At 46.8% G+C, this 144,179-nt stretch overlaps 4 protein-coding genes and 1 long non-coding RNA gene across 10 annotated transcripts; 3 read left to right on the forward strand and 2 right to left on the reverse strand.

The window, feature by feature from the left end:
- Positions 1-3,376: 3,376 nt before the first annotated feature.
- On the forward strand, positions 3,377-13,068 carry c1qtnf6b (C1q and TNF related 6b). The gene is made up of 3 exons (XM_035406977.1): positions 3,377-3,502; positions 8,185-8,385; positions 9,590-13,068. The coding sequence occupies exons 2-3, from the start codon at positions 8,193-8,195 to the stop codon at positions 10,135-10,137; spliced, it is 741 nt and encodes a 246-aa protein (XP_035262868.1). The 5' UTR covers positions 3,377-3,502; positions 8,185-8,192; the 3' UTR covers positions 10,138-13,068.
- An 11,115-nt stretch (positions 13,069-24,183) lies between these two features.
- mgat3b (beta-1,4-mannosyl-glycoprotein 4-beta-N-acetylglucosaminyltransferase b) lies at positions 24,184-59,416 on the reverse strand. Of its 2 annotated transcripts, none has more exons than XM_035400780.1 (3): positions 58,757-59,416; positions 26,482-26,851; positions 24,184-26,381 (listed from the first exon to the last, which is right to left on the reverse strand). In XM_035400780.1, exons 2-3 carry the CDS (start codon positions 26,848-26,850, stop codon positions 24,990-24,992), a joined length of 1,761 nt encoding a protein of 586 aa, XP_035256671.1. In that variant the 5' UTR covers position 26,851; positions 58,757-59,416; the 3' UTR covers positions 24,184-24,989. The 2 variants fall into 2 exon arrangements, with proteins under 2 accessions (XP_035256671.1, XP_035256682.1); XM_035400791.1 differs by lacking the exon at positions 58,757-59,416 and adding an exon at positions 28,521-28,771.
- Positions 59,417-73,933: 14,517 nt separating this feature from the next.
- LOC118218372 (disks large-associated protein 5-like) lies at positions 73,934-84,914 on the reverse strand. Of its 5 annotated transcripts, XM_035401009.1 has the most exons (21): positions 84,166-84,235; positions 83,554-83,797; positions 82,547-82,731; positions 81,760-81,819; positions 81,535-81,574; positions 81,185-81,274; positions 80,757-80,843; positions 80,509-80,592; positions 80,252-80,289; positions 79,772-80,025; positions 79,334-79,468; positions 78,870-78,958; positions 78,336-78,496; positions 77,954-78,052; positions 77,403-77,637; positions 76,556-77,164; positions 76,294-76,435; positions 75,898-75,955; positions 75,154-75,343; positions 74,915-74,973; positions 73,934-74,452 (listed from the first exon to the last, which is right to left on the reverse strand). In XM_035401009.1, exons 1-21 carry the CDS (start codon positions 84,184-84,186, stop codon positions 74,345-74,347), a joined length of 2,988 nt encoding a protein of 995 aa, XP_035256900.1. In that variant the 5' UTR covers positions 84,187-84,235; the 3' UTR covers positions 73,934-74,344. The 5 variants fall into 5 exon arrangements, with proteins under 5 accessions (XP_035256900.1, XP_035256893.1, XP_035256878.1 ...); XM_035401002.1 differs by lacking the exon at positions 84,166-84,235 and adding an exon at positions 84,771-84,914 and having other exon boundaries at positions 76,294-77,164; XM_035400987.1 differs by having other exon boundaries at positions 76,294-77,164; positions 80,509-80,589; positions 84,166-84,233.
- Positions 84,915-99,690: 14,776 nt separating this feature from the next.
- On the forward strand, positions 99,691-102,788 carry LOC118221376. Its single transcript, XR_004764097.1, has 2 exons — positions 99,691-99,865; positions 102,667-102,788. It is a non-coding gene; the product is annotated as an uncharacterized LOC118221376 (long non-coding RNA).
- A 38,637-nt stretch (positions 102,789-141,425) lies between these two features.
- On the forward strand, positions 141,426-143,407 carry LOC118221875 (P2Y purinoceptor 1-like). Its single transcript, XM_035407308.1, has 2 exons — positions 141,426-141,496; positions 142,228-143,407. Exon 2 carries the CDS (start codon positions 142,290-142,292, stop codon positions 143,202-143,204), a length of 915 nt encoding a protein of 304 aa, XP_035263199.1. The 5' UTR covers positions 141,426-141,496; positions 142,228-142,289; the 3' UTR covers positions 143,205-143,407.
- The last annotated feature ends 772 nt before the right edge of the window (positions 143,408-144,179 follow it).

A 144,179-nucleotide genomic window follows, 5' to 3' on the forward strand; every position in this document is an offset into this window, starting at 1 on the left:
CAACTTTGCATTCAGCAGCATACAGTCTGCCGTTGTTGTGGGCACAGTTCATTGGTTGGGGTCGAATGTGCTTTGAGGCAACATCATTCATCGACCTACACTCTCAGCAACAAAGCAACTGGATACAAGCTCTGCTACCTATGTCATGCTGTGTAATATCTGAATAGCTGGCAGTTAGGATAAGTAACAGTGCTCACTAAGACATTGCATGCATTACATGCCATTATAACTAAAAGCTGAAATACTTCAGAAGAAAGTTACTAATAATTGTGGCATAGCGGTACCTGCATTGATTATGAGCACTGCCATTATGAAAAGGGACAGGAAACAGCTAAGATGGGTTGAATGGTCACATCTGGTCATATACACTCTTATAAGTTCATAAAGTAAAAAAAAAATTTTTTTTTTTAAACCAAGAGCTTGATTGTTTTCACATGGCCATGGCCATGTTTTTGTCCAGTTTGTTTCTTGAAAATCCGCAAATACTTCAGAAAATGGTTTTCCGTTTAATGTGGACTCTTTGGTTATTCATTTTTTGCACCAGGGTTTTATTCTGAACAGATCTGTACACTGAAGAAGACATATCCTCAGGAAGTGATGACCATCTGTCAGGATTTAATGAAGCCAGGTTCTGTTCTGCATCGATTGAACAGCTCACTTGGTGGGTTAAATCTCAGATGGGGGGGGGGGGGGGGGGGGGGGGCATGAGGAACGGGGATGGCAAAGGTTTTTTTACATTCAATTGACCTTATAGGAAAGAATAAGACCACGGAGAAGTTTTGGTCACACCAGTTAAGTAGGCTACATCCCTTGGAGGAATAGCAAAATAAACCACTTCACTTCCAAATGCTAAACAAAGATCGAAGTACAGTACATACAGCATTGTTATTTAGCCAATCGCGTGACAGTACACCCTTGACTGTGCCGTTCTCAGCCGTCTCACCGGGGTCGCCACAAACCACAGCCAAACAATCCGAGTGAGATAATAACAGGGCGAATGTACCGAGCCCTCGCATAGCATTGGCTGAACTCAGAGACAGCTTCACACGGTCCAGCTGGCACCGGAACACTCCCCCTCGTTCGGCTCTGAGACACGGCCAAGCACATCCACAGCTCCACTGAAACAGGAGGGGGGGGGGGGGGTGGGGGGGGGGGACTGAGGAGGAGTGAGTGAGGTCACTCAGAGAGACAGAGAGAGAGAGAGAGAGAGAGAGGGAGAAAAAGAGAGAGAGAAACAGAGGGGGGGAGAGAGCATCTTGGATGCTAGAGAGTATTTCCTAGGTAATATTTCCATTCCCCATAAAAGAAACATTCACACATTCATACCATGCTTTAAAAAACTGCCACTGTGTTTTATTACGTTGTCTGAAATATTCATGTGTGTGTGCCTGTGTGTCAGCACAACATTGAGTTATCCAGTCTTTATGTCTGCAGTTAGTGAGAAAAGCTCCCAAGACTCTTACTGCGTGCGAGCATGCATGCGAGTGTGTGTCTGCGTGCGGTTGTTTAGCTGCCTGGATGTCAGCATTCATTTGATAGCCCGTGTATTTCAGCAAAATATTATTTCTGCAATTTATCTGCCGCGCTGTTCTAGAATGCACTTTGTGGTAGCCATCTTGAGTCACACAAATGTCTAACAGCTATCTAACAACAACATCAGTCACTGATTTTTTGAAACATGAAAAGGGAAGGAAATGATGGGTGAAAGGAGGACTGGAAGAAATTATGAAAATGAAAACAGCTTAACATCATCCCATTGCAATCATCAATGCATCTTAGCTGGGCTTCAATACATACTGTATCCTCCTTGTCTCTAGCTCTGCAGGTGAGATGCACAGTGATGTGGTCTAATCAATTAAATCAGTCTTAAGAGTTCCTTCTTTGCCTTGTTTTCTATTGTCTTATACTGTTTAACTCATTTGGTACTTTTCTATCACTTCCATTTTCTCATCCCCCTCTATACCCCCCTCCCCGCACTGCTGGACCCAGTCCAGGACTCCCCCCCCCCCCCCCACTTCCCCCAGCCCCCACTCCCAAACATCTGTCTTCTTTCCGCAGAGATGAAGTTTCACAGATGTGGAGCAGCCAAGCACAGTGTAGTCAGAGAGGACAGTAATTCAAAAGAACACAACTGTACATTGGCGGAGAAGGCATGTCCTTAAAGTATCTGCAGACAATACACACGGTGTAGAATTTACTTTGGTGTTAAAATACGAAGACCCCTAATATATAACGTTGGGAGGTAGGGGGGAAGGGAGTGGCAAGACTTGATGATGTCACTAAATAGTTTGTAATGGAGGACACACTTCCTTAAAGCACAGTGCACTCTGACACAGTACCACAGCTGAGTTTTTTCTTTCTTTCTTTTCTGTTTAACCCATAGCCTGAATAGAAGACTCTGGGTCTTTTGTGGGTCTGTGTCCTGTTAATAAAGAATGTGTTTGAGTCTCCTGATGATCCACCCTCCTTCCCTACTGCTCACCCCCAACCCCCAAAACCCACCAAAAATGAAATAAGGATTAGGACCTCTACGATGATGTGCAGTGCACCCGTAACGGGCCCCGATGAGCTCAGGTGGAATGGAACCCGTTCCCCTTCCGAACCCCCCGGGATTAGCGGGGTCGTTCTCCCCCAGCGTGCGGTAGATGAAACCCCGTTGTACCACTGCTCTGTGTTGCCGTATATCACTGCCTGTCAGTGAGAGCGTAAGCGCGCTGTGTCAGCCAGAGGCATCATTCTAAATCCAGCTCTCGTACCTCTAACCTAGACCCCACCTATCCCACTGTTAAGGCCCCCTTTATTTGGATCAACGTTTTTTTCATATTTTTTCATGAAACGATGTAATATTACCAGTGTTAATAATGAGAAATCAATCTTATTCTGTTTGCATATAATGAAATGAAGCGCCACGTGTCTTTTAAAATCGTGGTATTTACAATCATGTGTGCCCATTTAACATAATTAGCTGATTTAACTCTTAACCCACGTGCTTTGTTTTATGGGGAAATGCAGCTATCCATTTAAATCTGTGACAATTACGTTACGGCGCCAATAATTTTCAACTCAAATCACAGTGTCCCAGAAGAAACGGGCACACATATCGCCGAAAAGTATTATTCTAGGCATTTAAATATTAAAACTGTGACATGGATGCCAGTGAAATAACAAAACCTGTTTTGATATAAGTAAATAGGTGATAACTGTCACTTGATCACCAAAAATGCATAGGTAGGCTATTCGGCTGTAGAAAATGTTGCTAAAGCACACACCAGCAAAACGCACACCAGATAAAACCTGTTAATTTATTAAGCATTGCATTATGCGTGTGTGCGTGCGTGCGCGCGCGCGCGCGTGTAAGGCGGTTGCTGCTAAGAAAGCAACAGAGAGAGCGAGAGAGAGAAAAACTTGAGAGAGAGAGAGGCGGAGGGAAGTATTTTCTCTTTCTTCCCTCCCTCTTCACAGCTGATCGACACGACTGCAGTTGCAGGACCGCTGCAAAGAGGTGAGTGGATTCCAGATTTGCAGTCTACCGAGCAAACATTCTTTACACTCAGCTCATAGCGTTATCGTTTACATCAAGACAGTGCCACGCCATCACTTATGCAGGACGTGGGAAACACTGAACCATTTAAATTGATATAATCCGTCAGACTGAATGTTTTACGATGCCATGAAAACAATTGTTTTATGAATGCTTCTAATGCAAAACGAAAGCCACATTTTTGTGGAAAATAGTGGGTTAATTTCTTATATTTATAGCTGCAAACTTCACAACCCGTTAGTTTTTCGGCTATATCTTCGCGGCGCGACTACATTTGGGCTCGTGCATGCCACGCTGTAGGTCAGTGCTCTCGTGTTACCGTAAATTAACTGAGTGTCAAGTTTTGAAGGGACAATTTCACCAGTGCGCGCCACATGGGATACGGGGTTTGAAGGGTTAAGTCTTAAAATGATGCAACACTGTCTTAGCAGTTGCTCTATGATTGTGCCCTCAAACGAGATGTGCATGCACATTTTCTTTTTCTTTCTTTTTGCTTGCAGTCGTTATGCTAAATAATGCAATTTTGGCCAGGTGCAATAATGTAAAACGTTTGGGGGTAAAAAATAGAATACACCACAGGTTAGTCCACAACGATCAATTAATAAGATAAAGTTTCAGCAAGTTGCAGCCACATTTTGCTGCTGTTTCTGAAAGGCCTAATGCAATCCCTGGTCTACATTTTAGAAAATATATTTCAAATTTGATTATGTTCCAACATTGTGATTAATAACTTCCACTGGATTAAGAGCTGTCAGTTGGACATTATGACTTTCAAGTATGATGTAGTCTTCTTAAAGCCCACAACTTTAAATGCGATTTGCTTTCCTCTTTACGGTGGAAATCACATTAAAAGTTTGAAATTGAGCCTCCATGGGCAAAAAGAAAACATTAATCATATGCTTTCAAATTCACCAGTGGTGCATCTCAGCTAGTAATCCGCAATGTGGTGTGGGAGGAAAAGCGTCCAAGTGGAGAAATGTATTTGAAGGTCCATACAAATAAGAACATGAACATTAATACATTTTTATGATGACTAACAGGATGGCAAGCTGTCACAAGCTATGTTGCCTCTAGCCTGGAATTTGACATCGTACGCCTCATGGTAGTCCGTTTCAGTTAGCTTAAGAGTTATTTTGTTCTCTTGTGTCTATTAAGGCATTACTCCATCCTTAGGTAGGACTCAAAGGTATGCCTAAAAACTATTAGAAAACTAAACAAGAGTACAGCATACAAACAACCAATGCCTGCCAACTTCTATTCACATGACTACAAAGCGTTCATTTGAAACGTGGGTGTAGTTCATCACAATTTGAGGTTAACATTTCTTTTGATCCAATAAACAATAAGGATTTCCTCCTTGGGATAGTTTTGAAAGATTCATTATTGTCCAGTGTCCAAGTTTCAACATTTAGCATGTGTATCATAAAAAGAGGAGCCATAATTTAGCCCTGAAATGGGAAACATGGCCAGTAAATGTCAGTTAGTGGTAGTAAAATGCTTAAAATATATATATATATATTTTTTAAAAACAATCTCCCATCTCCAGTATAGACATGGCCTGAGAATATTATTGTACAGTTTGTTTGCGCATAGATCTGTGGAACTCCCAGTTTCAGGTGACCAAGAGTAAATGATCATTTATCAGTCTGCTGGTCTGCTAGCTGTTAAAGCCAGTGAATTGCAAGAATACTATGTATCTATGCCACATGGTATCAAGAACCAGCAGAACCATTTTTTTAACTCAAACTTTTAGTCACAAGCTAAAATAAATATCCAGGGTAAGATACACTTATAACTTAAGCACAGTAGAACTTATTGTTGGGTTGCCCACTGTTCCTCTTTATGTACAGTAATGTGCTGAAGAGAAAAACAAAAACAGCTTCCAGTGTGTGTATATTCAGTGCTCTAACAACTGCACCCATTTGTTTTAAAAATATAATTTTTATTGACATTTGTGTCTTGGAGTTTTGAACCCACCAATTGCAAACATTGTGCCCACTTTCATTTTATTGTTATTTTTACCTTTAGAATGTCCATCAATGGTTCTCATTATGCCTAACTTTCATATTCATGACATTTCTGCATTCATATTTTTTGTTGCCACATACTGTTCTACAAGGTACTATCTTGTTCAGGTGGTCAGGATGCATTTAACACCAATAAAAGATATACACCTTGTATATGCACCAGCACTGCAGTTTCATGTTTACCAGCTGAACTGGTACACGGTGAGAATAGATGAGCTGAATGGCCTGTTCTTGTGATCATGTGTGTTTTGAATGGCTTAATCTAAAATAGCCTCGCTGTTTGTAAGCTAAGGATGTGTCTTCAGCCCTGTGAAACACGTGCCAAAACATTTTTTTTTTAAATTTATTCCTTTATTTTTGAGCACCCACCATATGTCAGGCACAGAACGTTGAGCAAATCAGCATTTTAGTCAGGCACAAGAGGTTCTTTGTGCGGTGAAGAAATCAGACATCTAAATCTTTTTTGTTATGCTGTTGTCCTTCCGGGAAAGGAAAAACGCACGGACACACAAGTGAATGTCCTGGGGTCTGTCTGTGATTCGCTTCGTAACGGCACCTCACGCTACGCTCGGTGGGCCTGGCCTGGTTTGCCCCGAATGGGCCAGCGGAGTGCTTCTCCGTGGGGGGGGGGGGGGGGGACCAGAACAGTGTGTGCTGCGCTCAGGCACAAACTGATTAATAGGCGGTCTGTGGGAGGGGTGGGGGGGGTCGGGTGTGCCGATCGGGGCCGCTGCACAGCTGAAAACCGCAGCCACCACGCCAGCCGGCGCGCCAAAGCGACGCGGCAGCGCAATTAAGAGTCGGCGGAACTCGTAAAAGTCCAAAAACGCGCCGTGTGACGTACGTGTTGGAATAATAAGACCCGCATTTTCAAATTTGACGAAGTCCATGTGCGAGCAGGTTCCGGAGAGGGCGGTGTGTGACCCTGGCGCGCTGAAGCATTGCACCTGCCTCTGTTCTGTGCTGTGTATTTACACAGGGATTGGCGGAGGTTGGAAGGCTGGGTTGAGCACATATACACATACACATTTGCGTACTACAGGAGAGAGACGGATTTTCCAGGGCAAACGAAGCTGCGTTTCACAGATTTCGATGAAAATGGGCCCCATTCAGGGAGCCCCAGGACTGAGCAAGAAAAGTGCTTTCCTGTTGCTGCTCCATGTAATTCCTCCAGATGTGAGCAGTTATGCACATTTAAGTCCGATTTCACTCTTCTCCATCACTGGCTGCATTCTGAGGATGTAGCAGTACTGCACCTTATTCAGACAATGTTAACACAGAGATTAGACCTGTGCTTGGAGTGAAGTATATCAGGAGAGGACAGGCGTCGTATGGTTCTCCAGCCAGCCTTATAATTATTTTAGAATAGTCAATCCACAAAAAGTGCTTACATGTTAAGTGTGTAGATAGTGAAGTCTTGATTAATTCCAAACCCCCCCTCAAAGAAAAGGTGATGACATACTGTTGTGCTTCTGTATGCTAACTAGCTTGTTACTAGCTAATTGAGTTTGTCAACTCAGAAAAAAAAAAATGGGAAAACATTTTTGAGGTTTTTGGCATAATAAGTCTGTGTTCATGTTGCCAAGGCATTTAACAGCTATAAAGTTAGCATGACAGAAGTTTCTATCATTGCCATGCTGTACTTCCAGTGAGAGAGACATTGAACAGTGATTCTTTCTGGGTACGGCTGTGGGTGGGCTGGTGGGATTCCATTTTGACACCCTCTCTCTGCATTTGGCTTGTTGGCTGCACCACAAGCTGATGTAGCTGCATGTATGATGAGCGGAGGGGACAGCAGGAGCGCGGTTCAAACCGCAGCCAAAGACAACACGGACAGTTGGGGCGACATAGCTCAGGACGTTAGAACGGTTGTCTGGCAGTCGGAGGGTTGCCGGTTCGATCCCCGCCCTGGGCGTGTCGAAGTGTCCCTGAGCAAGACACCTAACCCCTAACTGCTCTGGTGAGTGAGAGGCATCAACTGTAAAGCGCTTTGGATAAAAGCGCTATATAAATGCAGTCCATTTACCATTTACAGTTGTCTCGCTCGGTGGAGGCCGTGTCGGTTCACACGACCCCCCCCACGAGCTGCCGTGCACGGGCCCTGCTTTTCCTGGAGCGCCTGGCACTTTCTTGTGCTCAGCACGTTTAGGAAAATCAAGCGAACGTCAGCTTTCTCCGCTCGAGTTAAGTCTGCTTCCACCTAGACCAGCCAGTCGTCAAGCCCGCCAGTTCTGCCGGTGAAAGCTCTATTCAGGGAACAATCAGCGTGTTTCTATAAAAGCCTTGAGCGTGAAATTTAAACCAGAGATATTGGCTGGGAATTCAGTATAAGAAATGCGGACATTTGTTGGGCTGGACAATGGAAGTAATGTATGTCCCAGTTGATTTTCCAGGGATCCACACCTCAGCTTCACTGCGGTTCCCCCTTGGCTGCTTATTTAAGGTTCCCTTGTTTGCTGATCCATCAGTATCTGTTTGTGGAAAGTCAAATAAACTTGGACTTGAATTGAGTGCAAGCTCAGGCTCTGTGACCTCAGAGCGGAAGTTTGTTAGGACCGTCCAGTCGGCTGCTGTCCTCGAACTGGTGACTAAATCCTCTCCCTTCTGGGCCCCCAGCTGTAGTCATGTTTGGAGGGATCCTGCCCCTGGTGCTGCTCCTCCCCTTGGTCGCCTCCGTCTCCCCTTCCAAGGCCCCTCCCAGGTTCTGCAGGCGCTGCTGTGACCATCTCGAGCCACCGGAGGGCGCCTCTACCCACACTGCCCCTCCCCAGTGGGTGCCCGAAGTCCGAACCTTCATCAACATGACCATCCTCAAAGGTACGTCCGCCCCCGTGGACGTCCGCTGCGCCCAGCTCTCACTCGCAGTCCGCGAGCCGCCCACCAGCCGCCCGCCAGCCCTCAGTTTCCCTGCATGAGCTCCACTTGTGGACGCGCGTCGCGGGTTCCTTCTCTCCAATATCTGAGGCGGCTGGATATTGAGATGTTGTGTTGGAATGAAACAGGGGCGTAGACAAACAAAAAAAGAGACTCCCACAGCAGATCCCCCTGTAGCACGGAGGTCAGCTGCGATGTGTACACGTGTACAGCGCCTGAGCCCCAGTCCCACGAAATTCCCTCCCGCTGTTTCGTCTTGAGGCCTCGGACACTGGGAGACTTGGGAAATTCCATTTCAGTCGTCCAACTGCAAGCCTCCCTGAGATTCTATTGGGGGGGAAAAAAGGGTCAGGAGTGTGATTCACTGGTTAAAACTGTTCCCCCTCAAGCTAAATGAGACCACTGTGTTTTGCAGCTATAATGTGTTTTGTGGGGTGGGGGGGGGGGGGGCGGGGGTGGGAGTAGGGGGGTGGGGGTAGGGGGATGAAAAAAAAGAAATCTAATCCCGCATTTTAAGTTGTTGTGAATCCTTACCGGCCTGCGCTGCACTCTCAGTGCAGCAACCTGGCAGAGAACTTGCTTATGTGGCAGTAACATGACCGAGGCGGGGCGTTGGATAAGTATAGCGACTCGCTGGGCTGTGGTATAACAAACAGCAAAGTATGCACCCCAGCAAGCAGAGGCACATGTGCCGTGAGCTCAGAGCAGCTGTACCAACCGGTTTTAGGGAACACCCTGTATGTGGGCTCCCAGTGTAATGTATACTGCAGTAATGAGCACTCAGCATTTGCCTGCCCTTGAATACTGCACCCGGGATCACTCGTTATAAAGGTTGATTGGATAAATGTTGTTTCCAGATGCAGCGTGCTTTAAATTTTAAGCAGTATTCAGGAACTAACTGGGCTGAGAAATTCTGCACTCTTGTTTGGTAACTGTATTCACTTTGTTTATACCAGTATCTGTGCGAAAATCATTTGTGCGGAAAAGTCAGGTCACCCGTCTTCATTTCATATGAAGCACTGAGCCTAATTGTACAAATACCCATGATCCAGCTGGGTCAGAGGTTACGAGGACTACAGATTCTTATTCATAGTCTACAGGGACTGAAAGCTCTCCATGTTCTCATGATTGTTTCTTTTTCTTGTAGGGGACAAAGGTGACAGGGGGGACAAGGGGACACCCGGGAAAGCTGGAATCGAGGGGTCCCCAGGGGCCCCTGGCCCCATGGGTCCCAAAGGAGGCAAGGGCCAGGCTGGTCCCCCTGGAGACCCCTGCAAAACCCAGCACTCGGCCTTCTCCGTGGGCCGACGGAAGGCCCTGCACAGCGTGGAGTACTACCAGGCGCTGGTCTTCGACACGGTCTTCGTCAACCTCCACGAGCACTTCAACATGTTCAAGGGCAAGTTCTACTGCTACGTCCCGGGCGTCTACTTCTTCAACGTCAACATCCACACCTGGAACTTCAAGGAGACCTACATGCACATCATGCAGAACGACCAGGAGAAGGTGATCCTGTACGCCCAGCCCAGCGAGCGCAGCATCATGCAGAGCCAGAGCATCATGCTGTCCCTGGAGCAGAACGACGAGGTGTGGGTCCGCCTGTACAAGCGCGAGCGGGAGAACGCCGTCTACAGCGACGACGTGGACGTCTACATCACCTTCAACGGCTACCTCATCAAGCCCAACGTGGAGTAGACCCCAGACTCCACTGCCCAGCTGCCAGCCCCTACTTCTAACCCCTAATAAGAGGTCCTCTTACGTAGGGCTCTTGAATACCCAATTTAAAAAAAAATTAAAAAAAGATTTAACAGAAGCCACTGAATTAATGGCAAAGTAAAATAAACCAGTAAATCAGCTGAATAAACAAGCAAGTAAATGCGAGCCTGAGACCTTGAAGGGTTTTCAAGTCCTAAAACTGTACAAGTCTGAAAATGACTTGTTTTACTAAACTGATTCTTATTTTTTTATTTACATGGAAATTAATTAATACAGTACAAATTTGAACATTTTGGTTAGGGAGGGGGGGCTGTGCAGGTGTTTACAATGGTACAGTTGACCTGGTTTTAAAGATATATTGGTGCTGCAGGTCTGCACTGAAGGGGCCACAGGCTCATGTTGATATCCTCACAAAACCTATGATATTTTGGTGCTCCCTTAACGACAACAGCAATAATTTTTTCTATATATTTTTTTTTAGAACATTACAAAAAAAGCAAGGTGCTGTACTGGATCTGCAGTATTCTACAGGGATCGGTTTGCCAAGTTTGAAACCATTTCTGCAGCTGCCTACAGTTAAAAGGTTCCATGACTAATCCCCAAAGAACAGTATTCATCTCCACGGCTTCTCCTTAAAAACCCTTCTTTGAACCTGAAGTGAAACAATCCTTAAATGGAAGGAGCACCGCTGGGGGAACACAAAGATTGACCGAAAGTAGAAAGGGTGCGTTGTGTTTCTCAAATCGTCCCCGGCAAGGTGAAGGTGTTAGAAGAGAACTCTGTGACAGGATGTGGTAAAAGTGCCGGTTATATTTACAGCTGTAAAAAGGTTCTTTTAAAAAAGATTTTTGAACAGACTCTATGCCACTGTTTATGACATTTGTCTGAACTGACAGAAAGCATTCATAAAATCCTTCAGTACATTGCACTGCCTAAAGCTTTCCAAACCATAATGACGTAAGAAGCGATTAACAGTAGTTCTAAAAGGCAATGCACATATGCAATATCTCAAAGTTTGTCATTGCAGTATGAGGTAGCCTTTTTAAAAAAATCATTTTTAGGGGAAATCTTTTAAAAATTGGTTTGTCTGTTCAACAAAATGGTTTCTGAGCAACTGAATGGGCCCTAAAATCAAGATACTCTGATGTTAGTTATGGACAGATGCATAGTGGGGCTGCATTTCAAAAGCAGGGGATCGCCTGATAGGGTGGAGAACTTCTCAGTCAACCTCAGGCCCAAACAACCCATCTGCACTCAGAAAGCCACAGATGGCTGTGGGGCTGCTTTCTAAACAGATTTGAAACAGGAAGTCAAGGATGTGTGCTGGTTCTCTCTAAATGAAACCAGACCTCACCACTGTTGGTCTATGACGAGTTGGGGGAGAAGTGAAGAGAGAGAAAGAGACAGAGAGGAACGTTAAAATTTATCCCAACCGGTAAATTTCAGTAATTACTTGATGGCCCGGTTGTGTTCCTTTAGTTATTGCCTAGTTTGTCGTTCACGCCAGCCCTTGGAAACAAATGCAGAAGGTGGAGCCAAAGAACAGCAAATGAGGACCGACATCCTCGCAAGGATCCTCTGATGTTAGCGCCCGGTTAAACTGCAAGCGGCGCGCGGGGTTGTCGGGTTGACACTTTCTTGGCCGTCTCAGTGGAAGTGGGGATTTTATGGCTCTGTTTTAGCGTCGCCAACACAAACATCAGTGAGACCGAAGGCATGTTAGGACTTGGGCAAACGGAGTCAGCTGCTAAAACTCGGCAGCAAAGTGAACTGCGAGTGTAGCATAAGCAAAAAGAGGCCGAGTCGGAGTCTATTACGCCAGAGTTTATGGCTGCCGGTGGAAGTGCAGAGTTGTGGTTTTGGCTAAGCGCTGCAGCCTCAGGTGGAAACAACAGCTGGCAGGCTTGATCTCGGATCCGATACGCTTCGATAAAGTAGAAGACAATGAGTTATGGTGCAGTTACGCTCACCTCAATGAGCAAACAAAGAGCAGAAAAGACAAGACAAGTTGGCCTCGTTCGCTTTTCCGGTTGCTCGGTGAGCCCAGACAGTATTTTTTTGGCAACTAAAAAGCTAAATGAAATCATAGTCATAAACAAGACTGAAGAACAAGAGTGAACAGAAACAGGATATCAACACGGGGTTGCAACAAGGGATTATGGGACGTTGAAATGCCTTAAGCATTAGTATATCATTATTTGTGGAATGTCCACAGTTTAAGGGCCAAAAGGTTACTTTAAATGATTCTCTGAAGGATTATTTTTTTGTTGTCGTTTATATTTTAGTTTCCAATACTGGTGCTTAAGTCTTGTTTGTCTATAGGTGCTACAATTGTATTTGATTCAATAAATGTGCAATTTTTTATATCTGAAATAAATATATATATATATACTGTATGTGAATAATGCATACATTTTCATAATGTATGTGGAATATGTTGTAATTAAATATACTGACTCACTGATGAAACCTTGGGAAGCAATAATTGGGTTGAGTCAAGCTCCACTGCTGAGATCAGACACTGACCTGATCTTATTTCAGCCGTGCATTTCTGTTTTTACAAGCGCTTTGTACCTATCTACAATGAATATACCGCTGTTCATATCCTCTGTTGGATAATTTGACCCAGAGGCATAATTTTCATATTTAATTTAATGCTTTCGGGTCAGTGCTGGCGGTCTCATTTGACACATCAGGGCTTTTTAAATTTTTAAATGCCAGCGAGCGTTCAGCTGTGAGAACAGAGGCCTGGAGGCTCAGCTGATAAGCTATCTATTTCAGAGCTCCTCTGGACCATCAGCGCCAGTCATCAGGTCACGCATCCAGCGATTCTGCTCCACCTCCCGGATCGGGCGCCCACGCACCTGCCCCTTTTGCCGCTCCAAATGCCCAGTGTGCCCCCTTTGATTTGGAGAAGAAATTTAAAAAAAAACATACACATACATAATTTGTATTATTATTGTTGCTGCCATTAAATTTAATTAATTCATTTCACAATACCTGGGTGTTTTTTCAGGTTGGTGTGCCCTTTTCTTTTCACTTTGAGCACCTGCCCCTCAAAAGCCATATCCCTAACCGCCATTGGTCAACTGCCCGTCAAGTATGAGAAACCCGTAATTCATTCGTTGTTAACGGAATGTCTGTTGCAGTCCATTTATAGCCTTATAGCAGCTGTAGCCCACATATGTTTGGGTGATATCTGCAGTAGCCCACCTGGACAGGCTCTCGTCTCTGCCGGCCTGTGAAACTTGATGTGGCCCAGTGAATGGATGCTGTGGAATAACGGGTTCTGGAAGTTTCTGTAGCACAGCCGCAGGTAACAGCCGGAGGAGGGTGGAGAACCCTAATGTGCCTGTCAACAAGGAGGACTGCGGGGTGGAAATGGGGCCCACCAAACCCACCCTGGTTCTGGCCATATTCATCTTGAGCTAGATAGGAGTGAAACTATTTTGGCGTAACCCCCGCCCCCCCCCCCCAGTCCGCGGGTAAGCAGCGCCGCCATTTAACGGCGCTGTCGGTGCTGCGCCCCGGCTCCGGTGGAGGGGGCGTCCGGATTCCTGCGTCGGTATGCGGGGCCCGGCCACATCCTGCCGGAGCCTGCGCCGCGTCACTGCGGCCGCACGCTGGCCCCGCCGCTGCCGCTAATTACAGGGTCCGAGCCGCCGCGCGCCCATCCCGCGTCCCGCCCAGGCCTGTGCAGACAGGCGGGGTAAACACACGGCTCTGTGCGGCTCTGCAAGGCCCTGCGCAGCTCTGCGCAGTTCTGCACAACTCTGCGCAGCTCTCTGCAGTTCTGCGCAATTCTGTGGCTCACTTACTGTACTTACAAACGCCATCCTACTTAGAATTTGCATCACACTAACACTGAATAAGTAAACACACGTTCACACCACCTGCCTGTCTGCCAATCACTGTTTAATAGTGTAATTTTACGTAGCGTCTGTGGGGACCTGGATCAGCACGACTTGAATTGCTTTTATTGACACTCGAGCTTTGTTGTCTGTACTGTATGGGTGATAAAAACAGTTACAGGTACAGTTACTAACATTATAAGTTAACAGAACAATCTACTTACTATGTGACTGTACTAAGGAAATGAACACAACTCCAAAAGACATGTCCTTGCCTACAAGTAACTCTGCTTCCACACAGTTCTACCCCAAATACAAGACTGTAAACGGATCTTAAAATAATGTAAGCATATTAGAGTGTACCAATTCAAATGTGTACGAGTCACACACACATTAATTTTAAGTACAGTCAGTGAATCAAAAACGTCATTATTTTAATAAAATTAGAGTTGTTAAAATATAAACTGTAGGCCAGGGAATCTTAAACTACCTGCACACATCATGAAAAATACATAATATCCCACTGTTCACTTATCATTCATAACGCAACAGAAAATCAACATAATCTCTTAATCACAAAATGCAACCTTTCCTTTCAATCTGGGGCTTTTATATAGCTATGATTCTTTTCAGTATTAAACCAAGTATTACAGATTAGGATTACATTTGATAATAAAGGAGATTTAAAAAATGTAATCCCCACCAATAGAATAAAAACACATCGTCGTGGCAGGCTTTCCTAGTCCCCCATTTGCCCCCACTTATTCCGAAACAATTCTGTTCTGTTTACCAAAAAAAAAAAAGCTTAATTTTCTGTTTGTTCTCTAGCTCTCCATGTCTCCACCCCAAGCGGCCTACCTCTGTGCCAACACACACACAATAAGCATTCCGTAGGTTTTTGTGGCTTAATTCTACCGCGGTTACACCCTCTCCTCTAAGACTGGGCTGGTCCTCACTACTGCCGTAATAAAGATTTATATATAGTCACAGTTGGAAAGGCTGTATGGCCTGGCCTGATCCAGCTGTCACATAATTCTCACTGAGGCATAATTCCAGGTTCTGAGAACTTTTTTTGGTGGGTCAGTTTTGCAGTAACCTTGGCTTTTTAACACGGAATGTTAAACAGGAAGAAAAACAAAACAAAAAAAAACACTGGCAAAACCGACCTCTGAACATAGCATATCCAACTCACGCATTACATTCCGGTAGCTTTCTTGCCAATAAACCAGGTCTGTTTTTGCCAGACTAATTAAGGAGCACAGTACTTACTTTGGATGTCTAGTGGCTCTGCTTTGGGTCTGGAGTAACACTGCTGGTGGTGCTAAATCAGCCCAGATTCTTAAGTCATTTTATGTTTGCAGTGCCGTCGCTGGTCTTTTCTGGAATCGCACAGAAGATCACACGTGGCTCAGTGCGTCTCTAGCCTCGCAGAAAAGCCAAGGCCGAGGCCTGTGTCCTCCGTGCAAGGACGGGCCTGCTTCTTGTCTAATCATGGACGTATGCCACAATTCAACGCATAATTGGGTGGTGTCATCCAGGGAGGAGTGACTTTCTGCAGGCACTGCATCCCCCACCTCATTCCTCTAAAGCAGTGGTGTATAAACCCGTCTGAGAAGGGCCAGTGCAGGTGCTATCTTTTTATTATGCCCACACTAAAGCACCCGATTCAGTTTCTTTCCACTAATCGAGGTCAATTCAGACTGGGCGCTGCCTTGTTGAATCAGGGGTTTTACTCTAGGGATGGGGGGAATAGAGCTTGCACCCACACCAGCCTTTTTTGGAATATACCAGATATCTGTGATCTGTGCGCTCCTGCTGCATCAGCTGCGCATCAGCTCCAGCACAGTAACTGCAGCTGCGCAGGTGGTGCTGGTTTAGATGCCATTATCAGCCTCATCTCACCCTAAACTGAAAAACTGAAAAAGAAAAAAAGAAACTGAAAATCTACTATTGAAACTTGAAATGCAAACAAAATCCTTTAATTACCTTTTTGAAAAAAAAAAGGCTCTATCCCCAGCCATAGTTTACTAAGCTGAAAGTCACAACGGAAGCTGGCTTGTCGAGTCTTGTTTCCATTCCAAACAACATTTCAAAAGCTTCTCAATGTGGCTACATGGATTAACACCTCAGCGTCTGATGCACAAGCAACAACTGACACCAATGTTTGGGCTGCTCCTTCAACTGATGCTTCATAAACTTACTCTTTAATAAATCACACGCTTGATTTTTGTATCCCTGCTGCCATCTAGTGAACAAACTTGGAACATCGCGGTCTGCAGCTCCCTCTCTTACAATGGTCACCAAACAGCCCTCTGTTTCATCACAAGTCAGTCTCTCTGAAACCAATGAACCATACAGCACTCTTCAGGACTTCTGTGCTGGTATCATGCACCTTCGCAGAAACACGCCCTGCCTGAGAGAAGACAGATTTACTGCCACTGCAAAGGCAAATCCATTAACTATGAGATACCGGGAAAGAGGGAAAGGCTGAAGTGGAAAAGAGGAGTAGTGCCGCCCACTCATGTAATTCCCAAATGCCGGCTTCGTAATAATGCAGTGGAGAAATTAAAATGGCCTTGTGCCATGTTTCTAACTAATTCCTTTGTGTTCAGGAAAAAAACGTTCAGGAAGAGGTTGCTAACAGATGCAATTTTAAACATTCACAGGCAACTCAAAACAGGAAGTTGGACACAAAACCTTAAAAAGTCAAGAATACTTTTTGGATTTTATTTTTAAATTAATTTATTATATTTCTTTGTCATAGAATCATTTTCTGTTGATGTTCAAGGTTAACATACAGCCATTCATATACAAAACAGATGTATTTTTTTTCTATATTCAGATTCATAAATGTACACTCTTCCATGTTAACAGAAGAAAAAAAAAAAATCCTTTTTACAGGTTTCTTCCAAATGAACATTTTCGTAAACCTCTCCTCGGGCGCAGGGGCTACAGCGGCTGTTTTTAAAAACACTGGCACAATCACAGGCACCGCGGGTTTGGCCACAAACGCCCAGGCACTGACGACGAAAACACAACGACAGTAACACAACGGCAGTCAAGTGACAGAACTAGACTGGGTCCACCTGTCCCTCTTTAACACCAACCCCTCCAAAAAAAATGTTTAAAAAAAAAAAAAAGGAAGTGGAGGAGACTAAATTAGGAATTCATCACCGTCGGTTTAACTGGGGGGTGGAGCGGCGCGCCGCGGGGGTGCCAGCAGGTGTCTGTGATCACGGAGCGCTTCCGCTCGTTTACTGCGTATCCAGGCACCCCACCGGGATAGGGAAAGTACGTGAGCGCAGTCTGAAGGGACCCCCACCACGTGCAGGACTCCCCCAGGTAGGGATTAAAAAAAATAAAAAATAAAAAAATAATACATTTTGTCGTCCTTACCAAACACACACAGCCTGATGAAGGACTGTGTAAATTATTTACCGTTCCGGTAACATTTCGAACCGCCACGCAGTTATGGAGCTGGGCAGGCGCCAGAGCTGGAGGTGCTAGTAGAGCATTTAAAGGGCAGCAGGGTTTGAGTGAAGCACGGGGGGGACATGGCGGGCTGGGGGGTAGGGGGGTAGGGAGGTGGGGGTGGGGGGGGGGGGGGGGGCAGTGGCTGTTCATCTGGAATGCTCTAAACGGACAGGGGAATGGAATCGGCAGAATGGCTGGCAGGAATCACTCCAGCCCTGGCCGTAACCACCTGCTGGCCTGACACCTCTGGGGGTCCCTTCCACATGAATCACTGTGGAGCGGGGCAGATTTGCAGCAGTGTGAAAGACAGGCACAGAGCCTGGGGCAGGGGGCGGCGGGGGGGCCGGTGGCTGGAGGGCAGGCTCAGACGCCGGGAGACTTTACGGCAGCTGTTACCGCAGCCGCAGCAGATAAAGCGATGGCTCATATCCTGTCACCACGCTCCAAGGGCCCGACTTCCCCCTCTGTCCTTAAAAAACCCCGCTTATCTTAACCGCCTCCTGCCCGTCTCCGCGCGTCCAGGGTTTCAGGACACTCTGCTCGCATGCAAACCCCTCCGGCCCGACGCGGAACGGCGAAACGTCCCTGTACTCGGCCTTCCCGAGTGTGCTCGGGTCACAGCCCTGCTCAGCTCCCTCCGGCGGCCCCATGTCGGCCTGCATCCAGTCTGGAAGCTCCGCCACGCCGCCAATCTTCAAATCCCAAACCCCGCCCGGAGATGACCGGCTTTCCCCTCCCCGTGCGGTCGCTTCTCCCAGCCACGGCGCCTGCCTGGACTGGCCCCACAGGGGTGGAATGAGCTTCCCCAAATTTACCAGGACAGCAAAATCACTGGACGTCATCCGATGTAGACTGACGATGCACCTCAGACTATTTTGGCCCCCCTCCCATCCCATAATACCTCCCTCCTTTCATACAAATTTAAGTTATTCGTTTTTTTTATGGTTTAGGTTATATTGTTTATAGTTTTAGGCTTCTCATCTTGTTGTGAATGCATTTTTAATTTGTACTTTGGGTCTTCGTTAGCATAGTTAACACGCTAGTACTGTTGTGCTGTTGCATTTCTCGCACGTTGGTCTGGGAATGTTGTTAGCTAAGTCTGGCACCGTAGCTCATTGTAATCCAGTGAATGCACTTCTGTTTCTCCTGTTATTGCAAGGTGCTCTGGGTAAGAGTGCCTGCTAGACGAATGTAATGTAACTGAATGAGAGGTAGCATTCCCCCTAGTGGCCAAGTTCTGGCATCACAGCACCATGGTGCTCCATGTCACTCGATGTTGGGGACCATGAGTCAGCACTGCAGTTGTGCTGAAGTATGAAAAGGATGCTGTAAATGAATGCCAGAAGCCCTTCCTGTTCCCCTCAAAAATGCTGTGAACTATACGCCTCGACCTGCCTTGAACCGCATGACCGGCGTACGCGAGTGCCTTTCCATTACAGTTAATAAGTGACGGATGGTTCAGCATGACTAATGCTAAGAAACCAGTCAAAACATCTGAACCGCACCAACGAAGCGCAGAAACGCCACTATAGGCCCAACACCACTGACACACAAAGAGCGGGAGAAACCGCACTCACCTCTCAGTCAGGGTTGGGGTCAACCTTCAATTCAGTCCATTCCAAAAATGAACTGAACTTTAATTCATGAACTTAAAAATTCCCCCCATTTGTTCCATGTGGATTTTTCAATTCACAAATTGAATTTAAATTCTTTTCCAAAATCGAGTTGAAACGGTTTTGACCGGCGACCGAACTCTCAGCGTTTCCGCCCGCCTCTGGCTTGGGCTCCTGCCCAGCTCAAATTGGGTGAACAGCCCTTCTGTCGAACATCCAAACACAAGGGCCTGTTTCAAAAGGCCCCAACAGAGAAAATCAATTACGGTATTCTCACCGACAACGTGACTGCGCTCCGAGCCTGGGACATTAATCACAGATTGTGCAGTTCCAGACTGTTGCACGAACTTTTCCATCATGGCAGAAGGATAACTCTGACCTATATATGGCATATATCTTGCCCACACGGTTTCATCAGCACGGGTCTTCATAATTGGCCGCGGAGGCAGCGGGCGAGAGCGAAACAACCACAAACACTTGAGATGAATCAGTGGGATTCTTGGAAAGGAGCTCAAAGACGATTTGGTAAAGGGTGGCTCTTCCCAGAATCCTCTACCCCTGGAGACGCAAGTGCGTGTTAGTGGTTTGTGACACAATGAGTGGGTGGAGGGGGGGGGGGAGGGGGTCATATGGAGCCTTTCCAAACTACAATTAGATGAAAGAAGCTGGCAGACAAAGGGGGGGGGGGGACATCATGAAAATAACAACAAACAGATCAAACCCCCCCCCTTGTGTAAGCAGCAGCAGCCCACCAAACAGCCTTACTGGGTACCAAACACACAGGTCCAAAAACAACCACGCTGACCCTGACTCACAATAATGTAATAACCAAAAAATAATTATTTACCTTAGCATGTAGGATATAAAGGCCAGACACAGTAAATGTTTGCTACTACTACTGCTTGACACTCTCTCCAATTTCAGGTAGGCTATATCATTTTTTTTTTTTTGGGGGGGGGGGGGGGGGGATGAGGAGGGGTTAAGCCAGGCCAGGCAATAGAGGCCCCCCCAGTCAATGGGCTTGTACTTAATTAGCACACTCTCGGTCAGACACACCAGAGAGCAGTGAGCAGCGTTAGCGAGCTGGAGAAGGAGCAGCTGTTCCGCTGGAAAGCCCACGCAGGAGAAGCCGGAGGCCGGGAGCCCAGCGAGGGTCCATCTGTCACCCGGAGCAACAGGAAACGCTGCCCCTGTGACGGGCCCTGCTGCAGCCCAGCGCACGGACACCTGACCCAGGGAAGGGTCGATGCCACTCCAGCTCCGAGACGGCCACGCTGCCGGGGGGCCGAAAGCACTCCGGCCCGGCAAGTGTGTGGGCGGGGACAGAGGCGGAGTTAATGGCTGCTGAACCTACTAGATCTCCTGACTGTTTGCCGTATGTCCAAAGCTGCACGAAAAAAAAAAGACTACCCATAATTCCCTCCTGTTTCTGACCGACTGTACTTTGTCATGCGCAAACCCTCGCGTGTGACAGTACATACGCAATTCGAAGGGAGGACACTCCCCGCGTGTCTGTTACACAACGACGATACTCTCAACTTCACTCGAGATTCGGTGAGAAGCAGAAATGATGACTGCCGTCACACACTGAGGGTAGAATTGGTGTTTAGGGCTAAAGATAATTTTTTATTTTTCATTTGTGGTGCATCAGGGACAGGAACTTCTCCCGACTTTCCTGCGGGAAACGCAGAGTGTGTGCCATGCTGTGCTGGCTCCATAAAAACCTCCAGTAAGAGTGCAGGCTTTGTTCCCATTCAAACCCTGTACGAATGCCACGGTTTGTGTCCAATGTGGAGAGAACGGGCCACTTCACACCATGTTTTTACACCGCAACACTGGACATTCCTTCATTTTATATTCAGAAATTATTATTATTATTATTATTATTATTATTATTATTATGAAATGCAAGGAAACATGTAATTTACAGACCACTGCTACACCAGCAAAAAACAAATATATGGATGGATAATGTTTGGTTAATGGATACACGTATCATAGACATAAGCTGCTCACAAAAGCTTGTTTGGTATACAGTTAATGGGCGTAACACGCACAGCTGAAAAAAATCCACAGAGGGGGCACAGGAAAGTTCGGCAAGACAATGGAACCCAGGGAAAGTGTTTGGTTGGACGTGCAATGCATTCGTAAATCTTTCTTGTGAGGGCCACGGTCTCGGTGAGCGCTTGGCGTGTCTGAACACATGCCTTGTTTACATGCTTTATGCCTTCTAAGAGTTTCATATACTGGGGCTGCTTCTTCCAGGAAAAAAAAAGTTTCATTTAATTTCAAGCTCCACATTTAAATGTACGTAAACTTTGGTAAACTGGAGATTTTTGGGCCAAAGTATACCAGGGGGCACGTTTAAGTGGGATACGGTAACCGTCATACCGTTATATGAGATACCGTTAGCATGAAACATAATTTAACTGCAGCCTATGTCTTGCCTGATGCAGACTGAATAAAGCTTTAAGTATATGAACACAGCCTTCCTCTTGCATCGGGTTTATTCACTTCTCATCCGCAAGGTTATATTTTAGATTTTCTTTCCCTTTTTTTTTTTTTTTTATAGGAAATTCAGGAACAGAACAATAAATTAGAATGATAACATAAACAGCATAACATTGCACACAAGCAAACACACACACACACACACGCACACACACACACACACAAACGAATAAACGCACAGGCAGAGTTGTAAACAACGAAGAGGACGAGTAAGAAAAGGAGAAAAACTGTACAGGGGTCCTTCAGAGCCCTGCCTTCGCCACTCCAGTGATTCTTTTCAGAGAGCATCGATCGGACAGGCCGCTGAACCGGGCTACCGCCTGCCGCCAAGCGCTTGAAGGCATTTCACACCGTGAGCTATAAGTAATCCATAGGTCAACAATAAATTAATAAAAAAATAATAATAATAAAAAATCTTCTCAGTGCTGCATTACAAAAAAATGAAAGAAAAAAAATAAAATCTCAAAATGCAGAAAGTGGCACGAATAGCGACCTCAGAAATGGTACTGTTCCCTGTGGCACACTAAAGAACTTGATACAGTGGCCCACATTTGTATCGGGACATAACGGCATCCCTGTTCATCTGAAGCTTTTTCTTGAGAATTACCGATTTTATTTTTTTATTTTTTTGGCAAGAGGGCGGTTTTAAAAAGTGTTTCAAGTTCAACAGTGCATTAATTAGTGCACGGGCGTCATTCGTGAACAACAAGGTATGGCAGTTTACCAAACTTAGCTTCGTGACAAAATTTTGGAACTCCACTCTTTAACACAGTTCCATTTGAGTTCATTGTGATATTAGCACTTGCTCCAGTGCTGCTATTGACATCTATGCACCGCTGCCATGGCTTTTTTAACAGCTTTCGTTTGAAAAGCTGTTACATACTTGTGTTGTTTTGGAGCGCAGCTGCATCAGTTGGGCTAGGGCAGTCGGTAAATCACTTAAAGGGCAGCTCTTTGACCACATTGTGAAGGGAGCGGGGTTCTACACTGGCCAGTAAAAGTCAGGGGCACTGCGGCCATGTAATCATTTACACGCTTTTAATATTACTCAATAATCTGAACTCCCAAGCTGCACAAGTTTTTTGTTGTGAAGAAAGCATTCATCTTAACTCCACCTAGGGCAGCATAACACAGGGTTAAGGCCAGTTCCTCTTTGGGAGTCCTTTCATTTGCACAGACGTCAGTAGACTTCCTCTTATGCTAGTACATGCCCATTCTACCTCTGCAGATTGATTTAATTTTACCTTAGCAGATTGATTTAATTTAATTTTTTACTTATTTTTCAGGCCCCACTCTAGGAATGTTCCTTAGATACAGGATTGGATCCGAACCCAGTGGCAGGAAAGCAGAGATGTGAAAGCTGTGTTCAGCTACAGCCGTGGTAACTCACAGCATTAGCCTTATGGCCCAACTGCCACCCCTCAGGAAGACAGCTACCGGCACAACGGCTTGCACAAGAGAAAAAGTTAGCTAGACTACATTTAACGGCTGCCCTCCTCTAACTTAAGCTGTTCTCAAAAATCAATCTGGACCTTTTTTGTTTTCATTATTTTATTTTTTTTTTTTAAGTGACTCACTGAGTCATGTTTCAAAGGAAACTGGCCACCCTGTCGCACCACGAAACACATAAACACCGAGAGGATTCAGATTTTTGAAGGCGTGGACTTGCTGTTGCCGAGCATCAGCGCCACACGGTTTCCAAGCATAATAAACGGGGCGTGCTCACGCTCAGGTACGCGACCCCGCCCTTCATGGCACCAGGCCGACGACGCCAAGCCCTAAAATCAAAGGGCAAAAACGTAGCCTTAAAATAGCCGCCTCACGCCCGTAGAGCCTAAGCCAGGAGAGGCCTCCGCACCCTTTCAAACCCGAACATGACCAGGCGCATCCAGGATCAAGCACCATTGTCTGCCAACAGGGAACAGCCTTTTTAACTTCTTTAACAAAAAGAGAAAGGAAAAAAAACCTCATCTTCCATTTTTTGGCAACTAAATACAGAATGATCTGAGGCATAGGTCACAAAAGAGGTGGGCGGGGGTGGTGATGGGGGGGGGGCATTGTGTTCCACCTTCAATGGTAATTAGGCAGAATCTCAAACTCATTTTTACCTCGGCCCCCACTTCCCAAATTTCCGTCGTCTTTGTTGCTCTTAAACCCTCCCCCCTTCCCTAAAGCTTGGTGGCCAGTTCTCAGCACTACGCAGAACCCGCTGGGTTTCTGAGGCCCTCCACGTTTCCTAGACTGCCTCCAAAGGCCCGTTTGACCTAACTTGAACTTACTCGCTTGAAATGGTTCCACCCACTTCCTTTCCTTCCCTCCCAAACAATCCCCCTCGCCCGCCCGCCCGCCCACACCCCCCGACTCGCAAGCTGTCATGGAAACGCAGTCTACTTCATGCCGCTGCAGATACAGCAGGTCATTTGAGTGCTGGGGCTGTCCTTCCTCTCGGCTTTCCCTCTGCAGGAATTTATGAAAACATTCTGAATGCTGTCGCAGTACACAGGTTAGATCTGCCTGAAACAGACTCCACGCCCCTTCCCCTCCTCGCCCCAAACACCACCCCCCACCCACCCCCCCCCCCCAGCACGACCTGCTGTATTCGGACATGAAGCAGCCCACTGCAGAATGGCTGGATTGCAGTATAAATGGCCATGGCACAGCACACCTCTGCGGGCTCGTATTACCCCCTCACAGGGGGTGCAACGTATCAGCAGATTCTCACGCAGAGAACGATGGATGAGCAGAAGGACCTCTACTACGCGGCACTGCCGGCCATTTTCCCTTTGTCTCCGCATTGCTATTAAAAAACAAAAAAAAAAAAACTGTTCACCATCGAGCTCTGAGAAAGAGTTCGCTGGGGGGCGAGCGTGTGGGTGGGGGGGGGGGGGGTGGGCGGTTGAGTCTGCTTGTCAGAAAAAAAAAAAAAAACCGCAAGTTAATAAAAGCACAAATTCGCAGTGGACCTCACTTTTAACTCGCATGTGGGAGGAATCGGGAAGTGAAAGACAAACAGGAAAGAGAAAGAAAAAAAACAAAAGAAGGGCCGCCCGAGCTGCACAAGCCCCATTCTGGTGGAACGAAGTGAGCAGGGAAATCAAAGAGAAACAAAACAACACTGAAACTTCACAGGGCTCCACGTCTGCGCTGTTTCGTCCCCCAACTCTGTGTCCTGCAGCTGTCCTTCCACCCAGTCTCTCTCCTGTCAATCTGAGGAACGGGGTGGCCAGTGGACAGGAAAGGAGTTTAAACTGACGACACGGGGGAATAATAAATAGCCAGTGGTCCGTTTACCCCCCCCCCTCCCCCCCCACACTAGAAGCTGGAACCTGTCCCCCTGTCAAAAAAAACACCTCCCTTCTCATCTCCAGCCTGCTCGGAGTTACTACTCTACATTTGGCTTCTCCGGCCGAGTGTATGGGTTCTCCAGCAAGTACTGGTAGTGCTTGTAGTTGTCGAACATGTACTTGGGGGCGTACATGTGCTCCTTGGGGTCCGACGGGGGGTACTCCTGCACCGACCCGTCAAACCAACCCCCAGTTCGGATCAGCTCCCGGATGTAGTTGAGGTCGCGCTTGTCCTCGTAGTCCCCCCAGCGGGGGAAGTCCCCGTTCTGGGCCGAGACCAGCTTGAGGAGGATGCCCTCCGGGCTGAAGCACCAGGAGCAGTGCCAGCCGGCAAAGTGGAAGGGGCTCCCGATAGACCACTGCACCAGGATGTGGCCCGTGTCGTTCTCGTACTTCCGGAAGCCCGGCATGGTGTAGTACTCCCTCCGTCGCAGCTTGATGCCGTCGCTGTCGTACACGCCGGCGAGCATGCCCACCGTGCACCCGGACACCACCTCCAGGGAGCCCAGCTGCTTCCAGAAGAATCCGTAGAGGGACTTGCGCATGTGAATGGCGAAGGGCTCCGTCCAGCCGTCGAAGAGCTTGAGGAAGAGGACCCCCTCCTGCGCGGGGATCTCGTCGGCGTCGTTTATGATGAAGACGTCGTCGGGGCGCAACCCCACCACCCGGGACATCCCGTTGCGGGTCAGGAAGGTGCGCAGGTAGTCGTCGGCGATCCAGCCGTCCTGCCGGCCGCCTTCGGGGAAGTGGTCCAGGAAGACGTAGAGAATCTTGTGCCTCACGTAGTCGTAGGTCCCGTTGAGGAGGCGGCGCAGGAACTGCAGGGAACGCCCCTCGCCGTAGGCCGTGAAGTTGGACTCGCACACCAGGAAGAGGTCCACAGCCTGGGCCAGCTCGCGGAACCGGACGTGGAGGAGGTCGAACTCGTGGTTGACGTTGATGGCGTTGATTATCCTGCGAGGCACCTCCCTGGGCATCAGCCTCTCTTTAGTGGGCAGGTTGGAGTGGTGCACCATGGTGGGCACGCCGCAGTAGGGCCCATGCCAGCCCGGGCGACACACGCACTTCACGAGACGTTTGCCCCTCTTGGGTTTGGACACCGCTGGATTCACCCCCTCCTGGACCTCCAAGATCTTCCTCTGGCTCGCCGCCGTCACACCGCCTTTCCCCGGATCGTCCCTGGGGGGCGCCGTTTCCGTCCCCTGCCGGAAGCACCGGGCCCCGGCTCTCGTGCGCGCGAAGTAGGGAGTGGGGTCGTCGCGGAGCAGGAAGCTCCGCTGGTGGAGGTCCCCGAGGAGCCTTTCGGGATCCGAGAGGGCGGCTGTCGGGGGGCTGTCCTTTCGATCAGGCCTCATGTGGTGCAGATCGCTGGGGTACCAGGGATTTACATTGAGTTTTGGGTCCAGCAACACCTCCTTAACCTCCAGTTCCTGCATTTAAAAAACACAAGACACAGAGAAAGTTCACTGTTATATCCATAAACAATACATTGGTAGTATATTCAAGGACAAGATGAGCACAGCCAATCACCTCAGTGGCTTCCACCTCTCTCTGCTGTGGTTCTTCTGGCCTCTTCCATGGGTGGGGGACCCCCAACCCTTCCCCGAGATTCAACTCTGGCGCCCGCTGACTCTCCACGACCTCGGGATCCCGGGCCCCGACGTTGGAGGGCCGCATGGCCAGGGGCGGGCCCTCCTCCGGGGGGGCACCGGCCAGGGGGGTGGCCCGCTCCTTCCAGAAGAACCCGGTGACCATGATGAAGGACTGGATGTTGGGGTAGGGAGCGGAGAGCTCCCTCAGCAGGGAGACGTAGTGCAGGGCCTTGTAGTAGTGCAGGAAGGAGATGACGCACAGGCCCACTGTGCAAAGCAAGAACACCCTGTGCCGTCGCATTTTCATCCTGCGGGGAAGAGAGGAGGGGAGCGGTCAGGCTCCTGCGCCGCACCACAGAGGCACGGTGCGAAATAAGCCTCGGGGTACCACGCAGCAGACCGTGAACCGTCACAGAAACCATTTCTATAACATAAATTCATCCCGTGTCCCTCGCGCAAAAACTGTCCATCCCGTCTTGTGGAAGAAAGAAGCTGTGCTATGCCGCCCGTGAAATATAAAACAGCCTGTCACGAACGGAAAGAAAGTGGGCGAGAGAATCTGATTTTTATTTTTTAGGTTTTATTATATGAATTACTTTGATGGTTTTACTGCTCAGTGAAGTGAAGAATGCAGACTGCCACATCTTTCTTTCCCATTTTCTATTTTCTTTCTTTTAGACTGTAGAATCCCTCTGTGTCCACAGTTATAATTACTTGAATAGCTTGGGTTTTGTATAGCTTTTTTTTAGTGTGCTTGGGCAACACAAATGTTTCTTGGTCATGCCAATAAAGCAAAAGTCGACTTGAATGGAAAAACAGACAAAGAGAGCAAGACAGACAAGGAGTCAGGGAAAGATGAGGGACTAATACCACCACATGGCGAAATGCAGAGGTGCCAGTCTGCTGTACTGATGATCACTGGGCTCCATCCGTAACCTGCCACCTTTTGAAATTTTCACTGCTGGGCACCACTGATAAGTATAAGAAGAGTGCCCTGAAGGTGCCAGTTCTGAGTTAGAGAAACTAAGGTGCACAAAGTCAGTCCCTGATTACGAACCTCAGACAGGGTGTACTACCATACATCTTTACAGATTTCATTCAGGTTCGAGGCATATTTCTCACAACATGACAAAACTAGCCTTTACATTCCCCGTGTTTCACAGGCCACCTTAAGAACACAAACAAAAAACACTCAAGGAAAGAATAAAGCAACCTGGCAGTCCTGCTATACAGCACACTCTTTGAATCTCAAGCACTTCCAACAGCGCTGAGCTCTGGTCTCCTTTTCAATATCGAAAATGGGGGGAGTGAGAGGAACCAGCAGGGAAGAGTGACAGATATAGATGGAAGATGAGAGAAAAGAGAGAGAATGGGGGGGGGGGGAGAGATAAAAAGACCTTTCAGTGGGGTGGGGGCGAATATACGAGCATAAGCAGTGCATTCACGTTGCTGCCAAGTACCAAGCATTCATCCACCTCCTCTGTTACCGTCAACAACCCCCAGTGCTGCTCTTGGCTTGGCTACAACTGTAAACATGCGCGGGGGGAAACCCACTCCGTACAGTCCCGTACTTCCCCAAGTTCTCGCTTTAATAAATGCCTCTTTTTTTATTTTTTTTTTAAACTAAAAAAAAACAAACACAGATCTCAGGGTAAATGAAGAGGTGTGGCACTTTCAGAATTGGTGAAGTGAAGGAAAAATGAAAGGATGTGTTATTTTTTGTAATTCTGGGAGGCAGAACATAAATATAGGGTTGAAGTATTTGCCATTGTGAAAGCCTAGTATGAAAGTTAGTCTCATATTTTAGTTATAAAAAAAAACTGCCAGGAGGAGACTTCCTTATGAAGGAAGCATATTATCATGAGAAACAAAATCATAACTATAACTGACAGCCCTCACAAAAAATGCAAGAGGAACAACTACTACAGGATACCCCAATACAAAGTGCACATCATTACGGGCTTTTTGGCAGATTACCTTGTAAGGCTGTGATCTTGAGAAGGGCGCGAGGAATCCAGACGCTAATGAGGCCAGTCGGATTCACTCAGGCGAGGTTCACGGCCAAATTCACGCCAAAGCTGGATAAGCCGTTTAACCTTATCTCGGAATGCAAAGCTTTCACAACCGCGTGTCATAACCTTCCTTTTCTCAAACTCAAGATACTGAATGAAGAGTTGTTTTTTCCTTTTAAACTGTTCACTTGTTTTAGTTCTAATGCTCTTTCCCACCCTCAAAAACACCAAGGGCAACACCGTGTTCATGTTGTAAAACACGTGAAATGCTTACATGTGAACAAACCTAGCACTCTTCTAGTGTTGACGCATTGCAGTGATGTGTGAAACTTGGAAATGCGGATTAAACAATCCTCAAAAGTAAACCGTCAGCTGGATAGCCGCGTGTTAGAAAAAAAACAGCGGGGAGGTCACGCTGAGTAACTGCAGACTCTTTTCATACTGACACTTAATGTCCTTTTTAGACCAAATTCCCTTTACATCTCTGCCGGTGACACCAAGCCAAGCAGCCTGGGCTGCTATTGTGGCTGTGGCATACACTCGGGAATCAACATACCCACAACGCTGGTTGCCATGGGGCACTGTAGGCAAAAACAAACAAAAAAAACAAAAAAAACATACAAATACTGAAACAAATTATGTTCAAATGAACCACTACACCAGACAATGGCGTCATCCTGTGGGGAATCCACACCCTCCTTCTGGGCCGATGCCTTTGTAAAACCTTCGCACAACTGTCCTCTCTTGGTATCTCCAATATCACTGAACGTGCAGAACACGCTGTGGGGAGTATTCGCAAATCAAATGCTACACTAGAACATCCAGAGCCTCAGCTTCTGCCTACTCAGCACACAAAGTCTGTCCTTGCTGTATACTGTCCCATTGTTTTCAGCTATGCCTTGTGTGACTGTACACCACACAACAGTCCACCACATTAGACCGGAGATTTCATGCTGGGGGGAGCTATGACAAGGATCTGAATTAATTAATATATTTATATTTGGATAATATATAACCACTTTAAGAGTAGGCTGTGTGTTTTTGAATGTTTTTTTCTTTTCTTTCCAGAATTCAAAAGTCAGAACTTCTTTGCTTTCAATTGCCAGTATGGATGGGTACATCAGCAGTAGAATCAGTTAAGTAACTTTTGAATCACAAAACATCACACGATAAAGGGTTAAATACATTTTTATTCATTTATTGTTTTTCTTTTAAGGGTGCCAGTCAAAGTGGGTTCGTGCTTCCAATGAGTGGTTCCCATACGTTAACCCAGGCAGGGCATGACGTTGCATTTTAATGCTCTTTGCGAGTCAGAGCTCAGGAGGTGCACTGGTGTTAAGTGGTTCTAAATAATGCAGCAAGCGCTACAGACTTAGGACCGGACCCACAAAAACGGACCAATAAGATTAATAAATAAAGCTGCCAGCCTCCCCGTGGACCAATGGGAGCAACAGTATTATTTACATTTCAGGTCTGCCACCACCACCACTAAACTTTTCTCGTTGTCATTGCTAACTAAATGGCTTTGTAATTGCTAATCAGCCCGTCTGCGCAACCGTTCAATATCTGTATTTCACTGTTCCACTAACGGTATTGGGTAATGTCCGGATTACGGTCACGGACGAAGCCCGCATCCGGACCTGGTCTCCTTCCTGGAATTGCTTCAATGCGCTCGGCTCCGTTTGCTACAATGCCAAACACTTCCACGCAACCGTAATTCTGCGAAGAACGAGCCTGCCGCTCCAGTGACAGCGATCAATTACGGCCCCGCGACCGGACCAGTCATTATTTCCCAGACTAAACAGCGTCTCTGGCGGGAGCCACGTCTCAGGAGCCCTCGGCCCGCAGTCTGTGGGGAGCCCGTCCAAATGGGGCCACGGGGCGAAGCCGGATTACCTGCGTTGAGGAATTCCGCTCGCCCGGGTCTGCGGCTTCCCCTTTCAGCACTATCACTAGGCTGCTCGTAACCACGGCCCCACATTTTCGAAAACCGCATTTTTTTTCGGCTTGTAATTTAGCTGGAAATCCGTTAAGTGTTTCCTGCAACCTCCTTAGCTGAACACATGTCAATTGGCTGTGGTAATTAAGTTCGTAGCCTGATTAGTTATGTAACGGAAAACCAGTTGTAATACCTTTGAAGAAAATGATGAAATTAATTAAATGGTCAGAAGCATCATCAGTTGCAAAAATAAGTAGCCTACACAACGCACTCAATAAAATTGCAAACAAAATGCCAATCACTGGGACAGCAGGATCACAATGCACGCTATTAATACAATAAATAACCAGCACGTCACGATATTCAGCTTTAAGCATAGTGCCCATGTCTTATGCATCCAAATCATTCTGAGCTTTAAAAAAAAAAAAATCAGTCACATTTTACTGATATCATGAATGCCACTGAATACAATTTAAAAAGGCAAACAGGAAAAACTGTTCCCTTCGATTCGCACTGTTCTGTGAAACAACATGCAATAACCTGTTATTAGCAACAATCACAATGACGAATTGAGATGTTCCAGTCACTAGAATGTTAATTGAGATGTTCCAGTCACCAGAATGTTGATTTCTCAACAAATGGCTGGATAAGCAGGCTGCATTGACATACTGACACCGGAAGACTGAGTCACAAGCAATAAAACAAGGTTACTGAGAATGGTGCACTGAATTATAACTACTGTACCACAGTTGTGTAATTATTTCCTTCTTAAAACTGAGGATAAATATTCAAGCTGCTTAAAATCACCAACCACCACCACTGCCTACAGTTCTGTTGACGCATCGTAACTATAACATTTAAATTTTAGTTGTACGGAATTCTGTATTTTAGCCATTTAACCACACTGCCAAAGGTAACCAGCAGAAATGTTTCAGATTTCCATTCTTGTTCCATAACCCCCGAGGAAGAACATATATTTCAGAAACACACATTAAAAACGCTACACAAGTAAAATTCAGATTTGAAATGCCTGGTGTTACAAATTCACAAAACTAACCGAATCAGCCTAAAAATTGACAGAGCAGGCAATGGTCAGAACAGGGTATATTTCACAAAATCAAGATTAAGGTGATACAGAACTGCACTCTCAACAATAAACTGATGAAGTTAAGCACATACTCCTGACAAAAAATACTAAACCATCCTGTAAAACTTGAACAACCCAGTAGGCGTGTGTCTCGCGGTTATAAATCTAGTTTAACATTTAAAAAAATCATAGCAACATAATTAACGTAAACCTATGTCTTCTCCTTTCCCTTAAAATCCCAATGAGCAATACCTGCAGCGTCTCCAACAGTCAATCGGACACCTAATCATTGTCGAAAAAACACAACACTGACAGCTATAGCTAAATGTTGCATTGACTTTTTAGACCTCCCCGGTTGGCGTCTGTGCCCAAATCTGCCATTCCGCGCAACTGTTGCTCTGCGTCCGGAGTTTCACACCCCCGTCGTGTTCCCTGTAAATTCACCATAGTCCATCTACAGCAGCGGTAACCAACCCTGTGCCTGGAGATCTGCAGTCTCGTAGGTTTTCATTCCAACCCTAACAGATTACACCCCGTTAACACCCAGAGATCTCGGTGAGCGAATAACAGAGACAGGTGTGGCAAATTACGTTGGTAATAAAAACCTACACTGAATTTCCTAAATTGAATTTCTCCAGGTGTTCGTTACTACCAGTCTACACGTACCCATTCAGCAGTGGCCGCAAGTCAGAGACACCAGGGCACTGGATATCGCTAAAAAAATCTACTTTTCAAAATGAATAAGTCTCCTGTCAATACTTTTAAAATCAATAACAGGGTTAAATCTCTTACCCACTGGGGAATATGCAGTAACCATAATAACATAAACTAAGAGAAACGCGAAAAGGAGCTGAAATTAAACGCGGGATTCTTTCAGTTCCTTTGCTGCGGCTTCTGCCCATTAAGTGGTGCCCCTCGCCTATCAGCTGCATATACCTGCAAGGCAATGCAGCTCGACTGATAATGGAGTTATCCCCTCATACAGCCATGACATCAACCTTTTTATTAATGGTTGATGTTATAATTAAATTATTACTTGTTATTAGTCTCTCTTTTAAAATGAAATGTTAAAATATCCCTATGCTTACAATTTCAGACAAATAGAGAGACAGAGACAGAGAAAATCCGGAAATAATGCGGCTAAAAAGCTTTGGGGTTTTTTTTTTTTCCTTCCCCGTCTATTATTACTTTTACCTAAAACCCATGATGGATAAAAAATGAGGATCGTCCAAAAACTCATTCTCACTAAACTCCCGGGAACCGGAATTACCGCATTGTGACATGTCTTAACCTCGCTCTGGCGAGGTGACACCCTGGGAGGGTCAGAACAGGACAACGAGAGATGCGGCGATTCCGGTTTTCACCGGAAATAATTACAGGTTATCAAGATGACTCTTCCCATTATATAAATTACTTACATTTTCTAACAAGCACGTGGAAATATATTAACCGCAATGCGCTACCAGTCTTTGTAAGCCACGATCCTAAAGTTCATGGAGATTCCTTTCGAGCATCTGCCTATCATCACCTGGAACACAATTGGTGATTCTGGAACTTTTCCAATAACAAGCGCGAATGCCAAATCTCAGCGTCCTGGGAAAAAACTATGGCCACTACAGGGTGGGACACTTTTGTGGACCGACTGACCGACTGACCGACCGCGGTCGCAGCTAAAAATACTCTGGATCTCCCATGTAAGAAGGATGTCTAAAATTAGTTTTTTTTTTTTTTTTTTTTAATTAAAGCACGAAAAATCCGGGATGAATGACTTTAAGTGGGCTAAATCGCATCTGAACCCGTGAAAGGCCAAAATCGTATAATTGAGTACAACCTTAGCCTACCATATTCAATACACAGCCCTGTGGACGTAGACTGTTGCTAACGCTAAAGAAAAGCTTGCAATTGTCTTTCCCGTCACGATAATAAAAAAAAAACAGCCAGCACGTTCACCTCCTTTATGCACTGATTGAAGGTTCACAATAAGCAACCGCCTCCATCACGATCACTTCGTTTACACTGGCTGCATACAGTCCTATCAATATTCCCGCTCTGCTGGGTATGCTTTGTTTCTCTTCGTACACTGTGAAAAGACTTCCCTCACTGAGGAAAACGAATAGTATCTTATCTGAGCATATTTCCTGAAAATATTCACCAATAGAATAAACTTGAAAGAATTCAAACGTGAAAAATGGAAGATGAAAGAAGGTCAAGGTAAAATAATCAATCCAATCTGCATGTGAAAGGCAACAGCACATTCTTCAATCAAACCCTTTTTAAATAATACGTGATCTTTGTGGAGTTATGCAAAGCTTTCATGAATCCCCCCCCATTAGGGGAAGACCGAAGAGATGAGCCCTATTCACCCTAGGTCCAGTTACCTGTCACGAACAGAACCTTGTCAAAATAAATCAGTACACTCAGCTGTCTTAAACTCTACTGGCTGAGCAATCATAGTAGCTACATATTGTATTGTCTATCTTTCTTGGACTGATAATCACAGGGGGTCTCTCCATCAAAATGTCAACCAGTATTTAGGCCTTTTACAGACGCGTTTCCAATTTTCTTCATACTTCCTTCAGACAGTCTTTGTGTAATAAAATAAATAAAACAATTTTAGACATGGAATCATGCAGTCTAAAGATGTTACAAAATGGCCACCAATTGGGGGGTTAACACTTCTCTGATTGTATGTAAGGATATGAATGAAATAAAAATCTGAGCGAATTTATAGAATGCAAAGAACACAAAATGAGTCAAATTCTGGCTCAGATATGAATGTAGTACATATGAAAATGAGATCAACAGAAATCTTTAAGAATGAAAAGTCATACCGTATGTGGGCATAATCATACACTCATGACAATCACAAAAAAGCATAATGATATAACGTTGATATGTGCACTGCTCATCATCCTTATGAAATTCCTTCACACTTAAAATCAATTTATTCTCAATCGAGATTATGGAAGACATCGATGCAATACACTTGCTGGACACATGTAAAAAGGTGACATTTCACAAGTATGCGCCATGAGAAGTATAAGCCTGTACAATGAGGTTCTGTTCGATCCCCAAAACATTATTTGTTTCCCAAAACATCCCCAAAACAACATTCTATTAAACTAGAAATACCGCCTCGCGGTTGTACGCCTCCGCCAAGGGAAAAATGTGTATTGTGAGGTCACAGTGACCTTGACCTTTGACCACCAAAATCTAATCAGTTCATCCTTGAGTCCAAGTGGACGTTTGTGCCAAATTTGAAGTGGTCTCGGAGTGGTGATGGACAAAAGGTTGTCCCTCTCCAAGAACATCGCAGCAGTAAGCCGGGCATGCAGATTTTTCCTGTATAACATCCGGAGAATCCACCCCTTTCTCACCACCTACTCAACCCAGCTCCTGGTCCAAGCAATGGTACTATCCCGCCTGGACTACTGCAACTCTCTTCTGGCTGGACTACCGGCATCTGCCATCAGACCCCTGCAACTCATTCAGAATGCTGCAGCTCGTCTGGTCTTCAACCTCCCCAGACACTCCCACGTCACTCCCCTGCTCACTACCCTCCACTGGCTGCCTGTTATAGCTTGCATCAAATTTAAAACATTGGTCCTAGCATACCAAGCAGTCAAGGGATCAGCCCCAGCATACCTCCACAAGATATTCAAACCCTACATGCCAGCCAGACCCCTCCGTTCTGCTACCTCAGGACGCCTGGCACCTCCCCCTCTTCGCACCTGCGCTTCCCGAACACGTCTCCTGTCTGTTCTGGCCCCACGATGGTGGAATGACCTCCCCGTGGAGGTCAGAACAGCTGAGACACTGACCCACTTCAAGCGACGACTGAAGACTCACCTTCAGGCTGCACCTCTCCCCATCCCTCCCTACCTCCCTGTAAATGACTGTAAGCTTAGGGTTGTAACTATGTAGCTGTTTTGTAGGTGACTTAGTTAATGCACCTGTCTTAACTACTGCTTGTATTTTTGCATAGACTGCATTGTTGCTGTTCTCGTTTGTGTTAGTGTTAAACAGTTTAACCTTCAGGGTCCAAGTTGAACTATGCGGTTGTTCCCTGCACTTGGACCGGTACTTCTCTCTAGGGGTTTCGTCATACTTGTTCCTGGTTATGGTTATACACTTTGTTGTACGTCGCTCTGGATAAGAGCGTCTGTCAAATGCCTGTAATGTAATGTAATGTAATGAAGAAATTCCCTCAAGGCGTTCCTGAGATATCGCGTTCACGAGAATGGGACGGACAGACGGACGGACAACCAGGAAACATAATGACTCCGGCCACGGCTGTGCCGTCGCGGAGGCATAAAAACTGTGGGGTTTTTTTGTTTGTTTTTTTAAGGGAAGTAGTTTGCAACAGTGTAATTTTTCTGTTGGAACACTGAGCCAGAACAGCAAACTCTGATGGCCAATACACATCAGGGTTTCCGCCAGTGTATTGCAAGCCTGGCGGCCCACCGGGCCTAAGATGACCACCCGCCGGGCCTAAGCATCGGGGAATTAAGAAAAAAAAAAATTTTTAAATGTATTTTTAATATGTTTTTTAAACTACAGTTACAGTGGGGCGGCTCGGTTGGAAAGCTCCCCAGCGACATCTGTTGGTTTAAACGTGAACGCACTATAGGAAAACAGCAGGTCTGAGATCAGTGTTCTTTACTCTCAATGTGCGTAGTGACTTTCAACACTTGATGCTTCCAACTATCACAAGCTAGCGTTACCTAGCAAGCCACCATTTCTTATTTAGAAGGCTAATTAACCTCGTTACAAGTTGCGTTATCACTTCATCTCGTCAGTAGTTTCTTTTTCTTCTTATATTAATTCTTTTTATATTAACTTAAACAGTGTAGGTAACGCTAAACTAATAGCATTAGTGTAATATTCGATACATTGTAACATTACATGACTTATTAATCGCCATCGGAATAACGACTTCACTTGTTTATTAATAACGTTAGCTTAATGACATTGATGTGCATGACAACGTGGTCATTTAGCTAACTTAGCTAGCTAGCCAAACAGTCAGTAACATAGATATTTTGTTGTTGTTGAAATGTGCCCAGCATTCCAAGGCTGTACGTTGTTGTAAGATTCAGTAGCCAATCAGTAGGCTGTGTTGTGCATATCCCGCTCTTACAGCTAGTTTCCAGCCCAAACCACTGCAAAGAGAGCAAACGTTTTGTTGTCAGTGACATTTCCTTCTGACATCTACGACGGCAAACGCAACCACAACATTTATTTTGCCTTTTTGTATAGCTATTTCCATGGATAAAATCGCATTTATTATTATTATTTATTGGTAAAAACATTTACTTAATATCCAGTGCGACAGCCAGCTACTTGCACGTTTCATGACATGTGTAGCCATTCAGTAATACGTTCGCATTTCAGGCTAGAAAATAACCCGTTAATCCAGAGAAATTGCTGAGTTGTCTTAGAATCTTTATCGCAACAGTATGTATCAAGGCTGGCAGCCCGGATCAAATTTGTTGTGACAGCTGCCGTCCAAAACACCTGAGAGAGGCTGCCTGCGTCCGTGAATCCCCCAAGGCGTTACGTCATTGTTTTGCAATGTGCAGTTGTTGTAAAAACATGTGGGGCATACGATTCCAATGAATAGGACAAGTTGGAACCGGCTCTCGTTTCCCGTAAATGTGCCCAGCATTCCAAGGCTTGTTGTAAGATGCAGTAGCCAATCAGGACTTGAATACAAGTTTTTTGTAGAGTGATATTATTTATTTTAATTTAATTTAATTTATTTTGTTGTTGTTGAAAACACAGCATTCCAAGACTGTGTATTGTTGTCAGATTCTTTGTAAGACTCTGTTATGCTGTAAATAGTTGTTGATTTTTTAAAATGTGGGTTGAATAAATGACTTATTTATAACAACATTCACATTACATAGTCATATTTTCAAATCTCCAGCTTTTAGCACTGACTTAATGTAGGGCCCTATGGAATCGGTGTTATAGCTTTACTAAATTCTCAATTCTGCGATTCCGTCCGTGATTCTGTTATCACATAAACTATAGGGCCCTACCTTAATCCTACCATCAGTCTGTCGCTGGCCCGCGCTCGGCCTAACAATTTTTCTGGGGGAAACCCTGCACATTCATAACCATTATTTTAGATAGCTTGTTTCTAACATATGAATAACTTATTTTGGTTGTCCTTGTAATCTTACAAAAAGAATGAAACTCTTATCCCTGAATTTCCCAGAGATATAGTCATCTGAAAATCATGCCTCAGTAAGGGCCATTTTGGATGATCAGTTAATTATTTCTCAATAACTGTTTGGTATATGGAGCTCTAGCTTCAGTTTTAGGCTTCACAGATAGGTAAGGAATATGTATATGAAAAAAATGAAAGGATTCTGAAGAACAGGCCCAACAGCCAAGTCCACTTCCCATTAAAAGACTCAGGGGCTCTTTAATAAAACAGACAATACAACAGCTGTAGGCTAATAATATCCAAGAGCTGACGTTCCAGCTAGTTTACACTCGGTAGATGAACTGCTAATGAGATCTCTGTGCCACCTTTGGAATGAAGCACAGACAGTAAAATTCTGAAATCTAGCACTCGCTCTAGAGCCAGACTAGATTTAGACTAGCCGAATCGCACCTTAGTCCACACATACAGGGAGGCCCTTCGATGAAAAGTTCTTACCGAATTACAAAGACAAGTCAAACATAAAATGAATCAGACATATATGCATTTGACAATAAATATATTAAGCAAATTGCTGAGAGGTCATGCAAAAAGGTGGAAAGCGAGCAAGTTGCCTCAAGCTGACACAATGCTGGTGGCACAGTCCTGACAGCCTATACAGGAGTGTGACAAATAGGCCAAATATGAAATTATTCGTTCGATAGGTATGTGAGGGGGTCCTAGAAAAAATGTTCTCCCATAAAAGGGGTCCTTGGTGAAAAAAAGTTTGAGAACCCCTGATATAGTGGGCCTCCCAGCTGTAGTTTAGTTATTTCACTCAACGTCAACCCAAAGCCAAACCATCCTAATTATGAAACATACTGAAGCAACAGAACACTCTGTTTACATATGTGATGTTCCACACAGTTGCCCTTTCAGACTCATTCCATACCTGTGAGTGGGCACCGCAGCAAGCGATTGGTTCTGGCCAACAGTTCTGGCTATCTCTCTCCTCTCATTGCCCGTTTAACCTAAGCAGGTTGTTAGCTATCCCTCTCAGAATAGATAAAAACAATGTACATTGCCTGCATGGTTGAGATGTATCCATAAAGGCAGGAAGTGTAACATTGGTGCCGATAATCATTCAGTCAATTTTTTTTTGGTTTCAGACCACCACTATCCCACCCCCCATTTATCAGTAAGCCTGTCGGCAATTTGGCATTAAAAACAACTAAATACATAGAAATACAACTAAAATTCTTTGGACTGGAGATTTTTTTAAAAGTTAAATAAAAATGAAAAATTTAACACCAACTAACTCGATTATTGGTTAATGGTTGCATCCATTAAAAGAACTTGATGGGTTACATGCTATATGTCTCAAGCCAGCACAGCCTGGCCAAATCTTCCCCCTCGCAGGACCTGTCCTTCACCCGGGACGGCATCACAGTGTCAGGCACCCTCTTCACCTGCTAGGGATCTCAGAGCAGTGCTGGACCACAAACCATCCCTCTCCGGGAAACATCACAGCAGTTTTTGGGGCACGAAGATTCTTCCTGTACAACATCCGGTGAATATGCCCCATCCTCAGCCCAGCTCTTAAGCTCTTAAGATACGCCAAGGCGACGATCGGCTGATAACATTGGGTGACCAAGCTTCTACAATGGTGAGACAATTATAGACTTTCATGTCAGCCCACGATAAAACGAGTTAGTCTGAAAGCTAGAAACTGTGTGTGTGTGTGTGTGTGTGAGAGAGAGAGACAGCGAGAGCAAGAAAGCTTCTGTTTCTGTGAGCACACACTTGTGCGTGTGCATGTATGTGAGAGAGAGAGTGTGCGCATCTGTGTGCCATACTAATATATCTAGCATATCTAATATAGATAGTATATCACTGAAGGATGATTCTCTGTCCTCGATTTCTTGCACACTTCTTGGAACAGTGTGAGCGCACACTCAGTCAGCTCTATCCCTGTGGTAAAAACCCATTCCTACAGAAATAACTAACTACTCTAATGAGCCATAAAACACATCAGCAATAACTATAAAATAAGGAAACAGGAGTACATAGCTGCTTACAATCTATATATTTTGTTTCTGTAATAAAGAAATGTTTGTACGCGCCACAATGCTAACCAGTCATAATCCATCTGGCCCACCACCCTGGCCCAGATCTCTGACACGTGACCACACTTAATCACTTGCGCAGGATGTACCAGGAACTGTGCTGATGGGATGATGCACAAAACTGTTCCAGAGGCTGATGAAATGTGTCTTGTGGTGTAAATCGGGCATCGAGGGCCTGCTGTAAGCCTCTCGTCAGCTTGCAGACCCTCCAGCACAAAGGAGAGCAAACGGAATAACTGTCTGCTAGCCTTCTTTACATCTTTGACTGAACCTAGGAGCTTTACCCGTGTGGCTAAATGACAATCCAGATTCTGCAGGTTTAAAAACAGCCACTTCGTTAAAGCAGGTTCCTTCTTTCGTCTTCCACTGCTCAAAAAAGCAGTATCTTTAAGAATGGGATGACATGAAAACATGTCAAACTTCATCCCCCAACCTAACACTACACCTATAACCAGAAGAATGTACAATGGTCCTGTGTTCCTCTACAGAAACATGTGACTCAATGCACATTCATTAAACTGAGCCAGTTAAATAATATTGAGTACTGGTTATTACATTACATTACAGACATTTAGCAGATGCTCTTATCCAGAGCAACTTACACAACTTCTTACATAGCATTTACATTGTATCCAATTATACAGCGAGGTATATGTACTGAAGCATTGCAAGTTAAGTACCTTGCTCAAGGGAATGACGACAGTGTCCTACCTGGGAATAGAACCTATGACCTTCAGGGCACAAGACCAACTCCTTACCAATTATACTACACTGCCGCCCGGTTATCTGTTCAGACGGTCAAAGACAAATTCCCTGTGACTGGGAACCGTGTTAAAAAAGTCCATTTAACTTCCTTGCTGATGGAGATTTTCCCATGGGGCATGGGGATTTAAGATGGCAGAGTAACACAGTGATCAAGTGGGCAGGTCTTGTAACCTGGGCTTAATTCCCAGGTGGGGCATTGCAGTTTCTCCACAGGCAGAGGACTTAACCTGAATTTCTGGGTAAGAGCCAAGGAGTACGGCTGGTATAAACATGTCAAGGACTGTAGAAAGGGCTTGGATAAGGCAAGCGCATAATGTGAAATAATCAAGCGCAAATAATCTCACGCACCCAATCACTGCTGGAACCTTTAGATTACCACGGTTACCACCCACACTTATCCCCCAAGGACACACCTGAGCACAGTCACCGGTTCGCTGTGGCGCGGGCTGTGTGCTGTTGTCTTTTCTGTCAGCCAAAGGGTTGTGCTAAACCGAGTCTTTGATGGAGCAACTGAAAGAACTTTAACAAGAGGGATAGGAAAAGACGACTGAAAATGTCAGGCTCCAGAATACATTGCAACATAAATCCATGACAACAAATACTGGACCGAACTGGAAAGACTCGCAAAAGGGAATAATTTATGTCTCAAATTCAAATTTTCCCAAAGGCCACAATGTTTGCCGGTATAGTACGGCCTCCGGTTGATTGGTTCTTAAGCATAGAGTCTTCCATGGTGAATATTGATGACACAATGCCATCTGGACTCACAGTGCAGCTTTAATGTTCTAAGCAATGAATGAAAATCCATGGAAACAAGGAATGGAGCTTGGAACGTCACATCAGCAATTCTATAAATGCCACTGAGACTTCCTCCAACTGAAATCCATGACATCAGTGAGTACACAAAGTTAGAGATAACAAAAAGATGCGAACGAATGAACCAAGTAATGGCATCATTGGGGGGGGATAATTAAACCAGAACAAAAACAAAGAGAGTCAGCATTAAAGGAAACAGTCTCTGATATGGAATCCATGGCAAATGAAAAGAGGGAAGTGAACAAATGTGGTCTATGTCCCTCACAAAAAAAAAAAAAAAAAAAAAAAATTATAAATGAAAAATTCCTTCCTATGCTTGGATCATAGTCTGGGAATAGGACGACTATACTCCACAATCAGCTTTTATCAGTGAGATGTAATAAAGTGGGTCTCGGTCATGATGGACATGATTATTTTTTTATAAGTTCCTTTTTAATTGAAAGTGCTTGCAACCCTCTTCACAAAGCAAAATGAGCACAATTTATATTTAGAAAAATTATACGCAAGCAAAATGCCCAACTGCAGAGCACACCTAACAAACTTCAAATGGAGAACTGTATTCTGCTCCAGCAAGAGACACATTATGAAACCTCTGAATGATGAAACTGGTATGCATTTTATATTCTAATGTTGCCTTTTTCCAGCGAATCAGTTTCTCATCTATTTAAATCTGTTTTTTTCTTTTTACCATTTGTTTAAGAACACTTTTCTGGCGAGTGCGAGTGCGACGTTGCTTCCCTCACCTCGACCGACATTTTCATACTGGCCTCAGATGCTGCACGGAAGTTGAAGATTAAATTTGAATAAACAAAGGAACTGGCGCTCACGCAGCACAGGGTCATCAGCGACATTCCCCCCCTGCTAAATAAAGCCCCGTCCCACAGTCTCTGCTTCCAGCCTCATAACGCAGGGCGTGTCCACATATGGACATTCTCCACAACAGCACTGGCCGCAATCAGACCCAATCCATCTTATCTTACCTGCTGCAGACCCATAGCGCACGCATCCTTTTCCCTTTCTCTGGTTCGCATAGAGAACAAACAGAAGGGCGCACTGCTACAGGTCTCATTTATTCACAATATTTAGAATAAAGGGGCCGATTATGCTTCTGCATGTCAGCCCTGCTTTCAACGTCCCTCAGCACAACATTATAAACAAATGCCCTGCTCAACTGAATGGGACAAGATTTTTTTCTAAGCTACTTTCCAAGAAAGAGATCAGTGCGTTAAATCTGACTAGACTGCATTCCTCCACTGCTATCACACAGGCTAGAACCCGGTATGACCGAGTTCTCGGTGCTTTCCTGTATACAGAACATGCCAGCAAATGAAACAGTTCTGACTTCCTCTTCTTTCTCTGATAACACAGCAGCTCTGAAGCTCCTAAAGCTCTTTTCAGCTTAGTAGAATTTTCCCTCATGTTTTCTGTAGTTGAGTAACGCAGCAACAATATTTTGGAGCCAAGCATTCCTCCAGATAAAAAAAAAAAAAAAAAAAAACGCAGTAGACTTCCCTGTTCCAAGTATTTGGACAGTGACACAATTTGCAGTTTTGGCCCAGTACTCCAGCATTGGATTTGAAATGAAATGATGACTACGAAGTTAAAGTGCAGACAGTCAGCTTTAATTTGATGGTATTTACATCCATACTGGGCGATCTGTGTAGGAATTTCAGGCCTTTTTTTTTATACAGTCCCCCCCCATTTTATGGGACCAAAAGGAATAGAACAATTGGCTGCTCAGATGTTTCTTGGCCAGCTGTGTGTCTCACTCGTTCATGCACAAGAAAGCTAAGAAAAGAGTTGACTCTTGGTGCTGCATCCACATTTACATCCATTGCTGTCATCTCTCAACATGAGGAACAAAGAAGTGTCAATGCCAAACACTGCTAAAGTAAGCAAGCAAGTTCTTCAGGACCACAGACTGGAATGCTCTTGACTGGCCAAGTCAATCACCTGACCTGAATCCAACTGAACAAGCGGTTCACTTGCTGAAGACTAAACTGCAGCCAGAAAGCACCCAAAACAAACAGGAACTGAAGATGGCTGCTTTACAAGCCCGGCAGAGCATCACCAAAGATATGCCGCGTCTGGTGATGCCTATGGCCGTCATCAAATGCAAAAGATTTAAGATCGTGTTAATCTGTCCAATTGCTTTTGCTCACCTGAAAGGTGAGGACTATTTACGAAAAAAGCTGAAATTCTTTCATTGACCGCACGATACGGATGTCAAATTAAAGCTGACTTTAACCTCGTATTGTTTAATTTAAAATATGTGCTGGATAACAGAGCCAAAACAACAAAAATTGCGTCACGGTCCAAATATTTAAGGACTTCAGAGTATATATAATGTTGCAGCTACTAATGACTGTGAATCAGTGCAGCAGGAGGAAATCAAATAACTACAGCTGACTATGGACATTAAACTCATCATCTCCAGAACACCACCGAAGATCAGCAGGCTCAGTAGCAGTTTCGTTTGCCTCCTCAACCTCCTTACAGCATAACGGAACCAGTATTAACCGACTGCAATATTTGTCCCCCACTTGTTTCATGCCGTCTATGACTAATCATAGAGCCTCCCAAGACTTCCACTGTAGCTTCAAAAATATCCGTCCTCCCACACTTAGCTTGGAGCTGAACAAATGCACCACAATGCACGCGGCGACGATCGGCGTCAGCGGCAACGACGACCATCGTCACCGGTGGCAACAAACAACCCCGCGCTGCCGTTACGACTGAAACCGCCGCTGTTTCTCACGTAGAAAAGTCCGCTACACATGAATAATGAGTTACATACATCTGCGCATTGCTGCATTGTCTACATAAGCTTCACATAAATATTTTCCCTGTTGCTATGCCGATATTTTTTTTTTTTTTTGTACACAGGCAACAGCAGCGCTTATTTAGCTGGGGGGGAAAGGAGAGCAGGATTCCAGGCTTCGGCTACACTGCAGTTATTAGGCCCGTACAAAGTGAAATTAACAGATGTTGCATGTGAGTGGGGGGGGGGGGGGCTGAGAGGAAGTGCAATCAAAACAACGATCACTGACGGCACAATGCCACAGTTAAGCTGAACACAACGTGTCTTCCTGTTCCGAGACAGATACTCGCAGTTGCGAAGAATGAATGCAATTCTGTTTTTCTCTTTATGTGTCTTGGCATTGCCTTTTGTTTACTTGCACTGCAGTCGCTGAAAAGATATCTTTCACAGACTTACACAACATGGGGTACCCATCAAGATTTTGCTTTTGTCTTTCAACGACTGCAGTAAATCTGTCGGCCTTTCGCTTGACACCTTATTGAAAACACAGAGCCTCCCACAGCGGGGATTCGAAAATGACTACACCTGGGTCCTCGGGGAGAGATTCGGCCCAGGAAGGAAGTACACTTTCCACCCCGGCCAGCAGTCATGCCTCCACGTACACATTTTCTGTCCAACGAGCAGATTCGGAGAAGGGATGGGCTTAATAAACACCTGGGGGGGAAAGCACCCTGGGGAAAGCACCCTGGGGAAACCCGCCCACTGCTGTGAGGGGCTCTGGCTGACTAACAGGGCATCTTTTCACCAACCGAACAATCCCGTTGAGTATCAGAGGCACTGTAGTGCAGGAGGTGGAGTCTTGCGGAATACTTGCATTTTTAGCAGAACTTTGGTTTGCAAGCCCAGTTCCATGCCCATTATACTACACTACTAGACCTTACACTACCCTGCAGGCAAGGTACAATATCTTCTCGTGTACATATTGATGTACCGATGAGATTTCTAACCTCTTGTGGTACCAGTTGTGTGTATTTTCTTATAGACTTCCAACTAAATTCAATAAATGAAATAAATTGTGTGCGGCAGATAAAACAGTGTTGCCAGGTTTTACAGCTCTTTGCAATACTCTCACAAGCTCTCATTCTGTTGCTCTCTAAAAGGCTGTTTAACTGAATGTTTGGGGGGACGGTGAGGTAACACTGCCTTCCGTGTACACCTAAAGATGGATCGGCTTGTACTATTGAATTTGGATTGTGCATCTTCTGTCCAGCTGAGATCTTCCGGGACCCAACACTCAAGAAGGGCAGAAAGCATATGATTTAAACAAAACTCCATTGATTTGTACCTGCATCTAGACATATTCAGACTGAAAAACAGAAATGAATATTCTCCTGTGGACTTGCTTTTTATTTCCAGTGTTTTGATGTGTTGCTTTTATTTCCAGTGTTTTGATGTGGAAAGCTTAGCGCATTGAACTGCGGAGGGCAGCATGTTGTTCAGGCAAACTGACCGAGCAGTGCAGCACACAAATGTGTGTTAAACTACAGAGTGAAACGTTCAAAATCCCTCTATTGAGCAGAATAGTTGACGTTATAAAAGGTCCTCTGTGAACAGACTGACAGTGGATACCGCTGAATGATCAATCCATTGATTTACAAAGAAAACTAGGTCGTTTAGAGAACGATTCCCAATTCTTGTTCCCCAGGGCGCACTGTGCACACTGGTCTTTGCTCCAACCGCATCAAATGAATCAGGTTTGATTGGGCTGTTAATCTATGACAGTTATCCGCTTTAAGCCCTCAAGGGGAGAAATGTATTGTTGAGGGTGCGTTTGGGCCAACAGAAAGATGAATCGTTTATTAAGCATGTATTTAGCAAAGGCGAGGCAGCCATCTAAATTAGCGTAGTTGGCTGTTCAAATAATTAAATGTTCAAGGTAATCTTAATTAAGTCTAATGCCAATCAGTATAGCGATCCTGTTCAGGGTGCCGTTTAGAGTCTTTTTTATGTTAATTAGTATTGTTTAACAACCAGCAATAAACCAAGTAATCTTTCACAGACACATCAACCATACCAGAAATAGCTTTTCAGAGGGAGCAAATGGCACAAGCCTGACAAAGGTTGTTACGGTTGCCCTCAAACACCCGCAAACATAACAAAGCCGATACCAAAGTTTCCCAAAAATAACCAATAACTTTATTTTACAATACCAAGAGGAATAACAAAATAACTGCAAACCATAAACGGTAAAATCACGACACGGCCGTGGTCCAAAGGTGAGGAGAAGAAAGCCCCCTCCTGAGAAGCCGACTCCAGGCTTCTTAAAAGGGCACCGCCACAGGTGCTCTCAATTACCTGAAACAAGAAAGCACAGGCCTCCAAACGGCCGGCGCCCCCACCTGAGGCGGAGGAGCATAACACCCCGCCCCCCCCCACCAGCTGGGGACACCAGTCCCCAAAACAGAAATTCAAACAAACAAACAAACACCAAATCATGAATACGAACTCCAAGCATCGACAGACGAGACTTCCCACATCGAATCCCAGCATCGAACCTCTCCTGCCATGCCACTGCCGCGCAACTTTGAGGAGATTGAGGAGAGGAGAGACGAACAGAGGGAGAAACGCCGCGACGGACGCCGGCCCGTCGTCGTCGCCGCAGAGAGTCCGCGCACGTCGCAAACAAACAAATCCAGCACGCTCTGCGATTTTTAACAGCTGATCTTCAGCAGGCTATACATCTCAAGCGATTTAGAGGAAGGTTCCGTGATAAAATCGTCTATGACCAAAGCCATCGTTAACACTACCAGGCTGACACGAAACGGACAATGACAAAGACTTAATGTTCAGAGACCGAAAACTGCACGATAGTATACTCCACAATGCGGCACAAGAAAGGATACAAATATAGCACCACGCCTTTTTGACTAGACACAATCTAGGACCCCTTTAGCGAAACAAGCCCCAAGCTACCTGGGCACTCATTAGTAACCTTACCAAAGCTTTCCACAACAATGAAAGCAATAGACGCGACGTTCGCAAATCAACAGGCAGTCTGGGCTAAACGAGTCCAACGTGGCCGAACGCTGTAAGCAAAACACCGTGCAGGAGGATGAGCCAACAATTAGCCTACCAGAAAGCACACAAGAGAACTGACAGATAAGAGATTAAACAAAACTTCATATACATAAATGTTTAGGCGTCCGTGTTACACCCAGTTATCAAACTGAACAGCGCTATAAAAAAAAACCGTGTGAGCAAGTCAAACAAACGATTCTCTCTTTTCCCCAGCTCGATCGGCCCATCTGGACGAAACAGGTGATACAAATCCACAGTGATTAGGGAACAAATCAGTGGGCGCTACCATTTAACTCTATTTCGGCTTCCCCGATCCTAATAGAAAGAGATCCTATCTAACCCAACAAACTAAACTAGTCTTCAGTGGTTTTCTGCGCTGGGGCGACTTTGAACGCTAAACTCGTGAGCGCTGTCAGCAGGCCAATTGACTAGTCGACCTCAGTGCCCCGAAGCGTACCCCCGCTCATATTAGCCACCAAAAACAAAAAAAAGGAAAAACAATAAAGTGACAAGTCCCTTGGACCCGCCCGGCGGCTAAGCTAACCGGGGTAAAACAGAAAGCTTAAAACTCCAAAGGGTAAACACTCGACTTGAGTGCCAACTCACCATCATCAGCTGCCAGCGAGGGTAAGAGAGAGAAACGCCCACTCATTCGCGAAGAAGAACGAGTTACATATTTGTCCCCCTCAGAACCAAAACCAACAGAAATAAACCAAAATGTGCGGCTAGCAATGTCTGCGCAGTATGTCATCCAAAGGGCACAAATGCAAGCCTTACTAATACAAAGCTACGCACTCAGTGGGCTAACACGCATTCCACGTGTCAAACCACGTAACCAAGCAGACAAATGACAATGTGAATACACAAAGCCATAAACCAAAAGGATCCAAAAGATCCCGGACGTGCCCCCAATTATGTTACGGTTGCCCTCAAGCACCCGCAAACATAACGAAGCCGACACCAAAGTTTCCCAAAAATAACCAATAACTTTATTTTACAGCACCATATGGAATAACAAAATAACTGCAAAACATACACGGCAAAATCAGCACACGGCCGTGGTCCAAAGGTGAGAAGAAGAAAGCCACCTCCTGATAAGCCGACTCCAGGCTTCTTAAAAGGCCACCACCACAGGTGCTCTCAATTACCTGAAACAAGAAAGCACAGGCCTCCAAATGGCCGGCACCCCCACCGGAGGGTTGTAACAAAGGTCTTTGTCTCCACATCTGTATTCTGTTGACGGCTCAATCCTACGGGAGAACTCGGCCAGTATAATGACCAGCCGGCAAACTGAGCCCACTGGACCGGTGTTGAGAAACATCGCACTCGGGACTAGATGCAGCCAACTCCCCCCCCCCCCCCCCCCCCCCCCCACAGTTTCTGCAGTCTCTGCCAATGACCACAGGAACACCTCTATCAGTGACTTACTTCCATACACTGGCCATGCAGTTCACAGAAGCAGAGACTGACAGGACACTCGGTCCTGTGCAGCCCCCCCGAGCCGACGCACCACGCCCGGGGGCACGAGCTGAGAGCGGGCATTTCCTCTCCCCGGCCGGTTGCCACATTCACACGAAAGGGGCGAGGCCTGCCAGTCTCAGGCGTCAAACGCGCGATTGATCTCCCCCTATCAACCGGTGCACGGCCTTCCGCCGGTTCGTCCCGTTCTGCTGCGGGCGAGATCGGCCCCTTGCCCCCCCGTTCCTCTGTGTCCGACAGCAGCTTCGGGGGGGTGGGGGGGGGGCAGGGGGTCAGAGTGCTAGCCCTCCGCGAGCGGGCTGCGGTCGAGCGAAGGCGGTCTGTACCAGCCCGACCGCCCCGGCGACTGAAAAAAACCACGTAGCCCGCGGCAACAATAGAGGCTATTCTTCGAGCTGTCCTTCTGCCAGCTCTCAAATATCATGCTCTATCTCGGTTCCCGTCTGCATACAATAGCTCCCTTCTCTAGCCTGCGGACAACACCCTCCTTTACATGCAACTGCACCACTCTCCCCCTCATCCCCCGCCCCCCCCCCCCCCCCAAACCCTTATTAATCAGACAACACCAAACCCCGCTTGTCCGGCTCTGCTTCAGCGACACAAACGGACGCACTCATACATGATAATCCCATGGCCATGCACTACAAATTCCAGGCGGCTCGCACTCAATCCCCACTGTTATGAAGGAAACCACCAACGACCACCTTGAAACGGTCTCAGCGCACCACTAAGAACCGCGAGCGCATGCTGTACGCTGTCCCCATACTACAGCACAAGGCCCCTACCCGCACTCTACGGGAGGTCATCGAGGAGAGTTCCTGGCCCTTCCCCTAGCAATGCGGTGGCATTTAGTAGGGAATGAATGAAGTGCCCACTGGTCAAATGGCCATTGCTGTCACAGTTTCAGCTTCAAGCATTAGGGGCGGGGTCCAAGAGAGACAGTGAGATCAGAGAGGCATCGGACTGAGGATTGCTTTAAAAAAATGACTTAATCTTACATAACTGACAGAGTGGCTGAAAGTTAATGTCTGGGCAAAGGCTGTAAAATGCAGAGGCTACGAAAATGGAAGTCACCCATTTTGAATGGGGGGAGGGGGGAGAACGCAGGATCTTCGAGCTGCGGCACAGTTCTACATGCCGTGAACCATTGGTGAAAATAAAAGAAAAACAAATTTCACCCCATCAATTTGTATTTTTCTCACTATTTGGAAGGTCCCCTTGTATTGGCAGGGCATTCTCACTGCTGCACCCATGCAGGGGAGCAGAGCCGGCCCCTGTTATTTTCTCCCACCACTCCACTAGCTGAGCTGCAGTCCCCTCACCCAGGAGAAATTCACACACGGTACTTTTATTTCAGGCGTCTGACAGACCAGACAAAACCAGCTACTGCAGCTAAATTTCCACCACGAGCGCTGACACAAGAGATTTGCATTGCAGGCAAAAGGTAGGCATCCATTTCAAAGGCCCTGTTTGGTTAATTACGGATGAATGTTTCAAGGTTGAACAAGAAGAACTCCCCCCTCCTTCCAAACTTCTGCCCTTCATCGCTTTCACTTCTACAGTGCCTGTCCCTTTGCCTAAATTGGCCACCAGTCTCTAAAAGAAATCGTCATGGTGACAACCACTCACGAACTGGGTGACTGGCTGCTCTCACGTGAACTGTGGCACGCAAACCGACAGCTTCCTGTTATTTGCAACGACAAAAAAAATCTATATCAACCGTGTGACACTGAAAGGATGTAATAGAATAATGTCAAGGGGCCCTCCCACACACTTGCAACATGAACCTGACTCAAAGGCGCCCTGTGGCACAGATCCCACCAGCAGCAGAACCGCACGCACATCCCTGTCGTCACCGACGAAACGCTGCACACGCACACCGACCGACCCGCTTCCTGATCGAATTAGCCATGTCGTCCGACGATTTAGCGCGCTGTGACGGTTTGGTTTTTAAATGCCATGCGCCGACGTGTAAAGCAGTGCGCTCAACTTAATGTCATTCGGGAGCCTCGAAGAAGCGGTTGCCGTTTATCGGACTGCGGCTCCCGCGCATTTGGCTTCCGTCGAGAGGTCAGCTGAGAAACAACATGGCTGCCGGGGCGGAAAGCCCCATTGTTGTGACTTCTGTCCATCTTTTCTGGGCACTCACTCACCACTACAGACGACAAATAGAACCTAAAACACCACCCTCCCCCTATTTATTACTGACACTTTCAAAAAAGGTAGAGCAATTCTAGGCAACAGAACTGTCCTTCATCACATGGAAATGGAACAGGCTGTTGCATTGTGTGGTTTCGCTAACCTTACTTGCGCCATCCAACTGTAAAAACGGTCCTTCTGCAATTTCGGAATGAGAGCAACCAGAGGTTGTGACACCCTACTTCAGTGGTGCATCCTGACAATGTTAGTACGCTGTTAGTAGTGTGTCAGACTGTAAAGGTGGGCAGGTGAAAGGTGCACCGGCAGCTTTGTCACATCGGTGTGGATGAATCTGTGGACAGAAATAACACCCCGCTTGCCAAAATGGGAGAGAGCAGCTGCATTCTACAGGTCAACCTAGCGTACTGTACTGAACCATGGCCCACATAGCACTGCAAAAGCAGACACACACACACACGCACGCATGCACGCACACACACTTGCTCAATTAGAGCCGGATATGAACTCAAGGAGACTGCAATAGTGGTGTGTACCCATGATGCTCCTATGTTGAGCTGTCAAAAAAAATAAGAACTGAGATGTTTATCATAGAAATATATATGGCACACATTTCAGAGTGTGTTAAATTAGCCTGCCTGACCGTCACCAAAGCAAAGGTATTTTTTCTAATGTAATTTTTTCAATTGTAATTTTTTTAACTGTCATGTGACTTGAAAAGGGACATTTTAATAAAGATGTTGCAGTATTGCAATTTTTTCTGCGGTAAAAATAATGAAGACAACTTGTAGGGCAAACTTAGTGTGGTAGACAAAGTCTTCTAAGATGGCAGTGACATTCAATCCAGTTAGATCTAATTTCATTTTACCTCAGTCAAATAAATACAGATGCAATGCTCTGTTTAAACATGCAGTTCCTGAAATAAAGAAAGAACACTACAGTACTGAAATACCATTTAAAGGGGAATTCCACTTCACAACACTTCTGCTTCTCATGACTGATATTGTCCTTCTAATGAATGTGTCGCCCTTCATTTCATCGATTAGTTATTTCTTTTTAAACGTCTAACGTTAGAAACAAAGAGCAATACCACCAGTGAGGGCAATACCACTAATATTATCACAAGGGGTACACAACTCCACATAAAGTACTGCGTGTTTACATTAAGCTGCAATGTGACACTTCACATTCATAGATAAACAGCGACTGAGACTCAACTGAAAACAAAGCGGATACTTTACAGGCACACGCCCTCATAAGAGCTGGCGCCAAGAACATTGCTACACCGGTAAACTGTCAGCTGAGCCACAACAATCCCACAATGCTAAGCGTACGAATTGAGTAACTGGGTGCAAGAAGCCGCAGCGGCCCAATTGCATTTGCAGGTGTTCTGAGGTCCTCAAATGTGAAACAAGAGACTGCAGGCCCTCAAACGGCCTTCATCTGAACCATAACTGCGCTTCACAGAGCACACAGTGCAAATGAAGGGTAAAAAGCACAGAGATTTGAAATATGTCGACACAGAGAAGGAATAAGCTGCAAAACACTGCGAAAATGTGCATTTGTCTTGAAGATGTGTTAATAGTTATATTTCACAGCTGTGTAATGGGGGTTGAGGGGTTTAACGATACAACTCGATCATGATACAATATGATAGTGATACTCCAAAGAATGATACGATGCGATACAACCGGTCTTAATTATAACGATTTGACACGATTAATAACGATTAATCAAGATACCGTATGATGCGATTAACTGCGATGCGAATGTGTCCACTATATTATATACAATACAGATTCCTGCCACCCCACCAACATCCAAGAGGTCATTCAAATAACAAAGCAGTATAGCGTTTAAAGTTAATAATCGTGTTTATTAACAATTCATATATGTCATATCGCTGCAGGTGTATCATGACGTTTGCATCGCAATGCACCAATACATCGATGTTCCAGTACACCCCTAACATGTTCCCTATATGCAGGACATCCCACTAAGCATAAAATGCCAGAATGGATCACCAGCGAAGAGCAGGTTAAAAAAAGTCATTTTGAGAGGACTTAAAATGGATGTGTTGGCAGGTAAAGGCCTCTGGACACTGGGAGAGACAAAAAGGCAGCAGGACAAGGTGCCACACAGCGAACGCGTCGGATTTAGGAGAGGGGCCTAACACCCGCACCGCACGCCTGGCACCGTGTTCCACAGAAAGCTGGAATTCTACGGCGAGGGACCGTCCTATCGGGACCCTCGAGCCGAGGGACCGTCCAATCAGGAGGCCCCGAGCCGTCGGACGCCCGTCACAGCCACTTCCACAGATGAAACTCGCTTGTGAAGTAATCCTAATGGAAGAGCGTCCCCTCCCTGGCGTCCGTGGGCACACGGCGCGCCGAGAGCAGGCTGGCACAGACGCTTCGCCAGCTGGCCTCCCCCGTCCCTGGAGATCCCGTCATCCAGCGAAGGATTAAAAATCTGTCAAAGCCAATCAAGGCTTTGCGAAGACCGTGGTCACACAGCGAAGTTGTCGTGACGACAAATACCACGCTGTACGACCAGCACCCCCCCCCCACCCCCACCCCAACGTCAGAACGCTGATAAACGCCACTGCATTTTAGAGATAAGCTCCTCTCTCTCTAAAGGAAACGGCCCTGACATACAATCATTTTTTTTCCTGGATTGGCAAAAGCCTTGTGCTAAACAGTGTTAGGATAATTAAAAAATAAGTTTGGCTAACAAAAAAGGAAAGGAAGGATACTGCCGGGATTTCATTCTAACAGTTATAGAACTTGCTTGTGTGTGTGTGCGTGTGTACGTGTGAGCATATGTGTGTGCATGCATGTGTGTGTGTGTGTGTGTGTGTATTTGTATGTTGAAAGCACTGGTGTGCATTGTATGACGGGTCTGGAAACTGCACTAAAAGCCTTCAAATCCTATGATAATAACCAGTGTCCTAAGCCTTGTAATTATCTCCACTGTTAGAGAGGCTTTCACACTGTGCTCGATATCGCCTCCGCCCCCCCCCCTCCCCAGTTTCAGTTGGATCGGCCCGCTGCCTCCCCACACACAGCAGGTCAAGTACAGGTCAGGGCCATTATCACCCTGGCAGGTGAGGCCAGGCCAAAGAGGGGCAGTTCTGAAAGGTGACACCCCCCCCTCCCCCCCCCAAGGACAAAGACAGACGGTACAGAAGCTGTGAGGGATCCGCCAGTGTGCTACTACAACCGACGGTCTCCGCTTTCGGCTCACGGCGAGCCACGCTTGGGCTCCCGACAGGGCGCTGTCCGTGGCGGTGCGCTTCAGCAGAGAGGGAAGCAGCCCTCCCTGCACTGGCGGCCGGTGGAATTCCCCCTACTCTCCAGAGCAGAACTGGAAAACGTCGCTGATTCTCCGTGGAATTTAGACCCGCACTGGGGTGAGCAGCGCTAGGACCGAGGCGGGGCTCGCTTACAACACACCTGCGCGTTTTCCGGGGGTGTAATAAAATCACAACGTTGCGCGTGAAAAAAATACACCATCATATCCGCCAAAACTTGAGACACACCAAACGTCTATTTACTGAATCCACAAGCTCTTTACTGTACAAATTGCGCCAAATCCAGCTTCTGTTGCCAATATACGGCAGTAATCCTCATCAGAAAGGTCCAGTTTCTAAGCAGAGGATCTGACCCTCATTCTGTAATCAGTACAAACTTGGCATAGCTATTGTACACCAAAATGGCCGGGCAGGACAAGTGTGTATGTTTCCCAAACACACAAGAACAGGCGAATCAGAAAATAATAATATGAAGGAATGTTTGCCATAACGGCAACAAACAAGCCCTTCAACAACTTTGGCGTCATTGGACTCAACACTGTCAACACTGTCTCGGTTCAGTAAGCCCAAGTACAGCTTACTTGGAACCAGGCCAGCACCAGGTTGAGAACCTACAGTTGGTTCTCATTTCACTAATTCCAGATCAGGGGAAACCAGGGTGGAACAGTACCTGGCTCAGCAGGCCTGGCTCCTGAGTGAAGGGAACATAAAGGCCAAAGGCAGCTCGTTTAAAATAGCGAAAACGTCAAAAACGAAACGATGCTCCTTTGCTCCCTGGCCCCTGGAAAGCTGCCCATCCAGAGTTCAGTTATCGTTTTATGTTTTTAAGTTATCTACCAGCCAGAACAGATATGTAAAGGCCCACAAAGTAATTTTGGTTGCTAATAAAATGCTAATAGCTGTCAATTGAGCAAAAAGATATGGTACTATAGTATAGATTTATTCTCCTAATGAAAATAATACTAAAGATCATCATGAGAAAGCTCTTCAAAAGAAAAAATACGTAAGTGTTGGGCCGAGACTTGTTCATATTCGGTCTTCCGCATTTTCTTCTTTGCTTTGGGTGTCTTGAGTGTTTCTGTAGAACTTACACAACTCATCACCATGGAAACTAACTCCTCATCACATTTCACTTGGTGCTCACTTGTCAGGTAAGATATCGAAAGGAATAGTCAGCTAACGTTTTATCAAATAAAACATGCCTTGGAAATGGTTTTGTTGTAATTTATTGTGGTTGGTTACGGTAAAAAAATGTTAAAAAATTTTAAATACCAACTACCATGATCCGCCAATGTACACAATTGCCATGCACTTAATGTCCATCAATTCACAACCAAAATTAATGAGTAGGCCTTAAACATGAAGAAATTTATAGGTCTACCTCTGATATAAACAGTAACTTTGGCTACGGCATTATGGTCAGCATAATTCCGCCCTGCTTCCAACTGGAGGTCTCTGTGTATAGGTTCTTAAACGGACACATTGTGACATTTCTCAAAATGGCCACGTAACAGGGGCACTACGCCACAGTGGAGACTTTGACCTCGCAGGTAGCGGCGCTGGGTCACCTGCAGACTGTTCTCACCTCATTCTGTCCAGGAGCACATTTATCAGGCTGCATTCTGAGTCTAACACAGCCGGTGTGATGCCCCCTCGGGCCAAGGTCACGCAGAACCAACTGATGCCACAGCTGTGCTCCGATCCTTTCACCAAAATAAAGCATCCACATTTCTGTACGCATTGCTGCTAAACTCCTTGCTTTCATTTTCTGATAATTTGATTATTAATGCACCGACTTACATTCACTCACAGAAAATAAAAATACATAAAGTCTGTGTAGTTGCCTTTCGAAGCCCACGACCAGAACTACACTGGTTGGCACTTCAGAACGGCACTGTTACACCCCTGCAATTAATGCCAAGCCCACGCATCACAATTTTAAATATGATGCCACACCAAGAACATATACCAGCTAAAGCACAAGGCTTTATTCAACCCATCCACAAATACCTTCTGCAAACAACAGAACCACAGTAAGCTGGAAGGTTTCACTTTGTGCATTCTGAAATCAAACTAATTCCTTTTTATGGACCTTATTTACTTATTTATTTTTGATTATTTATTATTGATTGATTGATTGATTGATGGGTTGTTGTAATAATTTTTAAAAATGGTGAGCCAAGTTGGGCTGAATGGCCTGTTCTTGTCACTGCTCTTCTTATGTTCATATAGGCCAGCAGCAGTGGCAGAACAGGGCAGCATCATAAGGTTCAGGAACCGCTTCCGAGTCCTGAGGTAGTGACACATTCTCCGATTCCAAGATTCCTGACTGCCCCCCCCCCCACCCCCCCCATCCCCCACCGATTCTTCAGAATTCCCACTATAGCAGCCATCACATTAATTCACAGGAAACCTGCTTGCGATTTTCGAGCGTGATGCGCGCAGCAGTCTTGGGAGTGTGATATCGCGGGGTCCAGCGCCAGAATGAAAACACAAGCTTTGACTTTTTGCCGAAAGTCACCTCCCTGCGTCTCTGAGTGCCCGTCAGACGGCCGCCGGACTCTCGGACGTCACGGAGCGGAGATCAGAGGGGTGATCTACGAACACCACGCCATCGGTCGGCGGGGAATCTGTGCGAATTGCCCCTGGGGCGAAACGCTGATCCTGCTCCGCCAGAGAAGCTGTCTCAGCGCGGCGTGGTTAAGAAGACGGGGAAACAGGAATGTGTGGCGAGGAAATGAGAGCTTCTGCAACATCGCACACCGGAAGCTCGCCCTTTTGGACACACATACGATTGGGGGGTGGGGGTGGGGGGGGGGGGGGCGTCCACGCTACCTTGGAAACACGCCTTTTAGGAGTTCTCCGCTCGCAACTGCGAAGCGAAGTGCAGCCAATCAGTCGCCATTCAGCACTTTCCACCCACAGTCAGTGAGGACTCCATCGATTTCACAAGCAACACATCTCTTACTCTCAGCAAGCTCTTTAATGGACAACACAAGCTTGAAGTTCAGAGGCATAAAGGGGGGTGGAGAGTAATGCACCTTCAACACACACACACACACACACACACACACACAGTGCAGCAATCTAACAAACCCTGCTTCCTCTGTCTCTTTCTTTGATCTGAAAAATCTCAAGACCATCTTTTTCTACACTCAACCCAAATGAAAGGCCCCATTTGTGGATAAAGAACAGATCACACAAATTCTACACAACCATATCTAACTCGGATGGGATCTGTGCCACTTTTCTTTTTTTTTTTTGTTAATTTTTTAAACACTACTGGTAGACTCCTTTAGGCCTTTATCACAATTTCACAGGCTGCTGTGGTTTATTTTCAACAAGGCTCACCTTGAATGCCAGCTAAGTTGGTTCTCTGAAGGGTTTATATATTTTTACAATTGTCTCATGTGAAATTTACTTTGTCACAGCTTTAAATACCATTTTAAACTTTACTGGAAAAGGAAACAAGACGATGTGCAAATCGAGCCCTGGGACGTTCTCAGTAGAGCAAAGTCAACGGGCCTTGCAAGGCTCGCATAGCCTGTAAATGGCTTGTGTCGTCCAACACTTTATTTGGGGGGGGGGCGGCGGCTGGGAGGCGGAGGTCCTTACTGAACAATCCTCGGTGCATTTTTAAGATTACCAATGATGTCATTTATCTCAGAGATGGGAACACGTCCTTGCATTTAGCAACACCAAAAAAAATAACTATACGGTATACGTGAAGAATGGACACCACCCATCTGAATCGTATTAACTGTTGTTAACTGTTAAGGTGGTCTGGTGTAATAGCAAAACAAAACGTTGAATTTTTCTGGAAATCCTTGTGAAACCATCATAGGTTTCCGATTAGTAACCCGGCGTTCTACACGATTTGACAATTAAAATATACAGCCCTTTAGTAGCCTAATGCGTAGCTAGAAATAAAAAATCATTTTGGCCATTTTATAACGGGTCTGCGCCTTGCATTTTGCGACGGTAGGGTGAGCTGGGGTCGCCTAGGTTTTTCCTTGCTCAGTTCCTGATTTTGTCAGGAACATTTTCGTAGCGACCTTAGAAACACAAAAATAGCCCGCGACGTTTCCAAATATTAGATCATAAACATAAGCAAAGGAGCTCTTGGATAGTGCAGACGAGCTCATATGGCACTGATTTCGAACACCGTGTTATAAAACAGGCAAAATCAGGCGTAACCATCACATTTTTGTCTCAATTAAGGAAATGCGCGTTGAAAATGTAACTGTATACAGCAGCATTTACCCCCCCATTTCAGAGCTTTCCGACAGTGACATTCTCACTCGTCTTCCCATAGCAATTAAGCTCCCTGACGATAAAATAAATAAATAAATACATAAATTTACAATGCGAAAACGCAGAAATTCCCGTGCCTGTTATGTTAAAATATACAAGACGAAACACACCCACTAACATAGCCTACTCAGTCATACACAGAGCACAAGTGCAACAACAGCAGGAGGTAGAATATGGGCTTCTCTCTCCTCCGTCCTACTCAAAGAACAGCTTACCCATCGCCTGTGGTTTGTGTATTAGATGTTCATTGCAGTTAAGCAGTCTTTCTGTCCGTCGCTGTGTAGAGGAAAAGGCACTGACATTCCTATTTTGCTTTGCAGTCCTATCTTGCCGTTCACCGGTATCTTTTATGCCCAGTTCATGCTCATCTCGTTCGCGGCGCTACATAGTTTGGGCTGTGCGGCAAAGCACGCGTCTCGGGGGTGAGCGTCCGATTCCTCCAGAGAACGGGGGAGCAGCAAATCAGTCAATCGCGTCGTCCGTTTGTCCTGTATGTCCCTTTAAAGCGCGCCTTCGAATATGACTGTGGGCTAATAGGCTACTGGTCAAATATTAACGGAACCGAAGAGGCCCTTTTCGTTCCATTTTCATCACCGTTTTCTCGATAGCTTGTTGGTGCACAGAAATATGCGTCGTGGTGATGAGAGACGAGAAATTACTCTCACTCCTTGCAGCCTTCTCGCAGCGATTTGATAATGCCTTTCGCCTCGCCGTAGCGTCTCTTGTTATAGCTATGTAAACCAGCCCTGCTATACTCCTGTAAGACTAGTACCACTGTTTTCTGCGCTGAAAATGACGCCTTTTCCGCTCCTATAAAACCAGACCTCTCTCTTTTTCTTTTTTTATTTTCATTCTCTCATTTGAAATGAGAGGAGGGGGAGAAGGAGGGGGACCGCGTATGAGAATAGCTCCTCCCAGCGAGCTAGGTCGCTTATCAGAGACTAGGGGGGCAGGAGTAGCGGGGGACAAGACCGATCGAATTAAACGCAAAAAATGTAAACAGCGAAAGCGAAAACTGACCATACATTGCTATTCAACGCAGTCATTTGCAATTAACCATAACTATGTCCTTTGGCTGTTATTAGATTACTCTTACGATTACCGTGGAGCAAGTGGTAAAAGGCTGCCCTCGCAGAAAAAGAACAAGACTGAAAATAAACAAAACCGATTTCAGTTTCTTGTCTTAGCCACAGCGTATGCTGCGTCTTCTGGTTCAATACCACGTAGCCTCCCCAAAAGTCTTTACATTCAATTGCTTAGTGGAATTGCTTTAAGTGTAGGCTACACGCATCGTTTATTAAAACACACGGATTGTGGTGAACCACGCAAAAAATATTAATTTCATATTCGAGAAGGCTTTATATTGGCAGCTCAAACTCTAACATCTAAGTAGCCGTCTTATGTATAACTATAAAAGATACCATCTTTGTTGAACATTGTAATGTGTCGATTGCGTATTTTGATTGACCGTAGAAATAAATTTGCTTTAACGGTCACAGGATGTCGTTTCAGCATTGTGCTTAGTTGGGTAAGATGAGGGAAGATTCTACCAGTTAAGAGCAATGTCCATTTAGGCTACTGTTAAATTATAATATGCTTGGATATCAGTTAGCATTTGCATAATGTTCCCACTTAAACCAATAAACACTTTTAGAGGAAATAAACAGTGATAAAAATGAAATATTAATAATGAATTTTTGTCACAATTATAAATAAATGTAATAAATTGTTGTTATAGGCCAGAAAATCAAGATACCGCCCTGCCACTGCCAAGAAGCGCCGCAGGGGGCATTTCGTTCCAACTGTCTGATTACTATCTGATTTTTACAGACTTTATCATTCATATTCATATACTTTTATCAACTGCAGCTGATATTAACACTTGCCAAATGCCCTGTTTTAAATTAAAGTTGAGTGGTTCAATCAATTAAATTATAACAAGCAATGGTGAATGATAAATCACAGTAAAATAGAAACATTTAAAATTAATTCGTTTTTTAATTAAATTATTAATTTAATGTGAATTAATTTGATAATAACATTTCATTTTGTTGTAACATTGGCCACAGAAATTAGTATTAAATAGACATTTACCATTTAATGCATGAATAGTTTGTCCCACATGTATGGCAAGCCGTTTTAGCTTTAATTCATTTCTAGAGGATATCGAAAATTCAGATTCTAACTAATTAGAATGCAAATTGTTGATATTAGAAATTCAAATGTAACTAGTTATAATGTGTATTTCTGATATCAGAAATTCGATTTTAACTAGTTAAAATGCCAATTCTTGATATCGGAAATTCTATTTTAACTAGTCAGATTTAAAACGTTTTTCTCATTAATTTCAATGGGAGTTGGAATTTGACCTAGTTAAAATGCCAATTTCTGATATCAGAAAATCAATTACTGATATCAACAATATAATTTCAACTAGTAGTTAGAATTGGAATTTTTGATATAAATAATAGAATTTTAACTAGTTTTAATTAGAATGTCCAATTTTAACTAGTTAAATTACAATTCTTGATATCAAGAATTCCCATTTTAACTAGTTAAAATTCAATTCTTGATATCAAAAATGAAAAGTCCCATTGAAATGAATGGGGAAAACGCTTGAATTATAACTAGTTACAACTGAATTTCTGATATCAAGAACTGCATTCTAACTAGTTAGAATTGTATTTGTGATATCCTCTAGAAAAGCTAAAACGGCTTGCCATACATGACAATGCTCTAATTAGAGCAAGCTACCTAGTAGCTGGCTAATGCTAGCTAGCGATCAATGTTACAGCTGGTTAGTGCAATTACGATGAACAACAAATAATATTTTCACTTAACTAAAAAAAAAATGCATATAAATTTGTGTCTTCGTGTCTGTGTCCACTGGAAAATCCCTCTAAATACTTATTTTGGGGCAAGATTTTCTCGAGAGCTTTTTGTCCCAATGTAACTTTTCATTTTCTCCTTTTTCTCTGAAAACAATTTAATTACTCTCCCCAGGAATCCCCCATACATATTTTAAAATAACTATTCATATATGGCATATATGTGCATACACACACACATATATATGTGTGTGTGTGTGTGTGTATTTGTATTGAGCCATATATGATATTGTGCATATATTGTGCATACACACACACATATATATATATATATATATATATATATATATGTGTGTGTGTGTGTGTGTGTGTGTGTATGCACACACACACAAATATATAGATCACTTTCCAGTGACAAAAATGAGATCAACTTGCCTCAAAGATGTTCCCCACAGGCTTCTGTTTTGTCACTTTTACTGCCTTGGGCCTGGAGGTTTCCTGTGTTCGTTGCCACAAAGCCCCTGTTAAAACTCCACCACTGAGTAAAGGGCAAGAGTGATGTGACTCATTTATCTTCCTGTTAATAAAACATGTTAAACTCATTCACAGATGCCTTTGTTTTATTGGGTTAAACATAGAAACAAAGGACTTAATGTGTACCAGGAAGCCATCAACAGACATCAACGTAGATTAAAATGAAATGAAGGGTCAAATTAATTTAAAGCCAGCACATACACACATTACATTTTATTTGGCAGATGCTTTTATTCAAAGCAACGTACAATAAATGCATAGCAAAGGTCATTGGAACAATTACAAGACACGGGTCCTATAAGGTATAATGCTCATTTTGTAACAGTTATTCATAGCCATGAACACATTAAGTCCATTTCACACAGTAAACGTTATTCTCTGACCTAGCCTATGCTAAGTCAAACCAGGAGGCATGGCAAGCTACAACATCAAGATAATGATACAAAGTACAATATAAGTGCTGCGTGGAGGTACATGTAACAAGAAAGTGGCACAGGAGCTAGATGTGTGAAAGTGCTACAGGAACAAAGTACACACATTTAAGTGATAAAAATGATCCCAGATTGGGAGTGCCCTGCAGAGTGATGATAGTTAGTTAGTCCAGGTATAGTCTGAGGAGATGAGTCACAGCAGAAGATGGGCAATGGCTCTCCTGCACAGACACGCACACACGCACACACGCACACACACAGTACGTGCGGATAGAACATCTTGTATCCTCCACCAAGGCTTTTTTATTTTTTATTTCTTTCTTTCTTTTTTTTGCAGCAAGCCACATGTAAACTCCATTACCAAGCAAAAAGTAATATTTCACGATAAGGAAATAACCCAGTAGATACAGCTGGTGCTATGACATGATAAATGGTGTAATAATTGCGCTGCTGCTGCTGCTGCTGCTGTTTCATAGTGTTTCCATGGCCCACAGCACAGAGGTTGTTGCTCATTATGGTTGCATTTCTATATTTTCTTTCCAGCATCTCAGGGCAAGTCATGAAACATGATAGCCATTGATACATCTTTCTGTTGTAGGATCTAGCATCTGTATGGCATGTCCTGCTTATTGTTATTATTATTATTATCGTTGTTGTTTTTGGTTGCTTGCTGTAGACATAATTTGTATAAAACTAATGGATATTTTCTTTTGGTACAACAATTGTTAAAAGTGCTAGTTTGTGAAGGCTGTGTTGTGCTTAAAATAGCTCATTTCAGACTCAGAGGAGAAAAGGGGAAGCAATCTTGAATTAGGCCAGAAACATTTAATGTGAAAGAGACAACAGAAAGAACGAAAGTAACTGGAACAGGGGTGTGGGTGCAGAACATTAAGCAGTCTAACATATCAGTACTTTACATCGCACTGCGAAATGTAGTGCGTTTGTGATGAGAGTAAAAATGCTGAAAGATGTGCACAAAAAAACTGTAGATTTCAAAGTTGAAAAGTGATCATACAATCAATGTTATCTAATCGTCCATAGACATGGGGCCTATCAAAGATCCACCAGCGGAACAGAAACTTGCATGAACATCTCTCATGGTATTGGGTATTGAGGAACTGAGTATAGGATTACATCCTGGTTCTAGGAATCAATAAATCATCTGAAATGGAACATTCTGAGATGGTGCCAGGTACTGTATGTGTGGTATGATTCTGCAGTTCTATTGGTTGTAGGTAGCTTGTTCCACCACCAGGGGGCTCAATGAGGAGAGTAGGTGAGGTCTCCATACTGCACAGCCATAGCTGGAGAGCAGGCTAAGGGTCATGTGTAGACTTTTTGGGGGGCATATGCTCAAAATAAAAAAGGCACCTGTGGCACACTGCACTACATAAAATAGCTGCAGCCAAAAGGGTACTTCTGCTGCCTCAGGACAGGGGGCATATGCTTCAGCGTATGTTGGCATCTAGCTGTGCGCGTGCCAGAAAAGTCTGTGGTAGCATTCCCCTGGTTCTGCACTGCTCACGCACCCTGGTCCAGCCAATCACACGTGCGCCAACTCATTAACCCGCGGAAAAGCAACAACTGCTGCGTCGTTCAGAATGCACCTGCACCACTCTTGCCAATGGCCGTCCCTGTACAACTGCGATTCGTAAAGAGGACTTGCGTCCGTACCTGGCAAGCCCACCCTTTGTTCTTGTTCGCACTTTGCGCTGTTGTGTTGAAGATCAGGGGCAAGCTCTGGGTCCGGGTACGATTGGCCTATCCATCAAACGGTGACCACGTGACTGCCCTGCGTGGGCTGTAACGATCCAGCTCGTCTGAAGCACTGCAGCTGGAAGCGTGAACACAGCCACAAAGTTAACGATGGCGTCAGTGTCCTTGTGACATGTGGTGACTCATACTCTTGCATACTGTGGCTTCTTGATGCCAAGTTGCGTTCAGCTTGTTTTGGTGTCAAGCAGGCTATAAATTCCTGGCTATCGAACACCGCTGTCACAGCGGGAAACCTTCGAAATGTTTATGGTATAAAGTTGCTGTATTGATGAAGCTGGCCATACTGGCTGATGTGTTTCTTTTCTTTCTTGCTTTAGAACCAGTGTTGTTCTTTCGTTCTTTGTAATTACCTTTGTTGTTTATATCCACATTTGGAATACCCAACTCTAACTCTAAGCATGTCTCATCACTGCAACATCCTCTATCAACTTGGAAGGGCACTAGCACACACGCATACGTGCGCGCACACACGCACACGCACACACACACACACACACACAATGAAATGCATGCAGGCAGCAGGGACCCGTTCTCTCTGTACAGTCCACTAGGCGGGTTGCCACTGCCCGATTACCTTACCCAGGTATTTCAGACAGGTAGAAGGAGCCCACATGACCAGAGGAGAAGAGGAGTCTCTGTGGTGCGGAGAGAACCCTGCCAACTGGAAACCCAGTGATACTGGGTCATAAGAATTTCCATTTTGAGCACTTCTGCTTTTAAGATCAGATGTTGCGCCAAGCCCAGGCATTGTTGGAAATACTGAATGAAGTCAGATCAGCACCGTTTTCATTATTTTTTAGATTCAAACCACTTTCCATTAAAATGGACGAAAGTTGTCAATTAAAATCCGTAGTGTTTGAGCTGGTTATAGTCATTGGGTAACTAAACTCTGTGCAAAATTATTTGAATGAAAAAGGAAAGGGAAAAATTAGCAATAAAAACACAGGGCAGAATAAAGGAATGGATTATAAGCCAAATTAAAAGGGAATGTTTTGAGCTGCATTTTACCAATTGCCAACTGAGTCTTCTGTTCTAATGTTTTGTGGGAGAGTGTTTCAGAGTTTTGGCTGAAGTAGCAGAAGGCATTCAACCCCTTTTTGTGTTTAACCACAGGTGCGCTGAGTAGGCCAGTTGTATCTAAATGTTCAAGTCAGCACATAAAATGACAGATAAGCTTGTATATAAAAGGGTGCTAAACCATTATTATCTTTATAGACAAGTAACAAAGGCTTTAAAATGAATTCTAAAATAAACTGGAGGCCAATTTAAAGCAGCAATTAAGGTTGTAATATGGTTTATTGTCCTGGTTTTTGCTAAAATTCTAGCAGCAGTGTTCTGAATAACTTCTATCAATAGATTTCTTGGGCGGACCAGGAAATAGTCCAGACAGCTAGAAATAAAATAATGTAGTAATTTTTTTGGCATCTTGCTGAGTTAAAAAGGGTCTTGGCCACCTTGTCTATGTGTGATTTAAAATTGAGGTCGGCATCTAAAATATAACTCCCAGGTTTCTGACTTCAGATTTTGTCTGTAGAGGCTTGTAACATAATGTTAGTCTGATAAGTTACATTCATTCCCAATACCACAATGTCTGGTTGAAATCAGAGGCAGACGGACTGTGTTGCACCTGTTCATTGGTGCCAGTGCAGCAGTCAGAAGGCCGGGGTGGCAGCATGTCATCCATCCCTCCATCCCTCCATCAGTCCCTTTCCTCCAGCTCACGACCTCTAGGCTGTGGCCTGCAAAGAAAAAGCGAAGCAGCTGCTTAATCCTTTATGGTGCGAGATCACAGATATGTGATTAGAAAGTTCGCAACTGAACATTCTGATGCTGATGTAACAGTCGCTACAGACAATTGAAAGCAAGTTTTGGAACACTGATGCAAGAAAAAAAACATTACAAAAACACCTACTCTTCAAAGGGTTAATATTACTTGTTTCACAGGCATACATGTTCCTGTCTGTGCTCTTCCAAAACTGATAGAGTGTTGCAATGAGCACAGCTGGTGAATATTACTGGGGATTCAAAATTTGGAAGAAAACTGCATACTATTGTAGGAAGAAGTGATGTAAGTTGGGTGTGTATCCCTTATACTTATGTTGATAGTATTACTTATGTTCAGTTATTTTATATGGTCTATTCCCTGTAATAGTTCTGACATTACAGATGCATAAGGACAATAAGTCATTTCTTATTATGAAATTAGAAATGCAATCAAAAAAATGTGACCTTTTTCTGATATCTTACTTTGGGACTTTTGGAAAAAATCATAACACAATATAGTAGGCTATCATCTACACATTTCCTTGATCCTTGCACAACAAAAAATCTACCATAGCCCCTGGCTGATAATTCATACCACAAATGAGTGAGGAATTTTTGCATTTTAAAAGTTCCCACATCACAAGCGTCTCAGGGACGATACGCGAGAGTTTGTCCTAAACAGGAGTCGCTCTTCTCTAGAGTTCTTTCATTTCCTGACCACTCTTTCATTTCCTGACCAAAAAGGCCGGCCTGCACTCTGTTCATACTTCACGTCTTATTCAGACAGGAGACAAAGCTGAAAAAGTAACAGATAGAGAACAGACCCGAGAAGATGCCGAGGCTGGAATTGAACCCCACTGTCCCGCGGGGCAAGGCTACAGAGACATCCTCCCTCCGGACAGTGCCACACACCTTGCCTGCTTGCTGCTTCACAACAGAAAAGCAAGCCAGTATGTCTACAGCCAGTAAATCAACAAGGTTTTTTCACACCGGTGACAGTGGCAAGAGTATCACTGTGTCATGTTCCCTGTTGAATGAGATGGATAACCTCATCCGTCCAAGTGCTGATCAGGACAGGAGATACAACCTTAAACTTTTGTGAAAGGAAATTAAACTACATTGGCACTGAATCACACTATCGGAAGACTGGAAAGTAGGACACAGCCCACATGGCTGGCAAATCAAAAATTTTAAAAATCATTTTCTGGTTTGGACAACATCAAATTAACCCCTTAAGTAACACTGGCCCATATGCGGGTTTATTTGATTACATTGTCTTTTTTAACGGTGAAATTTTCAATCAATACTGACCATGTACAGAGTCAATTTATCAGTTAATCAACACTAATACACAGTTCTTTGGATAACTATATAAAAAACAATGCTGTGTTCCAGAACATGAAGGAATGGTGCAATCAACCTGAAACACAAACAGGCCAGATTCCCTAAAGGTAACCACTTAATCTATCAGGGATGGGGACAGACAAAAACAATCACTCCAAAGAGAAACATTGAGGGCTACAATATTTTCAGGGCTTAACAAAGCCTCAGAATATACTCAATTTTCTTATTGTCTTCGGAAAATGCATAGGTGCCCATTCAATTTCTATGTAGAGAATGAGAATGCACTTCCTTAACCAGAGGTTCTTGGTCTGGTGCAGTGTGTATTTTGGTGACGACTTGGTCTTTCTTTGACAGGGCATCGCCTGACTCGAACACACACAGTAAGCACATTCTATTCTTAACTTTTATTCTTCTTCCTTCTTCCCCTAATCTTGTTACATCTTATGAAACAACACTGGAAGAGAGGGAGTCTCCATATATTTGCAAACAAAAATGTATCCAACATTCCTATTTATTTACTCACCATTCATGTCAGGTTTTTAATAATTACTATTATTATTTTTAGAATAGAGAAGTTCTCAGTGAAAAATATTGTTTTGTTTTTTTAATCCGTCAATCAAACATACTGTATTTTAAATGACACATATAAAAAATACTTTAAGCTGATTGATGGTTCCCAGCTAATCAAAAATAAATATGAAAATCATGCTTCCTCCAAGGGGCTTATATGTGAGTGTAAGGATGGTAGAGACAAACTTAATTAGACACAGCACTGCTCCACCATAGATTAGGATATGCCCGCAGAAGCACAATGAGGTCAATGTGGGGAAAAATAAAAAATAAAATGGCCTGTCAGTATTAATGCACTAACTCAGGCAATTCAGGTTATAAAACATAATAACTGCAGTTCCTCATTTTGACACTGCTTGGAGAATGCAGCTACTGTAATTTCGGTTGGCATGTTATGCTTTTGTTTAGTGTGAGATAAGGTAGCTAGTGCTACCAAGTGGAAAAATTCAACTGACTGTAAATGGCCAAAAATTCTAAACATGCAAGCTGTGCATGCCCAGCTTGTCCCTCACAGCTGTATGAAGACATCTTATCAATGTCAGCCAGTGTTGCCTTTCACAGGAAAGCACTACACTATACTGTTTTATATCTGCAGTGAGAATGACAAAAGACATGTCAAAATGGGGATGATTTAGTAGTGAAAATAGCTTATTGGATATAAGAGGGGTCGTCATGCAGATGAATGACTCCCACACAAAGTTATGCTTTCACACTCAACAGAACTTAATTATTGCCGTCACCTAGCCTGAAAAATGCCTAGAGAGAATGTGATCTTCAGTTGCTCTCACAAATAAAATACAACAGCATTTTCAAAATGGAATTTTACCAATTGAAAATCATTAAAGGGTAAGAATAACTCATTAAGAGTATCCTGTGTCCATTCCAATTGCTGGAGCTATTATAAGCCTTACCTGGCCTTTTGCTAAATACCTGAACACTGTATGACTAATTAAGCATTTCTTGCAAATCTACCAGCAGCCGATAGCTTGATTGTCATGATGTAGCCTGTTTCTCAACTAGTAACCACCAAACAATTTAGGAACTATTGAAAATCACCACAAAAAATGTACTTTTTGGAAAGTTATTTCAGCCAATTAAATTACTCAATGTAGGGTAAAGCAAAGTGAAATAGCTTGGCAGAACCGTCACATGTAATATTAGGCTGAAACTTCCAAATTACAAATGTATCTGGTTACAAATACTGACATTTTAAGCAACAGAATGCATTCATATGAATATAAAATGACCTGGAAGGCCATCTGGTTTGGTAAATGAAACTGTCTTTCGTACATCTGATGCCACATACATTATGAAAGCAGTGAGGCAGAGGGTGTCACAGATGAACACCAGGCCAAGAGCTCAGACTGTGCCAGCATTAAAACACACAGTTACAAGCACCAGGGTTTCCGCCAGTGTATTGCAAGACCGGCGGCCCGCAGGGCCTAAGCCCAGTTTTTTTTAAATGTATTTTTAAGATGTTTTTTGAACTACAGGTACAGTGGGGCGGCTCGGTTGAAAAGCTCACCATCTGTTGGTTAAAACGTGAACGCACTGTAGGAAAGCAGGTCTGAGATCAGTGTTCTTTACCCTCATTGTGCATAGAGTGACGTTCAACACTTGACGCTTCCAACTAACACAAGCTAACGTTACCTAGCAAGCCACCATTGGGATGGCAGGTATGCCATCCCGCCAAGTTACGCCTTGGCGGGAGCATGCCCCATTTCTTATTTATTAGGCTAACTAACCTCGTTACAAACTGCGTTATCACTTCATCTCGTCGGTAAGTAGGCTACATTCTTCTTATATTAACTTAAGCAGTGTGTAGGTAACGTTAAAACAGTAGCATGAATGTAACGTTCGATATATTGACTTGTTTACATTTTGGACAGATGTGGCTACATAGTAAATCCATCGTTTCCATTGCAGCACTTTCGACACAAGTAATAACGGAAAAATCCCGTTTTAACGTAAAAATGTGTTAACAGCGGCAAAATTTGGCTATATTTAGAAATACCATTTTTGGGGAAAAAACGCTACGGTCAAGGGTCAGGCACTCTTCACGATAAGAAGAAATTTCAGGATTTTTTCGATATTGCTTGTGTCTAAAGTGCTGCTACGGAAACGACGATTGATTTACTGAGGAGCCACATCTGTCCAAAATGTAAACAAGTCAGCCAGTTTTCACGGTTGGGAAAAAATTTTATGACAACGTGGTCATGTTGCTAACTTAGCTAGCTAGCCAAACAGTCAGTAACACAGATATTTACTTTGTGCCATTTAGGGATAATGTCAAGGAGGAAAGTTAGCCTACTGTAAAAGCCAAAAAACCTTAGGCAGTTTTTTAAATGTTTAAATGTGCCCAGCATTCCAAGGCTTGTTGTAAGATTCAGTAGCCAATCAGGACTTGAATACAAGTTTTTTGTAGAGTGTAAAAACCTTGAAATTATTTATTTTAGTTTAATTTCTTTTGTTGTTGTTGAAATGTGCCCAGCATTCCAAGGCTGTAAGAATCAGTAGCCAATCAGGACTTTTTTTCAGGTTTTTTGTAGAGTGCAAAAACTTTATTATTTATTTAAATTTAATTTAAGTTCTTTTGTTGTTGTTGAAACTACAACATTCCAAGACTGTACATTGTTGTCAGATTCTTTGTAAGACTCTGCTATGCTGTAAATAGTTGTTGATTTTTTTAAACGTGTGTTGAATAAATGACTTATTTATAGCAACATTCACATTACATAGTCATGTTTTCAAATCTCCAGTCAGCTTTTAGCACTGACTTAATGTAGGGCCCTATGGAATTAGTGTTATAGCTTTTTTAAATTCTCAATTCCGCAATTGCGTCCGTGATTCTGTTATCACAGAAGCTATAGGGCCCTACCTTAATGCTGCCATCAGTCTGTCGCTGGCCCGTGCCGGGCCCCCATCAAAAAAGGCACTTGGCCGCCGGCCCGCGCCGGGCCGCAGGGCCCTGTCAAAAGATAGGCTACTTGTCACCGGGCCTAACAACTTTTCTGGGGGAAACCCTGAGCACCTTATTTCTTGTGTGAAACAGTTAACTATCTTCAAATGTGAGTGTCTTTTTTTTTTTTTTTAATTGTTCAAACTTTGAATCTCAGCTCAATGGCAGCACATAGGCATATACCCATAACTTACCAGGAAAAACCTTGTTTTTTTTCCAAAGCTGATTTAAAATGCAGACAGTCAGTCAACTAGCGGTGTCGTCAGCTGACACTTACCATTTGAAAAATTATGAACGCGTGCTAATGTTCTGAACATTAAGAGCTCGTTAAGTTAATGTTTGTCGGTAGGCCGCTAGTCTACATCTACCGCTTTGTACTTAACACTGCAGTTAAAGGTGCAACCACTAAAACAAGCTTAGTTTTAATAGTCTTCTGTTCACTCTGCAAGTGCTCAACTCCATACAAAGCCCACTTAACTTTCCATTGCCAGTAACTTTGGAGACAGCTGCACCACTAATAAACAGTCGGTCTGCTTCCTAGCACCGCATGCTGTTTCTGCAGTAAAAGTACTGGCTATATTTAGGCCTTACTGCTGATAATTGGTAATGAAATGGCGCTGGATCATGATTATGATCTGCATCCAGCACAGGGTGGCTCAGTCCTGCTGGTTGCAGTCTGAATCACTATGCTGAGCAGAAACACAGTTTTTACGGCAGGAAACTCCTGAGGCAGACCAGCACCAAGAGAAAGATTTCCCAAGAGATGCTAAAGGAGTTAGACATTACCTGGTTGCATGCACAAAATGATAACAGCTCTCCATTTTTCTCTCAAGTTGGTTTCTTAGTCAAAAGATTTTGAGAAATATTTTCCCTCAGGCACCAATCGGCAAACACGAACCAAGATACTCATTTTATGAACACTCATTTTGGAACTCGAGTCTGTAGTCAAGTGTTCTTATCTGTGGAGAGAAATGTTGTGCATGAATGTGGAACTGTATAATGCTTTAAAAAAAAAATTTTTTCCCCCCCCAAACAAGTCAGTCAGTAATAATGCAGATCCGAAAAAGGCAAGAGAAACAGCTTGGACTCTTTCAGAAATGATCATAACTACTAATCAAAAGCAGTATTTGAAAAACAGAATTTTAAATACCTAGTTGTAGCCCCATGGACCTCTCAACCCTAGATTACACATAATGCTTTTATCAAATGAACTCACTCTGCGTATTGTGTACATGTGCTTTTGAAACAGTGCCTATTCAGACACCCCCATGCCCTTAACTTAAGGTCTGTCAGTATAGTCTTCAACTTCATGCTTTTCAGAGGTAAAATTGCTCAATCAAAATAAAGCAAATGGGCCCCAGTCTGCACTCCAAAAGAAAAACACTCACTGTGCTAAAAAAAAGCTATGCTGCCATCATGTGGAGAGATAAAGAAGTTCAGCTGCAGGTGTAATGGCAACAGAACTGAACACAAAAGCACAGAATTTTCCTAATGGAAATACTCACAGAAATACTTACACAGAAGCTCAACAGTCAGTCAATCCTGATTAATCAAAATGCCATATTAGTCACATTAATAATCAAAACAGACACAGAGTGCCAAACCAAAGAATGGTCAATGAGAAATGAATGCAAAACAAAGTTCTGAGGGAGGAGGGTCTGGGTTTGGTCATGCAGGCGTACATAAACAGGTATGCAGGCACTGTGTATAATACAGGTCACCCTCAGTCTCTCCCCTTAGCTCTCTGGTAAGACCTAATGCAGGGGTCACCAGCCCTGGCGAGCCACAAGGTCCACAGGTTTCATTATTACTCAGGACACAACTGGTTATCAAAGTAGTTAATCACAAATAACGCACCTCACCAGGTATCTTGGGTCTGAACTGGTTGCTGAAAAGCAGCACACTGTGACTCGCCAGCACTAGCGATGGTTTCCAGAGGCCTGTTCCACACGGCAGGATTAGAGAGTTAGCAGGATAACTGCACAGAGCAAAACCCAGAGGAGCTCCATTTACCTCGGCCCAAGTCCCAGATTTGGGAGGGTTCCGGCTTTTATTCAGTGCAATTATCCAGCTAACTCTGTAACGCTGGTTTGTAGAACAGGCCCCTGGTCTGTATGACATACAGGGCCACAGGGTATCTTCACATTTCTGTCATTTCCTTCAGTGAAATGCAGGGTCAGTACTGCAGCAGTGTCAAATCGTGTAAAAGCACCATCAGGGGAAGATACTTTGGAGTTTAATTTTGCGTAATAGGGAGAAGGGAGAGCAGCAAGTTTGTTCCCAATGGATCGTGTTGTTTCTGCAGAACAGCCCCTGGCACATAGTTTTTCAATCTTGCTGCTGTGACTCGCACAAGTACTAATTCTATGAACAAAAGTGCAGTCTGTTAATGCATCACATACCAAAGCACTAATGCACTGGAGTGTCCAATCGAGTCACTTTATCTACTGCTCTAGCCCACTCTTACAGTTAATATACTGCCCTTCTCAGCAAGTCGGTGTTCGCATTAAAACTGCATCTACTTCAAGGTCTCTTGTCATGCAGGTCCTTGAATTTTTCAATGACATTTAGACCTCCAGGCTGCAGGGGAGGCAGAGGAGCCACTGGAATTCTAATAAGAATAGTAGCACAAACAGTAGCAGATATTACCTGATATCACACAACGGTCTGCACAAACAAAAGGTTTGTTTGGAGAGGTTGGTAGGGAGAGAGATGCATATTCTTCCAAATTTAGACATATTTTGGCATTTAATAGACACTCTTATCCTGAGCAACCTAAATTCATACATATATATATATTTTTTTTTTTTTTTTTTTTTTAACACAAGACCTTTATTTAGCCAGGTGTTTAAAAAAACAGTTCAGGTTTACCTCTTTCAAGGGAACAACACAAGTCCCCAAGCTGGGAATCAAACTCGCAACCTCTGTCTCTCTCCTTAGGCTTCCGAATACTTGATCACTAGAACTAAAACACTTAGATTAAGTAAGGTCGCAATGGCCTTCATGCTATACCATTTCAGAACAATCATCAACAGAAGTACTGTCACACAGGGTCACACATGCATGCACACATGACCACCACAGAACAGACACAGGTTGAAGTACTTCTCAGTTGCATAAAAACTGATTCATAAACAATATTCACAGGAACTTAAAAAAATGAAAAAATCATTTGACAAGTCAAACATTGATAAAAGTATAAAACCTTTATTCACCACTTCCTTTTCTGGTCACAAAAATCTAATTACCAGGATATTGTATAATAGCTTAAGGAAGGAAATCAATTTTAAAGACCAGCTGCTCATCTCTATGCAAATACCTAAGTAATCCGAGGTAGCTGGTACACGTCAAAATCCATTACACCCACAATCTTCTCCACAAAGGATGGAGGTCACTCTTAAGACACTAATGATATATAAATAAAATTATTTTTGAGCGGATAGAAATAAGGGAAGTGTAGGCGGTGTCAGTTTGCAGTAAGCTGTCTCAAGCATCATATCCATAACTCTGAAAATGCCGGTGTGTCTGTGTGTGTCTGTGCGCATGTCTGTGTGTGTGTGTGTGTGTGTGTGTGTGTGCGTGTGTGAGAGCACATCCTCAGCGGCCACAGGGAGGGGTGAAGGTCATGAGGTCTCCCTCACACACTGACTGGCGCACTCTGTCCCGCGGCTCAGAGGTAAAGAGAAGCAGCTCTCCGTCTTCCAGCTGAGAGACAGAGACAGGCAGAGACACACAGACCAAACAAAGGAAAGAGGGGAAAAAGGGGGCAGTTACATAGCCGGTTATCATTACGATAGACCCATCTTGTAGCGATGCCTCATTCGAGTTTGACTTGTAATACAACTCTAACCTAGCCTGTGCTTGCTGATGTTCATGCTTATGTAAAACTGTTACATAATGACTATTGTGCCTCATCTGACCTGTGTTTCGTAGTAGTCCAACAACCTTCGATATGCGCTTATTGTACGTTGCTTTGGATATAAGCATCAGCCAAATAAACGTAATGTGGACTGGACAAGGCGTTTCACGCAATCAAAATAGCAGCAAATTACACGGCCTGCATTTTTACAAGCAGACAAAATTTAATTAATGGCGTAACACACAAGAATAAAATAACAGGTGCAAAATAAAGTGCAGGATTGTAAAATAGGAGAGAATAAGAATGACCTGGTGTGCCTGCGGGGAGAACGTGTGTCCGAGGGGAACCAGCTGGACTGGGGCTGGGGAGGAAGAGGAGGAGAGAGAGGACGCATCAGCACGAGCAGACCAATCACTATTCGCCAGCGCACTAGTGCATTTGCGCAGGGCTCGGACTGAGCGGCAGATTTCCATCCATTATTCAGCAGAGGCAGCGTGCGCATGCAAAGGTGTGTGTGTGTGTGTACGCGCGCTTGTGTGGCAGATACCCGCGTGCGCCAGGGAAACTCCCTCCGGCTGCCCCTCCAGCTGAGGTCCAGGACTGTCCATCTGCACGTCGGTGCACGGGGACGTTGCCAGCAGCGGCGATGCTTCCATGGCGACCGCAGCCGCCTGTGGCGAAGGGCTGCACCTCAGGGTGGGCCGTAGGTAACGCTCAAAGTCCAAACCTGGAGTGTTCTGACATCACATCACACGCGACTGGTCATACAACTGCAAGCTGCGTTCATCCAGATTAACAGTAGAACCCAAATTCAAAACTGCAAAATGTACACATTATTGATTGATTACCAATTAGTACACAATAAGCACAACATGTGGTTTATAAACAATTTGACACCTCACAATGGCAATTATTTTTGAACGATGCAAAAATAAATAAGATTTAATTTTCCCATGACATTTTTTATAAGTGCTTAAGAATCTATCTGCTGATGAGTACAACTACTACCTACTAATTAGTTAAAAACATGCTTTAAAAAATATAAATAATTTTGTTTTTAATTTAAATTTTGTTTTTTTGTTTTAACACCATTCTGCTGAGGGCAATGAGGTGAAACGTCATCAATAACTTCCCCTAATTTTACAGCCTGATAAACACTTCTCCCACAATTTAGGCCAATTCAAAAAGCAAGGGTCAAAGGTCAACCAACTCCCATGGGGCCCGCAGAGGCTGCCTCGAGAGAGACGAGCAGGAGGGAGAGAGGGGACTAGAGAGCTGCCGGCTCACTCACCTCAGCGTAGGGTGCGTCCGGAGAGACAGCCACGCAGGCCTCAGAAGAACCAGCCGGGCTGGGGAAGGAGAGGAGACTGAGTGAGACCACAACTGCAGACAGAAACACAGCTCGCCACACTGGCACAAACATGCAGGCACCAGTTTAGCTGGGAGAAACAGAGACAACAGTACTGCAGAGCTGCAGAGAGAGATTACATTACATTACAGGCATTTAGCAGACGCTCTTATCCAGAGCGACGTACAACAAGTGCATTAGTTCAAGGTGCAGAGGTGCAAAATGGGATGGGAAGTGCTGTTGAAGATGATCACATACACACACGGGACAGATACATGAGACACTGAGGACCCACGGGACCGGGACAGGGGGACGCAGGCCGGACACCCGAAGGCCTACCTGTCCATGCTGCAGGGCGCTGGTGTGTGAGGGTCCAGGGGGGCCGGGAGGCTCAGGGAGGAGGCGGAAGGGGAACGCTGTTCGGCACCGTCAGATGGGCAGGGGGAGAGGGTGAGGCTTAACCCGCAGTCTGAAGCGGGATCTGCTGTCTGACAGGGGGACAGGGTGAAGCTTAACCCACAGCCTTCACCAGGAAGCTGATCTGCTGTCTGACAGGGGGACAGGGTGAAGCTTAACCCACAGCCTTCACCAGGAAGCTGATCTGCTGTCTGACAGGGGGACAGGGTGAAGCTTAACCCACAGCCTTCACCAGGAAGCTGATCTGCTGTCTGACAGGGGGAGAGGGAGAGGCAGAGGCTGCGGTTCTGGCCCACAGCCTCAGGCGTCAGAGCCTGGAGAGATGGGAAGGGAAGAACACTGCCGTCTGCTTTGGGCTCGGCCACACCCTCCAATTGGCTGGCTGTTTGTTCCGCCTCCTCTGGGGCAAGCCTGTACTGGCTGTTGGTTTTTGCCGCACGCTCTAGGGCCTGTGATTGGCTGGAGGGCTCTAGGGCTTCTGGAGGCTGGGTGAGGGTTCCAGTACGCTCGGCCTGGCCCCCTGCAGGAGCAGCCACAGGCTGCCTGCCATCATACTCTGACTGGCCACAGGGGGCGCCAGCATGGAGAGCAGGTTTGGGAGGAGTGCACTGACCCTGAGGGAGGGGGCGAGGTGTGCAGGCAGTGGGGGTGCTGAGAGAGAGCGAGGGAAGAGGGGACGGGTGAGCGGGCACAGAGGGGCGATGCCTCGCCGGGGTGGTGAATTGTGAGGCGGGGCACGGAGAGCCAGGGAGGGAGGGTACGGCACTCCTACGAGAGGATCGTCTTGAGGCCCCTGAGAGAGAGAGAGAGCGAGAGAGAGAGAAATATCAGGCAAAGCCCAGGTTGAATTCTGCATATCGCTCAAGGGGATAGGGGCACTGGCCCACCTGGGGATCGACCCTAGATTGAGTCATAAGCCCAGTCCCATAAACGTTACGCTACACTACCGCCTGCTGTTTCCTCTGCAGCAGAGAGCGATACAGTGCAGCTGAGGAACGGAGGAAGAGGAGGCAAGGAAGAGGCAGTCCTACCAGGCACGCGGATGGGGCTCTCTACGCGGAAGAAGCCCCCGTGGAAGACCACGGTCTGGGTGGGGTCAGGCTGGGTGGCAGGAGGGGCGGAGTCAGGCTGGGTCTCCATGGGAGCCGACTCCGCCGCGCGCTTGGCTTTCATGGCTGCCTTCACCGCGGCCAGACGACTGCGGGCAGCGGCGCTGGCCCCGCCTCCGGCCCCGGCCTTCCCTGCGGCTGCAGCTGGGCGTGGCTTCTGAGGGACAGGAACAGGAAACACGTTTACACACAGACGGGAGTGGCGACAGGGACAGCAGGCTGGAGGACTCAGCCATACTCCACCAATAGGAACACTCAACATGCACATGGCCAGGTTTCAGAGCAACAGACAGAAATGATAATTAAAAACCATAATGATATTAGCGGTTAGATCCCAGACAGGACACATCGAGACTGAACTGTACTAAACATGACTCGATAACGCTTTTATTATAAACACTGATGTGATATTAAAAACACAGGCAGGTTCGTAGACTCCATGTACGAGTCACAGCACAGCTCATCTTGCTCACCTTGGTCTTTTTTGGGCGGGGTGGAGACTTGTGCTCCTCCTGCCAGCCTCTAGACTCCGCCTCTCGGAGAGCGCCAAACTTCCTGATCACGTCCTCCACCTGAGAGAGAGGGTGTGGGGAGGCATAGCACAGCCCAGTGAGCAAAGGGGTGGCAGTTAGGCAGCTGCTTGGATGTAAAAGTAAAGTAGCTTATACCATAGCGCACATTCTAATAGATCACATTATAAACACAACTACAAAAACCTGGCTAAAATTACCATACGCCATGCAGTCTTACACAGGGGCGGCAAGCACACACACGAACGCATGCGCACACAAACGCACGCATGCACAAATGCACGCGCACACGTCCCAGAGCTCAAATTGTCCCAAACGAACGCACCTGGAAGTAGACCATGTCCCAGAAGCCCTGCAGGTCGGTGCAGGTGGTGACCTTCTCCCCCCTGCCCAGCTCGCAGTCGTCCACCAGGCCCTGGAACTGGCTGAAGCGCTCCTTCATCAGCAGCCTGGCCTGGCCCACCGCAGTGCGGATCCTGTCCCGGCCTGCAGGGGGAGACAGTGAGACAGTGGGAGAGGGGACCCAGGGGAGGCACGTGGAAAGCAGCCCCTCTCTCTCTCTCCACAGGCCTCAGTGCAGGCCACCATTCTCCAACACATTTCAAAATAAAAGACCCTCCCAAATCTGCAGATGACCCCTGCACCTGTGTGAGCTGAGCTACACATTACCACACTGTTCAAATTAATCAAACACTCGTCAGTGTCAATGGAAACACTACAGCGTGTCATTTAACCATTTAATCAGAGGTGAAGGAGGTCCGAGCTCCAGCACCAAACACCCTGCCACGGCATTTAAAACGGTTAAGGCAGTTTATGCTGGTGCTGCTGGGGCGGAGGGCAGGGTGCAGTGGACACTTACTCTCCTCAGGGATGGAGGAGTCCTCAGGCCGCAGATGCCACTCCTCACACAGAGAGCTCAGCTGGGCCGTCTCACTGGCCAGCACCGACCTGAGGGCCACAGAGACGCAGGGTAAAACCCACAGCCACACGCACACTCAGAACACAGGTGGCACTGCAGTACGAGTAGGGAATTACACACGATAGCAAGGTAATTAACATGAATTACTTCAGTATGTATCAAGCTGTATAAATGGATACCATGTTTAAAAATAAAAATAAATAAATAAAAAAAATTTATTTTATTTATTTATTTTTTTTTAAAGGTGAAGTTGTGCAAGTTGCTCAGGATAAGAGCATCTGGCTAAATGCCAGTGATGAAATAGTTTTTAATGGGTAGAACTGAACTGGATTGACGGCAGGAAGAGATGGAAAGTGCTAAGGAACCGAAGATAAACTGTGCGGCCTGCCTGTGCGACGCCTCACCTGAAGTACAGCACGTTGTGCTGTGGCTCCTGGGGGGAGAGAGGAGGCGGGGGAGAGGGAGAAGAGCGAGGGGGCTCCACCTGGTCCCGGGGGGGCATGGGAGAGAAGGACAGGGCTGGAGGAACGCCAATGTAACTGAGGAAGAAGACGGGAGATTAGAACAGCGACCAGCTGGGCTGCGTTACGACTGACTACCTGTACAAATGGACTGCACACCTGTAATACACAAGTAAGCGCTGCAGTGGGGAAACTCCTAGCCTTCTGAGCTGTGACTGAAGGCAGAGATGTAGACAGACAGAAAGACTCAGAGAAACACAGGCACAGATACGTAGCACGTAGAGAACACAGCCTGCAAGAAAAACACAGGCACAGATATGTAGCAGGAAGAGAACAGCCTATAACCAAGACACTACAGCAGCACGCGCACACACACACTACCTGGGAGTGAGGAAGGCGTCGGCAGAGCGAGGGGTGAGGGGGACAAACGGGAAGGGCTTGAGGCCACACGGAGCCTGGAACACAAAACCCTGAGGGGCGAAAGAAGACCCAGCAGGCAGATTCTCCCCCTCTGTTTTCCTCTCCTCCTCCTCCTCCTCCACCTCCTGCTGCTCCTCCTTCTGTGCCTGCTCCGCTTCAGAGCAGGGGTCAGCTGGGCTGGTGTCCATCTCTTCCACCTCGGCAGGCTGGGCACACTAGGGAAATGAGCAGTGCGAAAATCAGTGGCGAGACGACATTCTGTAAAATTGAAAATTTCCCAAACTTCTCCAAAGTTCCTTCCTTTGCAAAAGCTACTTGTGTCTCGAGAGCATGCCAGGTCCGGTCACTTGCACACAGGCAAGGCTAATTTCCATTTTTTCCATTTCTCTCAAAAATAAGCCCCATTTGCACAACCCCAAACAGAAGACGGGTATTTCTCACCTTCTGCACTCTGGATTGTGCTCTTGTCGTGCTCTTGCCTGTGAAGAGAGAGAATGGAATCACGTGACCAAAGCCATCACAACTTGAGCAGAGCAGGCTTTTAAGTCATAGAAAAGGGTCATTAATTTCTGCCTGTCACAGAGCCACATGTTTATTTACCAGATATAAAATGTTAAAAGGGACAACAGCTGGTGTGTGAAAAGCGGCCTTGCTCCTGCACGTGTACATATGGTCTCGGTTAACAGCATTTGCATTACCTTGTGCAGGCTTGCCCCTGCCAATAGGAGGCGCTGCAGGCTGCTTGTTGCCAGCTCTGGTTTTCGACACATTGGCAGCTGCTTCTGGAAAGAAGGAACGATAAAACAATCTCTGCGTTACTTCAGAGAGCTACCATATCATGACATCGACCCCAAAATAAATGTCAGCGGGTAGACAGTGCTTAATGGGTCTGAATGGACCGTTTATTGTGGTGTAACTGAAGGTGTGGAGACGCCCCCTGCTCTACCTGGCGCAGGTTTTCGTGCACCCGCCAGGGAGGCCGTCTGAGACCTGCTGGCCGCTCTGCTCGTTGCGGGACGGACCGCTGCCTCCGCTGCGACACACAGAGGAAATGATTAACACAAGCGTGTGCCCTACAGGGTCGCACTGCACCTTTAAAAAAAAGTTAAACAGAGCAGGACTACTGAGGGAAGAATAGAACCAAACCATTAAAGACCACCAGCACATGAAAGTGATAAGCAGATAATAAAGACTACATGAAACCCCTGGGGGGGGAGAAAAAAAAAAAAAAAAAACAGTACTAAAGCATATAACTTGGGAATATTGTGTTACACACAGCAAATGCGGCATCAATAAATGGGCTTAGCGCAGTAAGTAAGGAGCCCTGTAGCCAGATGCCGGGTGCCCAGGCCTACACGGGGCCCTGTGCGGTACCTGGAGCTGCTTTTCCTCGGGCAGACGCGGCCGCGGACTGCGGCTTGCCGACAGCTCGGCTCAGTGGCGCTCTGATCTCAGCGGGGTCCACTACGGGGAGAAGTGACACACGGAAACAAGCTAAAAATACAAAACTCTCATTTCTGAAATGTTCAATCAACTGAAAAAAATATCGATTTTAGCATGTGCCACTTGTGTTTTCATTTTATAATTTTATGAACACTAACGTGTATTACCATGCATATTTCACACACATTACATGGGAAAAAAAAATACAAACCTTACAAATCAAAGAAGGGAAAAAATTTGAAGCTTCATATGAGAGAGTATGTTACAGAAAGCCCACCAACCTTTCCTGGATGCAGCAACAGCCGCTCTGTGCGTTGGTGGCTGATCAGGATGAGAAGATTTAACATGTCATATGGAACAATATTAAATTAGAAAAACAAGATTCATTGCAAGAAGTAGTCATAACCGTGATATTGTAAAAGTCACGAAACAGAATATGCTCAATAATTATCTGCCAAGCATGCCATTAACATGGAGATAAAGTTACAGGAAAGCAGCAGTCTAACCTTCTGGACCTGCTGCTTCATGGAGCGTGTGACTCTGCTGGACGGGGCTGGCACTGAGGTCTGAAGGGACAATGAGAGACAGTCAGACACACTCACTTGACACAGAGCCATAAGGCCACTGAGTCCACTACTCAGGCCGTCATCTACCTCTGAGGCTCAGAGGACATGCCTCAATTATGGTGAACCTCGGTCATTTTAGTCAGTTATACCACACGTGTAACACTGCAGTTAGATATGACAAAAGACAATTCAAAGAAAATGTATTAAACAAAAAAAAAACAACATTCTTTATTCTTATTTATATACAAGTGATACTGAACATCCTGCAGCAGGAAGATCCACCGTGTTCAGATTGGTCAATCATCCTGAATGCAGAACCCTATCCAAACGAAAGAGAGCAGGACCATCTGCCATGCAGCTGCATGAAAATGCCGCCAGTAACAGATTACTGAATGAGCACAGCCCTGAACATCAAAAAACGCATCTGAGTTCAGAACAATCAGAATAAATTTTTCCCGACTAAAGCGTTACCAGGCCCAACAACACCCAGTGAAATGTAGGCAACAGCCATGTGATAACCAACAGCGGAACCCAAGAAATCATACGACAACATTCTTTCACAGTTTGGATGGCCACAACAGGAAACACAATCTGTGAGCACACTCAATATGGCTAAGGCAGAACCATTCCTAAATGGAATGAGTGGCCCAAGTCTGGCCACTCTGGTTCTCACAAAAACCACATCCCACCGCTGTCATTAAACAAATCCACTCAGCTTCTGTCTCACCTTGGCCCTGATTGGTGCAGAAGAGATCTGGGGCAGTACGTTCAGGGGCTGGGGCTTATACACGCCCACCTTGAAGACCCCGCCCTTCTTCTCCTTTTCTCTTCTCGCTTTCTCTTTCTGCAGCTCCTTGGCTTCCTTATACCGTGCCAGCATCTTCTTCCTCTCCTCCACCGCTGCACTGCGGCCTGTGAGAGAAAACAGAAAACAAGCCCCATGGAAAGAGTGCACAGGAGAAACCTGCTAACAACAGGGATAACCCAGAGGTCTGCTAGAGGGTGAAGACTGAGGACAGAAGCAAACTCAGGAGCGAAGACTCGATTTTCTCCAAACTACAAGCAAAGTGGCATAGAGATGTTCGCTGGCTGAACAATGTCCATGGCCCTTCTTAACACAGATTACTGTACATGTTGCGTTTTTGGTTTTAGACAACACTGAAGATAACAACAAGAAGTCATGCAAAACTACCCACCTAAAGACTGTAAATAAAAGAACAGCCGGAGCTGGAGTCTTGATTGAGCTGTTCACCCTCATAAGATACAATGGCAAAATGCAATGCCGATTTCAGAAAAAAAGGATGTGGTCTGTAATTAATTTAACTCAATGTGACAACCTACTTTTACATGTCAAGTGAAGTTAAAAGTGAGTAGTTCCAGCTAGGCCCCTTGGTTCCAGTGAAGGCAAATCTTAATGCTACAGCATACAATCACATTCTGACGATTCTGTGCTTCCCCAAAAGTTCGGGAAGCCCCTTTCACCATGTGAATGCTCACACAGTGAGCTCCATATAGAAATCCCTGCAGCAATTCTCCAAGTATCTTTCATAAAGCCTTCCCTGAAGAGTGGAGATTGTTATAGCAGCAAATGGTGGACCAACTCCATATTAATGCCGATAATTTTGGATGAGATGTTGGATGGCAGGTGTGCAGATACTTTTGGCCATGTAGCGCATGTGCATACAATGTTAAGTTGGCAAAAAACGTAATTTAATACGGAAAGATAGAGCTCACCGCTTTTTACTTGGTTTTGCCCGGGTGCCATCCCGTCACTGGCCGCCGCTGGAAGCTTGATTACAGACTCGTCCAGGGCTGATACCTCCAGCTCGGGTAGCTGGTCCAGGCGACGGTGACGGTTCACAGCGCGGTCCCGATTCTCCTTTTGGGACTGGGATCGCCTACGGGCCATCTTCACCCGCAGCATGGAGACACTGCTGTCCCGCTGGTAGAGGTGAGAGAAGCGCGTCTCCATCCTAGGCTAGGAGCACAAACAGTTGTATTTTTTTACACCGCACTCAGGACAACATCAATGAGACAGGGTTGATTTATTATTTTCCTACCACTTTGTGTCCTAACATACGAACAAAGCATGAGAAGTCATGTCACTAGGAAGCATGACATGACTTCTACAGCGCTGCCATAAGCATACGACTTCAGACAATAATAGTTAGCTAACTAAGTTATAAAGTTTAGGTACCAATGTTATCTAGCTAGCCAAATTTAGGTTTAGGAGACATGGCAATTCAGGACGTCTCATTTTGTCTTGAGCGCACTGTCGTTAGCCAACGTTATAGGAAACCTACAAACTATTTTTTTTTTTGACATAGACAAGCAGAACATCCGTACAATTTTACAAACATGATACATTTAGCCACCGTTCGCTAAGCAACAAAGAATACACCCAAATTAGCTATCGCTAGCTGCTCTGTGTTAACATAAACATTCGCTTGTTAGCTAAAGGTAGCTAACCTTGTTCCAAGATACCAGATTTATTATGATGGGGAAGAACACACGTGACGCGTGTCAAACATATCGGACAAGTATCGTTAACGTTAGGTAAATTATGTTAGCTAATCCCCGAATTAGCCAATTATTTGACCAAGACTGTGAATTTCCATTAATCTAGCAAATGACGTTCAAATTTACGAGATGGGTAGCTAGTTAATGCTACCAAAACTAGGTAAACGTTGCGAATATTTCTGCTAAATATTAACGTTTTCTAACTAAAATATCAATTCCTTAAATTTACTACCGTCTACTGAAAAGTAGCTCTAGACTCCAACAAAACTAAATGTTAGCAATGCTTTACTAAAATCCACCTAATTTAGACTAGACTATCGCAATACTTGGCGTAGAAAAAAGGTAGATTAACACAGCTCCTAAAGTTAGCAGAGTACTCTGTCCTGAGTACTTAGGCCGACAGCCTAATTTGAAATTGAAAAATAACTTACCCGTGGTAATTTGCTCGCTAAGTATTGTAGACTCTATATAATTTAGACAGCTATTAGACTAACAAACTGGCTAGCTACGACAACGAACTGAAATATGATAGCTATTCAGCATAATGGCGGGTGTAGTTTTGAAAAACTTTCTGCTGTGTACTGATTGGTCTTTTCTCTATTTTCAGTCATGACGTTGTACGGGGGCCGCGATTGACCAATGAAATGGTTCAATGATAGACTAATGAAATTGCTCAGACACAAACGGATAGGCACTTAAACAAGAACATTAGCCACTTTTCCACTGTAGGGCCGAACCGTTACCAAGGCCATTCCGTACCGTTCCGCGCTGCTCACTCGTGGGAACGGTTACGGGTTCTGTTTCCACGGTGGGGCTGCTAAAACCAGGACTAGGAAGTATCTAGTGAGGACAGCAAGTGACGCGGTGGATCAGCGATCAGCGGCGTCCTGTTGTGAATGTAATATGTGCCAGTTGTTGTCGTCGCTCCCCATACTGTTTTGTTTTTGTTATGTTATGTTTCGTTGGCTGATGAAACGGACGAGGATTCTGTGTATTTTGGTCTGTTTTTGGTTTTTCTTTTTAGCGTATCCTCCACTGACCATCACTGTTGCATGCATTCAAAAAACTACTAACTAACGCTTACATTACAGTGTGAAATATCCACATTATATAATACCACTAACCTATTTAAAGACTCTCAATCCAAAAATAACGTGTATAACCGAAATATTTTGAGCAGTAATACTTACATAAATTTTCGGTTACACTGACCTATAAAACGCTATTCCAAAAGCAAAATTAGACATGTTATAGGCCTACATCGTTAGAAAGCTTATAAGCTTTATACTCTCACCTACTGAATAAATGAATTGTCAATCAAGCCAGACTGTACTAAAAACGGCAACAACGCCGTAAACGATATGTGGTGGTATTATGCACAGCCATTTTGAATGTACCCAGGCATCAGAAATGCGCGAAATATATTTCATAAACGGATTGTCCAAGACAATATATGACCACTCGGTCTCAAAAGGGACATCTCTACGCGTAAACCCAATGGTAAGGTTATGTAGCCTATTTATTCAATATTTAGTCCCAGATATTGACTGTAGAATGACATGGTATCATTCCGTTTATTTCGTTATTCAGTGAGCAGCGTTTTCACTGCTGTATATCTTATGGCTATTGTCGGGTTTATCTTGTTGCTAAGACGGAATACGATTTTTTTGGAATACGATACGAGTGTTGTAATTGTGGAGTGTCAGTCGAAGAGACTGAGGGACAAGGCTCTTAAAATCAAAAGACTTGAATCGACAAAAGTAGTTAGTTTTTTAATGAGAGAAAAAGCGCTGTGGAAGGGTATTATTAGTGGGGTCCCGTTGTCGGTAGACGCCAATTGTTTTTTGGAGTTAGAAGGAGTTTTAGGGGCAAAGCGGATGAAAAGCTATCGGGAGGGGAAGAATGTGGATCAGTACTTTTAGAATTTGAGGGAGAATTACCAGAAAGAGTCTATTTAGACTATGTTTGTTACAGGGTGAGGGAATATGAGAGGGTTCCACTGAGGTGCTATTGGTGTCAGGATTATGGACACGTGGCAGCGGTGTGTAGGAGAAAGGATCACAGGTGTAGAAGGTGTGGGAAAGATGAGTGCTCTGATGATGATTGTACGGTGTCTAAAGAACAGGCAATATGCTTTCACTGTGGGGGAAATCAGCCGAGCAAAGCAATGTGAAAGAAGGAAGAGGGAAAGTGAGGTGGAAAGAACACGAGTGCAGAATAAAATAACATATGCAGAAGCAACGAAGAGAGTGAGGGCAGAAGCGGGAACTGAGAGGAAGGAACAGAATAGAACTGGAATAGAGGGAAAATATCAAGGGAGATGTGACAAAGAAATCATGCATTTGGATAGAAGAAGGTTTATGGCTTTTATTGCGATGGTGATTAACTGTGCAAGCGAGATAGAAACAAAATTAGAGAGAATCAGGATGGTGGTGGTTGCAGCGAAATAAATTTGGGGTATAACGGATGTGAAGGGGGACAAAATACAGGGACATTTGGCGAAAGGGTTTGGAGGGAGTCAGATGCCAGGGATATAGTGAAGTGGTTCAGGTATGGGAGGGTGGGGATATTGATTTTTTTTTTTTTTTTTTTTTTTTTGAGAACTAAACACAACTGCCAGTGTACACAGTAGGTGGCGGCAATGCACTAATTTAGGTTTACCAACCGCCATTAAAATCAGAGAAAAGAAGAAGAAGATTTGAGCATGTGAATGCCGACCTTCGGACCCTGCTCCGTTTAAGGATTCTCGTTTCCTTAGGCTATACGAGAATTTTGAACATGCAGAAGTGAAAATTCTCGTATAAGGTTATGTGAAAGCCTTATAATAAAATTTTGATTATGTGAAAGCCTTATACGAGAATTTTGAGGATTTCGGATATTCACATTATTCATATAGGCTAAGATAATTTTGAGTAGGGTATGCGAATGCCGACTGTAGGACGAACCCGCCCGTATTCGGATTCTCGTATCCTTACATGAGAATTTTGACTATGCGAAAGCCTTATACGAGGATTTATACGATATTTCTTACTGTACTCTGCCTTAATTTTGAGGATTCCGGTTAGGAATATCGGATAGTCACGTTTCGCATAAGGATTTCGTAGGCTATAGTCACATGATTCGTTTAAGGAATCAGTTCGGACTCCGGTTCGGACTTTAGCATACGAACTATATTTTCCATCTTGCAAAGTCTTTGCCTCTACAAAAATAATTCAATCTGGCTGAACCAATTTTTCAATTAGATTTTGGTAACAAATATCTGTGTCACAGAGTTAATATCTTCAGACCAGCTTTTGGAGGGAAACAAAAAGAAGTTATCCTGACCACCAGCACGAACTGGAGATTCCAAAACAGACAATCCTGTACTCCCTCTTGCACCTTTATTATTATTGTTATTCATTATTGTTATAAAACTTATGTTCCTTATTCCCGCTCGCCGTATTCTTTAAATAAAAAAAAAACTCTAATATATTGTCACGCCAGAGTGACAGAAGTACTGAGCTGAAGACGGGTAATTTGATGGTGAACGGGAAAAAAAGTCAAACATGTATTAGCTGACAATACATTACTTTTACATACTGACAACATAATTTATATTTGAGGACATTACACAAATGTGAAAAAATTGAAGATTTATTCAGTTTCTTAAGCAAAGTAATGAAACAAAACATTTAAGTCAGTCATTTAGAGACAAACCATGACATGTAACACCTTACACAAAACTGTGCCATTACATGTATATTCAGTGACTGTTCCTCCTGTGACTTTCTTTCCGTGACTTTTTTTTTCCTGGATTCATCTGATCTTCCGGAAAAGCAAGCAAAGAGCACTGACAGAAAAACCGCAGGTTTTTATTTATTATTTTGTCATCTTTTTTAACCTATTGGAAGAACCATCTTTGGAGGCTTAAAATAATCACCAGTGCGATCATTGTTTTCCTTAGAAAAACACAAATGCAGAAATTCCAACAAGCCTGGACAAAGCATATATTCTTTCTGTAGCCAGAGTTCTGTTCCATTGCAGTTCTTCTCTGCGCACATGCCCTTCCCCAGTTCAGCTCAGGCTCACAGGTGTGTTCACTGTCACAGGTAACTCCGCCGGCTCCGTTGGGCATGCCTGCTCAACCGCTCGTTTAGTCTTCGACAAGTCTCAGCTTCTGGTCTCAGTCTAAAAAACTGTATCCGAAGATTTTGGAGCATATTTCTCAGACCGTATAATACTACTTCTCCTCCCACAGCCAACAGCATATTCTTTTACTCCCCTTTCTTCTTTCACAGAATTCAGTCAGCGCAAAGATGTGTTTCGGTTCCTGTGGGAGGGCTTTCCTGATTGAGTATAATATGTGGGGGCGTGGTTCATAAAACTTATAAACCTCAGATTGAGTTGAGTTCTGATTAGAAGAGCAGAATCACAGCAACATGAGGTATGAATGCTTTATTTCACCGACTGGGCAGAACACGAAGCTTCTCGGCTGTGCCGATGGAAGCGAAACATGTTCACTCTCGACGAATTGCGCAGAGCTGCATTACTATCACTGACAAAATGATGCATGGCACTGCCGTACATGGAAACGTGGATAAAACCAGCCCGTATAAAACGGCCCGGAACCACGCAGCTGGAACCATGAGAGAGCGCGGCAATGCTACCGAAGTCTACAGCGAGGGTGTGTACATGTCACATACTGCACATAGGCTTACGAGCGCCAGCCAAGGTGCCCGTGAGGCGAAATGGTGCATAGGAATGTAGGAAACCACAATGAAAAGCTATTACAAGCACACGGTTCACAAAAAGAGTCTCCGGCCTCGTGAAACACCTGAACCCCGAGAGCTCACCGTGGGCACTGCATTGCGTGCTCTGACTCGCGTCCTCATTTAAGTTATGAATTCAACTTTGAGCTCTGACGTTAACTTCCATGATAAACATATCTCAATAAAAGTTATTCTATGCCCCCTGCTACATATTTTCTGTTTTTTTGTTTTAATTAATATTATTTTATTATTCACTGACTGAATGTCGTCAATTACCTGGTGTTTTCCCGTCTCTCTTGACTGTTGGCCAGCAGAGGCCAGTAATGCTGCTGTTGCTCCCATTGACAACCATTCACCCATTTATTCTCCCTCTGACTTATACTTCTCTTTTATTATTTATCAGAGGTGTGGTTCTATACAAGTCCTAAAACACAAAAGTTTAACATATGCGTTAAACAGGCTACCAATGATCGCCGGTTGAGTTTTTCTGCGCTCCATAAAGCCTCCTTACAGGTATTAAAGAGCTAACCGGCGAAGCCACGCTTGGCACTTCCGGTGAGACTGACATTAAGTAGGCTATATTAATACTAATAGGCGTGATCAATGTAAGCCTACTAATAGGCATTATAAGTAGAGTGCCTTTTAAAAAAAATAATGAAACATTTTTAACCAGGGTAAGTTTATTTTGATATTTTGCCCTGCAGGTTAGTCGATTTTTTATTAATTTTTTTTAAATGAGTTTTTTTTTTTTGGGGGGGGGGGGGGGGGGGGGGGGGTTTCCCTTTATTTGATAGAACAGTGTAGAGATACAAGAAGGATTGGGAGCAGAGAAAGGGAGAGACGTGTGACAAAGGTCGGCGGTCGGACTCAAATTGGCGACGTCGCAGTGAGCATGTGGTCGGCGCTCTACGGGCTGCACACTAGAGTCCCCCGGGGAAGTGTGCCTGTGCGCGTTCTCGCAATCCCAGGGAAGTGTGCCTGATCGCGTCCTCGCCGTCACAGGGAAGTGTGCCTGATCGCGTCCTCGCCGTCACAGGGAAGTGTGCCTGAGCGCATCCTCGCTGTCCCAGAAAAAGTGTGCCTGATCGCGTCCTCGCTGTCCCCTGCGCGCATACCTACCGTTGCAGGAAAGTGTGCCTGAGCACATCCTCGGCGCCACAGGGCAGTGTGCCTGTGCGCATCCTCGCAATCCCAGAAAAAGTGTGCCTGAGCTCGTCCTCACCGCCGCAGGGAAGTGTGCCTTAGCGCGTCCTCGCAACCCGCCACAACACTTCGTAAGACTTTTTTTCTTCTTGCAAGCAGAGAAAAAAATGAGAGAGTCCTCACAAAACTCTGAAGGTGAGTACAGACAGCTTCTTATATACAGTGTCTCGGTACTTTTCCATCATGCACAAGAGGCGTGCTTTACATTTTGCGAGCCTATAACCTAGGAGAGAGTTTTGACAGCCTCCTTTTCATCATGTGGTCTCAGACCACATCTTGCATCCTGTTTTGCTCATCTCTTGGGGCCTGTCAGCTCAGCGCACACATACACACATACAAAAAAATTTCGCTTACAATACAAAAAGTTTTCCTCTTGCAGTAGTCTTTGCAATAGGCCTCAGAGGTCTGACGTAACGCAGAGCAAAAACCTTGCCCATATATGGAATTCTGGTTCAAACAGAAATTTCTCTATGGAAAAAAATGAATTTTCACAAAACCGTCCCTGTCACCGTCTGTGATTTAAGCTGGCTTTTAAAATTTGGACATTTTTATCTGGACACATTTCTTTCTTAAATGGCACTGGATCCGCTGAGGTTGAGAGGTTGTCCCTCTCCAAGATTGGCATTTTTATTTATATTAGTTTCTCCACTGACCTAGCTTATGGAAGAGGACGTGAAGAGACCATATGCGGAGTCACAAAACTGACGTGATGTGAAACCAATCAGTGAATACGTCATTAAGCCTGCCCACCCGAACGGTTCTGCTGCACTGAGCACAGCTGTCTAATCCTGCCAAAAATATGGTGCTGGGCACGGCTTGTAATTGTTCAGCGCCAAACCGTTTCCAGGTGGAAACACCATTGGAACCGTTCCTCTCTGTGCTCAAAACCGTTCGGCCCTGCAGTGGAAAAGGGGCTTTTGAGAAGCGGCTTGTAGAACTAGTGCGAAGGTTAGGACTAGGACCTGCGGAGCGAGAGCACCAGAGTTGAATGAGTGTTGCATGCGAGGACAAATTGTTTTGGTCTATGATTTGGAATTATACGTTTGTTGACAATCGAATTTGGATCACGGATGAAGTGACATTAAGAAATGGAGTGTGAAGTGGTGGAAGGAGGAAATAAGAAAAGGAAAAAAGGAATTGAATACGAAGATAAGGATGATGAATATGTAGTTGGAATAAAGGTGGATGTGAGGCCCGGGCATGGATGGGAAGCAAATGGCGTTTTAATGACGCCCACGAAATAGGGAAACTCGTAAAAAGGGAGACTGGGGAAGTAAGAGCAGTGAGGGTAACCGGGGGGGGGGGGGGGGGGGGTTGTAATTGTGGAGTGTCAGTCGAAGAGACTGAGGGACAAGGCTCTTAAAATCAAAAGGCTTGAATCGACAAAAGTAGTTAGTTTTTTAATGAGAGAAAAAGCGCTGCGGAAAGGTATTAGTGAGGTCCCGTTGTCGGTAGACGCCGATTGTTTTTTGGAGTTAGAAGGAGTTTTAGGGGCAAAGCGGATGAAAAGCTATCGGGAGGGGAAGAATGTGGATCAGTACTTTTAGAATTTGAGGGAGAATTACCAGAAAGAGTCTATTTAGACTATGTTTGTTACAGGGTGAGGGAATATGAGAGTGTTCCACTGAGATGCTATTGGTGTCAGGATTATGGACACGTGGCAGCGGTGTGTAGGAGAAAGGATCACAGGTGTAGAAGGTGTGGGAACGATGGGTGCTCTGATGATGATTGTACGGTGTCTAAAGAACAGGCAATATGCTTTCACTGTGGGGGAAATCAGCCGAGCAAAGCAATGTGAAAGAAGAGGGAAAGTGAGGTGGAAAGAACACGAGTGCAGAATAAAATAACATATGCAGAAGCAACGAAGAGAGTGAGGGCAGAAGCGGGAACTGAGAGGAAGGAACAGAATAGAACTGGAATAGAGGGAAAATATCGAGGGAGATGTGAAGAAATCATGCATTTGGATAGAAGAAGGTTTATGGCTTTTATTGCGATGGTGATTAACTGTGCAAGCGAGATAGAAACAAAATTAGAGAGAATCAGGATGGTGGTGGTTGCAGCGAAATAAATTTTTGGTATAACGGATGTGAAGGGGGACAAAATACAGAGACATTTGGCAAAAGGGTTTGGAGGGAGTCAGATGCCAGGGATATAGTGAAGTGGTTCAGGTATGGGAGGGTGGGGATATTGATTTTTTTTTTTTTTTTTGAGAACTAAACCACATGCCAGTGTACACAGTAGGTGGCGGCAATGCACTAATTTAGGTTTACCAACCGCCATTAAAATCAGAGAAAAGAAGAAGAAGAAGATTTGAGCATGTGAATGCCGACCGTCGGACCTAGTCCGACCTTCGGACCCTGCTCCGTTTAAGGATTCTCGTTTCCTTAGGCTATACAAGAATTTTGAACATGCAGAAGTGAAAATTCTCGTATAAGGCTATGTGAACGCCTTATAATAAAATTTTGATTATGTGAAAGCCTTATACGAGAATTTTGAGGATTTCGGATATTCACATTATTCGTATAGGCTAAGATAAAGTGTGCCTGAGCGCGTCCTCGCAATCCCAGGGAAGTGTGCCTGAGCGCGTCCTCGCTGTCCCCTGCGCGCATACCTACCGTTGTAGGTATGTAATTTTTTTTAATGAGTTTTTTTGGGGGTTTTTTTCCCTTTATTTGATAGAACAGTGTAGAGATACAAGAAGGATTGGGAGTAGAGAAAGGGAGAGACGTGTGACAAAGGTCGGCGGTCGGACTCAAATTGGCGACGTCGCAGTGAGCATGTGGTCGGCGCTCTACGGGCTGCACACTAGAGTCCCCCGGGGAAGTGTGCCTGTGCGCGTCCTCGCTGTCCCAGGGAAGTGTGCCTGTGCGCGTCCTCGCCGCCGCAGGGAACTGTGCCTGAGCGCGTCCTTGCCGTCACAGGGAAGTGTGCCTGTGCGCGTCCTCGCAATCCCAGGGAAGTGTGCCTGTGCGCGTCCTCGCTGTCCCAGGGAAGTGTGCCTGAGCGCATCCTCGCAATCCCAGAAAAAGTGTGCCTGAGCGCGTCCTCGGCGCCACAGGGAAGTGTGCCTGCATGCATCCTCGCCGCCGCAGGGAAGTGTGCCTTAGCGTGTCCTCGCAACCCGCCACAACACTTCGTAAAACTTTTTTTCTTCTTGCAAGCAGAGAAAAAAATGAGAGAGTACTCACAAAACTCTGAAGGTGAGTACAGACAGCTTCTTATATACAGTGTCTCGGTACTTTTCCATCATGCACAAGAGGCGTGCTTTACATTTTGCAAGCCTATAACCTAGCAGAAAGTTTTGACAGCCTCCTTTTCATCATGTTGTCTCAGACCACATCTTGCATCCTGTTTTGCTCATCTCTTGGGGCCTGTCAGCTCAGCGCACACATACACACATACAAAATTTTTTCACTTACAATACAAAAGGTTTTGCTCTTGCAGTAGTCTTTGCAATAGGCCTCAGAGGTCTGACGTAAGGCAGAGCAAAAACCTTGCCCATTTATGGAATTCCGGTTCAAACGGAAATTTCTCTATGGAAAAAATGAATAGATTTTCACAAAACCGTCCCTGTCACCGTCTGTGATTTAAGCTGGCGTTTAAAATGTGGACGTTTTTATCTGGACACATTTCTCTCTTAAATGGCACTGGATCCGCTGAATTCCGATGTCGTTTTTCAACCGAAACAATTACTTTGCTAACAAAAAGCTAACACTGCTGCGCATGCTATTTATGTGTACGTGTCACATACTGCACATAGGCTTACGAGCGCCAGCCAAGTTACCCAAGAGGCAAAATGGTGCAAAGGAATGGAGGAAACCACAAGGGAGAGCTATTACAAGCACATGGTTCACAAAGAGAGTCTCTGGCCTTGTGAGACACCTGAACCCCGAGAGCTCACCGTGGGCACTGCATTGCGTGCTCTGACTCGCGTCCTCATTGAAGTTATAAGATCATGGCTCGGAGGGCTCTGAAGGCTCTGGACTCTCTTCTGGCTGGACTACCCTCATCCGCCATCAGACCCCTGCAACTCATTCAGAATGCTTTGTTGTACATCGCTCTGGATAAGAGCGTCTGCCAAATGCCTGTAATGTAACGTAACTTTGAGCTCTGTTAACTTCCATGTTAAACATATCTCAATAAAAGTTATTCTATGCCCTCTGCTACATATTTTCGTTTTCTTTTTTTTATTCACTGACTGAATGTTGTCTATTACCTGGTGTTTTCCCGTCTGTCTTGACTGTTGGCAGCAGACGCTAATAACGCTACTGTTGCTCTCGTTGACAACCATTCACCCATTTGTTCTCCCTCTGACTTTTACTTCACATCAAGCAAATTAAGACTGAGAAAACCAGCCTGCGACAATACAGACTGGATGATGTAGCCCAAAGCACAGATCTGAACCAGCAAATTCACAATGACGTCGTGTCATTGAGGCTTGCAGTGACGTTCGAGTCACAAGAGCTTACTGTTCACGTTGGATTCTGTAGTCTTTGTGACACATTAGCACATGTATTGTGTTTGTGTTACAATCTATTGCTGATAAGACTATGTTCATCTGTCCTCCGTTTAATAATTCATTATGTTGCTTCTTTGTGAGGGGCATCTGAACAACATGGGCATGCCCGCGAGGGGCAACGGGCCGACATTGGAACTCCCGCTAGGGGCAACGGGCCGACACGGGCATGCCCGCGAAGGGCAACGGCCCGACACAGGCACGTGCTTTACATTTTGCAAGCCTGTAACTGAACTATGCCTCAGTTATTTTCCACTCGCAGTGGGGTACTTTTTAATCTAGCTCATAGCTGGTTATATCTAGTTATCATTAGGTTTGACAGCCTCCTTTCATCTTGTCTCGGACCACAACCTGCATCCTGTTTTGCTCATCTCTTGGGGCCTGTCAGCTCAGTGCACACATACACACATACAAAATTTTTTCGCTTACAATACAAAAAGTTTTCCTCTTGCAGTAGTCTTTGCAATAGGCCTCAGAGGTCTGACGTAAGGCAGAGCAAAAACCTTGCCCATATATGGAATTCCGGTTCAAACGGAAATTCCTCTATGGAAAAAATGAATGGATTTTCACAAAACCGTCCCGCGAGGGGCAACGGGCAGACACGGGCGTGCCCGCGAGGGGCAACGGGCGGACACGGGCATGCCCGCGAGGGGCAACGGGCGGACACGGGCATGCCCGCGAGGGGCAGCGGGCCGACATGGGCGTGCCCACTTGGGGCAACGGGCGGACACAGGTGTGCCCGCGAGGGGCAACGGGCGGACACGGGCATGCCCGCGAGGGGCAACGGGCTGACACAGGCATGCCCGCGAGGGGCAACGGGCCGACACAGGCACGTGCTTTACATTTTGCAAGCCTGTAACTGAACTATGCCTCAGTTATTTTCCACTCGCAGTGGGGTACTTTTCAATCTAGCTCATAGCTGGTTATATCTAGTTATCATTAGGTTTGACAGCCTCCTTTCATCTTGTCTCAGACCACAACCTGCATCCTGTTTTGCTCATCTCTTGGGGCCTGTCAGCTCAGTGCACACATACACACATACAAAATTTTTTCGCTTACAATACAAAACGTTTTCCTCTTGCAGTAGTCTTTGCAATAGGCCTCAGAGGTCTGACGTAAGGCAGAGCAAAAACCTTGCCCATATATGGAATTCCGGTTCAAACGGAAATTCCTCTATGGAAAAAATGAATGGATTTTCACAAAACCGTCCCGCGAGGGGCAACGGGCAGACACGGGCGTGCCCGCGAGGGGCAACGGGCCGACATGGGCGTGCCCACTTGGGGCAACAGGCGGACACAGGTGTGCCCGCGAGGGGCAACGGGCGGACACGGGCGTGCCCGCGAGGGGCAACGGGCGGACACGGGCATGCCCGCGAGGGGCAACGGGCCGACATGGGCGTGCCCACTAGGGGCAACGGGCGGACACAGGTGTGCTCACGAGGGGCAACGGGCGGACACGGGCATGCCCGCGAGGGGCAACGGGCCGACACAGGCGTGCCCGTGAGGGGCAACGGGCTGACACAGGCATGCCCGCGAGGGGCAACGGGCCGACACAGGCGTGCCCGTGAGGGGCAACGGGTTGACACAGGCATGCCCGCGAGGGGCAACGGGCCGACACAGGCGTGCCCGTGAGGGGCAACGGGCTGACACAGGCATGCCCGCGAGGGGCAACGGGCCTACACAGGCATGCCCGCGAAGGGCAACGGGCCGACACAGGCATGCCCGCGAGGGGCAACGGGCCTACACAGGCATGCCCGCGAGGGGCAACGGCCCGACACAGGCATGCCCGCTAAAAATCGAACTTCATCACTTCTGGAAAGAGTTTCCTTAATTCACTTTTGTTGACTCAGTCCTGTGCCGTAAAGTGCGACCCCCACCAGGTGACCCTGTTTTTCAAGTGGTAGTGCCAAGTAGCCTTCATAATGATGTTTTCGAGTCTTTGCATGGTCATTCGCTATCTGGCCATTTTAGTCCCCAAAAGACTTTACATCGTGCATTGGTCCGATGCTACTGGCCACATATGACGAGGGACATCACGCAGTGGTGTCTCCAGTGCACAGCTTGTGAGGCATGCAGGCCACAAACTCCACATCAGCAGGCTCCAATGAAGAATATAGTCACATCTATGCCTTTTGAGAAGATTGCTGCTGACCTAACTGAACTGCCACTCACACAAAAGGGTAACCGTTATATATTTGTAGTGATTCATTGAGTATATGAATATGTATGCACTTCCTGACCAAAAAGCAACAACTGTGGCAAAATGCTTATTTGAAGACTACATCAGCCGACATGGTGTACCACAGAGTCTGCACACAGACCAAAGGTCGCCAGTTTGACTCTGATCTGGTCAAAGAACTGTGCTCGCGTCTGGGTGTGCACAAAACACGGACAACACCATATCATGCGATGTCGGATGGAATGGTTGAACGAGCTAACAGATCCATTAAAGACCAACTAGCTAAGCACCTCTACACCAAAGGAGGTGACTGGGACGAACACCTGCGTCAGGTTGAGTTTGCGTACAACAGGAGCGTACAGTCTTCCACAAAACACACACTTCTCTTCCTTGCTCATGGCAGAGAAGACTGTCTGCCTGCAGATGTCACCCTTGGGGATTTGCCAGTGGTAGCTAGCGGAAACACTGGTGAATATGCTATGTCAGTGAGGAGAAGGCTCTACTCAGCCTTTAACATGGTAGCAGACAACATTGCTCTGGCAGGTGCTTAACAGAAGCATTATTATGACCGCCACATGAGACATAATGCTTATGAGCCAGGTGACCTAGTGTGGGTTGACCTTCCGGCTCTGGCCAGGCACAAGTTGTCTCCGAAATGGACTGGACCCTTCAAAGTTCTGTAGCGGCTTGATTCACCCTCAGGTGATATTGGGGTGGATTACAAAATTCAGGATCAGCTAGACCCTAGGGCCAAGCCTAAGGTGATTCACTATAATCACCTTAAGCTTTATCGCTCCCCATGATCAAGCACTCGTACCCCCACTACAGCCACTGGACACAACCCTTCTGCTGAGATTAGTGGTGCCTCTTCATCACTTACAGCCCTCTCAGGCTCCAGACCTTATGTCTACTGGACCCGTTGGACACCTGAGCCCACTGTGAGCGGTCCACCACCTCCAACTCAGGTCTGTCCATTGTCTCCAGCGCAGATTGATGCACCAGGCCCACTGGTGGAGGCTCCTGCACCTCTACCACACACGCCCAGTGAACAGAGGACCAGTGCATTGTGGGTGCATTGTGCGCCCTCCTCAACGTTTCAGAAACAACACCTGATGTGAACTTTGACAAACATGGTTACATAAGACTATACACTTTGTTGTTTGTTAATGTTGTCATTTTGCTTGGTCATTTTGCTCAAGGAGGAATTGTCTTTGTTTGAGAAAAACACATGGTTCATGATTAAATACATTAGTGTGGTGATTGGAAAAACAAAAGTGCTTTAAATGTTAGCTTTCGGTTAATGTTACACTTTGTTATAGCTTTTCTTGTCAGTATTGTTCTAGTTCTGAAATGAGGACATTTTTTATTCAGCGCAAAGCTGTTATTCAGTTCCTGTGGGAGGGCCTTCCTGATTGAGTATAGTATTTGGGGGCGTGGTTCATTAAATTTATAAGCCTCAGATTCAGCTGAGCTCTGATTAGAAGAGCAGAATCACAGCAACTGGAGATATGAATGCCTTATTTCACCGACTGGGCAGAACACGAAGCTTCTCGGCTGTGCCGATGGAAGCGAAACATGTTCACTCTCGACGAATTGCGCAGAACCGCATTACTATCACTGACAAAATGGTACACGGCACTGCCGTACGTGGAAATGTGGATAAAACCAGCCCGCATGAAGCGGCCCGAACCCAAACAGCTGGAACCATGAGAGAGATCAGCAGTGTGACGAAAGTCTACAGCGAGCGTGTGCACGTGTCACATACTGCACATAGGCTTACGAGCGCCAGCCAAGTTACCCAAGAGGCAACATGGTGCAAAGGAATGGAGGAAACCACAAGGGAGAGCTATTACAAGCACACGGTTCACAAAGAGAGTCTCTGGCCTTGTGAGACACCTGAACCCCGAGAGCTCACCGTGGGCACTGCATTGCGTGCTCTGACTCGCGTCCTCATTGAAGTTATGAGATCATGGCTCGGAGGGCTCTGAAGGCTCTGGACTCTCTTCTGGCTGGACTACCCTCATCCGCCATCAGACCCCTGCAACTCATTCAGAATGCTTTGTTGTACATCGCTCTGGATAAGAGCGTCTGCCAAATGCCTGTAATGTAATGTAACTTTGAGCTCTGTTAACTTCCATGTTAAACATATCTCAATAAAAGTTATTCTATGCCCTCTGCTACATATTTTCTGTTTTCTTTTTTTTATTCACTGACTGAATGTTGTCTATTACCTGGTGTTTTCCCGTCTGTCTTGACTGTTGGCAGCAGACGCTAATAACGCTACTGTTGCTCTCGTTGACAACCATTCACCCATTTGTTCTCCCTCTGACTTTTACTTCGCTTCAAGCAAATTAAGACTGAGAAAATCAGTCTGCGACAATACAGACTGGATGATGTAGCCCAAAGCACAGATCTGAACCAGCAAATTCACAATGACGTCGTGTCATTGAGGCTTGCAGTGACGTCCGAGTCACAAGAGCTTACTGTTCACGTTGGATTCTGTAGTCTTTGTGACACATTAGCACATGTATTGTGTTTGTGTTACAATCTATTGCTGATAAGACTATGTTCATATCTGTCCTCCGTTTAATAATTCATTATGTTGCTTCTTTGTGAGGGGCATCTGAACAGCATGGGCATGCCCTCTAGGGGCAACGGGCCGACACGGGCATGCCCGCGAGGGGCAACGGGCCACACGGGCTCAGTGGCGGCGGGGTGCGACCCACAGAGAGCTCCTCAGACGCCCGGACCGGGGTGTTGGCGGTGCGGACAACCGGGTCACCTGCGCCGCGAGTGCCCGCTCATGGAGGTGGGGCAGGTGGTTCGTGTTGTCGGCCCGCCCACCTCTGCTCCCGACCCAGACGGAGCGTACTGTATTCCGGTAAGGATTCAAGGGAGTGAACACCAGGCGCTGTTGGACTCAGGGGCTATGCAGACCATGATTCGACAAAGCCTGGTTCGACCCGAGGCGTTGTTAGAAGCATCAAGGGTATCTATAAGGTGTGTGCATGGGGATTTACACGAGTACCCTATCGTCTCAGTGGAAATTCGGTGTCAAGGGAAAAAGCATAAAATAAAGGCTGCGGTTAGCTCCCGCCTCTCGCACCCTCTGATTTTAGGCACTGATTGGCCGGGGTTCCGCCAGGCAGCTGGTAAGGTAGGGGAGGTGCGTTCACGACGGGTAGGGCTGTGTGATGTGTGTGCTGCTGTCAGCGGTGACGCGGGGTCGTCCGACGCGGCAGAGGGGGAGCCGGCACCAGTGGAGCCTCCGGGGGAGACTCCGCAGGTACCGGTGTTTCGCCCCATGGAGGATTTCCCACTCGAGCAGTCTCGTGATGACACCCTACGCTTTGCCTTTGACCGCGTGATGTCCATTGATAGTCAACAGGTGAGCCCTGATGCAACACTCACTCACCCGTATTTCGTAATAATTCGGGATAGGTTATACAGAGTGTGTCGTGACACTCAGACTAATGAGGAAATCACCCAATTGCTGGTGCCTAAAAGCTCTCGGGAAATGGTTTTTCAGACGGCTCATTTTAACCCCATAGCTGGTCATTTAGGGTATGAGAAAACACTGAACCGGATAATGGCCCGTTTCTATTGGCCGGGCATTTGGGCCGACGTGCGTCGGTGGTGTGCGTCGTGCCCTGAATGCCAACTAGTAAATTCCCCGGCTATACCAAAAGCGCCGTTGCGCCCCCTTCCGCTAATGGAGGTCCCTTTTGAGAGAGTGGGGATGGACCTCATCGGGCCGTTTGATCGGAGCACGCAGGGATACCGTTTCGTGTTAGTTCTGATGGATTATGCGACAAGGTATCCCGAAGCAGTTCCTTTCCGCAGCATTTCGGCAAAAAGTGTTGCGCAGGCATTGTTTCAAATAATCTCCCGAGTCGGAATCCCGAAAGAGATTCTGACTGACCAGGGCACACAGTTTATGTCACGCACACTACGCGAGCTATACGGGTATTTGGGCATTCATTCTATTAGAACCAGCGTGTACCATCCCCAAACGGATGGGCTGGTTGAGCGTTTTAATAGAACGTTGATGTCTATGATCCGGAAGTTCGTTCATGAGGATAGCCGTAATTGGGATAAGTGGTTATCTCCTCTGGTTTTTGCAGTGCGGGAGGTTCCCCAGGCCTCCACGGGATTTTCTCCCTTTGAACTACTGTTCGGTAGGAAACCCCGGGGGATATTGGACCTAGTTAAAGAAAACTGAGAGGAGGGTCCGAGTCCTAGTAAAAATGAATTACAATACGTGCTGGACCTGCGAGCAAAACTCCATACACTGGGTAAGTTGTCACGGGAGAATTTGCTCGAGGAGCAGGCACGTCAGCAACAGCACTACGACAGAGGAGCTAAACTACGGCAATTTTCACCAGGAGATAAAGTTCTTGTGTTACTCCCTACCTCTAGTTCTAAATTACTCGCCAAGTGGCAAGGGCCCTTTGCGGTCACACGGCGAGTGGGGGAGGTTGACTATGAGGTAGAGCGTACTGATAGAGAGGGGGCAAAACAGATTTATCACCTCAATCTCCTGAAAGCGTGGAAGGAGGTGGTGGCTGTCTCTCTGGTTACGGTGGATAAGGAGAGAGATGAGCTGGGGCCGGAGGTACCAAATTCATCCAATCAGATCTCAACCCTTTCAGATGACCATCTCTCACCGAATCAGAGAGCAGACCTTGATTGTTGCAAAAGCGTTTTGCTGATGTGTTTTCCCCCATACCAGGACGCACGCACCTCATACACCACCACATTGAGACTTCCCCGGGGGTGACGGTGCAGACCCGCCCCTATAGATTGCCGGAACACAAAAAGAAATTGGTTCAGGCAGAGATAAAGGCAATGCTAGAGCTGGGGGTAATAGAGGAATCCCACAGTCCCTGGAGTAGCCCCATTGTGCTGGTAGGTAAGCCTGATGGGTCTATTCGCTTCTGTGTGGATTATAGAAAGGTAAATGAAGTGTCACGGTTTGATGCTTATCCAATGCCTCGGGTCGACGAGCTCTTGGATCGGTTTGGCACGGCTCGTTTTTTTTCGACGCTGGATTTAACCAAGGGTTACTGGCAGATTCCCTTATCTGCCAAATCTAAGGAAAAAATGGCTTTCTCCGCTCCGGATGGTTTGTACCAATTCAGGACACTTCCGTTTGGGTTATTCGGAGCCCCTGCCACCTTCCAGCGCCTAATGGATCGGGTATTGCGTCCGCATGCTGGTTATGCTGCTGCCTATCTGGATGATGTAATCATCCATAGCAGCAGTTGGGAGCAGCATTTGCAGCATGTGGGGGCAGTGCTCGAATCCTTAAGGCAGGCAGGGCTCACGGCTAACCCAAAGAAGTGTGCTATTGGCCGAGCGGAGGTACGGTATTTGGGGTACCACTTGGGAAGTGGACAGGTGCGGCCTCTAGTGGACAAAACCGCTGCGATTGCAGCCTGTCCACGACCCAAGTAAAAAAAAGAGGTAAGGAGGTTCTTGGGGCTGGCCGGCTATTACAGAAGGTTCATCCCGGCATTTTCGGAGCTAACCAGCCCCCTAACTGACTTAACCCGAAAAGGTGCCTCAGATCCGGTCCAGTGGACGGAACCGTGCCAGCGGGCGTTTGAGAGGGTAAAAGAAGCTCTCTGTGGGGAGCCGCTCTTGTTCACACCTAACTTCTCTCTCCCTTTTGTTTTGCAGACCGACGCGTCGGACAGAGGGCTGGGGGCTGTTTTGACCCAGCAGGTGGAGGGAGTCGACCGCCCCGTGCTGTACATTAGCCGAAAACTGTCACAACGGGAGGCGAAGTACAGCACGGTGGAGAATGAGTGCCTTGCCATTCGGTGGGTGGTCGGAGCCCTCCGTTATTACCTTCTGGGTCACCCATTCACCCTCTGTTCGGACCATGCCCCCCTCCAATGGCTCCACCGCATGAAGGATACCAACGCCCGGATCACTCGGTGGTATCTGGCTTTGCAGCCTTTTAACTTCAAGGTGATCCATAGACCGGGTGCACGGATGGTCGTGGCGGACTTCCTCTCTCGCCCCCAGGAGGGGGGGGGGAGGGGGGGGTTGGTCATCGGCCGGATGGCTCCCCGGCCTAAGTCGGGCAGTGGGGGTATGTGGTGGGGTGGGCATGGTTTGAGCGTCGGCTGCAGAGAGAGAGTGTGAGAGGAGCGGCTGTCACAACTGTCAGCTGGAGGTAATCAGCGCCGATAATTGTTAATTGTTTAATTGCGCTGATTGCCTCTGATAGCTTTCAACAGTGAGCCTGGGGTTTTTAAAAGCAAGACCGGAAGCCGGAGGGACGGAGGAGCGCCGATGACAAGACGGCTACAAAACCGTGTTGTATTTAAAAATTGTCTGGAAAAGACGAGAGTTTGAATAAAATAGCACGGCAGTGCTAATTACGAAAACGGTTGTCTCCCGTGAGTGTGTTTTAACCAGGAGAGGTGGCACTCACTTGCCACAAGGACATTTCTTATTCAGTGCAAAGCTGTTTTTCAGTTCCTGTGGGAGGGCCTTCCTGATTGAGTATAGTATGTGGGGGCGTGGTTCATAAAATTTATAAGCCTCAGATTCAGCTGAGCTCTGATTAGAAGAGCAGAATCACAGCAACTGGAGATATGAATGCCTTATTTCACCGACTGGGCAGAACACGAAGCTTCTCGGCTGTGCCGATGGAAGCGAAACATGTTCACTCTCGACGTATTGCGCAGAGCCGCATTACTATCACTGACAAAATGATACACGGCACTGCCGTACGTGGAAATGTGGATAAAACCAGCCCGCATGAAGCGGCCCGAACCCAAACAGCTGGAACCATGAGAGAGATCAGCAATGTGACGAAAGTCTACAGCGAGCGTGTGTACGTGTCACATACTGCACATAGGCTTACGAGCGCCAGCCAAGTTACCCAAGAGGCAAAATGGTGCAAAGGAATGGAGGAAACCACAAGGGAGAGCTATTACAAGCACACGGTTCACAAAGAGAGTCTCTGGCCTTGTGAGACACCTGAACCCCGAGAGCTCGCCGTGGGCACTGCATTGCGTGCTCTGACTCGCGTCCTCATTGAAGTTATGAGATCATGGCTCGGAGGGCTCTGAAGGCTCTGGACTCTCTTCTGGCTGGACTACCCTCATCTGCCATCAGACCCCTGCAACTCATTCAGAATGCTTTGTTGTACATCGCTCTGGATAAGAGCGTCTGCCAAATGCCTGTAATGCAATGTAACTTTGAGCTCTGTTAACTTCCATGTTAAACATATCTCAATAAAAGTTATTCTATGCCCTCTGCTACATATTTTCTGTTTTCTTTTTTTTATTCACTGACTGAATGTTGTCTTTTACCTGGTGTTTTCCTGTTGGCAGCAGACGCTAATAACGCTACTGTTGCTCTCTTTGACAACCATTCACCCATTTGTTCTCCGTCTGACTTTTACTTCGCATCAAGCAAATTAAGACTGAGAAAACCAGCCTGCGACAATACAGACTGGATGATGTAGCCCAAAGCACAGATCTGAACCAGCAAATTCACAATGACGTTGTGTCATTGAGGCTTGCAGTGACGTTCGAGTCACAAGAGCTTACTGTTCACGTTGGATTCTGTAGTCTTTCTGACACATTAGCACATGTATTGTGTTTGTGTTACAATCTATTGCTGATAAGACTATGTTCATATCTGTCCTCCGTTTAATAATTCGTTATGTTGCTTCTTTGTGAGGGGCATCTGAACAACATGGGCGTGCCCGCGAGGGGCAACGGGCCGACAAGAGCGTGCCCGCGAGGGGCAACGTGACATGAGACATAATGCTTATGAGCCAGGTGACCTAGTGTGGGTTGACCTTCCGGCTCTGGCCAGGCACAAGTTGTCTCCGAAATGGACTGGACCCTTCAAAGTTCTGTAGCGGCTTGATTCACCCTCAGGTGATATTGGGGTGGATTACAAAATTCAGGATCGGCTAGACCCTAGGGCCAAGCCTAAGGTGATTCACTATAATCACCTTAAGCTTTATCGCTCCCCATGATCAAGCACTCGTACCCCCACTACAGCCACTGGACACAACCCTTCTGCTGAGATTAGTGGTGCCTCTTCATCACTTACAGCCCTCTCAGGCTCCAGACCTTATGTCTACTGGACCCGTTGGACACCTGAGCCCGCTGTGAGCGGTCCACCACCTCCAACTCAGGTCTGTCCATTGTCTCCAGCGCAGATTGATGCACCAGGCCCACTGGTGGAGGCTCCTGCACCTCTACCACACACGCCCAGTGAACAGAGGACCAGTGCATTGTGGGTGCATTGTGCGCCCTCCTCAACGTTTCAGAAACAACACCTGATGTGAACTTTGACAAACATGGTTACATAAGACTATACACTTTGTTGTTTGTTAATGTTGTCATTTTGCTTGGTCATTTTGCTCAAGGAGGAATTGTCTTTGTTTGAGAAAAACACATGGTTCATGATTAAATACATTAGTGTGGTGATTGGAAAAACAAAAGTGCTTTAAATGTTAGCTTTCGGTTAATGTTACACTTTGTTATAGCTTTTCTTGTCAGTATTGTTCTAGTTCTGAAATGAGGACATTTTTTATTCAGCGCAAAGCTGTTATTCAGTTCCTGTGGGAGGGCCTTCCTGATTGAGTATAGTATTTGGGGGCGTGGTTCATTAAATTTATAAGCCTCAGATTCAGCTGAGCTCTGATTAGAAGAGCAGAATCACAGCAACTGGAGATATGAATGCCTTATTTCACCGACTGGGCAGAACACGAAGCTTCTCGGCTGTGCCGATGGAAGCGAAACATGTTCACTCTCGACGTATTGCGCAGAGCCGCATTACTATCACTGACAAAATGGTACACGGCACTGCCGTACGTGGAAATGTGGATAAAACCAGCCCGCATGAAGCGGCCCGAACCCAAACAGCTGGAACCATGAGAGAGATCAGCAGTGTGACGAGAGTCTACAGCGAGCGTGTGTACGTGTCACATACTGCACATAGGCTTACGAGCGCCAGCCAAGTTACCCAAGAGGCAAAATGGTGCAAAGGAATGGAGGAAACCACAAGGGAGAGCTATTACAAGCACACGGTTCACAAAGAGAGTCTCTGGCCTTGTGAGACACCTGAACCCCGAGAGCTCACCGTGGGCACTGCATTGCGTGCTCTGACTCGCGTCCTCATTGAAGTTATGAGATCATGGCTCGGAGGGCTCTGAAGGCTCTGAACTCTCTTCTGGCTGGACTACCCTCATCTGCCATCAGACCCCTGCAACTCATTCAGAATGCTTTGTTGTACATCGCTCTGGATAAGAGCGTCTGCCAAATGCCTGTAATGTAATGTAACTTTGAGCTCTGTTAACTTCCATGTTAAACATATCTCAATAAAAGTTATTCTATGTCCTCTGCTACATATTTTCTGTTTTTTTTATTCACTGACTGAATGTTGTCTATTACCTGGTGTTTTCCCGTCTGTCTTGACTGTTGGCAGCAGACGCTAATAACGCTACTGTTGCTCTCGTTGACAACCATTCACCCATTTGTTCTCCCTCTGACTTTTACTTCGCTTCAAGCAAATTAAGACTGAGAAAACCAGCCTGCGACAATACAGACTGGATGATGTAGCCCAAAGCACAGATCTGAACCAGCAAATTCACAATGACGTCGTGTCATTGAGGCTTGCAGTGACGTCCGAGTCACAAGAGCTTACTGTTCACGTTGGATTCTGTAGTCTTTGTGACACATTAGCACATGTATTGTGTTTGTGATACAATCTATTGCTGATAAGACTATGTTCATATCTGTCCTCCGTTTAATAATTCATTATGTTGCTTCTTTGTGAGGGGCATCTGAACAACATGGGCATGCCTGTGAGGGGCAACGGGCCGACACAGGAACTCCTGTGAGGGGCAGCGGGCCGACACCGGAACTCCCGCGAGGGGCAGCGGGCCGACACCGGAACTCCCGCGAGGGGCAACGGGCCACACGGGCTCAGTGGCGGCGGGGTGCGACCCACAGAGAGCTCCTCAGACGCCCGGACCGGGGTGTTGGCGGTGCGGACAACCGGGTCACCTGCGCCGCGAGTGCCCGCTCATGGAGGTGGGGCAGGTGGTTCGTGTTGTCGGCCCGCCCACCTCTGCTCCCGACCCAGACGGAGCGTACTGTATTCCGGTAAGGATTCAAGGGAGTGAACACCAGGCGCTGTTGGACTCAGGGGCTATGCAGACCATGATTCGACAAAGCCTGGTTCGACCCGAGGCGTTGTTAGAAGCATCAAGGGTATCTATAAGGTGTGTGCATGGGGATTTACACGAGTACCCTATCGTCTCAGTGGAAATTCGGTGTCAAGGGAAAAAGCATAAAATAAAGGCTGCGGTTAGCTCCCGCCTCTCGCACCCTCTGATTTTAGGCACTGATTGGCCGGGGTTCCGCCAGGCAGCTGGTAAGGTAGGGGAGGTGCGTTCACGACGGGTAGGGCTGTGTGATGTGTGTGCTGCTGTCAGCGGTGACGCGGGGTCGTCCGACGCGGCAGAGGGGGAGCCGGCACCAGTGGAGCCTCCGGGGGAGACTCCGCAGGTACCGGTGTTTCGCCCCATGGAGGATTTCCCACTCGAGCAGTCTCGTGATGACACCCTACGCTTTGCCTTTGACCGCGTGATGTCCATTGATGGTCAACAGGTGAGCCCTGATGCAACACTCACTCACCCGTATTTCGTAATAATTCGGGATAGGTTATACAGAGTGTGTCGTGACACTCAGACTAATGAGGAAATCACCCAATTGCTGGTGCCTAAAAGCTCTCGGGAAATGGTTTTTCAGACGGCTCATTTTAACCCCATGGCTGGTCATTTAGGGTATGAGAAAACACTGAACCGGATAATGGCCCGTTTCTATTGGCCGGGCATTTGGGCCGACGTGCGTCGGTGGTGTGCGTCGTGCCCTGAATGCCAACTAGTAAATTCCCCGGCTATACCAAAAGCGCCGTTGCGCCCCCTTCCGCTAATGGAGGTCCCTTTTGAGAGAGTGGGGATGGACCTCATCGGGCCGTTTGATCGGAGCACGCAGGGATACCGTTTCGTGTTAGTTCTGATGGATTATGCGACAAGGTATCCCGAAGCAGTTCCTTTCCGCAGCATTTCGGCAAAAAGTGTTGCGCAGGCATTGTTTCAAATAATCTCCCGAGTCGGAATCCCGAAAGAGATTCTGACTGACCAGGGCACACAGTTTATGTCACGCACACTACGCAAGCTGTACGGGTATTTGGGCATTCATTCTATTAGAACCAGCGTGTACCATCCCCAAACGGATGGGCTGGTTGAGCGTTTTAATAGAACGTTGATGTCTATGATCCGGAAGTTCGTTCATGAGGATAGCCGTAATTGGGATAAGTGGTTATCTCCTCTGGTTTTTGCAGTGCGGGAGGTTCCCCAAGCCTCCACGGGATTTTCTCCCTTTGAACTACTGTTCGGTAGGAAACCCCGGGGGATATTGGACCTAGTTAAAGAAAACTGGGAGGAGGGTCCGAGTCCTAGTAAAAATGAATTACAATACGTGCTGGACCTGCGAGCAAAACTCCATACACTGGGTAAGTTGTCACGGGAGAATTTGCTCGAGGAGCAGGCACGTCAGCAACAGCACTACGACAGAGGAGCTAAACTACGGCAATTTTCACCAGGAGATAAAGTTCTTGTGTTACTCCCTACCTCTAGTTCTAAATTACTCGCCAAGTGGCAAGGGCCCTTTGCGGTCACACGGCGAGTGGGGGAGGTTGACTATGAGGTAGAGCGTACTGATAGAGAGGGGGCAAAACAGATTTATCACCTCAATCTCCTGAAAGCGTGGAAGGAGGTGGTGGCTGTCTCTCTGGTTACGGTTGATAAGGAGAGAGATGAGCTGGGGCCGGAGGTACCAAATTCATCCAATCAGATCTCAACCCTTTCAGATGACCATCTCTCACCGAATCAGAGAGCAGACCTTGCCTTGTTGCAAAAGCGTTTTGCTGATGTGTTTTCCCCCATACCAGGACGCACGCACCTCATACACCACCACATTGAGACTTCCCCGGGGGTGACGGTGCAGACCCGCCCCTATAGATTGCCGGAACACAAAAAGAAATTGGTTCAGGCAGAGATAAAGGCAATGCTAGAGCTGGGGGTAATAGAGGAATCCCACAGTCCCTGGAGTAGCCCCATTGTGCTGGTAGGTAAGCCTGATGGGTCTATTCGCTTCTGTGTGGATTATAGAAAGGTAAATGAAGTGTCACGGTTTGATGCTTATCCAATGCCTCGGGTCGACGAGCTCTTGGATCGGCTTGGCACGGCTCGATTTTTTTCGACGCTGGATTTAACCAAGGGTTACTGGCAGATTCCCTTATCTGCCAAATCTAAGGAAAAAATGGCTTTCTCCGCTCCGGATGGTTTGTACCAATTCAGGATACTTCCGTTTGGGTTATTCGGAGCCCCTGCCACCTTCCAGCGCCTAATGGATCGGGTATTGCGTCCGCATGCTGGTTATGCTGCTGCCTATCTGGATGATGTAATCATCCATAGCAGCAGTTGGGAGCAGCATTTGCAGCATGTGGGGGCAGTGCTCGAATCCTTAAGGCAGGCAGGGCTCACGGCTAACCCAAAGAAGTGTGCTATTGGCCGAGCGGAGGTACGGTATTTGGGGTACCACTTGGGAAGTGGACAGGTGCGGCCTCTAGTGGACAAAACCGCTGCGATTGCAGCCTGTCCACGACCCAAGTAAAAAAAGAGGTAAGGAGGTTCTTGGGGCTGGCCGGCTATTACAGAAGGTTCATCCCGGCATTTTCGGAGCTAACCAGCCCCCTAACTGACTTAACCCGAAAAGGTGCCTCAGATCCGGTCCAGTGGACGGAACCGTGCCAGCGGGCGTTTGAGAGGGTAAAAGAAGCTCTCTGTGGGGAGCCGCTCTTGTTCACACCTAACTTCTCTCTCCCTTTTGTTTTGCAGACCGACGCGTCGGACAGAGGGCTGGGGGCTGTTTTGACCCAGCAGGTGGAGGGAGTCGACCGCCCCGTGCTCTACATTAGCCGAAAACTGTCACAACGGGAGGCGAAGTACAGCACGGTGGAGAATGAGTGCCTTGCCATTCGGTGGGCGGTCGGAGCCCTCCGTTATTACCTTCTGGGTCACCCATTCACCCTCTGTTCGGACCATGCCCCCCTCCAATGGCTCCACCGCATGAAGGATACCAACGCCCGGATCACTCGGTGGTATCTGGCTTTGCAGCCTTTTAACTTCAAGGTGATCCATAGACCGGGTGCACGGATGGTCGTGGCGGACTTCCTCTCTCGCCCCCAGGAGGGGGGGGGGGGGGAGGGGGGGGTTGGTCATCGGCCGGATGGCTCCCCGGCCTAAGTCGGGCGGTGGGGGTATGTGGTGGGGTGGGCATGGTTTGAGCGTCGGCTGCAGAGAGAGAGTGTGAGAGGAGCGGCTGTCACAACTGTCAGCTGGAGGTAATCAGCGCCGATAATTGTTAATTGTTTAATTGCGCTGATTGCCTCTGATTGCTTTCAACAGTGAGCCTGGGGTTTTTAAAAGCAAGACCGGAAGCCGGAGGGACGGAGGAGTGCCGATGACAAGACGGCTACAAAACCGTGTTGTATTTAAGAATTGTCTGGAAAAGACGAGAGTTTGAATAAAATAGCACGGCAGTGCTAATTACGAAAACGGTTGTCTCCCGTGAGTGTGTTTTAACCAGGAGGGGTGGCACTCACTTGCCACAAGGACATTTCTTATTCAGCGCAAAGCTGTTTTTCAGTTCCTGTGGGAGGGCCTTCCTGATTGAGTATAGTATGTGGGGGCGTGGTTCATAAAATGTATAAGCCTCAGATTCAGCTGAGCTCTGATTAGAAGAGCAGAATCACAGCAACTGGAGATATGAATGCCTTATTTCACCGACTGGGCAGAACACGAAGCTTCTCGGCTGTGCCGATGGAAGCGAAACATGTTCACTCTCGACGTATTGCGCAGAGCCGCATTGCTATCACTGACAAAATGATACACGGCACTGCCGTACGTGGAAATGTGGATAAAACCAGCCCGCATGAAGCGGCCCGAACCCAAACAGCTGGAACCATGAGAGAGATCAGCAGTGTGACGAAAGTCTACAGCGAGCGTGTGCACGTGTCACATACTGCACATAGGCTTACGAGCGCCAGCCAAGTTACCCAAGAGGCAAAATGGTGCAAAGGAATGGAGGAAACCACAAGGGAGAGCTATTACAAGCACATGGTTCACAAAGAGAGTCTCTGGCCTTGTGAGACACCTGAACCCCGAGAGCTCACCGTGGGCACTGCATTGCGTGCTCTGACTCGCGTCCTCATTGAAGTTATGAGATCATGGCTCGGAGGGCTCTGAAGGCTCTGGACTCTCTTCTGGCTGGACTACCCTCATCCGCCATCAGACCCCTGCAACTCATTCAGAATGCTTTGTTGTACATCGCTCTGGATAAGAGCGTCTGCCAAATGCCTGTAATGTAATGTAACTTTGAGCTCTGTTAACTTCCATGTTAAACATATCTCAATAAAAGTTATTATATGCCCTCTGCTACATATTTTCTGTTTTCTTTTTTTTATTCACTGACTGAATGTTGTCTTTTACCTGGTGTTTTCCTGTTGGCAGCAGACGCTAATAACGCTACTGTTGCTCTCGTTGACAACCATTCACCCATTTGTTCTCCCTCTGACTTTGACTTCGCATCAAGCAAATTAAGACTGAGAAAACCAGCCTGCGACAATACAGACTGGATGATGTAGCCCAAAGCACAGATCTGAACCAGCAAATTCACAATGACGTCGTGTCATTGAGGCTTGCAGTGACGTTCGAGTCACAAGAGCTTACTGTTCACGTTGGATTCTGTAGTCTTTCTGACACATTAGCACATGTATTGTGTTTGTGTTACAATCTATTGCTGATAAGACTATGTTCATCTGTCCTCCGTTTAATAATTCATTATGTTGCTTCTTTGTGAGGGGCATCTGAACAACATGGGCATGCCCGCGAGGGGCAACGGGCCGACAAAGGCATGCCCGCGAAGGGCAACGGGCCGACACAGGCATGCCCGCGAAGGGCAACGGGCCGACACAGGCACGTGCTTTACATTTTGCAAGCCTGTAACTGAACTATGCCTCAGTTATTTTCCACTCGCAGTGGGGTACTTTTTAATCTAGCTCATAGCTGGTTATATCTAGTTATCATTAGGTTTGACAGCCTCCTTTCATCTTGTCTCAGACCACATCCTGCATCCTGTTTTGCTCATCTCTTGGGGCCTGTCAGCTCAGTGCACACATACACACATACAAAATTTTTTCGCTTACAATACAAAAAGTTTTCCTCTTGCAGTAGTCTTTGCAATGGGCCTCAGAGGTCTGACGTAAGGCAGAGCAAAAACCTTGCCCATATATGGAATTCCGGTTCAAACGGAAATTCCTCTATGGAAAAAATGAATGGATTTTCACAAAACCGTCCCGCGAGGGGCAACGGGAAGACATGGGCATGCCCGCGAGGGGCAACGGGCGGACACGGGCATGCCCGCGAGGGGCAACGGGCCGACATGGGCGTGCCCACTTGGGGCAACGGGCGGACACAGGTGTGCCCGCGAGGGGCAACGGGCGGACACGGGCATGCCCGCGAGGGGCAACGGGCTGACACAGGCATGCCCGCGAAGGGCAACGGGCCGACACAGGCACGTGCTTTACATTTTGCAAGCCTGTAACTGAACTATGCCTCAGTTATTTTCCACTCGCAGTGGGGTACTTTTTAATCTAGCTCATAGCTGGTTATATCTAGTTATCATTAGGTTTGACAGCCTCCTTTCATCTTGTCTCAGACCACAACCTGCATCCTGTTTTGCTCATCTCTTGGGGCCTGTCAGCTCAGTGCACACATACACACATACAAAATTTTTTCGCTTACAATACAAAAAGTTTTCCTCTTGCAGTAGTCTTTGCAATGGGCCTCAGAGGTCTGATCTAACGCACAGCAAAAACCTTGCCCATATATGGAATTCCGGTTCAAACGGAAATTCCTCTATGGAAAAAATGAATGGATTTTCACAAAACCGTCCCGCGAGGGGCAACGGGCGGACACGGGCATGCCCGCGAGGGGCAACGGGCCGACATGGGCGTGCACACTAGGGGCAACGGGCGGACACAGGTGTGCCCACGAGGGGCAACGGGCGGACACGGGCATGCCCGCGAGGGGCAACGGGCCGACACAGGCGTGCCCGTGAGGGGCAACGGGCTGACACAGGCATGCCCGCGAGGGGCAACAGGCCAACACGGGAACTCCCGCTAGGGGCAACGGGCGGACACGGGCATGCCCGCGAGGGGCAACGGGCCGACACGGGCGTGCCCGCGAGGGGCAACGGGCTGACACTGGCATGCCCGCTAAAAATCGAACTTCATCACTTCTGGAAAGAGTTTCCTTAATTCACTTTTGTTGACTCAGTCCTGTGCCGTAAAGTGCGACCCCCACCAGGTGACCCTGTTTTTCAAGTGGTAGTGCCAAGTAGCCTTCATAATGATGTTTTCGAGTCTTTGCATGGTCATTCGCTATCTGGCCATTTTAGTCCCCAAAAGACTTTACATCGTGCATTGGTCCGATGCTACTGGCCACATATGACGAGGGACATCACGCAGTGGTGTCTCCAGTGCACAGCTTGTGAGGCATGCAGGCCACAAACTCCACATCAGCAGGCTCCAATGAAGAATATAGTCACATCTATGCCTTTTGAGAAGATTGCCGCTGACCTAACTGAACTGCCACTCACACAAAAGGGTAACCGTTATATATTTGTAGTGATTCATTGAGTATATGAATATGTTTGCACTTCCTGACCAAAAAGCAACAACTGTGGCAAAATGCTTATTGGAAGACTACATCAGCCGACATGGTGTACCACAGAGTCTGCACACAGACCAAGGTCGCCAGTTTGACTCTGATCTGGTCAAAGAACTGTGCTCGCGTCTGGGTGTGCACAAAACACGGACAACACCATATCATGCGATGTCGGATGGAATGGTTGAACGAGCTAACAGATCCATTAAAGACCAACTAGCTAAGCACCTCTACACCAAAGGAGGTGACTGGGACGAACACCTGCGTCAGGTTGAGTTTGCGTACAACAGGAGCGTACAGTCTTCCACAAAACACACACTTCTCTTCCTCGCTCATGGCAGAGAAGACTGTCTGCCTGCAGATGTCACCCTTGGGGATTTGCCAGTGGTAGCTAGCGGAAACACTGGTGAATATGCTATGTCAGTGAGGAGAAGGCTCTACTCAGCCTTTAACATGGTAGCAGACAACATTGCTCTGGCAGGTGCTTAACAGAAGCATTATTATGACCGCCACATGAGACATAATGCTTATGAGCCAGGTGACCTAGTGTGGGTTGACCTTTCGGCTCTGGCCAGGCACAAGTTGTCTCCGAAATGGACTGGACCCTTCAAAGTTCTGTAGCGGCTTGATTCACCCTCAGGTGATATTGGGGTGGATTACAAAAACAGCAAAGTTGTTTTTCAGTTCCTGTGGGAGGGCCTTCCTGATTGAGTATAGTATGTGGGGGCGTGGTTCATTTAATTTTTAAGCCTCAGATTCAGCTGAGCTCTGATTAGAAGAGCAGAATCACAGCAACTGGAGATATGAATGCCTTATTTCACCGACTGGGCAGAACACGAAGCTTCTCGGCTGTGCCGATGGAAGCGAAACATGTTCACTCTCGACGAATTGCGCAGAGCCGCATTACTATCACTGACAAAATGGTACACGCCACTGCCGTACGTGGAAATGTGGATAAAACCAGCCCGCATGAAGCGGCCCGAACCCAAACAGCTGGAACCATGAGAGAGATCAGCAGTGTGACGAGAGTCTACAGCGAGCGTGTGCACGTGTCACATACTGCACATAGGCTTACGAGCGCCAGCCAAGTTACCCAAGAGGCAACATGGTGCAAAGGAATGGAGGAAACCACAAGGGAGAGCTATTACAAGCACATGGTTCACAAAGAGAATCTCTGGCCTTGTGAGACACCTGAACCCCGAGAGCTCACCGTGGGCACTGCATTGCGTGCTCTGACTCGCGTCCTCATTGAAGTTATGAGATCATGGCTCGGAGGGCTCTGAAGGCTCTGGACTCTCTTCTGGCTGGACTACCCTCATCCGCCATCAGACCCCTGCAACTCATTCAGAATGCTTTGTTGTACATCGCTCTGGATAAGAGCATCTGCCAAATGCCTGTAATGTAATGTAACTTTGAGCTCTGTTAACTTCCATGTTAAACATATCTCAATAAAAGTTATTCTATGCCCTCTGCTACATATTTTCTGTTTTCTTTTTTTTATTCACTGACTGAATGTTGTCTATTACCTGGTGTTTTCCCGTCTGTCTTGACTGTTGGCAGCAGACGCTAATAACGCTACTGTTGCTCTCGTTGACAACCATTCACCCATTTGTTCTCCCTCTGACTTTTACTTCGCATCAAGCAAATTAAGACTGAGAAAACCAGCCTGCGACAATACAGACTGGATGATGTAGCCCAAAGCACAGATCTGAACCAGCAAATTCACAATGGCGTCGTGTCATTGAGGCTTGCAGTGACGTTCGAGTCACAAGAGCTTACTGTTCACGTTGGATTCTGTAGTCTTTGTGACACATTAGCACATGTATTGTGTTTGTGTTACAATCTATTGCTGATAAGACTATGTTCATATCTGTCCTCCGTTTAATAATTCATTATGTTGCTTCTTTGTGAGGGGCATCTGAACAACATGGGCATGCCCGCGAGGGGCAACGGGCCGACACAGGCATGCCCGCGAAGGGCAACGGGCCGACACAGGCATGCCCGCGAAGGGCAACGGGCCGACACAGGCATGCCCGCGAAGGGCAACGGGCCGACACAGGCATGCCCGCGAAGGGCAACGGGCCGACAAAGGCATGCCCGCGAAGGGCAACGGGCCGACACAGGCACGTGCTTTACATTTTGCAAGCCTGTAACTGAACTATGCCTCAGTTATTTTCCACTCGCAGTGGGGTACTTTTTAATCTAGCTCATAGCTGGTTATATCTAGTTATCATTAGGTTTGACAGCCTCCTTTCATCTTGTCTCAGACCACAACCTGCATCCTGTTTTGCTCATCTCTTGGGGCCTGTCAGCTCAGTGCACACATACACACATACAAAATTTTTTCGCTTACAATACAAAACGTTTTCCTCTTGCAGTAGTCTTTGCAATGGGCCTCAGAGGTCTGACCTAACGCGCAGCAAAAACCTTGCCCATATATGGAATTCCGGTTCAAACGGAAATTCCTCTATGGAAAAAATGAATGGATTTTCACAAAACCGTCCCGCGAGGGGCAACGGGCGGACACGGGCATGCCCGCGAGGGGCAACGGGCCGACATGGGCGTGCCCACTTGGGGCAACGGGCGGACACAGGTGTGCCCGCGAGGGGCAACGGGCGGACGCGGGCATGCCCGCGAGGGGCAGCGGGCCGACATGGGAACCCCCGCTAGGGGCAACGGGCCGACACAGGCATGCCCGCGAGGGGCAACGGGCCGACATTGCAACTCCCGCTAGGGGCAACGGGCCGACACAGGCATGCCCGCGAAGGGCAACGGCCCGACACAGGCACGTGCTTTACATTTTGCAAGCCTGTAACTGAACTATGCCTCAGTTATTTTCCACTCGCAGTGGGGTACTTTTTAATCTAGCTCATAGCTGGTTATATCTAGTTATCATTAGGTTTGACAGCCTCCTTTCATCTTGTCTCAGACCACAACCTGCATCCTGTTTTGCTCATCTCTTGGGGCCTGTCAGCTCAGTGCACACATACACACATACAAAATTTTTTCGCTTACAATACAAAAAGTTTTCCTCTTGCAGTAGTCTTTGCAATAGGCCTCAGAGGTCTGACGTAAGGCAGAGCAAAAACCTTGCCCATATATGGAATTCCGGTTCAAACGGAAATTCCTCTATGGAAAAAATGAATGGATTTTCACAAAACCGTCCCGCGAGGGGCAACGGGCAGACACGGGCGTGCCCGCGAGGTGCAACGGGCGGACACGGGCATGCCCGCGAGGGGCAACGGGCCGACATGGGCGTGCCCACTAGGGGCAACGGGCGGACACAGGTGTGCCCACGAGGGGCAACGGGCGGACACGGGCATGCCCGCGAGGGGCAACGGGCCGACACAGGCGTGCCCGTGAGGGGCAACGGGCTGACACAGGCATGCCCGCGAGGGGCAACAGGCCAACACGGGAACTCCCGCTAGGGGCAACGGGCGGACACGGGCATGCCCGCGAGGGGCAACGGGCTGACACAGGCATGCCCGCTAAAAATCGAACTTCATCACTTCTGGAAAGAGTTTCCTTAATTCACTTTTGTTGACTCAGTCCTGTACCGTAAAGTGCGACCCCCACCAGGTGACCCTGTTTTTCAAGTGGTAGTGCCAAGTAGCCTTCATAATGATGTTTTCGAGTCTTTGCATGGTCATTCGCTATCTGGCCATTTTAGTCCCCAAAAGACTTTACATCGTGCATTGGTCCGATGCTACTGGCCACATATGACGAGGGACATCACGCAGTGGTGTCTCCAGTGCACAGCTTGTGAGGCATGCAGGCCACAAACTCCACATCAGCAGGCTCCAATGAAGAATATAGTCACATCTATGCCTTTTGAGAAGATTGCCGCTGACCTAACTGAACTGCCACTCACACAAAAGGGTAACCGTTATATATTTGTAGTGATTCATTGAGTATATGAATATGTTTGCACTTCCTGACCAAAAAGCAACAACTGTGGCAAAATGCTTATTTGAAGACTACATCAGCCGACATGGTGTACCACAGAGTCTGCACACAGACCAAGGTCGCCAGTTTGACTCTGATCTGGTCAAAGAACTGTGCTCGCGTCTGGGTGTGCACAAAACACGGACAACACCATATCATGCGATGTCGGATGGAATGGTTGAACGAGCTAACAGATCCATTAAAGACCAACTAGCTAAGCACCTCTACACCAAAGGAGGTGACTGGGACGAACACCTGCGTCAGGTTGAGTTTGCGTACAACAGGAGCGTACAGTCTTCCACAAAACACACACTTCTCTTCCTCGCTCATGGCAGAGAAGACTGTCTGCCTGCAGATGTCACCCTTGGGGATTTGCCAGTGGTAGCTAGCGGAAACACTGGTGAATATGCTATGTCAGTGAGGAGAAGGCTCTACTCAGCCTTTAACATGGTAGCAGACAACATTGCTCTGGCAGGTGCTTAACAGAAGCATTATTATGACCGCCACATGAGACATAATGCTTATGAGCCAGGTGACCTAGTGTGGGTTGACCTTTCGGCTCTGGCCAGGCACAAGTTGTCTCCGAAATGGACTGGACCCTTCAAAGTTCTGTAGCGGCTTGATTCACCCTCAGGTGATATTGGGGTGGATTACAAAAACAGCAAAGTTGTTTTTCAGTTCCTGTGGGAGGGCCTTCCTGATTGAGTATAGTATGTGGGGGCGTGGTTCATTTAATTTTTAAGCCTCAGATTCAGCTGAGCTCTGATTAGAAGAGCAGAATCACAGCAACTGGAGATATGAATGCCTTATTTCACCGACTGGGCAGAACACGAAGCTTCTCGGCTGTGCCGATGGAAGCGAAACATGTTCACTCTCGACGTATTGCGCAGAGCCGCATTACTATCACTGACAAAAGGATACACGGCACTGCCGTACGTGGAAATGTGGATAAAACCAGCCTGCATGAAGCGGCCCGAACCCAAACAGCTGGAACCATGAGAGAGATCAGCAGTGTGACGAAAGTCTACAGCGAGCGTGTGCACGTGTCACATACTGCACATAGGCTTACGAGCGCCAGCCAAGTTACCCAAGAGGCAACATGGTGCAAAGGAATGGAGGAAACCACAAGGGAGAGCTATTACAAGCACATGGTTCACAAAGAGAGTCTCTGGCCTTGTGAGACACCTGAACCCCGAGAGCTCACCGTGGGCACTGCATTGCGTGCTCTGACTCGCGTCCTCATTGAAGTTATGAGATCATGGCTCGGAGGGCTCTGAAGGCTCTGGACTCTCTTCTGGCTGGACTACCCTCATCTGCCATCAGACCCCTGCAACTCATTCAGAATGCTTTGTTGTACATCGCTCTGGATAAGAGCGTCTGCCAAATGCCTGTAATGTAATGTAACTTTGAGCTCTGTTAACTTCCATGTTAAACATATCTCAATAAAAGTTATTCTATGCCCTCTGCTACATATTTTCTGTTTTCTTTTTTTTATTCACTGACTGAATGTTGTCTTTTACCTGGTGTTTTCCTGTTGGCAGCAGACGCTAATAACGCTACTGTTGCTCTCTTTGACAACCATTCACCCATTTGTTCTCCGTCTGACTTTTACTTCGCATCAAGCAAATTAAGACTGAGAAAACCAGTCTGCGACAATACAGACTGGATGATGTAGCCCAAAGCACAGATCTGAACCAGCAAATTCACAATGACGTCGTGTCATTGAGGCTTGCAGTGACGTTCGAGTCACAAGATCTTACTGTTCACGTTGGATTCTGTAGTCTTTCTGACACATTAGCACATGTATTGTGTTTGTGTTACAATCTATTGCTGATAAGACTATGTTCATATCTGTCCTCCGTTTAATAATTCGTTATGTTGCTTCTTTGTGAGGGGCATCTGAACAACATGGGCGTGCCCGCGAGGGGCAACGGGCCGACAAGAGCGTGCCCGCGAGGGGCAACGTGACATGAGACATAATGCTTATGAGCCAGGTGACCTAGTGTGGGTTGACCTTCCGGCTCTGGCCAGGCACAAGTTGTCTCCGAAATGGACTGGACCCTTCAAAGTTCTGTAGCGGCTTGATTCACCCTCAGGTGATATTGGGGTGGATTACAAAATTCAGGATCGGCTAGACCCTAGGGCCAAGCCTAAGGTGATTCACTATAATCACCTTAAGCTTTATCGCTCCCCATGATCAAGCACTCGTACCCCCACTACAGCCACTGGACACAACCCTTCTGCTGAGATTAGTGGTGCCTCTTCATCACTTACAGCCCTCTCAGGCTCCAGACCTTATGTCTACTGGACCCGTTGGACACCTGAGCCCGCTGTGAGCGGTCCACCACCTCCAACTCAGGTCTGTCCATTGTCTCCAGCGCAGATTGATGCACCAGGCCCACTGGTGGAGGCTCCTGCACCTCTACCACACACGCCCAGTGAACAGAGGACCAGTGCATTGTGGGTGCATTGTGCGCCCTCCTCAACGTTTCAGAAACAACACCTGATGTGAACTTTGACAAACATGGTTACATAAGACTATACACTTTGTTGTTTGTTAATGTTGTCATTTTGCTTGGTCATTTTGCTCAAGGAGGAATTGTCTTTGTTTGAGAAAAACACATGGTTCATGATTAAATACATTAGTGTGGTGATTGGAAAAACAAAAGTGCTTTAAATGTTAGCTTTCGGTTAATGTTACACTTTGTTATAGCTTTTCTTGTCAGTATTGTTCTAGTTCTGAAATGAGGACATTTTTTATTCAGCGCAAAGCTGCTATTCAGTTCCTGTGGGAGGGCCTTCCTGATTGAGTATAGTATGTGGGGGCGTGGTTCATTAAATTTATAAGCCTCAGATTCAGCTGAGCTCTGATTAGAAGAGCAGAATCACAGCAACTGGAGATATGAATGCCTTATTTCACCGACTGGGCAGAACACGAAGCTTCTCGGCTGTGCCGATGGAAGCGAAACATGTTCACTCTCGACGTATTGCGCAGAGCCGCATTACTATCACTGACAAAATGATACACGGCACTGCCGTACGTGGAAATGTGGATAAAACCAGCCCGCATGAAGCGGCCCGAACCCAAACAGCTGGAACCATGAGAGAGATCAGCAGTGTGACGAAAGTCTACAGCGAGCGTGTGCACGTGTCACATACTGCACATAGGCTTACGAGCGCCAGCCAAGTTACCCAAGAGGCAACATGGTGCAAAGGAATGGAGGAAACCACAAGGGAGAGCTATTACAAGCACACGGTTCACAAAGAGAGTCTCTGGCCTTGTGAGACACCTGAACCCCGAGAGCTCACCGTGGGCACTGCATTGCGTGCTCTGACTCGCGTCCTCATTGAAGTTATGAGATCATGGCTCGGAGGGCTCTGAAGGCTCTGAACTCTCTTCTGGCTGGACTACCCTCATCTGCCATCAGACCCCTGCAACTCATTCAGAATGCTTTGTTGTACATCGCTCTGGATAAGAGCGTCTGCCAAATGCCTGTAATGTAATGTAACTTTGAGCTCTGTTAACTTCCATGTTAAACATATCTCAATAAAAGTTATTCTATGTCCTCTGCTACATATTTTCTGTTTTTTTATTCACTGACTGAATGTTGTCTATTACCTGGTGTTTTCCCGTCTGTCTTGACTGTTGGCAGCAGACGCTAATAACGCTACTGTTGCTCTCGTTGACAACCATTCACCCATTTGTTCTCCCTCTGACTTTTACTTCGCTTCAAGCAAATTAAGACTGAGAAAATCAGTCTGCGACAATACAGACTGGATGATGTAGCCCAAAGCACAGATCTGAACCAGCAAATTCACAATGACGTCGTGTCATTGAGGCTTGCAGTGACGTCCGAGTCACAAGAGCTTACTGTTCACGTTGGATTCTGTAGTCTTTGTGACACATTAGCACATGTATTGTGTTTGTGTTACAATCTATTGCTGATAAGACTATGTTCATCTGTCCTCCGTTTAATAATTCATTATGTTGCTTCTTTGTGAGGGGCATCTGAACAGCATGGGCATGCCCGAGAGGGGCAACGGGCCACACGGGCTCAGTGGCGGCGGGGTGCGACCCACAGAGAGCTCCTCAGACGCCCGGACCGGGGTGTTGGCGGTGCGGACAACCGGGTCACCTGCGCCGCGAGTGCCCGCTCATGGAGGTGGGGCAGGTGGTTCGTGTTGTCGGCCCGCCCACCTCTGCTCCCGACCCAGACGGAGCGTACTGTATTCCGGTAAGGATTCAAGGGAGTGAACACCAGGCGCTGTTGGACTCAGGGGCTATGCAGACCATGATTCGACAAAGCCTGGTTCGACCCGAGGCGTTGTTAGAAGCATCAAGGGTATCTATAAGGTGTGTGCATGGGGATTTACACAAGTACCCTATCGTCTCAGTGGAAATTCGGTGTCAAGGGAAAAAGCATAAAATAAAGGCTGCGGTTAGCTCCCGCCTCTCGCACCCTCTGATTTTAGGCACTGATTGGCCGGGGTTCCGCCAGGCAGCTGGTAAGGTAGGGGAGGCGCGTTCACGACCGGTAGGGCTGTGTGATGTGTGTGCTGCTGTCAGCGGTGACGCGGGGTCGTCCGACGTGGCAGAGGGGGAGCCGGCACCAGTGGAGCCTCTGGGGGAGACTCCGCAGGTACCGGTGTTTCGCCCCATGGAGGATTTCCCACTCGAGCAGTCTCGTGATGACACCCTACGCTTTGCCTTTGACCGCGTGATGTCCATTGATGGTCAACAGGTGAGCCCTGATGCAACACTCACTCACCCGTATTTCGTAATAATTCGGGATAGGTTATACAGAGTGTGTTGTGACACTCAGACTAATGAGGAAATCACCCAATTGCTGGTGCCTAAAAGCTCTCGGGAAATGGTTTTTCAGACGGCTCATTTTAACCCCATGGCTGGTCATTTAGGGTATGAGAAAACACTGAACCGGATAATGGCCCGTTTCTATTGGCCGGGCATTTGGGCCGACGTGCGTCGGTGGTGTGCGTCGTGCCCTGAATGCCAACTAGTAAATTCCCCGGCTATACCAAAAGCGCCGTTGCGCCGCCTTCCGCTAATGGAGGTCCCTTTTGAGAGAGTGGGGATGGACCTCATCGGGCCGTTTGATCGGAGCACGCAGGGATACCGTTTCGTGTTAGTTCTGATGGATTATGCGACAAGGTATCCCGAAGCAGTTCCTTTCCGCAGCATTTCGGCAAAAAGTGTTGCGCAGGCATTGTTTCAAATAATCTCCCGAGTCGGAATCCCGAAAGAGATTCTGACTGACCAGGGCACACAGTTTATGTCACGCACACTACGCAAGCTGTACGGGTATTTGGGCATTCATTCTATTAGAACCAGCGTGTACCATCCCCAAACGGATGGGCTGGTTGAGCGTTTTAATAGAACGTTGATGTCTATGATCCGGAAGTTCGTTCATGAGGATAGCCGTAATTGGGATAAGTGGTTATCTCCTCTGGTTTTTGCAGTGCGGGAGGTTCCCCAGGCCTCCACGGGATTTTCTCCCTTTGAACTACTGTTCGGTAGGAAACCCCGGGGGATATTGGACCTAGTTAAAGAAAACTGGGAGGAGGGTCCGAGTCCTAGTAAAAATGAATTACAATACGTGCTGGACCTGCGAGCAAAACTCCATACACTGGGTAAGTTGTCACGGGAGAATTTGCTCGAGGAGCAGGCACGTCAGCAACAGCACTACGACAGAGGAGCTAAACTACGGCAATTTTCACCGGGAGATAAAGTTCTTGTGTTACTCCCTACCTCTAGTTCTAAATTACTCGCCAAGTGGCAAGGGCCCTTTGCGGTCACACGGCGAGTGGGGGAGGTTGACTATGAGGTAGAGCGTACTGATAGAGAGGGGGCAAAACAGATTTATCACCTCAATCTCCTGAAAGCGTGGAAGGAGGTGGTGGCTGTCTCTCTGGTTACGGTTGATAAGGAGAGAGATGAGCTGGGGCCGGAGGTACCAAATTCATCCAATCAGATCTCAACCCTTTCAGATGACCATCTCTCACCGAATCAGAGAGCAGACCTTGCCTTGTTGCAAAAGCGTTTTGCTGATGTGTTTTCCCCCATACCAGGACACACGCACCTCATACACCACCACATTGAGACTTCCCCGGGGGTGACGGTGCAGACCCGCCCCTATAGATTGCCGGAACACAAAAAGAAATTGGTTCAGGCAGAGATAAAGGCAATGCTAGAGCTGGGGGTAATAGAGGAATCCCACAGTCCCTGGAGTAGCCCCATTGTGCTGGTAGGTAAGCCTGATGGGTCTATTCGCTTCTGTGTGGATTATAGAAAGGTAAATGAAGTGTCACGGTTTGATGCTTATCCAATGCCTCGGGTCGACGAGCTCTTGGATCGGCTTGGCACGGCTCGATTTTTTTCGACGCTGGATTTAACCAAGGGTTACTGGCAGATTCCCTTATCTGCCAAATCTAAGGAAAAAATGGCTTTCTCCGCTCCGGATGGTTTGTACCAATTCAGGACACTTCCGTTTGGGTTATTCGGAGCCCCTGCCACCTTCCAGCGCCTAATGGATCGGGTATTGCGTCCGCATGCTGGTTATGCTGCTGCCTATCTGGATGATGTAATCATCCATAGCAGCAGTTGGGAGCAGCATTTGCAGCATGTGGGGGCAGTGCTCGAGTCATTAAGGCAGGCAGGGCTCACGGCTAACCCAAAGAAGTGTGCTATTGGCCGAGCGGAGGTACGGTATTTGGGGTACCACTTGGGAAGTGGACAGGTGCGGCCTCTAGTGGACAAAACCGCTGCGATTGCAGCCTGTCCACGACCCAAGTAAAAAAAAGAGGTAAGGAGGTTCTTGGGGCTGGCCGGCTATTACAGAAGGTTCATCCCGGCATTTTCGGAGCTAACCAGCCCCCTAACTGACTTAACCCGAAAAGGTGCCTCAGATCCGGTCCAGTGGACGGAACCGTGCCAGCGGGCGTTTGAGAGGGTAAAAGAAGCTCTCTGTGGGGAGCCGCTCTTGTTCACACCTAACTTCTCTCTCCCTTTTGTTTTGCAGACCGACGCGTCGGACAGAGGGCTGGGGGCTGTTTTGACCCAGCAGGTGGAGGGAGTCGACCGCCCCGTGCTGTACATTAGCCGAAAACTGTCACAACGGGAGGCGAAGTACAGCACGGTGGAGAATGAGTGCCTTGCCATTCGGTGGGCGGTCGGAGCCCTCCGTTATTACCTTCTGGGTCACCCATTCACCCTCTGTTCGGACCATGCCCCCCTCCAATGGCTCCACCGCATGAAGGATACCAACGCCCGGATCACTCGGTGGTATCTGGCTTTGCAGCCTTTTAACTTCAAGGTGATCCATAGACCGGGTGCACGGATGGTCGTGGCGGACTTCCTCTCTCGCCCCCAGGAGGGGGGGGGGGGGGGGGGGGGGGGGGGGGTTGGTCATCGGCCGGATGGCTCCCCGGCCTAAGTCGGGCGGTGGGGGTATGTGGTGGGGTGGGCATGGTTTGAGCGTCGGCTGCAGAGAGAGAGTGTGAGAGGAGCGGCTGTCACAACTGTCAGCTGGAGGTAATCAGCGCCGATAATTGTTAATTGTTTAATTGCGCTGATTGCCTCTGATTGCTTTCAACAGTGAGCCTGGGGTTTTTAAAAGCAAGACCGGAAGCCGGAGGGACGGAGGAGTGCCGATGACAAGACGGCTACAAAACCGTGTTGTATTTAAGAATTGTCTGGAAAAGACGAGAGTTTGAATAAAATAGCACGGCAGTGCTAATTACGAAAACGGTTGTCTCCCGTGAGTGTGTTTTAACAAGGAGGGGTGGCACTCACTTGCCACAAGGACATTTCTTATTCAGCGCAAAGCTGTTTTTCAGTTCCTGTGGGAGGGCCTTCCTGATTGAGTATAGTATGTGGGGGCGTGGTTCATAAAATGTATAAGCCTCAGATTCAGCTGAGCTCTGATTAGAAGAGCAGAATCACAGCAACTGGAGATATGAATACCTTATTTCACCGACTGGGCATAACACGAAGCTTCTCGGCTGTGCCGATGGAAGCGAAACATGTTCACTCTCGACGTATTGCGCAGAGCCGCATTGCTATCACTGACAAAATGATACACGGCACTGCCGTGCGTGGAGATGTGGATAAAACCAGCCCGCATGAAGCGGCCCGAACCCAAACAGCTGGAACCATGAGAGAGATCAGCAGTGTGACGAAAGTCTACAGCGAGCGTGTGCACGTGTCACATACTGCACATAGGCTTACGAGCGCCAGCCAAGTTACCCAAGAGGCAACATGGTGCAAAGGAATGGAGGAAACCACAAGGGAGAGCTATTACAAGCACATGGTTCACAAAGAGAATCTCTGGCCTTGTGAGACACCTGAACCCCGAGAGCTCACCGTGGGCACTGCATTGCGTGCTCTGACTCGCGTCCTCATTGAAGTTATGAGATCATGGCTCGGAGGGCTCTGAAGGCTCTGGACTCTCTTCTGGCTGGACTACCCTCATCCGCCATCAGACCCCTGCAACTCATTCAGAATGCTTTGTTGTACATCGCTCTGGATAAGAGCGTCTGCCAAATGCCTGTAATGTAATGTAACTTTGAGCTCTGTTAACTTCCATGTTAAACATATCTCAATAAAAGTTATTCTATGCCCTCTGCTACATATTTTCTGTTTTCTTTTTTTTATTCACTGACTGAATGTTGTCTTTTACCTGGTGTTATCCTGTTGGCAGCAGACGCTAATAACGCTACTGTTGCTCTCGTTGACAACCATTCACCCATTTGTTCTCCCTCTGACTTTTACTTCGCTTCAAGCAAATTAAGACTGAGAAAACCAGTCTGCGACAATACTGACTGGATGATGTAGCCCAAAGCATAGATCTGAACCAGCAAATTCACAATGACGTTGTGTCATTGAGGCTTGCAGTGACGTTCGAGTCACAAGAGCTTACTGTTCACGTTGGATTCTGTAGTCTTTCTGACACATTAGCACATGTATTGTGTTTGTGTTACAATCTATTGCTGATAAGACTATGTTCATCTGTCCTCCGTTTAATAATTCATTATGTTGCTTCTTTGTGAGGGGCATCTGAACAACATGGGCATGCCCGCTAGGGGCAACGGGCCGACACGGGCATGCCCGCGAGGGGCAACGGGCGGACACGGGCGTGCCCGAGAGGGGCAACGGGCGGACACGGGCATGCCCGCGAGGGGCAACGGGCGGGCACGGGCGTGCCCGAGAGGGGCAACGGGCCGACACGGGCATGCCCGCGAGGGGCAACGGGCCGACACGGGAACTCCCGCGAGGGGCAACGGGCGGACACGGGCATGCCCGCGAGGGGCAACGGGCGTGCCCGCGAGGGGCAACGGGCCAACATGGGCGTGCCCACTAGGGGCAACGGGCGGACACAGGTGTGCCCACGAGGGGCAACGGGCCGACATGGGCGTGCCCACGAGGGGCAACGGGCCGACATGGGCGTGCCCACTAGGGGCAACGGGCCGACACAGACATGCCCGCGAAGGGCAACGGGCCGACACAGGCATGCCCGCGAAGGGCAACGGGCGGACACAGGCATGCCCGCGAGGGGCAACGGGCCTACACAGGCATGCCCACTTGGGGCAACGGGCGGACACAGGTGTGCCCGCGAGGGGCAACGGGCGGACGCGGGCATGCCCGCGAAGGGCAACGGGCCGACACAGGCACGTGCTTTACATTTTGCAAGCCTGTAACTGAACTATGCCTCAGTTATTTTCCACTCGCAGTGGGGTACTTTTTAATCTAGCTTATAGCCGGTTATATCTAGTTATCATTAGGTTTGACAGCCTCCTTTCATCTTGTCTCAGACCACAACCTGCATCCTGTTTTGCTCATCTCTTGGGGCCTGTCAGCTCAGTGCACACATACACACATACAAAATTTTTTCGCTTACAATACAAAACGTTTTCCTCTTGCAGTAGTCTTTGCAATGGGCCTCAGAGGTCTGACCTAACGCACAGCAAAAACCTTGCCCATATATGGAATTCCGGTTCAAACGGAAATTCCTCAATGGAAAAAATGAATGGATTTTCACAAAACCGTCCCGCGAGGGGCAACGGGCGGACACGGGCATGCCCGCGAGGGGCAACGGGCCGACATGGGCGTGCCCACATGGGGCAACGGGCGGACGCGGGCATGCCCGCGAAGGGCAACGGGCCGACACAGGCACGTGCTTTACATTTTGCAAGCCTGTAACTGAACTATGCCTCAGTTATTTTCCACTCGCAGTGGGGTACTTTTTAATCTAGCTCATAGCCGGTTATATCTAGTTATCATTAGGTTTGACAGCCTCCTTTCATCTTGTCTCAGACCACAACCTGCATCCTGTTTTGCTCATCTCTTGGGGCCTGTCAGCTCAGTGCACACATACACACATACAAAATTTTTTCGCTTACAATACAAAAAGTTTTCCTCTTGCAGTAGTCTTTGCAATAGGCCTCAGAGGCAGAGCAAAAACCTTGCCCATATATGGAATTCCGGTTCAAACGGAAATTCCTCTATGGAAAAAATGAATGGATTTTCACAAAACCGTCCCGCGAGGGGCAACGGGCAGACACGGGCATGCCCGCGAGGGGCAACGGGCGGACACGGGCATGCCCGCGAGGGGCAACGGGCCGACATGGGCGTGCCCACTAGGGGCAACGGGCGGACACAGGTGTGCCCACGAGGGGCAACGAGCGGACACGGGCATGCCCGCGAGGGGCAACGGGCCGACATGGGCGTGCCCACATGTGGCAACGGGCGGACACAGGTGTGCCCGCGAGGGGCAACGGGCGGACGCGGGCATGCCCGCGAAGGGCAACGGGCCGACACAGGCACGTGCTTTACATTTTGCAAGCCTGTAACTGAACTATGCCTCAGTTATTTTCCACTCGCAGTGGGGTACTTTTTAATCTAGCTCATAGCTGGTTATATCTAGTTATCATTAGGTTTGACAGCCTCCTTTCATCTTGTCTCAGACCACAACCTGCATCCTGTTTTGCTCATCTCTTGGGGCCTGTCAGCTCAGTGCACACATACACACATACAAAATTTTTTTGCTTACAATACAAAAAGTTTTCCTCTTGCAGTAGTCTTTGCAATAGGCCTCAGAGGCAGAGCAAAAACCTTGCCCATATATGGAATTCCGGTTCAAACGGAAATTCCTCAATGGAAAAAATGAATGGATTTTCACAAAACCGTCCCGCGAGGGGCAACGGGCCGACACAGGCATGCCCGCGAGGGGCAACGGGCCGACACAGGCATGCCCGCGAAGGGCAACGGGCCGACACAGGCATGCCCGCGAGGGGCAACGGGCCGACACAGGCGTGCCCGTGAGGGGCAACGGGCTGACACAGGCATGCCTGCGAGGGGCAACAGGCCAACACGGGAACTCCCGCTAGGGGCAACGGGCGGACACGGGCATGCCCGCGAGGGGCAACGGGCCGACACGGGCGTGCCCGCGAGGGGCAACGGGCGGACACGGGCGTGCCCGCGAGGGGCAACGGGCCGACACGGGCATGCCCGCGAGGGGCAACGGGCTGACAGAGGCATGCCCGCGAAGGGCAACGGGCCGACACGGGCATGCCCGCGAGGGGCAACGGGCCGACACAGGCATGCCCGCGAAGGGCAACGGGCCGACACAGGCATGCCCGCGATGGGCAACGGGCCGACAAAGGCATGCCCGCGAAGGGCAACGGGCCGACACAGGCACGTGCTTTACATTTTGCAAGCCTGTAACTGAACTATGCCTCAGTTATTTTCCACTCGCAGTGGGGTACTTTTAATCTAGCTCATAGCTGGTTATATCTAGTTATCATTAGGTTTGACAGCCTCCTTTCATCTTGTCTCAGACCACAACCTGCATCCTGTTTTGCTCATCTCTTGGGGCCTGTCAGCTCAGTGCACACATACACACATACAAAATTTTTTCGCTTACAATACAAAACGTTTTCCTCTTGCAGTAGTCTTTGCAATGGGCCTCAGAGGTCTGACCTAACGCACAGCAAAAACCTTGCCCATATATGGAATTCCGGTTCAAACGGAAATTCCTCTATGGAAAAAATGAATGGATTTTCACAAAACCGTCCCGCGAGGGGCAACGGGCGGACACGGGCATGCCCGCGAGGGGCAACGGGCCGACATGGGCGTGCCCACTTGGGGCAACGGGCGGACACAGGTGTGCCCGCGAGGGGCAACGGGCGGACGCGGGCATGCCCGCGAGGGGCAGCGGGCCGACATGGGAACTCCCGCTAGGGGCAACGGGCCGACACAGGCATGCCCGCGAGGGGCAACGGGCCGACATTGGAACTCCCGCTAGGGGCAACGGGCCGACACAGGCATGCCCGCGAAGGGCAACGGGCCAACACAGGCACGTGCTTTACATTTTGCAAGCCTGTAACTGAACTATGCCTCAGTTATTTTCCACTCGCAGTGGGGTACTTTTTAATCTAGCTCATAGCTGGTTATATCTAGTTATCATTAGGTTTGACAGCCTCCTTTCATCTTGTCTCAGACCACAACCTGCATCCTGTTTTGCTCATCTTTTGGGGCCTGTCAGCTCAGTGCACACATACACACATACAAAAATTTTTCGCTTACAATACAAAACGTTTTCCTCTTGCAGTAGTCTTTGCAATAGGCCTCAGAGGTCTGACCTAACGCACAGCAAAAACCTTGCCCATATATGGAATTCCGGTTCAAACGGAAATTCCTCTATGGAAAAAATGAATGGATTTTCACAAAACCGTCCCGCGAGGGGCAACGGGCGGACACGGGCGTGCCCGCGAGGTGCAACGGGCGGACACGGGCATGCCCGCGAGGGGCAACGGGCCGACATGGGCGTGCCCACTAGGGGCAACGGGCGGACACAGGTGTGCCCACGAGGGGCAACGGGCGGACACGGGCATGCCCGCGAGGGGCAACGGGCCGACACAGGCGTGCCCGTGAGGGGCAACGGGCTGACACAGGCATGCCCGCGAGGGGCAACAGGCCAACACGGGAACTCCCGCTAGGGGCAACGGGCGGACACGGGCATGCCCGCGAGGGGCAACGGGCTGACACAGGCATGCCCGCTAAAAATCGAACTTCATCACTTCTGGAAAGAGTTTCCTTAATTCACTTTTGTTGACTCAGTCCTGTGCCGTAAAGTGCGACCCCCACCAGGTGACCCTGTTTTTCAAGTGGTTGTGCCAAGTAGCCTTCATAATGATGTTTTCGAGTCTTTGCATGGTCATTCGCTATCTGGCCATTTTAGTCCCCAAAAGACTTTACATCGTGCATTGGTCCGATGCTACTGGCCACATATGACGAGGGACATCACGCAGTGGTGTCTCCAGTGCACAGCTTGTGAGGCATGCAGGCCACAAACTCCACATCAGCAGGCTCCAATGAAGAATATAGTCACATCTATGCCTTTTGAGAAGATTGCCGCTGACCTAACTGAACTGCCACTCACACAAAAGGGTAACCGTTATATATTTGTAGTGATTCATTGAGTATATGAATATGTTTGCACTTCCTGACCAAAAAGCAACAACTGTGGCAAAATGCTTATTTGAAGACTACATCAGCCGACATGGTGTACCACAGAGTCTGCACACAGACCAAGGTCGCCAGTTTGACTCTGATCTGGTCAAAGAACTGTGCTCGCGTCTGGGTGTGCACAAAACACGGACAACACCATATCATGCGATGTCGGATGGAATGGTTGAACGAGCTAACAGATCCATTAAAGACCAACTAGCTAAGCACCTCTACACCAAAGGAGGTGACTGGGACGAACACCTGCGTCAGGTTGAGTTTGCGTACAACAGGAGCGTACAGTCTTCCACAAAACACACACTTCTCTTCCTCGCTCATGGCAGAGAAGACTGTCTGCCTGCAGATGTCACCCTTGGGGATTTGCCAGTGGTAGCTAGCGGAAACACTGGTGAATATGCTATGTCAGTGAGGAGAAGGCTCTACTCAGCCTTTAACATGGTAGCAGACAACATTGCTCTGGCAGGTGCTTAACAGAAGCATTATTATGACCGCCACATGAGACATAATGCTTATGAGCCAGGTGACCTAGTGTGGGTTGACCTTTCGGCTCTGGCCAGGCACAAGTTGTCCTCGAAATGGACTGGACCCTTCAAAGTTCTGTAGCGGCTTGATTCACCCTCAGGTGATATTGGGGTGGATTACAAAAACAGCAAAGTTGTTTTTCAGTTCCTGTGGGAGGGCCTTCCTGATTGAGTATAGTATGTGGGGGGCGTGGTTCATTTAATTTTTAAGCCTCAGATTCAGCTGAGCTCTGATTAGAAGAGCAGAATCACAGCAACTGGAGATATGAATGCCTTATTTCACCGACTGGGCAGAACACGAAGCTTCTCGGCTGTGCCGATGGAAGCGAAACATGTTCACTCTCGACGAATTGCGCAGAGCCGCATTACTATCACTGACAAAATGGTACACGCCACTGCCGTACGTGGAAATGTGGATAAAACCAGCCCGCATGAAGCGGCCCGAACCCAAACAGCTGGAACCATGAGAGAGATCAGCAGTGTGACGAGAGTCTACAGCGAGCGTGTGCACGTGTCACATACTGCACATAGGCTTACGAGCGCCAGCCAAGTTACCCAAGAGGCAACATGGTGCAAAGGAATGGAGGAAACCACAAGGGAGAGCTATTACAAGCACATGGTTCACAAAGAGAATCTCTGGCCTTGTGAGACACCTGAACCCCGAGAGCTCACCGTGGGCACTGCATTGCGTGCTCTGACTCGCGTCCTCATTGAAGTTATGAGATCATGGCTCGGAGGGCTCTGAAGGCTCTGGACTCTCTTCTGGCTGAACTACCCTCATCCGCCATCAGACCCCTGCAACTCATTCAGAATGCTTTGTTGTACATCGCTCTGGATAAGAGCGTCTGCCAAATGCCTGTAATGTAATGTAACTTTGAGCTCTGTTAACTTCCATATTAAACATATCTCAATAAAAGTTATTCTATGCCCTCTGCTACATATTTTCTGTTTTCTTTTTTTTATTCACTGACTGAATGTTGTCTATTACCTGGTGTTTTCCCGTCTGTCTTGACTGTTGGCAGCAGACGCTAATAACGCTACTGTTGCTCTCGTTGACAACCATTCACCCATTTGTTCTCCCTCTGACTTTTACTTCGCATCAAGCAAATTAAGACTGAGAAAACCAGCCTGCGACAATACAGACTGGATGATGTAGCCCAAAGCACAGATCTGAACCAGCAAATTCACAATGGCGTCGTGTCATTGAGGCTTGCAGTGACGTTCGAGTCACAAGAGCTTACTGTTCACGTTGGATTCTGTAGTCTTTGTGACACATTAGCACATGTATTGTGTTTGTGTTACAATCTATTGCTGATAAGACTATGTTCATATCTGTCCTCCGTTTAATAATTCATTATGTTGCTTCTTTGTGAGGGGCATCTGAACAACATGGGCATGCCCGCGAGGGGCAACGGGCCGACACAGGCATGCCCGCGAAGGGCAACGGGCCGACACAGGCATGCCCGCGAAGGGCAACGGGCCGACAAAGGCATGCCCGCGAAGGGCAACGGGCCGACACAGGCACGTGCTTTACATTTTGCAAGCCTGTAACTGAACTATGCCTCAGTTATTTTCCACTCGCAGTGGGGTACTTTTTAATCTAGCTCATAGCTGGTTATATCTAGTTATCATTAGGTTTGACAGCCTCCTTTCATCTTGTCTCAGACCACAACCTGCATCCTGTTTTGCTCATCTCTTGGGGCCTGTCAGCTCAGTGCACACATACACACATACAAAATTTTTTCGCTTACAATACAAAACGTTTTCCTCTTGCAGTAGTCTTTGCAATGGGCCTCAGAGGTCTGACCTAACGCACAGCAAAAACCTTGCCCATATATGGAATTCCGGTTCAAACGGAAATTCCTCTATGGAAAAAATGAATGGATTTTCACAAAACCGTCCCGCGAGGGGCAACGGGCGGACACGGGCATGCCCGCGAGGGGCAACGGGCCGACATGGGCGTGCCCACTTGGGGCAACGGGCGGACACAGGTGTGCCCGCGAGGGGCAACGGGCGGACGCGGGCATGCCCGCGAGGGGCAGCGGGCCGACATGGGAACCCCCGCTAGGGGCAACGGGCCGACACAGGCATGCCCGCGAGGGGCAACGGGCCGACATTGGAACTCCCGCTACGGGCAACGGGCCGACACAGGCATGCCCGCGAAGGGCAACGGCCCGACACAGGCACGTGCTTTACATTTTGCAAGCCTGTAACTGAACTATGCCTCAGTTATTTTCCACTCGCAGTGGGGTACTTTTTAATCTAGCTCATAGCTGGTTATATCTAGTTATCATTAGGTTTGACAGCCTCCTTTCATCTTGTCTCAGACCACAACCTGCATCCTGTTTTGCTCATCTTTTGGGGCCTGTCAGCTCAGTGCACACATACACACATACAAAAATTTTTCGCTTACAATACAAAACGTTTTCCTCTTGCAGTAGTCTTTGCAATAGGCCTCAGAGGTCTGACCTAACGCACAGCAAAAACCTTGCCCATATATGGAATTCCGGTTCAAACGGAAATTCCTCTATGGAAAAAATGAATGGATTTTCACAAAACCGTCCCGCGAGGGGCAACGGGCGGACACGGGCGTGCCCGCGAGGTGCAACGGGCGGACACGGGCATGCCCGCGAGGGGCAACGGGCCGACATGGGCGTGCCCACTAGGGGCAACGGGCGGACACAGGTGTGCCCACGAGGGGCAACGGGCGGACACGGGCATGCCCGCGAGGGGCAACGGGCCGACACAGGCGTGCCCGTGAGGGGCAACGGGCTGACACAGGCATGCCCGCGAGGGGCAACAGGCCAACACGGGAACTCCCGCTAGGGGCAACGGGCGGACACGGGCATGCCCGCGAGGGGCAACGGGCTGACACAGGCATGCCCGCTAAAAATCGAACTTCATCACTTCTGGAAAGAGTTTCCTTAATTCACTTTTGTTGACTCAGTCCTGTGCCGTAAAGTGCGACCCCCACCAGGTGACCCTGTTTTTCAAGTGGTTGTGCCAAGTAGCCTTCATAATGATGTTTTCGAGTCTTTGCATGGTCATTCGCTATCTGGCCATTTTAGTCCCCAAAAGACTTTACATCGTGCATTGGTCCGATGCTACTGGCCACATATGACGAGGGACATCACGCAGTGGTGTCTCCAGTGCACAGCTTGTGAGGCATGCAGGCCACAAACTCCACATCAGCAGGCTCCAATGAAGAATATAGTCACATCTATGCCTTTTGAGAAGATTGCCGCTGACCTAACTGAACTGCCACTCACACAAAAGGGTAACCGTTATATATTTGTAGTGATTCATTGAGTATATGAATATGTTTGCACTTCCTGACCAAAAAGCAACAACTGTGGCAAAATGCTTATTTGAAGACTACATCAGCCGACATGGTGTACCACAGAGTCTGCACACAGACCAAGGTCGCCAGTTTGACTCTGATCTGGTCAAAGAACTGTGCTCGCGTCTGGGTGTGCACAAAACACGGACAACACCATATCATGCGATGTCGGATGGAATGGTTGAACGAGCTAACAGATCCATTAAAGACCAACTAGCTAAGCACCTCTACACCAAAGGAGGTGACTGGGACGAACACCTGCGTCAGGTTGAGTTTGCGTACAACAGGAGCGTACAGTCTTCCACAAAACACACACTTCTCTTCCTCGCTCATGGCAGAGAAGACTGTCTGCCTGCAGATGTCACCCTTGGGGATTTGCCAGTGGTAGCTAGCGGAAACACTGGTGAATATGCTATGTCAGTGAGGAGAAGGCTCTACTCAGCCTTTAACATGGTAGCAGACAACATTGCTCTGGCAGGTGCTTAACAGAAGCATTATTATGACCGCCACATGAGACATAATGCTTATGAGCCAGGTGACCTAGTGTGGGTTGACCTTTCGGCTCTGGCCAGGCACAAGTTGTCCTCGAAATGGACTGGACCCTTCAAAGTTCTGTAGCGGCTTGATTCACCCTCAGGTGATATTGGGGTGGATTACAAAAACAGCAAAGTTGTTTTTCAGTTCCTGTGGGAGGGCCTTCCTGATTGAGTATAGTATGTGGGGGCGTGGTTCATTTAATTTTTAAGCCTCAGATTCAGCTGAGCTCTGATTAGAAGAGCAGAATCACAGCAACTGGAGATATGAATGCCTTATTTCACCGACTGGGCAGAACACGAAGCTTCTCGGCTGTGCCGATGGAAGCGAAACATGTTCACTCTCGACGAATTGCGCAGAGCCGCATTACTATCACTGACAAAATGGTACACGCCACTGCCGTACGTGGAAATGTGGATAAAACCAGCCCGCATGAAGCGGCCCGAACCCAAACAGCTGGAACCATGAGAGAGATCAGCAGTGTGACGAGAGTCTACAGCGAGCGTGTGCACGTGTCACATACTGCACATAGGCTTACGAGCGCCAGCCAAGTTACCCAAGAGGCAACATGGTGCAAAGGAATGGAGGAAACCACAAGGGAGAGCTATTACAAGCACATGGTTCACAAAGAGAATCTCTGGCCTTGTGAGACACCTGAACCCCGAGAGCTCACCGTGGGCACTGCATTGCGTGCTCTGACTCGCGTCCTCATTGAAGTTATGAGATCATGGCTCGGAGGGCTCTGAAGGCTCTGGACTCTCTTCTGGCTGAACTACCCTCATCCGCCATCAGACCCCTGCAACTCATTCAGAATGCTTTGTTGTACATCGCTCTGGATAAGAGCATCTGCCAAACGCCTGTAATGTAATGTAACTTTGAGCTCTGTTAACTTCCATGTTAAACATATCTCAATAAAAGTTATTCTATGCCCTCTGCTACATATTTTCTGTTTTCTTTTTTTTATTCACTGACTGAATGTTGTCTATTACCTGGTGTTTTCCCGTCTGTCTTGACTGTTGGCAGCAGACGCTAATAACGCTACTGTTGCTCTCGTTGACAACCATTCACCCATTTGTTCTCCCTCTGACTTTTACTTCGCATCAAGCAAATTAAGACTGAGAAAACCAGCCTGCGACAATACAGACTGGATGATGTAGCCCAAAGCACAGATCTGAACCAGCAAATTCACAATGGCGTCGTGTCATTGAGGCTTGCAGTGACGTTCGAGTCACAAGAGCTTACTGTTCACGTTGGATTCTGTAGTCTTTGTGACACATTAGCACATGTATTGTGTTTGTGTTACAATCTATTGCTGATAAGACTATGTTCATATCTGTCCTCCGTTTAATAATTCATTATGTTGCTTCTTTGTGAGGGGCATCTGAACAACATGGGCATGCCCGCGAGGGGCAACGGGCCGACACAGGCATGCCCGCGAAGGGCAACGGGCCGACACAGGCATGCCCGCGAAGGGCAACGGGCCGACACAGGCATGCCCGCGAGGGGCAACGGGCCGACAAAGGCATGCCCGCGAAGGGCAACGGGCCGACACAGGCACGTGCTTTACATTTTGCAAGCCTGTAACTGAACTATGCCTCAGTTATTTTCCACTCGCAGTGCGGTACTTTTTAATCTAGCTCATAGCTGGTTATATCTAGTTATCATTAGGTTTGACAGCCTCCTTTCATCTTGTCTCAGACCACAACCTGCATCCTGTTTTGCTCATCTCTTGGGGCCTGTCAGCTCAGTGCACACATACACACATACAAAATTTTTTCGCTTACAATACAAAACGTTTTCCTCTTGCAGTAGTCTTTGCAATGGGCCTCAGAGGTCTGACCTAACGCACAGCAAAAACCTTGCCCATATATGGAATTCCGTTTCAAACGGAAATTCCTCTATGGAAAAAATGAATGGATTTTCACAAAACCGTCCCGCGAGGGGCAACGGGCCGTTGCGAGGGGCAACGGGCCGACATGGGCGTGCCCACTAGGGGCAACGGGGGGACACAGGTGTGCCCACGAGGGGCAACGGGCGGACACGGGCATGCCCGCGAGGGGCAACGGGCCGACATGGGTGTGCCCACTAGGGGCAACGGGCGGACACAGGTGTGCCCACGAGGGGCAACGGGCGGACACGGGCGTGCCCGCGAGGGGCAACGGGCCGACACAGGCATGCCCGCGAGGGGCAACGGGCCGACAAAGGCACGTGCTTTACATTTTGCAAGCCTGTAACTGAACTATGCCTCAGTTTTTTTCCACTCGCAGTGGGGTACTTTTTAATCTAGCTCATAGCTGGTTATATCTAGTTATCATTAGGTTTGACAGCCTCCTTTCATCTTGTCTCAGACCACAACCTGCATCCTGTTTTGCTCATCTCTTGGGGCCTGTCAGCTCAGTGCACACATACACACATACAAAATTTTTTCGCTTACAATACAAAACGTTTTCCTCTTGCAGTAGTCTTTGCAATGGGCCTCAGAGGTCTGACCTAACGCACAGCAAAAACCTTGCCCATATATGGAATTCCGGTTCAAACGGAAATTTCTCTATGAAAAAAATGAATGGATTTTCACAAACCGTCCCTGTCACCGTCTGTAATTTAAGTTGGCGTTTAAAACTTTGACGTTTTTATCTGGACACATTTCTGTCTTAAATGGCACTGGATCTGCTGAATTCCGATGTCGTTTTTCAACCGAAACAATTATTTTGCTAACAAAAAGCTAACGGTGCTGCTCATGCTGTTCACGTCACAGCTCTTGCAGTTCCCTGGCAACGCTTGTGAAGCGCAAGTAGCCTAGTTATATTAAGATGTTTACAACGATACATACAACTGTAAAAAATAGAAAAACGTATAATTTATTACACTAAGGTGTTATTAGCGGGGTCCCGTTGTCGGTAGACGCCGATTGTTTTTTGGAGTTAGAAGGAGTTTTAGGGGCAAAACGGATGAAAAGCTATCGGGAGGGAAAAGAACAAGAATGTGGATCAGTACTTTTAGAATTTGAGGGAGAATTACCAGATAGAGTCTACTTAGATTATGTTTGTTACAGGGTGAGGGAATATGAGAGGGTTCCCTATGAGGTGCTATTGGTGTCAGGATTATGGACACGTGGCAGTGGTGTGTAGGAGAAAGGATCACAGGTGTAGAAGGTGTGGGAAAGATAGGTGCTCTGATGATGATTGTACGGTGTCTAAAGAACAGGCAATATGCTTTCACTGTGGGGGAAATCAGCCGAGCAAAGCAATGTGAAAGAAGAGGGAAAGTGAGGTGGAAAGAACACGAGTGCAGAATAAAATAACATATGCAGAAGCAACGAAGAGAGTGAGGGCAGAAGCGGGAACTGAGAGGAAGGAACAGAATAGAACTGGAATAGAGGGAAAATATCAAGGGAGATGTGACAAAGAAATCATGCATTTGGATAGAAGAAGGTTTATGGCTTTTATTGTGATGGTGATTAACTGTGCAAGCGAGATAGAAACAAAATTAGAGAGAATCAGGATGGTGGTGGTTGCAGCGAAATAAATTTTGGGTATAACGGATGTGAAGGGGGACAAAATACAGGGAAATTTGGCGAAAGGGTTTGGAGGGAGTCAGATGCCAGGAATATAGCGAAGTGGTTCAGGTATGGGAGGGTGGGGCTATTTATTTATTTATTTTTTATTTTTTATTTTTTTATTTTTTTTGAGAACTAAACCAGATGCCAGTGTACACAATAGGTGGCGGCAATGCACCAATTTAGGTTTACCTAAATTGAGAGAAAAGAAGAAGAAAAAGATTTGAGCATGTGAATGCCTACCGTCGGACCTAGTCCGACCTTCGGACCCTGCTCCGTTTAAGGATTCTCGTTTCCTTAGGCTATACAAAAATTTTGAATATGCAGAAGTGAAAATTCTCGTATAAGGCTATGTGAAAGCCTTATAATAAAATTTTGATTATGTGAAAGCCTTATACGAGAGTTTTGAGGATTTCGGATATTCACAATATTCATATAGGCTAAGATAATTTTGAGTAGGGTATGCGAATGCCGACTGTTGGACGATCCCGCCAGCATTCGGCTTCTCGTATCCTTACATGAGAATTTTGACTATGCGAAAACCTTATACGAGAATTTCGATTAAGATCGGATTAAGATTTATACGATATTTTTGACTGTACTCTGCCTTAATTTAGTGGATCCCGGTTAAGAATATCACGTTTCACATAAGGATTTTGTAGGCTATAGTCACATGATTCGTTTAAGGAATCAGTTCGGACTCCGGTTCGGACTTTAGCTTACAAACTATATTTTCCATCTTACAAAGTCAATCTGGCTGAACCAATTTGTCAATTAGATTTCCTGTGAGGGGCAACGGGCCGACACAGGCATGCCCGCCCACACGGGAGCTCCCGTGTGGGCCGACTGAATGGACTGAATTTCGTGTTCATTTGAAAGCCAAGTCCTGATACATACAGTATGTTACATCTTAACGGGATGAATATTGACTAAAATAAAATAAAAATAAAATTTTCTGTTCCCTGTTTGTGTTTGCCTTTTTTTGTAGTGAAGTCTTTTATTTCCCTTTACCTCTTGAGTTCCTGTGTTATTTTTCCACTCCGCGTCTGGGTCCTACCTTCCCGCACGTGACAGAATTTTGATTAAGATCGGATTTATACGATATTTTTGACTATATTCTGCCTTAATTTTGAGGATTTCGGTTAAGAATATCGGATAGTCACGTTTCGCATAAGGATTTCTTAGGCTATAGTTCATTTAAGGAATCAGTTCGGACTCCGGTTCGGACTTTAGCATACAAACTATATTTTCCATCTTACAAACTCTTTGCCTCTACAAAAATAATTCAATCTGGCTGAACCAATTTGTCAATTAGATTTTGGTCACAAATATCTGTGTCACAGAGTTAATATCTTCAGACCAGCTTTTGGAGGGAAACAAAACAAAAAGAAGTTATCCTGACCACCAGCACGAACTGGAGATTCCAAAACAGACAATCCTGTACTCCCTCTTGCATCTTTATTATTATTGTTATGAAACGTATGTTCCTTATTCCCGCTCGCCATATCTTTAAAAAAAAGAAACTCTAATATATTGTCACCCCAGAGTGACAGAAGTACTGAGCTGAAGACGGGTAATTTGATACTGAACGGGAAAAAGTCAACTAAATCAAATCAACTAAACTAAACTAATAAATTGTTTCTTTCATACTGGTGTAAGAGAATCCTTGCATCGTCCATCATGCGAGTCTGCTGTGCATCACCTTGAGGTTTCATATGCAAGAACTTACACCAGGTTACATAGTCCATCTCACTTGTGCTCCAGTACTGCATTGCGTCACTTGTTTGTCTAGGATTCAGTTCGTGGATTGCATCACTTACAAAAAAAATGTATTGTGAGAACAGGGATAGGGGGGTACTAGCCTGTCCCCTCCTTGGTTTTACAGCATATCTAATTGTCACAAAACGCAAACACACCCCTCCAATCCAACCCTCCTTATAACATTCCCCTTCCACACCCACCCAACCACAAATATCAACCAATGGTGACATGGTATTCTACAGTTTCAACAAGTGCTATCATGTGGACAACAATTCATTGCCCGCTCAATAGACCTCCTGATTGGCTACAGCCTAAAACTGTTTATGTAATTCACACTGGAGTACATTTATATATATTTACATGAACAAGAACTATATTGAGAAAAACATAACCCTTCTGGACACAATACGAAGATACAGTAGCCTACTGGGCTCTGAACTTGAAGAAACTGTGTGGAGTCAGTGCAGTTTCTCAGGTGAGTTCCTCATTCTTTCTTTCAGACTACACTTCTTCAACCTGATTTTTCATGCCTCAAGGTGTGTTCAGTTTGGATAGTTTATATCATATTATGAGTGAAATACTTCTGGGGACTATAATATGGTGGTCACAAAGGGCTATCCCTGTTTTCTGGGAACATTGCCTCTGCCTTACGAACATGAGCTTCTCGTTCTGAGAGTTGCCTCCATGCTGTGAAATTGGTTCTCTGTGAGAGTTTCTTCTGCCCTGGGAAACTGCCTCCATTCAAGATAAACCACCCCCACCCTGGGAAGCGTCCAAGGAGCAGCTAGTTTCCTATGTTCACCTGAGGTAGGTTTCCTACATCGGAGGCAGTGTTCCCAAAAAACAAAGATTTTTCTATAGGACCACCATACTATAGTATTGTGCCAGGCTCCATAGAAATGTGTAATTTCTTTACATTACATTACATTATTACATTACATTATAGGCATTTAGCAGACGCTCTTATCCAGAGCGACGTACAACAAGTGCATAGGTGCATCTTTAGCTTGATTTGCTTGATTTCAGACACATAATATTGGCTACAGGTTAATTGCCATTAGGCACCAGTACACACTTTTAGTAATGCATGATGGAAAAATAATTCTAACTGTTGTAATCAGTAGAAATATATGAATTATATCATTTGGCTGTGAAGACATTTTAAGTGGCATGATCATGTCTCTGATTTTCCCACTCCTTTGTAAGGATCCGTAAAAGGGGCAGCATTAAGACTCAATTCTGCTCAGTTAATTAAACCCAAAACCACTATGAACACCTCTGTAATCAACTCCATCCTACCACTCAACCACACCTCTTCGGACTCCGGTCTCCCGCCCTGGTACGAGTTAGACGTGTGCAAAGAGGTGCCTGGTGGGTTTGTGTTCTACTACCTAGTCAAGGTCTTTAACCTGGTGGTGGGCTTTCCTGCCAACATCATTGCAATGTGGCAGATGGCCAAGAAGAAGAGTGACTCCTCCACCTCCGACATCTTCATCTTCAACCTGGCCATCTCCGATGCCTACTTCTGCCTGATGACCCCCATTGATCTGGTAAACCGCCTATTGCTCAGCGACAAGCATATATGGTACTTCCAGCGCTTCGCCTACGGGATCAAGGACACCACCCCGCTCTTCCTCACTTGCATTTGCCTGGACCGCTACATGGCTGTGGTCCACCCCATTGTGTTTACCGGCATCAGGGACAACAAGATCAGGGTGGCCGTAATCATGCTTGTGTGGGGGCTCATGCTGGCCTATGCCCTCACCAAGTCCATCGCAGGGGCGGACAGCGCGGTCAATGTCTTCACTGGGCTGATCCTGACTGCCTTCATCATCATGGTCTTCTGTAACTTCTCGATCATCTGGATTCTGAGGAAGTCGGTCATGGGCAAAGAGAAGATGCACCCCATGAAGAAGAAAGCCTTCAGAACAGTGGTCATCACCCTGGCCATCATCGTCTTTAACTACCTGCCCCCAGTGGCTCTTTTTCCTTTCACAGCCTACTACAGCTTCGTGGAATTCAAGTGTCAGATCAGCATTACTGTCTACTCCATCATGGACCTGAGCTCCAGTATCGAACCCCTGCTGTACATGTCCAAGATGAAGCGGCCCCCCTGCCTCGCCAACCTCCCCAGCAGCTGCTGCCAAAGCCCTTCCGAAGAGTCGCATGATGTAAGCACATGAGCCGCACCCACGTATCTGGTCTGTATTAGGTTGCTTCTAAATAGAGTCATTAACCAAAAAAGAACATTTGACTGAGAGGCTAATGGTTTGGATATGTTTGCAAGAAATATGTTTGACAGATAAAATAACCTGCAATTTGTGTTTGGTTTAACTGTAGGCTAATTAGGGATGGGACAACAATCTATATGACTATATATCTCTGCAAAAAGCATTAACCCTTAGGTATTTAATCATCATACATTTTGTATGTTTACTCCCATACGCAATGCTAACATTCTGCAAGCAAATAGAGAATTAAATTCTTTTAGAAGGCAAAAATGATAATGCACAGCCAAATACTGACTTATAAATTGGCCTAAATGCAGCTCTTTGCAACGCATTTTAAGTTGAAATTGGTGAAATGTGTTCAAATGCATTATAAATAGCTGCATGTAGACCTAGAAGACTGTCTTCTTGTAGTCAGATTTCTCTCTGGTGCCATTATTATTTAGCATCTATTAAGATAAGTAGAATATCTACCACTTTCTAGGTTATAATTCTGGGCCCTTTTGGATGCCCTCTTTCCACATGGTTTTATAAATGATTATTTCATAATTTTGCATTACTTAGTTATAAGCTGACCAGAATGTACACATTTTATTTTCGAATAAGCTGCAAAATAATTGTTTTGATAGGAGCAGGCCGAAATGCTGCTCGTTATTTTGCTGAAAAAAACTACTCTAGGCTTGTTAAAACTAGTTATGTGCATGGCCAAAGTTTTAACATTAAAAAATATTATTATTATTATCATTATTATTATTATTATTATTATTATTATTATTTTAAAGCTCATTTAAGAATGTTTTCACCTTTCAGCTAATCGTACTATGGAATTTTAATATAGGCAAATGCTTAACTGTAATAGCATATCAATAGAACTTAACGAGGAGGCGGTGATGAGGCTCAAAAGTGAATTGGGAAAATTTACGGAATGAT

This window comes from Anguilla anguilla, chromosome 2 (assembly GCF_013347855.1).
Source record: "Anguilla anguilla isolate fAngAng1 chromosome 2, fAngAng1.pri, whole genome shotgun sequence".
NCBI lineage: Eukaryota > Metazoa > Chordata > Actinopteri > Anguilliformes > Anguillidae > Anguilla > Anguilla anguilla.

Excerpts from the sequence above, each read along its gene's own strand:
- LOC118221875 (XM_035407308.1), top strand. The coding sequence starts at position 142,290 with ATGAACACCTCTGTAATCAACTCCATCCTACCACTCAACCACACCTCT.
- mgat3b (XM_035400780.1), bottom strand. The coding sequence starts at position 26,850 with ATGAAAATGCGACGGCACAGGGTGTTCTTGCTTTGCACAGTGGGCCTG. Across the intron at positions 26,382-26,481 it reads GAGAGGTGGAAGCCACTGAG|GAACTGGAGGTTAAGGAGGT; the intron begins GTGATTGGCTGT and ends TTTTAAATGCAG.
- LOC118218372 (XM_035400980.1), bottom strand. The coding sequence starts at position 84,186 with ATGTATCATGTTTGTAAAATT. Across the intron at positions 80,844-81,184 it reads CCGAGGAAAAGCAGCTCCAG|CGGAGGCAGCGGTCCGTCCC; the intron begins GTACCGCACAGG and ends TGTGTGTCGCAG. Across the intron at positions 77,638-77,953 it reads CCCGCCCAAAAAAGACCAAG|AAGCCACGCCCAGCTGCAGC; the intron begins GTGAGCAAGATG and ends CCTGTCCCTCAG.
- c1qtnf6b (XM_035406977.1), top strand. The coding sequence starts at position 8,193 with ATGTTTGGAGGGATCCTGCCCCTGGTGCTGCTCCTCCCCTTGGTCGCC. Across the intron at positions 8,386-9,589 it reads CAACATGACCATCCTCAAAG|GGGACAAAGGTGACAGGGGG; the intron begins GTACGTCCGCCC and ends TTTTTCTTGTAG.